Raw genomic sequence first — 144179 nt, 5'->3', positions numbered from 1 at the left:
TAGGTGCCTTTATTAAAAGACAAAGATGACGTTTATCAGCACTTGAATGTAAGGTATGGCTGAACCAGCAAACAAGTTAATAGATGAGGGATGTGAACAGGAAATGGTTAGGTAGGCTCAAAGTATCTGCAGGCAAGTCAGTTAGCTTCTTTGGGCCTTACTCTCCTCTCTAAACTTCCCTGGTGGCTCAGACAGTAAAGCGTCTGCCCGCAATGCGGGAGACCTGGGTTCGATCCCTGGCTTGGGAAGATCCCCTGGAGAAGGAAATGGCAACCCACTTCAGTACTCTTGCCTGGAAAATTCCATGGACAGAGGAGCCTGGTAGGCTACAGTCCATGCGGTCGCAAAGAATCGGACACGATGGAGCGACTTCACTTTCACTTTCTCCTCTCTAAATGTCCTTCTAGGCCTGCTACATGATGATAAGGTGTAGATGGTGGGCCAAATCCCAACACTTTAAACATTTCATTTTATATTTCTCTCATCTGGAAAGTAGTCCCTAACTATAGTACCTAAGTTGTCACCAGATGAGAGCTATTTTTAGGAATTTTGTTTACCCTGAACTATGAAGTCTTTTGGCAACCCACTCCAGTATTCTTGCCTAGTGAACCCTGTTGACGGAGGAGCCTGGTGGACTGCTGTCCATAGGATTGTGCAGAGTCAGACACGACTGCAGCGACTAGCAGGCATGCATGCATGCATTGGAGAAGGCAATGGCAACCCACTGCAGTGTTCTTGCCTGGAGAATCCCAGGGACAGAGGAGCCTGGTGGGCTGCCGTCTATGGGGTAGCACAGAGTCGGACACGACTGAAGCGACTTAGCAGCAGCAGCAGCAGCATGAAATTTTTAGTGTTTTCTCTACACAAATTCAAATTTCAACTTAAATATGTTTTAACTAATGCTGTTAGTTCTCTGGATAAACAACTGTGAAATTGACAGTCATGATAAGTAGTGAAGGAAATAGTGGTAACAGAAGCCATTATTTTTTTGAATGCCTATCAGCTGACAGGTATTATGGGCTTCCCTTGTGGCTTAGCTTGTAAAGAATCCACCTGCAATGTGAGAGACCCGGACTTCATCCCTGGGTTAGGAAGATCCCCTGGAGAAGGGAAAGGCTACCCATTCCAGTCATCACATTTCATCTTTCATCCTTATACTAACCTTGTTAATTAAGGTTAACGAGGTTAACCTTGTGACCATTTCCCTGGAGGATTATGAGAGGTCACAGAGACAGCAAACAGCACAGTCAGGATTTGAACCTAGGTCTTCCTAATTCCAAAACCCATGTTTCTACTCCTTTTGTGCCATTATGCCAAGCCCCTTCAGCTGTGTCCGACTCTTTTGCGATCTTATGGACTGTAGCCCACCAGACTCCTCTGTCCATGGGATTCTCCAGACAAGAAAACTGAAGTGGATTGCTTTGCCTTTCTCCAGGGGATCTTCCCAACCTAGGGACTGAACCCAAATCTCTTAAACCTTCTGCATTGGCAGGCAGGTTCTTTACCACTAGCACCACCTGGGAAGCCCTTCTACTCCTTTAATATACCTTACATCTGCTGTACAACTGCATTCATAATAATCCTGTATAGTTTCTCTTCAATTGTTTCCTAATTTTTATTCATAAATATAATGCAAAGTATATTAGTGTCCTATTCGTTCACTTTCCACTTATGATCATTTTAATGGAGCACTTCTGTTCTTGATGGTAATATTATATTATTTTGTTTACTTTGAGTAATGAGTTTACTGAGAAGTCTGAACTGGCCTAGGGCATTTGCATGAAAGTAACAGTTTTTTTTTCTTCTCTAATTACTTAAGCTTTGTCAAATCTCCCTTTTCTTTGAGCAGATACCATGATGGCTTGGTCAGTTTTCTTTTTCTGTAAAACAAAAACAAAACCGATTCTGTGCTGTAAAAACTCAATCTCATCCAGTTGAAAATGGTACCCTCCAGTATCACAGGACAGAAGTAAGGTTTGGAGATCAGAAGGACAGGGCTGTGTTATGTCTCTGGGATACTATACCCTCTCCCATTTCTAGGCTACTACAGTTTCATGATATTTGGGGCAGGGAGGAAGGAGAAGAAAAGAGGACAAGTCTTTCACATTTAATAGTGTACCTGTAGTTCTTCTGTGTAAGTTTTTGGCTCTTTTCCTGGTTAATGTGAACTGGCCAGCTCTCTGGATGGTAGGCATCCATAGGAGGGTTTTCAGTGGACAGTCAGTGATACAGGAAATCCTGCCACAGGAAGGCCTGCGAGCCACTCAGCCTCCTGATGCTGAGGTCTGCTCCTTCAGCAGCCAGCCCTCATGCATGGAACGTGGTAAGAGAGCACAAACCTGGCTACTTCCCCTGAGTTCACTTGGCGCATGGAAACATGCTCCAGGACTGTGCCTTCTCTCTTCTCTACATCTCGATTTTTCCTTCTGTTCAAATAGGTACGGGGTGGGGGTGGGTGGATTAGCAAGGCCACCACCTATTACAGATGTCAAATCTAGACATGAAATGGCAGCATTCCCTTGCAGTAGGCACTCCTCTCTGGTTTTAAGAATGGTTCTCTTGGCAGCTGCTACACTTGTTCAGTGGCGAGAGGTGTAGACAAAAACTTCAATCGTCACTCCCTTCCCACCCTTACCAAGGCTGCCTCACAGCTTTGACGATTTTCTGCTTCTCTTTTCCATTTCAGTCTTCCTTTTAGACTCAACCGGGGAAGGAGAGGGCACAGTATGAATGACGGTGGAGAGCATCAGAGTGTTTCACCTGTGCCTTAGTGCAGGAGACACCAGTTTGATCCCTGGGATGGGAAGATCCGTTGAAGAAGGGATAGGCTACCCACTCCAGTATTCTTGGGCTTCCCTGGTGGCTTAGCTGGTAAAGAATCCACCTGCAATGCGGGGGACCTGGGTTTGATCCCTGGGTTGGGAAGATCCCCTGGAGAAGGGAATGGCTGCCCACTCCAGTATTCTAGCCTGGAGAATTCCATGGACTGTATAGTCCATGGGGTCAGAAAGAGTTGGACATGACTAAGTGACTTTCACTTTCACTTTGGTGAGCCTTGGAGGAGATGGTGGCTTCAGTTGTTAGTTATCCGTCTTCTTTATCTCACTACTGGGACTCTACAGGTCACATCTGGGGTAGGAGGAAAACTTGCCCTCCATAGCCTGTTACATTGTGTACTCTTGGGGGGCAAAAATTAATTGATATAAATTACATAACTTACCTGTGAAAGATATTGTCAAGAAAATGAAATGGCCAGACATATTGGGAGAAGGTACTTATAAAAGACATATCTGATAAAAGGCAGCTATCCAAAATATACAAAGAAACTTGAATGTCTACCAAATGATAAAAAAAACCAAGCTGATTAATAAATTACAAAAGATCCAAAATGGACACTTCTTCAAAGAAGATATACAGATAGCAGATAAGCATTTATAAAGATGCCCAGCATCATCTCATTACAGAATTGCAAACTGAGATGACAGTAAGATACCAGTACACACCTATTTGAATGGTGAAAATATAAAACATTGACAACACTAAATGCTAGTCAAGATGGGGGGGCAACAGAAACTCTTATTAATTGCTAGTGGGAATTAGAAATGATACAGTCACTCTGGAAGACAGTTTGATAGTTTCTTATAAAACTGAACATATACTTACTATAGAATCAAGCAACTGCAATCCTTAGTATTTATCCAAATGAGCTGAAAAATTACATCCACATTATTACCTGCACATGAATGTTTAAGCAGTTTTATTCATAACTGCTCAAACTAGAAAGCAACCAAAATGTTCTTTAGTAGGCAAATAAACTGTGTATGCCCAGACCATGGAATATTATTCAGTACTAAAAAATGAGCTAGCTATCAAGCCATGAAAGAACATGGAAGAATCTTAAATATATAGTACTAAGTGAAAGAAGGCTACCTAAGTGAAAAGGCTATAAAATGTTTGATTCCAGATTTCAGCTATATGATATCCAGGAAAAGGCAAAACTTGGAGACAGTGAAAAGACCACTGATTGCTAGGGAGTGGGGATACAGAGAGATGAGCCAGTGGAGAACAAAGGATTTTAGAGCAGTGAGATTTGTCTGTATGATACTACAGTAGTGGATACATGTCATTAGGTACTTAGCCAAACCCACAGAATGTACACACACAAAGTGAGCCCTAATATGAACTCTGGACTTTGGGTGATAATAATACATTCGTGTAGGTTCATTACTGGCAACAAATCCCCTGGAGTGGAATGTTGGTGGTGGGGGTGGCTGTGTGTGTATGAGGACAACGGGCGTATGCGAACTCTGTACTTTCTGGTCCATTTTGCTGTGATCCTAAAACTACTCTAAAAGATAGTCTACTTAGAGTTAATTTATATTAAAATATTATTATATTATTATAAACAGTCAAAATAGAGAAATCTGGCTTCTAAATAGATAACAGATTTTCCACTTTTGTATGGGACAGAATGGTGTTTTATGACTCCCCTTTGACAGTGAATGTCTACCAAAGGATAGTCGCACTGTCTTCTGCATCCTCCGTGTTGTATAATCGCTGATACTGATCCTGAGATGACTAGGCAGCAGCACAGGTGGGTAAGTAGAGACACCTCTTCCTGGAAGCCTTCTCTTTGATAGTACAGTCAGCTCAAGGCCGCAGAAAACTCTGCACCACAGTTACTGTTCTGAATGATGTAAGTCTACTGTGACTCATTATTACCTGAAAAACCAAGCACTCCCCAAAAGCTGGGATCTGTTTTCCTGGAACATTCTTTTGTGTTCACAATTTTTGTTGGTCTTTAAACCAGGTTAAAAGAAGCAGAGAAAGATAAAATTGAAGCTGGTAAATTCAATGTAGGATGGTTCTGCGAAATGTAGCCCCTTGGGCAAAGCTTGCATGTGCTTATTATGTTAACTCTTTCACATTTAGCTGTAGATGCCCATTCTTTGTGTGCCTTGGTCTCTCAAACAACCTTCTGTCAAAATAAGAGGTTGTACCCAACTAATAAAGAGTCAATATTTGAAAAATTCCTAGCTAAGTATTAACAATATGTATTTTGAGTGGTGGGTGTTAAGTGATTTAAAATTATATTTATGCATTTTCTGAAAAATGTTCTTATAATGGACATACATTTTTTATTATCATAAATTTCTTTTATTAAAAGAAATCTATTTTCATTTGAAAATAAAGGTTATTTAGAAAAACCGATAAAGGAGGTATGAAAATTTTGAAAGATCAGGATTGCAAAAAAGATTTGCCTTGCTAACACAGAATGACAACAGTAATAGCCAACACTCTATGGTGCTTTCTATGTGCCAAACATTGTTCTAAGTTCTTTATTTTATTAATCAATGTTCTCTTCATGACAGTGTCATGATGGGAGTAATACTGATATGCCTATTTTACAGGTAAGGAAACTGAGTCATAGAGGCCATAACTAGGCTACTGCTAGATAACTAGTAAGGGGTAGAGTTGAAACCTGAGAACAAGAACCAGTACTAGCTAAATATCAGAGCTATTAATTTAATAAAAATAAATAGGATAGAATAACAGAAAAGCTTAATAGGATAAATTAAGTACTGTAAATCAGTGAGACAGGGGATGGGTAATTTAAAATGCCATTTTGGGGAAATAGAGTATTTAGATTAAAAAAATTCAGTTTAGTGAATACTCATAAAAATAACCATTTTATTCCAAATAGGTTAAAAAGCTAAGTGTAAATAGTTAAGCCAAAATAATTTGGAAGAAATATATTTGAATATTTATCTGATCATTAGATAGAAAAATATTTTCTAAACTTAAAAGCAATTAAGGAAATGACAGAGGAAATGATTGCTGAATAAAAAATTGAAAGAATTTTCTGTATGCTATAAGCCAAATGAAAAGACAAACAGCTATTAACACATTATGGAAATTGTGATTTTTCATATATATCTATAGGCAAATCACAAAAGAGGAAACAGAATGATTAATAAAATATGAAATATCCTAACCTTCTCTTGTATTAAAAGAAGGACAAATTTTCAAAAATTCAAATTAAAACAAAAATTTGGTAGCAGTTTTCACAGAGCACCTTTTAGCAAAGATTTTTAACTGATAATAATCCAGTTTGTCAGGAATTCTGCAGGAAGGATGAACGATTTAATGTGCAAGTTTTCTGCCATTAATTTAGCAATATCCATCAAGAGCCTGGGCTTCCCTCATAGCTCAGTTGGTAAAGAATCTTCCTGCAATACCAGAGACCTGGGTTCGATTCCTGGGTCAGGAAGATCCCCTGGAGAAGGAAATGGCAATTTACTCCAGTATTCTTGCCTGGAGAATCCCATGGACAGAGGAACCTGGCGGGCTACAGTCCATGGGGTCGCAAGAGTCGGACACGACTTAGCGAGTAAACCACCATCATCAAGAGCCTTAAAACCAGCCATATTTTTCAAACCAATATTTTCTCATATAAGGATTTTGTTCTACAAAAATGACTGTGTGGACAAAGATTTATGTTCACATTTTATAGCAATCATTATTTCTAATAGTGAATTATTAGAAATGATGTTTAATAAAATTGAATTAATTAGTAATAAGTAAAAACTGTATTATATCTGGAGAAGGAAATGGCGACCCACTCCAGTATTCTTGCCTGGAAAATCCCAGGGACAGAGGAGCCTGGTGGGCTGCCATCTGAGGGGTCACACAGAGTCAGACACGAGTTAGCAGCAGCAGCAGTGGTATAGCTATAGGATGAACCATCACACTAAATTAAGATCATGTTGTGAGTAGTTATCAGTGAGGAAAGAAAACAGTTATTAGATAGTGCTCTAAGTGTAATAAAAGTGGATATATATATATAAAATTATGCATAACTGTTTAATCTAGTTAAAATTAATAACAATAAAAAGAACTAGAAAAGTCATGACAAATGTTCACAGTGATAATTGGTGGTGGAATAGATTTTTATATTTTACAAACTGCCTAAAACAGACAAAATAATGGGAAAATTATTTTAAATAAGAAAAAAGAAAGAAATACGGGGTGCAACAAAGAGACAAAGAAAAAAGGTAGATTGTTGAAAATGGTGAAAGGCGCATAAATGTGATCTCAAATCTGAGGCTGTGGCAGAGCTGGAGTGGAGTGTAGCGCAAATAAAGACACTGGAACAATTAACGCTTTTGGCTAACACTTTCAGAGCATTGGAATTGATAGAGCAACTGCAAGGACTGACCTGGGCTTCTCACTCAGCCACTGGGAAGCCAACCTATCCCTTGGGATATGTTGATGAAAGTGTTTTCCTAAAACAAGCCAGTTTTCTGCCCAAACTCATGTTTTTACAGATGCCACATAGATTTTCAGTTACCTTTAAAATGTCTATTTACGGTGTCTTCAAAGAAATGAATGTTGGAATTCAGTCTCTAGCATTTTCTCTATATTTTGTTTAAGTCCACGAACGTGCTTTCCAATTCGTTGCTATATTGTAAATTTTGAGAGTTTAGGAAGCAGCAGTAAATGTAGACATAATTTGTCTATTAACTGCTGCTTTAACTTCTCTCTAGTTTAAAAACACAGAAGTTTCCAGTTTTTCCTGCCTTCACTTCAATTGGCCTTGTCTGTCTTAGAGGTGTATGAAGGCCTATTTTATTCAAACGCTTTTCTCCCCTGAAGTTGGATGTGCTAATCTCCTGGCTGTAGGCTCGGTTCCATAGCCAGTAGAATTTATTTCCCTGAATTTTCAGTTCTCAACTGGCCCTATTAGCTATAATCAAACCCTTCCAGAGACAGGCCCTTATGTGCTTGCTCTCAGCATACTGGATCCCTGATCCACACACTCAAGTCTATAGGTTCAGCTTCTGTCTCAGATTATTCTGGGGGTCTCATTCCCGTCTTCCCTTGCAATAGCCTGTCCACCACCACCTAATCCCATATCCCAACAGTGAGTGACCACATAGGTAGGCATGACAGAAAAGAATGCTATTTTTCTTAATTCCTTTTCAGATGATATCAGTGGTTTTTAAGTTAAAGTATGAACATAATTATTCATGTCTGAAGATCTTGAATAAAGTGTACTTAAAGCTGTATTTTTCCTTTGAGTCATCGCTGAACTCCGTTATGTAGAGAGGAGCATTTTCCTTATCCTCAGACTCAGTAAGATTCCACAGGGTTCTCCATCAGCCCAGGATGTGACATTCTGGTTGTTGAATCTCTGAAGAGTGATGTCACCGAGTCCCTTGGCATTAGTCATTGTAGCATATGCGTTGTTTTGATGCTTTGCTCTGCTGAGCCAAGGCGATGCCTGTGAATTCATACTCCTCAGCGCTCACTTTCTTTCATTTCCCATCTCCTCTTTCTCTCTGAAGGCAGTTTTGCCTGTCACCAAATACTGTACCCCAAATGCCAATGTTTTAAATGCAAGTGGTGTTGTGCCTATTTACAGGAACATTTCATCACTTGAGCCAGCTCACCTTTCAGTGGGTACCCACTTACTGGTAGGACAGCTATTGATTTTGGCTGCTGCTTTGTAAATATAAAAGTCACAACCAGAAATGTAAATTTTAACTTGGAACATCTATGCTGCTGCTGCTAAGTCACTTCAGTCGTGTCCGACTCTGAGCGACCCCATAGACGGCAGCCCACCAGCCTCCCCGGCCCTGGGATTCTCCAGGCAAGAACACTGGAGTGGGTTGCCATTTCCTTCTCCAATGCATGAAACAGAAAAGTGAAAGTGAAGTTGCTCAGTTGTGTCTGACTCTTAGCGACCCCATGGACTGCAGCCCACCAGGCTCCTCTGTCCATGGGATTTTCCAGGCAAGAGTACTGGAGTGGGGTGCCATTGCCTTCTATCAGTTCAGTTCAGTCGCTCAGTCATGTCCGACTCTTTGTGACCCCATGAATCGCAGCACGCCAGGCCTCCCTGTCCATCACCATCTCCTGGAGTTCACTCAGACTCATGTCCATCGAGTCCGTGATGCCATCCAGCCATCTCATCCTCTGTCGTCCCCCTCTCCTCCTGCCCCCAATCCCTCCCAGCATCACAGTCTTTTCCAATGAGTCACCTCTTTGCATGAGGTGGCCAAAGTACTGGAGCTTCAGCTTTAGCATCATTCCTTCCAAAGAAATCCCAGGGCTGATCTCCTTCAGAATGGACTGGTTGGATCTCCTTGCAGTCCAAGGGACTCTCAAGAGTCTTCTCCAACACCACAGTTCAAATGCATCAATTCTTTGGTGCTCAGGCTTCTTCACAGTCCAACTCTCACATCCATACATGACCACAGGAAAAACCATAGCCTTGACTAGACGGACCTTAGTCGGTAGAGTAATGTCTCTGCTTTTGAATATACTATCTAGGTTGGTCATACTTTTCTTCCAAGGAGTAAGCATCTTTTAATTTCATGGCTGCAGTCACCATCTGCAGTGATTTTGGAGCCCAAAAAGATAAAGTCTGCCACTATTTCTACTGTTTCCCCATCTATTTTCCATGGAGTGATGGGACCAGATGCCATGATCTTCATTTTCTGAATGTTGAGCTTTAAGCCAACTTTTTCACTCTCCTCTTTCACTTTCATCAAGAGGCTTTTTAGCTCCTCCTCACTTTCTGCCATAAGGGTGGTGTCATCTGCATATCTGAGGTTATTGATATTTCTCCCGGCAATCTTGATTCCAGCTTGTGCTTCTTCCAGCCCAGCGTTTCTCATGATGTACTCTGCATAGAAGTTAAATAAGCAGGGTGACAATATACAGCCTTGACGTACTCCTTTTCCTATTTGGAACCAGTCTGTTGTTCCATGTCCAGTTCTAACTGTTGCTTCCTGACCTGCATACAGGTTTCTCAAGAGGCAGGTCAGGTGGTCTGGTATTCCCATCTCTTTCAGAATTTTCCACAGTTTATTGTGATCCACAGTCAAAGGCTTTGGCATAGTCAATAAAGCAGAACTAGATGTTTTTCTAGAATTCTCTTGCTTTTTCCATGATCCAGCGGATGTTGGCAATTTGATCTCTGGTTCCTATGCCTTTTCTAAAACCAGCTTGAACATCTGGAAGTTCACGGTTCACGTATTGCTGAAGCCTGGCTTGGAGAATTTTGAGCATTACTTTACTAGCGTGTGAGATGAGTGCAATTGTGTGGTAGTTTGAGCTTTCTTTTGCATTGCCTTTCTTTGGGATTGGAATGAAAATTCACCTTTTCCAGTCCTGCAGCCACTGCTGAGTTTTCCAAATTTGCTGGCATATTGAGTGCAGCACTTTCACAGCATCATCTTTCAGGATTTGAAACAGCTAAACTGGAATTCCATCACCTCCACTAGCTTTGTTCGTAGTGATGCTTTCTAAGGCCCACTTGACTTCACATTCCAAGATGTCTGGCTCTAGATTAGTGATCACATCATCATGATTATCTGGGTCATGAAGATCTTTTTTTGTACAGGTCTTCTGTGTATTCTTGCCACCTCTTCTTAATATCTTCTACTTCTGTTAGGTCCAGACCATTTCTGTCCTTTATCGAGCCCATCTTTGCATGAAATGTTCCCTTGGTATCTTTAATTTTCTTGAAGAGATCTCTAGTCTTTCCCATTCTGTTGTTTTCCTCTATTTCTTTGCATTGATCACTGAAGAAGGCTTTCTTATCTCTTCTTGCTATTCTTTGGAACTCTGCATTCAGATGCTTATATGTTTCCTTTTTCCTTTGCTTTTCACTTCTCTTCTTTTCACAGCTATTTGTAAGACCTCCCCAGAAAGCCATTTTGCTTTTTTGCATTTCTTTTCCATGAGGATGGTCTTGATCCCTGTCTCCTGTACAATGTCATGAACCTCATTCCATAGTTCATCAGGCACTCTATCTATCAGATCTAGGCCATTTAATCTATTTCTCACTTCCACTGTATAATCGTAAGGGGTTTGATTTAGGTCATACCTGAATGGTCTAGTGGTTTTCCCTACTTTCTTCAATTTAAGTCTGAATTTGGCAATAAGGTGTTCAGGCAATAAGCCACAGTCAGCTCCTGGTCTTGTTTTTGTTGACTGTATAGAGCTTCTCCATCTTTGGTTGCAAAGAATATAATCAATCTGATTTCGGTGTTGACCATCTGCTGATGTCCATGTGTAGAGTCTTCTCCTGTGTTGTTGGAAGAGGGTGTTTGCTATTACCAGTGCATTTTCTTGGCAAAACTCTGTTAGTCTTTGCCCTGCTTCATTCTGCATTCCTAGGCCAAATGCCTGTTACTCCAGGTGTTTCTTGATTTCCTACTTTTGCATTCCAGTCCCCTATAATGAAAAGGCTATCTTTTTTGGACATCAAGGACATCAAGTTTTAAAAAGTCTTGTATGTCTTCATAAAACCATTCAACTTCAGTTTCTTCAGTGCTACTGGTTGGGGCATAGACTTCGATAACTGTGATATTGAATAGTTTGCCTTGGAGTTGAACAGAGATCATTCTGTTGTTTTTGAGATTGCATCCAAGTACTGCATTTTGGACTCTTTTGTTGACCACGATGGCTACTCCATTTCTTCTGAGGGATTCCTGCCCGCAGTAGTAGATATAATGGTCGTCTTAGTTAAATTCACCCATTCCAGTCCATTTTAGTTCGCTGATTCCTAGAATGTCAATGTTCACCCTTGCCATCTCTTGTTTGACCACTTCCAATTTGCCTTAATTCATGGACCTGACATTCCAGGTTCCTATGCAATATTGCTCTTTACAGCACTGGATCTTACTTCTATCACCTGTCACATGCACAACTGGGTGTTGTTTTTGCTTTGGCTCCATCCCTTCATTCTTTCTGGAGTTATTTCTCCACTGATCTCCAGTAGCATATTGGGCACCTAATGATCTAGGGAGTTCCTCTTTTGGTATCCTATCATTTTGTCTTTTCATACTGTTCATGGGGTTCATACTGTTCATGGGGTTCATACTGTTCATGGGGTTCTCAAGGCAAGAATACTGAAGTGGTTTGCCATTCCCTTCTCCAGTGGACCACATTTTGTCAGACCTCTCCACCATGACCCGCCTGTCTTGGGTTGCCCCTCAAGCATGGCTTGGTTTCATTAAGTTAGACAAGGCTGTGGTCCTAGTGTGATTAGGTTGACTAGTTTTCTGTGAGTATGGTTTCAGTGTGTCTGCCCTCTGATACCCTCTCACAACACCTACCATCTTACTTGGGTTTCTCTTACCTTTCTCTTGCCATCTATAGGTAGGCTCAAATGCATCTGGAGTCACCAGGTTTCTTTAGAAGTATGCAGCTGTATCAGCCTGCAGTTCTACTCCATGTCACCTAAGTTCCTCTGTTCCTTCTTGGAATTCTTGTTGCTCTTAATCTCTGATGTAAACCCTTCCACCGTTGCATCACAGTTAATCATTCTTTTAGCAAATATAGAGAGAGCATCAACCATTGCCCGGCACTTAGCTGTGTGACAGAGATACAAGTGAAGAAAAGGAAAGTGACCTTGCCTCGAGAGAGCTTAAATCTTTCCGAAATTCTATAAAAGAGAAAGCTGGTTACAGGATGTTGTGTTAAGAAAAATCCCACGTACTACAGCAGAACACAGTGCATAAGACAGACACTCAGATGGGTCCTTGGAGAGGGTGATCATGGCAAGTGTCCTGGAGGAGCAAGCTAAAACCTGAAGGAGCAAGGCTGTGTGGGTCTGATACTTCCCAGTCCCTCCTCATGGGAGACACATGTGTGTGAAGCATGTGACGTAGGCACACCCCGGGACTCCAGAAGCACCAGCATGACAGAGTAGTCAGTCCTCCAAGCCAAGCCTGGCCAGACTCGGACAAGAGACAGGGAAGTGGAAATCATCGTTTGTTTCTCGTGGTGCTATGGTTTGTTAAAACTTCGGGGTGCTTTCTCAGTACTACTTAATACATGTCACAAAGAAATTACACAAGCAGTGATATTGTGAACAGAAATCCTGAATGTGCCTTTCTGGATTGAAGGGTTCTTCTGGTGTCTGACTGCAGATCCAACTTGCCTGGAGGTTTGTTCAAATCTCATCAGTGACCTCCTAGAATGGACCCTTCTTGTGAATAGCCTCATTAGAGATCTATATAGCCGAAGTTGAAGTGATGCAGTCATTTTCCCAGGATGCTTTCTGTAGATTCTTCCTTGTTCTGCTTAGAAGCAGACTCCACTGACTCAAATTTCTTATCCTTGGCATGATGGCTCTTGAACATGCTGGGCCTACAATGTCCTCGGTCTTAATTTCTCCCTTCTCATCATTCTTTCAGTAGTGTTCCAGTGTCTTTACTAATGTTATTACTACTACTTCATGACTATGACTGCCTCATGACTATTGCAACAACTACTATGACCGTTTCTACTACTACCACTTTTCCTTCTCTTACCACGACTACTAAGACTTTTTGAAATTTTCATTTTATATTGGAGTATAATTGATTCACAATGTTGTGTTAGTTTTATCTGTACAGTAAAATGATTTAGTTATACATACTCATGGATCTAATCTTCAGATTTTTTTCCCATTATAGGTTATTAGGGACTATTGAGTAGAGTTCCCTGTGCTATCCAATAGGTCTTTGTTGATCATCTGTTTACATATTCAGCTCAGTTCGGTTCGGTTCAGTTCAGTGACTCAGTCACGTCCAACTGTTTGTGACCCCATGAATCACAGCACACCAGGCCTCCCTGTCCATCACCAACTCCCAGAGTTCACTCAGACTCACGTCCATTGAGTCAGTGATGCCATCCAGCGATCTCATCCTCTGTTGTCCCCTTCTCCTCCTGCCCCCAATTCCTCCCAGCATCAGAGTCTTTTCCAATGAATCAGCTCTTCGCATGAGGGGGCCGAAGTACTGGAGTTTCAGCTTCAGCATCATTCCTTCCAAAGAAACCCCAGGGCTGATTTCCTTCAGAATGGACTGGTTGGATCTCCTTGCAGTCCAAAGGACTCTCAAGAGTCTTCTCCAACACCACAGTTCAAAAGCATCAATTCTTCGGTGCTCAGCTTTCTTCATAGTCCAACTCTCACATCCATACATGACCACTGGAAAAACCATAGCCTTGACTAGACGACCTTTGTTGACAAAGTAATGTCTCTGCTATTCAATATGCCATCTAGGTTGGTCATAACTTTTCTTCCAAGGAGTAAGCAACTTTAAATTTCGTGTTTACATATAGTAGTGTGCATATGCCAATCCCAACCTCCCAATTCATCCCTTTCCTCACCTTTCCCCTTTGGTAACCACAAGCCTGTGTCCTTTGTCTGTGAGTCTGCTTCTATTTTGTAAACTAAAAACCTGTTTATTATTTTATATTCCACTTATGAGTGGTATTATATGACACTTGTCTTTCTCTGTGTGACTTACTTCTCTTAGTATGATAATCTCTAGGTTCATGTTGCTGCAAATGGCATTATTTCATTCTTTTTTATGGCTGAGTAATATTCTATTGTGTTATACATACCACATCGTCTTTATCCATTTCTCTGTTGATGGACATTTATGTTGCTTCCATGTCTTACCTGTCATAAATAGTGCTGCAATGAGCATTAAAGTGTATATATCTTTTTGAATTACTATCTTCTCCTGAATATGCCCAGTAGGTAGATTGCTGGATTAAATGGTAGCTCTGTTTTGGGGTTATTTTTTTTTTTTAAAGAATCTCAATACTGTTCTCCATAGTATTAAGCCATTTTAAATTTTGAGTTACTATATTCCAAGCTCTGCCCTAGGCATTTTTTCATCTCTCAGTATAACCCTGCAAAAACAAATATAGTCTTCATTTTGCAGGTGAGGTTACTGAGGTTCAGAGAATTTAAGAAACTTTGGTTTACTGAATATTATCCTCAGCTTATGGAACAACATTAAAATAATATATGATATTTAATAGTAAATGGTGCTCCATTCACAATTTACTTGATCCCAAAAGCTTGTGCTTCCCAGCAGTGCTTCCTGCTATGGGACACTCTGGCAGCAACATGACCAAATAGCCTGGTCGACTTTGTGGACTGTACCTTTATCACAGGTTTCAATGTGTGTTAATCTCAGGCTGCTATAAAACACCATTGACGGGATGATTTAAACAACAAATCTTTATTCCTCACACTTCTGGAGTCTGGGAAGTCTAAGATCACAGGGCTAGCATGGTCAGATTCTGCCAGGAGTCAGCTTCCTTTTTGTTGTGTCCTCATGTGGTGGAGAGAGCACAGAGAGAGGAAAGGTCTCTTTTCTGTTTCTTATAAGGGCACTAATCCTGTCATTAGAGCTCCACTCCTAAGACCTAATAACCTTCTGAAGGCCTCATCTCCAAATACCATCACATTGGGCATTAGGGTTTCAATATACGAATTTGGGGCGTGTGTGTGTATGCTAAGTTGCTTCAGTTGTGTCTGACATTTTGCGGCCCTAGACTGTAGCCCACCAGGCTCCTCTGTCCATTAGATTCTCCAGGAAAGAACACTGGAGTTGGTTGCCATGCCTTCCTTCAGGAGATCTTCCTGACCCAGCAGTAGAACCTGCATTGGCAGGCGAGTTCTTTACCGCTACCACCAGCTGGGAAGCCGATGAATTTGGTGGGGGAGGGTGGTGGTGGACATAAACATGCAGTACAAAACACAAGACAAACAAAGGGCCTTCTTGAGGGCCGGCGGGCCCCAGTGATGGAGAAACACTGTCAGACTCAGAGCCAGCAATCAGTGGGGAGGCCTGAACACTCCATCCTTAGGCACCAGCTTTCTGTTTAGTTTTTTGTTTTTGTTCATACTGTCTGCTTAGTGTTGGTTGTTATGGGCTTGGCCCTGTTAATTCTTCATCATAAAAAATGATCTGAAGTATTTTAGTTGAAACCACTCCACGTGGGGACAGGAAGACAACAGGTGCTTGGATTATCAGATTAAAACTATTTATATCAGCACTTGTTATGTAATGTGAAAAAATATTGATGCCTTGGCATGCTATAAAAACATTTTCAGTAAAATCATTATTTATAAGAATATTTTTTACTTATTGTAAGAATACATAAAATAAGGGAGAATACAAAAACAAATTTAAATTTTTACTCTCTGTTCTAGATAAGGGGCTTATGAGCATGTATGTCCTTTAGCTTTGGATGTATTTTTAAAAAGTATAGAAATACCTTATTTTGAAGGGATGAAGTTAGAGGAGGTGTCAAATGGATTCTGATCAGATCATTGAAGAGGCACTTCTAGTGATGGAGTAAGAGGTACGACCTGGAAGGCTAAGAATAGAAAGTGTATTTAGCTGTAGGTCATGGGTTAGCAGGGCTCTATTTCTTGTTTGGAAGTACTGTCTACCTCAATAGACTTCTTTTTTTTTTTTTTACCTCCAGCTTTGCTGAGGTAAAGTTGACAAAACTGTAAGATATTTAAAGTGTACAGTATGATTATTTAATGTATGTATACATCATGAAAGGATCACCCACATTGAGTTAGTTAACCTATCCATCATATCACAAGTTTACAGTTTTTTTTTTTTTTTTGGTGAGAACATTTAAATTCTATAATTGAACAAATTTCAATTACACAATACAGTGTTATCAACTATCATATCGTGTTATACATTAGATTCTCAAACCTTGTTTGTCTTATAATGAGTAGCCTTCCTATTGAAGCAACACGAGTGCTAAAGGCTTGCGATAGAAGAACACTTAGAAGGGAATCAATGCCCATTGTTATTTTAACAAGACTTTCCACTTTTTCAGAATATTGCCTTAGGCAGAGACATGAAATGGAGGGGAAAATGGCCTGGAAAAGGGCTGACTGTTGTATCACATAAATCCTTTATACAGTTTTTTTTTTTTGCTGGTTGCTAGGACCAACTTCCAGAAGTCCCAGGTAAGTGTTGTCACAATCTTTGTATGTACATTTTTCCCTTTAAAAAACTTCACACAGAGCTAATTAGGGATACTTCATACCCATATTCCATTCCACCCGATGTATCAACAAGAGTTTGGAATATGCAGTTTGTCTGGTCTAGTCTCCATGTTCATTACAATTCACATACATACATTTGTCCTTATTCACTGCACAGTGGTGGAATCAGCCAAATTTTGTTAGTCAATCTCTTGGCTTATTTGATCTCATCCCTGTTAATACTAAAAGGGATTTAAAGTGGCTAAATTTTATTAAAATGCAATCAGTTGGCTCTTGACAACCTTCAGCATCATTTCTCTTTTCTTTGGAAAGTTTTTACTCTTCTTTTTTTGGTTTAATTCATTGTGAGTATAGAGAGTTTTCTTACAATTGAGAAGTTAGAATCATCTCTAAGTTAAAGAAACAAAAATGGAGATAAAAAAGTTTCCTGAAATGCCAGAAATTTGCAAGAGGTGAAACACCTAGTTCATAAAAAAAAAAAAAATTAAGTCCAGCCATCTTTAAGGAGCTGAAATAATATTTTATCTGTTTCTAAGGTACTTGGGTAAGTTAAACCAAACAGGAAGAAACAGAGGTTCTCGAGTCAGAGAGGAACTGCTTATTACTCATTTGACTTAGCAAGCAGAGTGATGATGCCATTACCCTGAAATCTACAAAACTTTAGACCACTCATTGTCAATTATGAAATACTATAGTTGTGCTCTCACACCATGTAATCTCATGGACAACTTCATCTTCTTCATTTCCTTCAGATAACTCCAGCCCTTCAGAGCTAGGTTATATTTTCATAAACTTTTTAGAATATGGTATGTATTGGGGAAGAAGAAGATAACTTACAACACTCCATCTTTTGGGTGACCTACTCCATCCTATATAATTTGAATGGGAAAATTATATATGAGAACAAATGGAAGGAATGGTGTTGCTTTGACACAGCTGAGATAATACTAGGAGCTCCAAACACAAGGAGAAGCTAAACGTCAGATGCAAAATTATCGTAAACCACCTAATCTCCTTGATCTCCTACGGCCGGCAGTCATCTGTAACATGCAGACAACTCATCATCCCCAGTGAAAACTCTGAAGGGGAAGCAGAATGGGGAAGTGGGTGGAAAAATTTTAATATAGTGGTCTTTTAACATTTTGGAAAATGTAAGTCAATGTGGCATTTGCAGAAGTTCTCAAATTGTTATCAAAGCCATCATATATTCTATCTTGCAATTACACCTAAAACTGCTGGTTCCTTTATATCCTTTAAGGAGGAAAAAGCTTGTCTTTCCTCCTAAAGCAACTGTCTGATTCTCTGTCTACATGCTGTGCCAGTTCTCAGCCACTCAGGATAGCTTAGATATTTGTTTTATTTTTCAATTGGAAGATAATTGCTTTACAATGTTGTGTTGGTTTTTGCTGTACAGAAATGTGAATTAGTGATAACTATATATATATCCTCTCCTTGAGTCTTCCTTCCTCCTCCCATTTCATTACTCCAGGTCATCACAAAAGGCCCTAGGTTATTACAGAAGCTTCCCACTAGCTAGCTATTTTAAACATGCATAGTGTATATGTGTAAATGCTACTTTCTCAATTCGTTCTACCATCTCCTTCCCTGCTGTATTCATAAGTCCATTCTCTATGTCTGTGAATCCTTTCCTTCCCTGCAAATAGGTTCATCAGTACTATTTTCCTAGATTCCATATATAAGTGTTAATATTTGAACATATCTTCGGTTCAGTTCAATCACTCAGTCATGTTCGACTCTGAGACCCCATGGACTGCAGCACTTCAGGCTTACCTGTCCTTCACCAACCCCCAGAGATTGCTCAGACTCATGTCCATTGAGTCGCTGATGCCATACAACTATCTCATCCTGTGTCGTCCCCTTCTCCTCTAGCCTTCGATCTTTTCCAGTCTTTTCTGAGTCAGTTCTTCACACCAGGTGGCCAAAGTATTGGAGTTTCAGCTTCTGTATCTGTCCTTCCAGTGAATATTCATGACTGATTTCCTTTAGGACTGACAGGTTTGAACTCCTTGCAGTCCAAGAGACTCTCAAGAGTCTTTTCCAATACCACAGTTCAAAAACATCAGTTCTTCGGGGCTCAGGTTTCTGTATAGTCCAACTCACATCCATACATGACTACTGGAAAAACCATAGCTTTGACTATATAGACCTTTGTCAGTAAAGTAACGTCTCTACTTTTTAATACACTTTCTACGTTTGTCATAGCTTTTCTTCCAAGGAGAAAGTGTCTTCTAGTTTCGGGCTGTAGTCACCGTCTGCAGTGATTTTGGAGCCCAAGAAAATAAAGTCTCTCACTGTTTCCATTGTTTCCCCATTTTTTTGCCATGAAATGATGGGACCAGATACCATGATCTTCGTTTTTTGAATTTTGAGTTTTAAGCCACTTTTTTTACTCTCCTCTTTCTCTTTCACCAAGAGACTCTTTAGTTCCTCTTTGTTTTCTGCCATAAGGGTGGTGTCATCTGTGTATCTGAGGTTATTGATGTTTCTCCTGGCAATCTTGATTCCAGGTTGTGCTTCAGCCAGCCTGGCTTTTCACATGATGTACTCTGCATTTAAACTAATTAAGCAGGGTGACAATATACAGCCTTGACGTACTCCTTTCACAACTTGGAACCATTCCACTGTTGCATGTCCGGTTCTAACTGTTGCTTCCTGACCTGCATACCGGTTTCTTAAGAGGCAGGTCAGGTGGTCTGGTATTCCCATCTTTTGAAGAATTTTCCACTTTTTGTTGTGAGCCACACAGTCAAAAGCTTTAGTGTACTCAGTGAAACAGAAGTAGATGTTTTTCTGGAACTCTTGATTTTCAATGATCCAACAGATGTTGGCAATTTGATCTCTGGTTCCTCTGCCTTTGCTAAATCCAGCTTGAATATCTGGAAGTTATTGGTTCACATATTGTTGAAGCCTGGCTTGGAGAATTTTGAGCATTACTAGCATGTGAGATGAATGCAATTGTGCGGCAGTTTGAACATCATTTGGCATTGCCTTTCTTTGGGATTGGAATGAAAACTCACCTTTTCCAGACCTGTGGCCACTGCTGAGATTTCCAAATTTGCTGGCATATTGAGTACAGCACTTTCACAGCATCATCTTTTAGGATTTGAAATGACTCAACTGGAATTGTGTCTCCACTAGCTTTGTTTATAGACATGCTTCCTAATGCCCACTTGACTTTGCAGTCCAGGATATCTGGCTCTAGGTGAATGATGACATCATCGTGGTTATCTGGGTCATTAAGATTTTTTGTATAGTTCTGTGTATTCTTGCCAGCTCTTTTTAATATCTTCCGTTAGGTCCATACCGTTTCTGTCCTTATTGTACCCATCTTTGCATGAAATGTTCCCTTGGTATCTCTAATTTTCTTGAAGAGATCTCTAGTCTTTCCCATTCTTTTGTTTTCTTCTATTTCTTTGTATTGATCACTTAGGAAGGCTTACTTATCTCTCCTTCCTATTCTTTGAAACTCTGTGTTCAAATGGGTATATCTTTCCTATTCTTCTTTGCTTTTCAGTCGGTTCAGTTCAGTCGCTCAGTTGTGTCCGACTCTTTGTGACCCGTGAATTGCAGCACGCCAGGCCTCCCTGTCCATCACCATCTCCCTGAGTTCACTCAAACTCACATCCATCAAGTTGGTGATGCCATCCAGCCATCTCATCCTCTGTTTTCCCCTTCTCCTCCTGCCCACAATCCCTCCCAGCATCACAGTCTTTTCCAATGAGTCAACTCATCTCACGAAATGGCCAAAGTACTGGAGTTTCAACTTTAGCATCATTCCTTCCAAAGAACACCCAGGACTGATGTCCTTTAGAATGGACTGGTTGGATCTCCTTGCAGTCCAAGGGACTCTCAAGAATCTTCTCCAAAACCACAGTTCAAAGGCATCAATTCTTCGGTGCTCAGCTTTCTTCACAGTCCAACTCTCACATCCATACATGACCACTGGAAAAACCATAGCCTTGACTAGACGGACCTTTGTTGGTAAAGTAATGTCTCTGCTTTACAATATGCTATCTAGGTTGGTCATAGCTTTTCTTCCAAGGAGTAAGTGTCTTTTAATTTCATGGCTGCAGTCACCATCTGCAGTGATTTTGGAGGCCCCCAAAATAAAGTCTGACACTGTGTCCACTGTTTCCCCATCTATTTCCCATGGAGTGATGGGACCAGATGCCATGATCTTCGCTTTCTGAATGTTGAGCTTTAAGCCAACTTTTTCACTTTCATTAACAGGCTCTTTAGTTCTTTTTCACTTTCTTCCATAAGGGTGGTGCCATCTGCATATCTGAGGTTATTGATGTTTCTCCTGGCAATCTTGATTCCAGCTTGTGCTTCCTCCAGCCCAGCATTTCTCATGATGTACTCTATATATAAGTTAAATAAGCAGGGTGACAATATACAGCTTTGACGTACTCCTTTTCCTATTTGGAACAAGTCTGTTGTTCCATGTCCAGCTTTTAGCTTCTCTTATTTTCTCAGCTATTTGTAAGGTCTCCTCATACAACCGTTTTGCCTCTTTTTGCATTTTTTTTCTTCTTGGGATGATTTTGATCACCACCTCCTATACAATGTTACAAACCTCTGTCCATAGTTCTTTAGGCACTCTGTCTATCAGATCTAGTCCCTTGAATCTATTTGTCACTTCCACTGTATAATCATACGGGATTTGCTTTAGGTCATACCTGAATGGTCTAGTGGTTTTCCCTACTTTCTTCATTTAAGTCTGAATTTGACAATAAGGAGTTTATGATCTGAGCCACAGTAGCTCCTAGTCTTGTTTTTGCTGATTGTGCAGAGCTTCTATATAGATATTTTTATTATGTTTATTGATTGCTTGGTATTGTGTCAGGAACTTGTACAGCACTTCAATTCTCACAAATACTGTATGAGGTTGCTACTCTATTTGTATATATGTCAAAACTGAGGCACACACAGAGAGAAAATTCAGTGATTCCCAGCTGCTTGGTTGCAACCTGTCCTCATGGGGTCCTTAGTACAGTTCTCATGGGGTACTCAGCATCACTTGTTTAGCTCTTTCCCACTTTATTTTGTTTGTATTTTAGGAATTAAACTATTTTTGAAGCTACAGAAGTAACTGCATGTATAATGTAAGGACTAAAACACACAAAGAGGTGGGCAAACACAAAGACTTCCATTCCTTACCCCTAAGCAGTACTTTCAGTGGTAACTAATATTAATTTTTTAATGTATTTCAGAATTGTCTATGCATAAATAAGGATATACACACATGTATGAGTATTCCTTTTAGTTTATGGATCTCTTAAGATACTTGTGTCATAAATGGATGTCTTATAGGTATTTGTGAACATGCTTCCCCACTGGCTCAGCAGGTAAAGAATGCACCTGCAGTGCAGGAGACACAGGTGGTGGAGGTTCAATCCCTGGGTCGGGAAGATCCCTGGAGGAGGATATGGCAGCCTGCACCAGTATGCTTGCCTGGAGAATCCCATGGACAGAGGAGACTGGCGGGCTACAGTCCATGGGGTCACAGAGTCAGACTTGCTGAGAGACTGAGCACACCACCTGCTGTGAGGCTGAACAGAGCCCCTGGCAGCAGGGTGGCCATTGCTTAGTGAGCGTGTTCATTTCCCTGAATTGACTATAAGGTCTGTGAGATTATGCCAAATGCGCTGTCCTGGTTATCTACTGTCAAGTAACAAATAATCCCAAGATTTAGTGGCTTAAATCAGGACAACATTTATTTTGCTCATAGAGCTTCCTTTTAGGCAGAGCTCAGTGGGAAGATCTCATCTTTGCTGTAAGATCAGCTGGGGTGGCTCAGAGCCTGGGGACTAGAATTACCTGGAGTTCCAATTGTTCACAGGTGCCGTGTTTGGTGCCGGCTCTCTATGGGACTTTCGATGAGAGGGTGGCTGGGTCTCCTGTACATACTTTTCCCTGTAGCCACTTGGCTTCCTCAGATTGTGGTGGCTGGGTTTTAAGCCTACTGAGAGGACCATGCAGAAGCTGTATCTTCTTTTACAACTTACTCTTGGGTCACATAACATCAGTTCTGCAGTAGCAATAGACTTACCCAGACTCAAGGCGGAAAAATGTTTATCTTGAGTAGTATTCCATTGTATATATGTACCATGTCTTCTTAATGCTTTCATATGTCTTTGGGTATTTATTACTCAGCCATAAAAAGGAATGATATTGGTTCCTTTGTAGAAATATGGATGGACTCAAGTCTGTCATACAGAGTGAAGTCAGAAAGAGAAAAACGTATATTGTATATTAACACATACATGTGGAATCTAGAAAAATGGTGCCAATGCATCGATTTTCAGGGCAGGAATACAGATGCAGATGGAGAGAATGGACACGTGGATCCAGGACCTGGGGGGAGGGGTGCGATGAGTTGGGAGACTGGGACTAACGTTTGTGCCCTGCTGAGTGTAAAACAGATAGCTGATGGGAACCTGCTGCATAGCTCAGGAAGCTCAGTTCACTGCTTTGTGGTGATCTAGGTTGGTGGGATGGGGGGAGGGAGCACCAAGCAGGATGGGATATATGTAAACATGTATCTAGCTCACTTTGTTGTACAGCAAAAACTAACACAACATTGAAAGCAACCGTTTGTGTGTGTGTGCGTGCTCAGTCAAGATACCTCAATTGAAAAAAAACAGAATGCAAATCCTGCCTCTCAATAATCACATTGCAAGTAGATTGCATGGGATAGGCTGTATGGTTGAGGCCACCTTTGGAAAATTCAACTGTCACAAGTATCTTTTTATTGTAGACACATCCCTCTATTGTCCAGACCTTTATTTCCTATACTTGTATACAGTAGGTGCTCAGTTACTGTCCAGGAAATTGAATTGTGAACCCAGGTTGGGAAGAGGCAGCTCTTTACACTGCTCTGGGCCAACAAGGGAGGGGAGGTAGTGGTTCATGCTTGTGAAGATGCTCTAGTTATCTCAAAGGTAGCATCCAGAGTGTAAAATCTCACCAGACACAATTGCTAGGGGTTCCTAGAAAAGGTGTTTATGAAATGATTCCCTTGGGGGTAACTAGCGGATGCCTTTGAGCTGTCTTCTTTGTCCAGGAGGCTTCTGAGAAGTGCCATTGTGATTGTGAAGGGGAAACACAGCCAGTATTAGGCTGAGTTTCTTGTAAGCAGGTGCACTGAAACCTTGCATCCTCTAGGAAGCACAGTCAGCATGTAAAGCCCTGCTCACCTGAATTGCTCAAAAGTTTTGCATATTTGGCAGTGGTTAAATTAGTATGAAGGTGAAACTCTGATCAGGAAAATGAGGGCCAAATGTGTCTTCTTTGCTCTTACATTTGGGGGGATGAATATTATAGGTGCCATTCAGAGCACTGACAGAATCTATGTTGGTCTTCTGGTATTGAGACTAGTCTGTAACTGCAGCTGAGGCCTGGCTTTTGAAGAACATATCTCTTGGCCAAGCCAAGCAAATAAGCTGTGCAAAACAAACATGAACAGGATGGAAGGTCTTTTGCACAGAGTTTGTTTCAGAACCCATTTCTGATGTGTCTTATTTTGTCTTTTTTGTTTTTCTGTCTTCTTCTCTGTACTGCTGTCTCACACTTGGTTTCCTCAGTCCGCTCTCAACTCCTCTGCTCACAGGAAATTGACATACTTGTTCTCTCTTGATGTCAGTTGAACTGATAACCCTGAATCAGACCAATCTGGCTACTAGGAATAATCTCTGACGCCCCACCACAAGAACAGGTCCAATTGCAATGCGCATAATCGTGGTCTTCCCTCAGAGGGCTCTTAAGTGGGGAAGCCAAGTTTCAAGGGCTCTGTTCTTCTTCCCATTTTGACTTTGATAGAGTTAGAGCAAACCATCATTAAGATTCAGTGATGGTGAAAGGGCTTAGAACCAGAGACACAATGTGAAAAGAGCTTGTTGTACTCATAAGTGTATTTGGAAAAGTTCTGTCAGAGTCAATGTCTTTGGCTAAATATGTCTGGCTACCTGTTATGTTGAAGCTTTCTGTTATGTTGCCTACTGAATTCTCCACCCAAGTGGATATCCTTAGTATTGTTTGACTCCATCCTCCCTTTTATTTAGTGCTAACAAGGAAGATAAGGTAGTGGCTTATGCTTTATTATTATTTTTAATATTCAAACTACTTGGAAACCATTACTTTTGAATAGATCATTGAAGGCCAACCTCTAGCTGCCTACCTGTCACTATCCACGTTCTTTCCCTATTGATAAAATTCACTAGTAGAGTATAACTTCAGGGTAACCATTTGGGGGTGCTTGATATAGGAAGAAAAAGCAAGTAAAATGTTAATCTCATGACAGCCTTTTGATACTCAAGTCACTGGACACTGGTCTAAAGGAATGGTCAGACATTCAATTATCTAGCCCAATTCAAGGTGCACATTTAGTATGACTTTCAGAACTATTGTATTTGGAAAGCTATAGTATCTTGATACTTTTTGACCTGCCAATGAAAATGGCTTCTATAGTGTCAAATAAACAGAGAATTAGATTTCCCGGTTCAGTTCAGTTCAGTTGCTCATTCATGCCTGACTCTTTGTGACCCCATGGGCTGCAGCACACCAGGCCTCCCTGTCCATCCCCAATTCCTGGAGTTTACTCAAACTCATGTCCATTGAGTTGGTGATGCCATCCAACCATCTCATCCTCTGTCATCCCCTTTTCCTCCTGTCTTCAATCTTTACCAGCATCAGGGTCTTTTCCAATTAGTCAGTTCTTCGCATCAGGTGGCCAAAGTATTGGAACTTCAGGTTCTGCATCAGTCCTTACAATGAACACTAGGACTGATTTCTTTTAGGATGGACTGGTTGGATCTCCTTGCAGTCCAAGGGACTCTCAAGAGTCTTCTCCAGCACCACAGTTCAAAAGCATCAATTCTTTGGCACTCAGCTTTCTTCAATTTGGAGAAGGAAATGGCAACCCACGCCAGTACTCTTGCCTGCAAAATCCCATGGATGGAGGAGTGTGGTAGGCTACAGTCCACAGGGTCGCAAAGAGTTGGACATGAGTGTGTGCCTTCACTTTCTTTATAGTCCAACTCTCACATCCATACATGACTACTGGAAAAACCATAGCCTTGACTAGACAGACCTTTGTTGGCAAAGTAATGTCTCTGCTTTTTAATACTCTGTCCAGGTTGGTCATAAATTTTCTTCCAAGGAGCTAGTGTCTTTTAATTTTATGGCTGCAGTCACCATCTGCAGTGATTTTGGAGCCCAGAAAAATAAAGTCAGCCACTGTTTCCACTGTTTCCCCATCTATTTCCCATGAAGTGATGGTACCAGATGCCATGATCTTAGTTTTCTGAATATTGAGCTTTAAGCCAACTTTTTCATTCTCCTCTTTCCTCTTTCATCAAGAAGCTCTTTAGTTCTTCTTCACTTTCTGCCATAAGGGTGGTGTCATCTGCATATCTGAGGTTACTGATATTTCTCCCTGCAATCTTGATTCCAGCTTGTGCTTCTTCCAGTCCAGCATTTCTCAGGATGTACTCTGCATATAAGTTAAATAAGCAGGGAGACAATATACAGCCTTGACGTACTCCTTTCCCTATTTGGAGCCAGTCTGTTCCATGTCCAATTGTAACTGTTGCTTCCTGACCTGCATACAGGTTTCTCAAGAGGCAGGTCAGGTGGCCTGGTATTCCCATCTCTTTCAGAATTTTCCACAGTTTATTGTGACCACACAAAGGCTTTGGCATAGTCAATACAGCAGAAATAGATATTTTTCTGAAACTCTCTTGCTTTTTTGACGATCCAATGGATGTTGGCAGTTTGATCGCTGGTTCCTCTGCCTCTCTCGATCCAGCTTGAACATCTGGAATTTCACAGTTCACATACTGTTGAAGACTAACTTAGAGAATTTTGAGCATTATTTTAGTAGCATGTGAGATGAGTGCAATTGTGCAGTAGTTTGAGCATTCTTTGACATTGCCTTTCTTTGGGATCACTGAGGAAGGCTTTCTTATCTCTTCTTGCTATTCTTTGGAACTCTGCATTGAGATGCTTACATCTTTCCTTTTCTCCTTTGCTTTTTGCCTTTCTTCTTTACACAGCTATTTGTAAGGCCTCCCCAGACAGCCATTTTGCTTTTTTGCATTTCCTTTCCATGGGGATGGTCTTGATCCCTGTCTCCTGTACAATGTCATGAACCTCATTCCATAGTTCATCAGGCACTCTATCTATCAGATCTAGGCCCTTAAATCTATTTCTCACTTCCACTGTATAATAATAAGGGATTTGATTTAGGTCATACCTGAATGGTCTAGCAGTTTCCCCTACTTTCTTCAATTTAAGTCTGAATTTGGCAATAAGGAGCTCATGATCTGAGCCACAGTCAGCTCCCAGTCTTGTTTTTGCTGACTGTATAGAGCTTCTCCATCTTTGGCTGCAAAGAATATAATCAATCTGATTTTGGTGTTGACCATCTGGTGATGTCCATGTGTTGAGTCTTCTCTTGTGTTGTTGGAAGAGAGTGTTTGCTATGACCAGTGTGTTCTCTTGGCAAAACTCTATTAGTCTTTGCCTTGCTTCATTCCATATTCCAAGGCCAAATTTGCCTGTTACTCCAGGTGTTTCTTGACTTCCTACTTTTGCATTTCAGTCCTCTTTGATGAAAAGCCTTCCTCAGTGATCAATGCAAAGAAGTAGAGGAAAACAACAGAATGGAACAACTAGAGATACCAAGGGAACATTTCATGCAAAGATGGGCTCAATAAAGGACAGAAATGTTATGGACCTAACAGAAGCAGAAGATATTAAGAAGAGGTGGCAAGAATACACAGAAGAATGTACAAAAAAGATCTTCATGACCAAGATAATCATGGTGTGATCACTCACCTAGAGCCAGACATCCTGGAATGTGAAGCCAAGTGGGCCTTAGAAAGTGTCACTATGAACAAAGCTAGTGGAGGTGATGGAATTTCAGTTGAGCTGTTTCAAATCCTGAAAGATGATGCTGTGAAAGTGCTGCACTCAATATGCCAGCAAATTTGGAAAAGTCAGCAGTGGCCACAGTACTGGAAAAGGTCAGTTTTCATTCCAATCCCAAAGAAAGGCAATCCCAGAGAATACTCAAACTACTGCACAATTGCACTCATCTCACGTGCTAGTAAAGTGATGCTCAAAATTCTCCAAGCCAGGCTTCAGTAATACGTGAACCGTGAACTTCCAGATGTTCAAGCTGGTTTTCAAAAAGGGAGAGGAACCAGAGATCAAATTGCCAACATCTGCTGGATCATCGAAAAAGCTAGAGAGTTCCATAAAAACATCTATTTCTGCTTTATTGACTATGCCAAAGCCTTTGACTGTGTGGATCACAATCAACTATGGAAAATTCTGAAAGAGATGGGAATACCAGACCCCCTGACCTGCCTCTTGAGAAACCTGTATGCAGGTCAGGAAGCAACAGTTAGAAGTGGACATGGAATAACAGACTGGTTCCAAATAAAAAAGGAGTACGTCAAGGCTGTATATTGTCACCCTGCTTATTTAACTTATATGCAGAGTACATCCTGAGAAATGCTGGGCTGGAAGAAGCACAAGCTGGAATCAAGATTGCCAGGAGAAATATCAATAACCTCACATATGCAAATGACACCACCCTTATGGCAGAAAGTGAAGAGGAACTAAAAAGCCTCTTGATGAAAGTGAAAGAGGAGAGTGAAAAAGTTGGCTTAAACTTCAACATTAGAAAACTAAGATCATGGCATCTGGTCCCATCACTTCATGGGAAATAAATGGGGAAACAGTGGAAACAGTGTCAGACTTTATTTTGGGGGGCTCCAAACTCACAGATGGTGACTCCAGCCATGAAATTAAAAGACGCTTACTCTTTGGAAGGAAAGTTATGACCAACCTAGATAGCATATTCAAAAGCAGAGACATTACTTTACCGACTAAGGTCCATCTAGTCAAGGCTGTGGTTTTTCCAGTGGTCATGTATGGCTGTAAGAGTTGGACTGTGAAGAAAGCTGAGCACCAAAGAATTGATGCATTTGAACTGTGGTGTTGGAGAAGACTCTTGAGAGTCCCTGGGACTTCAAGGAGATTCAACCAGTCCATTCTGAAGGAGATCAGCCCTGGGATTTCTTTGGAAGGAATGATGCTAAAGCTGAAACTCCAGTACTTTGGCCACCTCATGGAAAGAGTTGACTCATTGGAAAAGACTCTGATGCTGTGAGGGACTGGGGGCAGGAGGAGAAGGGGATGACAGCAGTTGAGATGGCTGGATGGCATCGCCGGCTCAATGGACGTGAGTTTGAGTGAACTCCAGGAGTTGGTGATGGACAGGGAGACCTGGCATGCTGCGATTCATGGGGTTGCAAAGAGTCGGACACGACTGAGTGACTGAACTGAACTTCTTTGGGATTGGAATGAAAACTGACCTTTTCCAGTCCTGTGGCCACTGCTGAGTTTTCCAAATTTGCTGGCATATTGAGTACAGCACTTTCACGGCATCATCTTTTAGGATTTGAACTGACTCAACTGGAGTTCCATCACCTCCACTAGCTTTGTTTGTAGTGATGATTTAGATTTTCCATTGTGATTTTGATTTATGGGCCTCAGAGTTTCAGCCTTGTTTGTTGGATCTTTGGCACTCCAAAAAATTAATGCATTTGAACTGTGGTGTTGGAGAAGACTCTTGAGAGTCCTTTGGACTGCAAGGAGATCTAACCAGTCATTCCTAAAGGAAATCAGTCCTGCATATTCACTGGAAGGACTGATGCCAAAGCTGAAACTCCAATAGTATGGCCACCTGATGTGAAGAACTGACTGTTTGGAAAAGACCCTGATGCTGGGAAAGATTGAAGGCAGGAGAAAAAGGGAATGACAGAGGATGAGATGGCTGAATGGCGTTACTGACTCGATGGACATGAGTTTGAGCAAGGTCTGGGGATGGTGATGGACAGGGAAGCCTGGTGTGCTGCCGTTCATGGGATTGTAAAGAGTTGGATACAACCGAGCGACTGAACTGAACTGTTGGATCTTGACTGGAGTGGTGTCAATGAAATTAGGGTCAAACAGTGAAGTAGTAGCCTTGCTATCACTGTCCATCATCCTTCCTATTCCTCACGATAATTCAGTTATCATCTCCCTCATCCGTTGCTCCTTATATGGAGGAGGCACAAAGTCCTATTACTTATTTCTCTCCAGTGCTTCTGGCTTCTATTTTTTTCTCCATTTCCTCCACTGATACTCATCTAGTTCAAGCCTTTATCACCTGTTTATAAGATTATGACATTAACTGAACTGGTCTTAAGCTTTCTCCCTTCAATTCCTAATCTAATTCCAAGTCATTTTCCTAAAATTCCTGTTTAGTTAACTTATACCTCTCTTCAAAAAAGGAATGATTCCCTGGGGATTTCTCTGGAGGTCCAGTGGTCAGGACTCAGTACTTTCTTTGTTGTGGCCCTGGATTCAGTCCCTGGTTGGGGAACTAAGGTGCTGTAAGCCATGTGGCACAGCCAAAAAAAAAAAAAAAAAAAAAGTCATTCCCCTTTGATTGCTGAATCAAGTTCAAATTATTTGGCATAGTAGACTTCCAGCCCTAATAAGATGCATGGTAATTACCCCATGCTAAGCATTTTTTTATATTCCCTTTTTACTATCCTGGAACACCGGTCTCCTCACCAGTCTCTGGTCAGTTCTCTTTCTGTGTTTCCCTTAATGATTCTCCTTCACATGGAAGAGCTCATTCACATGAGAAATGCTGGTTCTTTCCTGGCCACCACCTCCTAACTACTGGAGTTATACTGATTCTCTAAACTTCTCTTCCTCCTTCAAAGGCACCTCCTACCCATCTCAAGAAAAATTAATCTCTCTGTTCAGTCTTCTTGAAGTGTTTTTTACCTTTTTCTGTTTTGTATGCTATGGAAATGGGTAAGATGATTTTTTACCAGACTGTAGGCTCATGCAGGACAGAGATGAGGTTTTGATAACTTCAACATTGCTGTAGACCTTTACTAAAAGTTATTGTTAATTGAATTTTCACCGATTCTCTCTGGGTAAAGTTGTATCTAATTCAGACCATTAACTCCAGTTTTTCTATATGTTAAGAGTGTAAAGCAAGTGGTGACAATGTATAATTGGTTTTGGTGTCTAATTACCATGATGATATTTTGAAAACCAAAAGTTTTCCATGTGATTTATTAAAGGATATCAAAGAGATATAATTGTCCAAAGACTGTTTCCTCAAAAATTGGTGTACAGTGATTATTCTTATGTGTTAAACCTTATCAACTCTGATAACTCTTGTAGACACTAACTCCAGATATTGCCAATGGTTGTTTACTCAATATGCTGATTTGGGATGTCTTTAAGTATTTTGATATATATGCCTTATGCTTTTATTTTCTTGATTTCCTTTTAGAGGTGAGCTCTTTTGTGTGGTAGGTTTATTAAAAGAGAGAACCTCCAATGTGTCTTTCCATCTTCAACTATACTAACATGAGCTAACTGACGTATAGGCTAGGGTGAGCACTAGGGTCACATAAAATTGTAATTAAGGTTTGAAAACTGCTATTTTTAAAGAAAACTTTCTTGTGATTTGTTGTTTCAAATCCTTTTTTTTTTTCTCATATTAAATGTTAACAGTGTTCAGAATTGGTTCTCTTGTACCTCTCAAGAATATTTAGCTATCCTGTTTTCAATTTTGAAGTGCGTCATTTTTCCACCATACCTTTAGGTAATACATATATATATATATATATATATATATATATATGTAATTTTATTCATAATGTATCTGATTTTCAGTCCCCACCACACATTCACCTATTTCTTTTGGGCACAGAGCTTCCTTTGAGGCCAGTCAGAGCTTTGTTGATAGATGAACTGTGTGGCAGGAAGGGGGATGTTTCCCACCTTTCTTTCTCTCTGACTCTTTCATCATATGTAACAATGTTTTCCATTCCTCTGTAGATAAGAATCTTTTGTGAATTTTCTATATTTAACACCAACACTAAATGCTGTTAAGCACATCAGCCATTCTCACCACATCCACTCAGATTAAAAGTGAGTCAAAGACAATTAGGTTACTCTGGCAGGAACTGTGACCCCACAAACTGATAATTTTTGATGGTATCTTTCAGTCTTTGTAGATGCAAACACCATGGTGTTCTGTTCTGTAAATGTTAGGACAGGGACTAAGGCAATTTCCTTTTTACCTCCTTTTTTTTTTTTTTTTCTTTTGAGGATAGGATATATTTTCTTTTTTCCACATTATTAGTCTTCCACTTGACTTGTTAGGGCTAGATAAGTACTTGATAACACTCAATTCTTACATGCTCAGTTTTATTCATTTATTTATTTTGATCATGCCCCATGACATGCAGGATCTTAGTTCCCCAACCAGTGACTGAACTTGGACCACGGCAGTGAAAGCACCGAATACTAACCAGGGAAATCCCACATACTCAGTCACTGGGTTTCATCCAACCCTCTTCCCCAGATGTCTTGCCTTTGTAGAACTTTAGAAAAGACACTTCACAAATCCCCTTGACAGTACATGCTAATGTTGAAGGTCTTCCTTTCTGGAAAGTACCACCTCAAGTAATCATCTGAAGAGGAATAACCAGATTGTTCTTATTTGGACATCTGAGGATGTCAGTCATGTCCTCTTGTAGATAATCAAAAGACTGATATCAAGTCATTTATGCTTTATCCAAACCCTATCATTAGAGTTTTAGTTTCTTCCTGTTTACTTCTCTGAATCATCTCCCATATATCCACAACCTATGAAATGCTAGAATTGGGGCTTTCTTTCCTCTAAAGTTATTAATATTTTCCATATTTAAGTTTCTTCTACATGAAATAAATTCAGTGAAGGAAGTCTGCTTTTTACCAACTAGTTCAACTCCAACTCTTCTTGTTAAGATCCTCAGAAACCAAGAAGATATACTCCTGTGAAAACTTTTAATAAAAAGTTATTCTTAGTCCTCCAACTGAAGTGTCTTCATATACATGGAACTGAACACAAGCAATATATGTTTCCTAAATATTCAGTTACAGGTTTTTGATAAGCTGATATAAAGGGCCATCCGACCACCTCCCTCCCAGAGTAATTTTGTTTGGAATAAATTTATTTCTAATTTTTTCTTTAAACTTTATATTTTGTATTGGAGTATAGCCAGTTTATAATGTTGTGATGGTTTCAGGTGGACAGTAAAGGGACTCGGCTATACACACACGAAGATCCATTCTCCCTCGAACCCCCTTCCCACTCAGGCTGCCACATAACACTGAGTAGAGGTCCCTGTGCTATACAGCAGGTCCTTGTGGGTCGTCCATTTAAAATATATCAGTGTCTTCTACCTTATTTAAAACAATTTTCTATGTGTTCTTGGGCAAACTAAAGGCCGTGTTTGTAAGTGTCTTTGTCTGTAAAAGGAAGCACAGGAGAGGGATTATCTCAAGGATGTTTTATATTCCGATCATACTATTTGATTTTGAGATTCTAGATGAAGTTGTGTGGATAGAAAGGTAACATGAAGGGAGAGTTGGACAGAAAGACATGAATTATGAAGTTAAAGAGGAGAAAGCCTAAGAGTTAAATAGGACCATCTTTCTCCTGCTGCGTCTTCACCATAACTCAGGAAAAGTCCACAACTTTCTCCTCCCCCTGCTGATTTTCCTTCTTCTTCTCCTTTTATCCCCTTATTTTCCTCCTCTTTCCCCCATGCCCTTCTTTCTACTTCTTTCTTTCTGTTTATTCTTCTAGAGGAAAACACACCCACTTTTTCTAGGTGGCACACTTAGGATATTTTACAATAATTACCCCAAATTCCTATTTTTATATAGACTGATATTGAACAAAAAGTGTCAATATCCATGTGTGTTTTTAAAAACTTTATTATGTGTGTCTTAAATTAACTTTTTCATTTCCCTAGCTTTCCACCTGAGATGGCAAAGGCTCAGTGGAGAGAATATTTATTAGTGTGAGATTCCTTACTCCATGATATTTTTCCTTTCCAATATAAAAAGGTTATACTAATTCAATGTGCATATTTTGGTAAAATGGATTTTTTTTGCTTTAATATATTAGTTTTATTTTCTAATGAAACTCCAGTTATTGTGACTGTATCTATATTTGATTTCTTTTCCTTTATACCTCAAATAATCACGGGCAAAAAAATCTTAGATTTACTTAATTTAAAATAACAAGTAAAAAGAAAAACAGTTTCATTTAGAGTTGATTTATCTCGGACTTTTTCCAGGTGTTTTTTTGTTTTTGCTGTCTTATAATTATGTTTTAGTATTGAGGGTTATTTTTTGTCAAAGTATATTTCTAGCAATTTGGTATAATGTTGTAAATCAGTCAGAGTCTTTAAAAAATTTGTCCTGCCAAGACTGTGAAATGCATTCCTACATATTCATTTTTGAATTGATGGATGGATGACAGGCAGTAGGCAGCAGGATTGAGTACTGAACGATTCTTGTGTCAGGCTTCAGAAATCTTAGCAATCTGATCTGTAGCACATGAAAAGGAGTAGAACAAAAAGCAAAACCAGAAATATGTATGAGAATTTGGTCTAAAGTCAGAAAATAGAAGCAAAGAATTATTTTTACTAGGAGGAAGAGAAAGATAGTAAGGTTAGAGAGCTGGAACGTTTGATACCAATATGAAAAAGGGACCTGATTATTTTACATTTTATTGAAAGTTTATTGTTACCTAACTGCATGTTGAAATTTTACAGATTAGTTGAAAGACTGTAAAAATGATTGAACATTTAAACGGTTAAATTTATGAAGGTGAGGAAACAGCAAAGTGGGTTCTAATGATGATACTCCAGGAAAATGTAGGGCGATTTGGGCTTCCTTGATAACTCAGTTGGTAAAGAATCCACCTGCAATGCAGAAGACCCTGGTTTGATTCCTGGGTTGGGAAGATCTGCTGGAGAAGGGATAGACTACTCACTCCAATATTCTTGGGCTTCCCTTGTAGCTCAGCTGGTAAAGAATCCACCCTCAATGAAGGAGACATGGGTTCGATCCCTGGATTGGGAAGATCCCCTGGAGAAGGGAAAGGCTACCTACTCCAGTATTCTGGCCTGGAGAATTCCATGGACTGTATAGTCCATGGGGTTGCAAAGAGTTGGACACAACTAAGCAGCTTTCACTTTGGCAGGAAGAGTATGGCTCTGGGAACTAGAAATCCTTTGCCTTTTTCTACAGCTACTCCCAATGACCCAAGTCTCCAGATAAGTTGCCTTACCTCTTTGTATCAAATTGTCTGCATTAGATACTGAGGGCATTGGTTGATTTTTAAGGTCTCCACAGCTCAGAATTTATAATGGCTTCTCATCTACCTGAAATATGGAATGAGAAGAAACATGCAGAGTGTATGGAGTTAACCATGGAAGAAAAAAAAATACAGCATTCTTAAAGCTAATGATGAAGCATTCATAAAATTGGGAGAAATTTTATTTAGTCTATGATGTGAACATTTGGGTTCAATGCTTATCTTCTTCTTTCCTTCCCTCTACAAAGTCCATTGTCCTGCTTATTCGTGTTCAAATACCAGCTGTAAAAAATAATAAAAAGAGAATATAAATAAAATTAATGCCAAGTACAATTTCTTCTGTGAAGTCCATTGGTTTTACCCAGCCTGCCCTACTTTTTTCCAAACCTGGTTTGCATGTCAATTTTGTGTGTCTCTTTGCAAACCATGTTGCAAAAAAAAAAAAAAAAAAGGTTAAAAAAAGGAAATAAAAAGAAAGGCAACCGCAAAACTAAATATTATAAAACTAACAAACTTTCAGTACTTACAAGCAAAATAATAGAATTGCATTTTTCTCTGTACCTAAAACTTTCACAAGCCCAAGGAACTGAGAAAATAATTAACTACTATTCCCTAGGAGAATGGCAAAAGGGCTTCAGGGTTTATTGAGCAAGGACTAGCCAATTTTTAAAGTCCCGTGCAGTCCAAAGTTTCCCTGACATGATTCCTGCCTTTGAGGAAATCGAATTCCAAAAGTGAAGGCAAAGGGAAGTCACCCTAAGGAAGGTGGTTCCTTGGAATGATGAAGGCTATTTTACTTCCTAGTATGTTCCTCCTGCCCCCTACCCCATCCCCCATACTGTTTTTCCTGGAGAGTTCACCAATTTAGGGGCTTTTAGTTTTCCAGTTGTTTACAAGAGAGCCGTGTTTCAAAAGTCAAACCATTAAGAAGAGGATAGCAAACAGCAAGCAAGGGATCCCGTGAAGAGGGACAAATTGACAATGGTATGCTCTTATGAGCTCTTTACTATTTAAGGGAATTATTACCCTTTGGAAAAATAAAGTCATCCGTTAGCAGTAGTTGGAAAACAAGTCAGTTAATTGTAGTGAACACCATTGCTCGTTTTATCTGTGCGTTTTACTTATTCTTTATTTTTAAAGATAGAACCTCTGTATTTTACTTATTTTGGACATGCCCGTGGGGCACGTGGGATCTTAATTCCCTGACCAAGGATTGAATCAGTGCTCCCGGCGTCTTAACCACTGGACTGCCAGGGAAGTTCCTATCCTTGCATTTTAAAAAGAAGATTTCAAAAACATCAATTTTGAAAAATCTACTTAAAATGCCAGTTAGTAAACTGACTCTCAAAGCCAGGGAAAGAGGGGAGTCAGAAGCCTGGCAAAAAACACGCCTTGCAACCCTTGGTTCTGGGAGTGAAATCTTAAGTCTGTTTTCTGGAGTCAAGAGGGAAAGAAACATTCCCTATTTGATTCTGTATTGGCGTGTAATATATACAGAATTTTTGCAGATGAGTGAGCGAGACAAAATATGTGACACAAACACACTTGGCCTTTCTGATAGCTATTATTTAGGAAGAGGAAATGCAGCAGTGTGCAGGAGACCTGGACTATTAATAATCTCCTTCCCAGTGGTAGAGCTGAGTATCATCACGGATAGGAGTGACAGATCGATACAATCTGCCTTTCCCTTCATTCAGATTTTTAGCTCATGGCTGGAAGCCAGGGTTATATTTTCCTGTCTTTGTTCCTCCCTCCACACGTGCTCTGAGAAGCAGTTGTTATGCTTTCCTTCCGTTACTCAGCCATGTTCAGTGTGCTTCTTTGAGGCCCCAGTGAGAATTTTAATCAGTCCTGGCCGGTAATTACTGTCTCTCTCCAGATGAATCTCTTACACAGACTTCATTTTTATTCTTCACCAGTCTTAAGAAGAAGGGTGTTGCTGAAATTCTCTGTGTTTCAGAGCTGATCCGCTGAAGTTGTACCACTAGCAAGAAAGACATAAAGTGCTTCCTTTTCTCTTCTTGTAAAATGGCATTATTTTTCCTTGCTTCTCTCTTGCTTGTAAAATGGTGATGATACTTTTTCTTGACACTACTAATGCAAAATACTGGTATTTTGTGGATTACCTATACCCTGGTTTTCCCCCTCCTTGACTCTGAGAATATGTATCATTTTATAATTTCTACTTTGCACATATTCTGTTTGGTCTAAGAAAAACAAATCAGTTAGGGACATGGCTATTTCATCTTCTAGTGCATTCTTCACTTCCCCAGTGTTCCTCTGCCATGCTTCTGAATGTCACACTGAATGAATGTCTGATATAGCTTGAAATAGAATTCTTAATTTCAGTAATTTTTATTTGGTCTGACTCTCTCCATGGCACCTCAGACACCTCCTTGTGACATCCAATCACCTAAATTATCTGTTCCCAAAACTTATTTATTTAATATATGTTCATCCAAACTTTTACTAAACCAAGACGCTGAAGCCTATGAGGGTTGCAAATAAATATTAATATAAATTGGGGTTCCTACGCTAGTATGAGAATAGCTATGTAAATAAATAGCTATATTATATGATGATGTGCCAAGGGCTATGTGAATGGGGCAGATAGTAAATTTTATAGAAGTTCAGTAGTGGTATTGAAACATTCTGACTGCTGTCATCAGGGTATGCTTCACAGGGGAGGTGGCTTTTAAGCTCAGCTCTTAATAGTAGCTGCTGCTGCTGCTAAGTCACTTCAGTCGTGTCCAACTCTGTGCAACCCAATGGACAGCAGCCCACCAGGCTTCCCCGTCCCTAGGATTCTCCAAGCAAGAACACTGGAGTAGGTTGCCATTTCCTTCTCCAATGCATGAAAGTGAAAAGTGAAAGTGAAGTCACTCAGTCGTGTCTGATTCTTCCTGACCCCATGGACTGCAGCCTACCAGGCTCCTCTGTCCATGGGATTTTCCAGGCAAGAGTACTGGAGTAGGAGGGAATTTCAAATGAGTGGAAGGGAATTTTAGGAAGAGGGAATATTTTTAAAAAGATGCAGAGGTATAACAATGATAGGTATGTACTTGGGAGGAAGGCTATTATATCTTGAAGCCTCTAAAACAATTTCTTTATTTATGGCTGCACCATATGTCATGGGGGATTTTAGTTACTCAACCAAAGATCAAGACCATGCGCCTTTCAGTGGAAGTGCAGAGTCTTAACTACTGGACCACCAGGGAAGTCTCTAAACCAATTTATTTAGATTAAAAATTAATACTGGAAAATTAGCTAAGTATTAGATTATGGGCTATGGTTTTTCCTGTGATCATGTATGGATGTGAGAGTTGGACTGTGAAGAAGCCTGAGCACCAAAGAATTGATGCTTTTGAATTGCGGTGTTGGAGAAGACTCTTGAGAGTCCCTTGGACTGCAAGGAGATCCAACTAATCCATTCTGAAGGAGATCAGCCCTGGGATTTCTTTGGAAGGAATGATGCTAAAGCTGAAACTCCAGTACTTTGGCCACCTCATGTGAAGAGTTGACTCATTGGAAAAGACTGTGATGCTGGGAGGGATTGTGGGCAGGAGGAGAAGGGGACGACAGAGGATGAGATGGCTGGATGGCATCACTGACTTGATGGACGTGAGTCTGAGTGAACTCCGGGTGATGGACAGGGAGGCCTGGTGTGCTGTGATTCATGGGGTCGCAAAGAGTCGGACATGACTGAGTGACTGAACTGAACTGAACTGAACCTAATAAAAGGCTAAGAAATCTAAACCTAATTCAGTAGGCATGGGATAGGACATGATTAGACAGTTAGGTTTGGGAGAGTCTATACTGGGAGACCCTTTGCCTGCCCTTTTGTGTTAAGGACTGAATCCAGGACCTGAGCTTGGAAGAAGCAGGTGGTCATGGAAGGGGGAAGACATTTTAGAGGCAGAAGTCACAAAATGTGAGGTCTAAGCAAATAGAAGAAAGAAACCTGAGACGAACGAGAAGCGAGGCTGCGTTCTGCTCTACAGGACTGGCTGGGTGAATCTAGTTTAACATGTATATATCCTGGGGTATGGTGGAGACTGCAAGGGGGGGGTCTATTTTGGGAGAAAAGAGCCCCAACTGTACTTATTCATTTCTGATGCACAACTTCTTCACATTTTACATTTCTGAAATTAGGATGCTTCTTACCATCTCTGGGTACATTAAATGTGGACGTTTTCCTTGAAAAGAAGTTGGTAAATCGATGGTGAATATTGCAATTGATGGCACTTTATCATCATAGAAATAAAGTATAAAATATATGTTATTACCTGTATTAGATTTTCCTTTCAAACTATCAAATTATTTCACTCTCATTGTTATTAAGCCAAACACCAAGTAAACATAAATTACATTTAAGTATTAAGCACACAGTAAATATTATTCATCAAACTCCTACATTGCCCAAAGGAAAGAATCGTTGGGAGAATAAATCAGCTGCCAGAGCTTTGGGGAGATTATGAATGCATCCATCAAATGTGTACCACAGAGCTCTTATAAGAAAGTCACTCTTTTAAGGGCTGGAGGGATACAAAGATGAACGAGAAAGAAACTCTCTTAGGGTAGGACTAGGTGAGGTGAACTTACAAGTTATTACAAAAGAAAGGCAGGTGCACAGAATTTTCACGGAACAAAGAATGATTTATCATGGACAGATCCTTCAGATGTGCTTCAAGTGCTCTGGGGAGGGGACGCTCATAGGCACTTGGGGATACCAGGCAAGGTTTCATGAAGGAGGTAGCATTTAAGTTGGGCCAGGGAGAATGGGTAGGATTTCCACAGATAGAGGTGAAGTAGGCAAACGTGGGCTTGCCTGGAGGCTCAGTGATAAAGAATCTGCCTGTGATGCAGGAGATATGGGTTCAATCCCTGGGTCAGGAAGATCCCTGGATAAGGAACTGGCAGCCCACTCCAGTATTCTTGCCTGGGAAATCCCATGGGCAGAGGAACCTGGCAGAAATAGTCCATGGGGCTGCAAGAGAGTCAGACATGACTTAGCAACTAAACCACCACCACACAATCACAAGTAAATCCAAGTGAACTATGTGTTGTGGACCAGATGAAGTTCGAAAAACCATGCATATTCAGGGAACACAACAGTCCCAGATAGTTGCAGGGCAAAGTACGAATAATAATAATAACAAGAAACGTTTATTGAGCAAACACTATGTACTGGGTCCTACTATGTTTTACTGGGTGATATGTAGAATGATTGATCCCATTTTAAAGCTGAGGACAGTGAGCCCAGGTCAGTTAATTTACCCAGGGGCCTAAGAGCTCAAGCAGAACCAGTTGTCATTATTCCTTTCAGAAGTCGTGTGCACGTAAGGGCACACACAAACATATACAGTAGTGAAAGAAAGCTGGACTCAGGTTTGGGCAGGTTCTACAAATTACGTGATGGAGTCTGACGTAGACCCTGTAGCTGATGTGAAGGCAGTCTCTGCATTTGAAACACTTGGCCACCCGCCTTTTGGTGTGTGTGTAATAGAGTCAATGTGTGCAGTGGTCTTCATTTTATTTATTTATTCATTTGGCTCTGCTAGGTCTTTGCTGCTGTGAGGAGGCTTTCTCTAGCTGTGGCAAGCAGGTGCTCCTCTAGTTATGGTGTGCAGGCTTCTCATTGTGGTGGCTTCCCTTGTGGCAGAGCACGGCTCTAGGGCACCCGGGCTTCAGTAGTTGTGACGCAGAGGCTGAGTAGTTTTGGCTCAAGGCCTTAGCGTGCAGGTTCAGTAGTTGTGGTACACAGCTTAGTTGTCCCTTATCATGTGGGCTCTTCTTGGACCAGGGATTGAACCAGTGTCCCCTTGCAATCTGCATTGCAAGGCAGATTCTTAACCATTGGAACACCAGGGAGGCCCTATTAATGATTTTTAGGAATATGGCATCAGAGGAGTGTAGGCTGTGTGCCAAATTCTAGCAGCCTCTAGGGAACTTTTAAAACCTTTACATTTTTATAGGACTTTACATTATCAAAAAACCTTTTCCTTTTCCTATGTCATTTATTTTAATTCTTAGATCAATGTGGCATGTCTCCCTGCATTGAGTATATGGGGAAATGTACCCCTCACTGGCACTAACTTCGCCTAAACAAGCCCCAGGGCTGACAGATGGTAGAGCTAGAGAAGGAAACAAGATCTTCTGGAGCTTAAATCATTGCTACTGCCTTTTTCTCAAGCCTTTTTTTCCTTTCACTGGTTTTACATCAACAATGCCCTCATTACATTCAAAGGTGTAAATGGGTCTGCATACAGTAACTGATGGGTTTTCTCAACACCAGAAATCAGTTCTCCTGAATAGAAAATAGTATCTGTGCCCAGTAAGAGAGAACGACTAGTTTCTGACAGCAGCAGGGTCACACTGGTCAGGTGCTTGCTCAAGAGGCAGTAGCTTCTGTACTTTTCCATTGGTGAGGAGGGAGCCGTCCTTGCTGCTCCCTCTTGAAGCAGTGTCCGGACTTCATGGCAATTTCCCCAGACTTCTCTTTTGGGAACTGGGTCAGCTGTCCAACTATCTCACATTAAATCATTCATCTCACAACCTTTCTAATTTCCTCCTCCCCACCTGCAGCTTATTAGTGAAATAGAATGCTCACAGTGCTTGGCTGAAGGGTCCCTGTTTCCAAATTCAGCACAATTCTTTGTCATATATTTGAATATTAAATTTCAACACTTGTTATTTCAGAGACTGTCCACTGTGTTTTGAGTTAATATCTTGGCCAATGAGGTGCTGAGCAATCACCTATTCTTGAGGCTGACAGCACATTGTGCTTTTAATATTGTCATAATATCTCTAAATGTAAGGGAGAAGAATGTAAGAGTTTCCTAGTTGCCATGACGAATTATCACAAATTTAGTGCCTTCAAACAACAGAATTTTTCCCTCACAGTTGCAGAGGCTACAAAAGCTGTCATAGGGCCAGGCACCGTCTAGGACACCGGGTAGAGTCCTTCCTTGCCTCTTCACAGTTTCTGATGCAGGCTGTTGATCCAGCTGTTGCTTGCTTTACAATGGCAAAGCTTACAATCCAAACTCTGCCTTTGTCATCACGTTGTGTTCTTTCTGAGTGTCTGTTTCGAACATGGCATTTTCTTCTTCTTATAAGGACTTATGCAGGTCATACTGAATTGTTGTTTAGTCCCTGAGGCCTGTCTGACTCTTTTGCGACCCCATGGACTGTAGCGCACCAGGCTCCTCTGTCCATGGGGTTTCCCAGGCAAGAATACGAGAGCGGGTTGCCATTTTCTACTCCAGGAGATCTTCCTGACCCAGAGATCGACCCTTTGTCTCCTGCTTTTTGATAGGGGGATTCTTTACCACTGAGCCACTTGGGAAGCACCACATTTAATTAGGGATACCCTAAGACCTCATCTTAACTGCAAAGACCCTATTTCTAAAATGAGTCATACAGATACCGAGAGTTAGAGGATTTCAACATATCTTTTGGAGAGATATAGTTTTAACCCATAAGGTAGTAACCAATAATTGGTACTTTTCCTTTCATTATGGTTAATGATATACAGATATAGATTGTAAATTTCTTAAGGCTATGAGTTGAACTATAGTAGAGGAAATACTATTTTGTCCTTCTTTGGTAAATTCATAATAGTTGTTAGAACCACTATTTTAATTGCTTCACAATGAGACATTATTTTTTCTCTGTCTTTTCTACCAGATATGAACTCCATGAGTGTAAGGGTCGTACCTCGTTCATCTTTGTATCCAGACAATGCTAGCATAATTTGGGAAGGTAGTATTGCACAGTGGTAACCCTGTCATAGGAAATGGATGTTGTGAATTCTAATCCTGGCTTTGCTAGGTATTAGCTGTGTAATATTAGGCAAGTGTGTTAGCCTCAGAATCTTCACCTGGAAAAGAATGAGAACTATATTACTATTCTCATTGTTTTATGAGATTAAACTCTTTAGCCCATTGCCTAGCTGTTACCATGACTATATTCTCAGTAAATATTTGTAGAATTGAGTTGAAGGAGATCTAGTGATTCAGTAATTGTTCTGCCATTAAATTACTCTGACACTGGCAAAACCTAAATTTTCTAGGCCTTATATTTTTTAATCTGAAAATTAAGGGAGTTGGATGAGATGGCTCTACGTTTCCTTCCAGTCTAATATTCTGTAAATTAAGCTAATATCTTCTGATGACTTACAGTTCTATGTATAGTTGATTGTGTTCTCTTCTAATAAACATGGATTTATCAAAGAAGGATGTATTATTATTGGTTTACCTTCCATATTTACTATTTTGTGCTGCAATTGTTTGATTTTATTATTTTAGCTAAATAAAGTTAGGAAATATTTACTGATGTCTATTGTTAATCAGGTTCTGTGCTAGGTTATGAACACATACAGATGATTAACATACTGTTCTTCCCTGTACTATATTTGAATCTCAAAGAAATTGAGATTTCCTATCTTTTTTTGAAATTGTAGTTAGACAGTGATAGAAAATAAAGGATTCTGGTGTTCTAAAGTCACCTTATTCCTCTTTTGTACTTTCTTCTGGTGCACACACATCCCTCCCCCAACCCACCTTCCTAGTCTCAAAACAAAAACCGAGAAGGTGGGGAGCATTTCCCTAAGTTGCTTCCTGCTGGCCCTTCTCTGCTGATTCTTTACTATTGTCAAAGGCGAGTCCCTTACAGGGAGCAGGGCCAATCCAGGCAGCTCTGGGTAGTGAGCGGATTGTAGGAGTGTCTGCTTAGAGACTCCAAAGTGATAGCTCTTTTTGGAGCCATTCCATTTGGATGTGGCCTGTTTAACACCTTTCTCCATTCAGTTGGGGATATTGAGGGCTTCTCTAGTAGATAGTATTTGAGCTGAGATTTGAAGGTGTGTGTGTGTGTGTGTATATATATATATATATATATATATATATATATATATATATACGGAGAGAGAGAGAGGAAACAAGACAAATGAAGGCTGGTGGGGAAAAAGGAAGTGTGAGTGTGAAAGTCCTGAAGAGAAGCTGCATCTGTCAGGGGGTTAGAAGGAAGGCCAGTGTGACCAAGATGTGGTTTGATATGACATCATAGAATCTGCTGGAACATACACAACCTCAAACAGTGGGCTAAGGCTTTTGGATTTTACTCAAAAGCCAGGGGGAAATTATCTGCATCTCAAGTAAGTATTTTATTGTTCCAAGTATTACACAAAATTCTAGTCTCAGACAGGTTTATTGCTTCTAAGAAGTTACTTTCTTAAGCCCTGAAGTCCTTCCTGTTTCTATGAGGTGACTCTGTCCACACCTATTGAGCAAGTTAAGTAAAACTTGAACCCGAAGGGTGACACATGGCGTTAGTTAAGGGAAGAGGAAGGAACATCGTCACTTGTTTACCTTGAATTTTGATAAAAGATTTGGATTTTGAAATGGAACTGTGTGCATGTAGTGGGGGAGGTGGAGATACTAAATCACTAATGAGAACTGAATTAAGCAATTGGTAACGTCAACTTGAGAACTGTGGCTTGTGATAGGACAAACCAATGCTCTTTGCTTGCATAAAAAGTAGTGGCCCATGATGGCATTACTTTCCTTTATGATTCTATTTTATGAAAATTTTATCAGTCCTTTTTGAGGAGGAATTTTACTTGGTTGGAAGAAAGTGATTAATAGATATGAAAGAATTACCTAAAAATCCCATTAAGCAAAATAAAATCTTAGCCTATAACCAAATACCAAACCTTCAGTTAATAGAACAATAATTCTCAACACTAGCATAAACAATATGAGGAGCTAGAAAATCATGATATCACTATCATCAATATGTGATTGGTTTTTAAAAATTCTCTGTGAGTTATTAATATTTTAAAAGTTGACCAACTAAAATAAGAATGCATACTTGTTTTTTAAAAAAGTGCAAACCATATATAGAATAAAAATTGAAAGCCTTCCTTCATGACCTTCCATATTCTTCCTTGGTGACTCATATGTTAAAGAATCTGCCTGAAATGCAGGAGACCTGGGTCTGATCTCTGGGTCAGGAAGATCCCCTGGAGAAGGGAATAGTGACTCACTCCAGTATTCTTGCCTGGAGTATTCTTCCATGGACAGAGGAGTCCTACAGTGCAGGGACTTGCTAAGAGTTAGGTATGACTGAGCTGGTAACACTTTCACTTTCACTCTTCTCTCAACTCCTCCAGAGGTAACCACTGTTAACAGATTAGTATATGCAGATCTTCCTCACCATGCAATGAGGTTATGTCCTGATAGACCTACCATAAACTGAAAATATTGTTAGTTGAAATACATTTGATACATTTAACCTGCCAAACAGCATAGCTGAGCCCAGCTGAATTTTAATGTTCTCAGAAAAATTTATTCACCTATAGTTGGGCAAAATCATTTAATATAAAGTCTAGGTTATGTTGAACATTTCATGTAATTTGTTGACTACTATACTGAAAGTGAGAAATAGAATGGTTGTAGATGTATTGATTGTTTATCCTCATGATGATATGGCTGACTGGGAGCTGTGGGTTGTTGCCCTGCCCAGCATCACAAGTATTATTTCCTATGTCACTAGCCTGAAAATAAAATTTCATAATTCTAAGTATCAGTCAGTTCAGTTGCTCATTTGTGACCCCATGGACTGCAGCACGTCAGGCCTCCCTGTCCATCACCAACTCCCAGAGATTACTCAAACTCATGTCCATTGAGTTAGTGATGCCATCCGACTATCTCATCCTCTGTCATCCCCTTCTCTGCCCACCTTCAATCTTTCCCAGCATCAGGGTCTTTTCAAATGAGTCAGTTCTTCACATTCTTCACCAAATCAGATGACCAAAGTATTGGGGTTTCAGCTTCAGTATCAGTCCTTCCAATGAATATTCAGGACTGATTTCCTTTAGGATTGACTGATTGGATCTCCTTGCAGTCCAAGGGACTCTCAAGAGTGCTGGTTTCTTTTGAATGCCACTTTCACATCAATGTAAAGTTGAAAAATTCTAAGTCAGACAATTTTAAGTGGGGGACCATCCATATTATGTAATCATTTTTATGTTTATACATGTCACTGTATGTGGCTCAGTGTTAAAAGAATCTGCCTGCAATGCAGGAGACACAGGAGAAGAGGGTGAGATCCCTGGGTTGGAAAGATCCCCTGGAGGAGGAAATGGCACCTACTTCAGTATCCTTGCAAGGAGGATCCCATGGACAGAGGAGCCTGACAGGGTAGTCCATGGGGGTAGCAAAGAGTTGGACATGACTGAGTGACTGAGTACATATAAATACGTGATCTTTCTTCAAGAAAAAAGAATAAATGGGATCATATTGTGCCCATTGTTCTCCTTTTCCCCTACTTTGTTTGTCTTAAAAATGTTTTTGCACATAACTGTCTATACTTTTCAATGAGTGCCGAGTAGTCCACTGAATTAAATTATCACAAGTTATTCGCTATTTCTCAACTGATACTCATTTAAAACATCAACTTTTCACAATTGCAAACAATGTCATAAGAAACATACTTGTTTTCTGCACATGTAAGAGTACTTTTATAGAATAAATTCTTAAAAGTAGAATTATTGGAACACATTTTAAAATTCTGATACTGTTGAATTGTGTGCTGGCGTGCTTCAGTCGTATTTGACTCTTGGAGACCCTGTGGCTGAAGGCCTCCAGGCTCCTCTGTCCATGGGATTATCCAGGCCAAGATTACTGGAGAGGGTTGCCATGCCCTCCTCCATGGGATCTTCCCAACCCAGGGCTTGAACCTGGTCTCCTGCTTTGGCAGGCGGGCTCTTTGCCCTAGTGTCATTTGGGAAACCCACTGTCAAATTACTCCACTAATAAAATTTTATTGATTTATATTACTACAAAGTTCTAAGAGCCCATTTGCTTGTAACTTCACCAGTACTGGATACCACCAGTTTTAATTTTTTGTTCATTTTTTTTGGTGGGCAACAGTTAGTATCCGACTGTTGTTTTAAGTTTTACTTTCCTGATTACTTGTAAGTTTGAACATACAAGTATATTGATGATTTGAGCTTTCTCTGTAAGTTATCTCTTCAGAGTCTTTATTCATTTAAAAATACTTTTCTTCAAAGAATAATTTAAATATTCCTTATGTATTATGGCCTTTAACCAACTATGTATCACAAGTAATTTCTTGTTGTCATTTAGCTTTAGCCTATGCATATTATAGCTTCCACTGAACAGAAGTTTTTAACATTTATGTTACTAATGCTCTCTGAACTTTCTAATCTACTCTTACTTAAACACTCTATATTTTTCTGCTATTACTTTGAATATTTAAAGTTATTTTTAGGGACTTTCTTGGCTGTCCAGTGGTTAAGAGTTAGCCTTCCAATGCAGAGGGTGTGGAGTCGATCCTTGATTGAGGAGGTAAGATCCCACATGCCTCATGGCTAAAAACATAAAGCAGAAGCAATATTGTAACAAATTCAATAAAGACTTTAAAAAATATCTACATCAAAGAAATTATTTTTTACATTTAGCTCCTTAAGTCATCTGGAATTATTTTTATAACTTAATAAAAGACTATAACTTAATTGTTTCCATACAGGTACCAATCCCATTTATTAGAAGGGCTAAACTTTTCCCAATGAATTCAAATAAGTTAATGATATGATAAATTTATGAATATGCATGGATATGTTTTGGGATTTTCTATTCATTGACAATATTTGATTTTTCAGTATTCTTTTCATTTACCTATCCTGTTTGACCACACAATCCTAACTCTTTTAACGTTTTCTATACCCGAAATATCAGTAACCTCAGATATGCAGATGACCACCCTTATGGCAGAAAGTGAAGAGGAACTAAAAAGCCTGTTGATGAAAGTGAAAGAGGAAAGTGAAAAGTTGGCTTAAAGCTCAACATTTAGAAAGCAAAGATCATGGCATCTGGTCCCTTCACTTCATGGGAAATAGATGGGGAAACAGTAGAAACAGTGTCAGACTATTTTTGGGGGCTCCAAAATCACTGCAGATGGTGATTGTAGCCAAGAAATTAAAAGACACTTACTCCTTGGAAGGAAAGTTATGACCAACCTAGATAGCATATTCAAAAGCAGAGACATTACTTTGCCAACAAAGGTCCATCTAGTCAAGGCTATGGGTTTTCCTGTGGTCATGTATGGATGTGAGAGTTGGACTGTGAAGAAGGCTGAGCGCCGAAGAATTGATGCTTTTGAACTGTGGTGATGGAGAAGACTCCTGAGAGTCCCTTGGACTGCAAGGAGATCCAACCAGTCCATTCTGAAGATCAACCCTGGGATTTCTTTGGAAGGAATGATGCTAAAGCTGAAACTCCAGTACTTTGGCCACCTGATGCAGAGTTGACTCATTGGAAAAGACTCTGATGCTGGGAGGGATTGTGGGCAGGAGGAGAAGGGGACGGCAGAGGATGAGATGGCTGGATGACATCACTGACTTGATGGACATGAGTTTGAGTGAACTCCGGGAGTTGGTGATGGACAGGGAGGCCTGGCGTGCTGCGATTCATGGGGTCACTACGAGTCAGACACTACTGTGCAACTGAACTGAACTGAACTGATACCCAAGTAGGGTAATTTTCTCAATGTTCACCTTACCTCTATCCCCTACCATTATTTTCAAATTTTTAGTTGGTTTTGTGCACTTTCTCTTTCAGATGGGTGTAAGAATATGTGTCAAATTTTATAAACTAGCAAGCAAACAAAACCTATGTAGATTTTGAATTCAGTACGTAGAATGTTTTAGAAAATTTGAAAATAATAGGCATGTTTACAAGAAGGACCTTCTCATATGGGAGCATGGTATTTTTTTCCCTTACTCTGGACTTGATAATGTTCTTCATAAAATATTAAAAATGCTTGCTAAGTTCATTCCTGTTTTATGAAATTTTGGCTATTTTGTTAGTGCTTCTTTCCTCTGTTATTACAAGTTCATATCAGCCCCTGCTGCTCTATGAGAAATTTATTTCTCTTTATATATCCTTTGAATCTTACATATAGGAAAATTATCTTACTAAGTCTGTTCTTCAGTGGATTGTCTTGGATATTCTGGTTATGCAGCCATGTCACAAACAAATCTTATGGTTTAGTTTCTTTCTTTACAAATTCTGTACCTCCTATTTGTGATATGAAGTACAGCAGTGATCATTGGTGAGGGTTATTGTCATCTCTTCTTTCCTTCTCACTGTATTAGAAACACATTTTCAACACTTTGGTGGGTGTTCCTGACAGATACTTTTCATTATGTTAAGAAAATTTTCCTTCTATTCCTAACTTACTTAGGATTTTTCAAAGCAAATAAATCATACCATTCTTGGTGTCTATTGTACTGAATTTTTTCTTTCATCCAGAGATTTAGTGATTTATGTTAATATTTTATATCCTAATGTTGAAGTATCTTTGTATTCCTGGGACACATCCTACTGTGTTGAGAAGTATTATTTTTAATATGGTATTTGGCTCAAATTGATATTTTTATTAGGACATATGTATCAGAATTAATGTGAGATTAGCTTAATTTTCTCTCTCCTTTCTTTCCTTCCTTCCTTCTTTTATGCCTTCTATATATAGTTTGTGTATACATGCTAAGTCTCTTCGGTCGTGTCTGACTCTTTGTGATCCTATGAACTATAGCTGGCCAGTCTCCTCTGTCCATAGGATTCTCAGGCAGGATCAGATTAATTAGCTTCAGAGAATGCATCTTGTTTCATGCTCTTGGACAATTAATATAAGATTTGTATTTATCTTGAAAATTTAGTATAGCACTGGTAAAATAAACTGGATCTCATCTCAAGATTTTTTGACTAGTTTGAATGCTGTAAAAAATTCAGTCCACGTCTTTCAGATAACTGTTTATAGAAAATTATAGAACTTTGGAATATGGGTTAATAGCACAAAATTTTTCTGCCAGTTTAGTTTTTCTTCTTTGATGCTTTAGAACAATGATTTTGAATTAATTTTGTTAAATATCTTCTCCTCTACCCTTTTATTTCTATTAACAAACATTTACTGAACACCTAGATATAGGTGTTCATATAGAACATGAGGTGGTTAGAGGAAATTAGACAATGTAGAAACAGACTTGTGTACAATTAGCTTTATCAGTTCAGTTCAGTCCAGTCACTCAGTCGTGTCCAACTCTTTGCGACCCCATGGACCACAGCATGCCAGGCCTCCCTGTCCATCACCAACTCCTGGAGTTCACCCAAACTCTATCCGTTGAGTTGGTGATGCCATCCAAACATCTCATCCTCTGTCCTCCCCTTCTCCTCCTGCCCTCAATCTTTGCCAGCATCAGGGTCTTTTCAAATGAGTCAGCTCTTCACATCAGGTGGCCAAAATATTGGAGTTTCAGTTTCAGCATCAATCCTTCCAGTGAACACCCAGGACTGATCTCCTTTGGGATGGACTGGTTGGATCTCCTTGAAGTCCAAGATACTCTCAAGAGTCTTCTCCAACACCACAGTTCAAAAGCATCAATTCTTCGATGTTCAGCTTTCTTCACAATTCAACTCTCACATCCATATATGACCACAGGAAAAACCATAGCCTTGACTAGACAGAACTTTGTTGGCAAATTAATGTCTCTGCTTTTGAATACGCTGTCTAAGTTTTTCATAACTTTTCTTCCAAGGAGTAAGCATCTTTTAATTTCATGGCTGCAATCACCATCTGCAGTGATTTTGGAGCCCCCCAAAATAAAGTCTGACACTGTTTCCACTGTTTCCCCATCTATTTGCCATGAAGTGATGGGGCCAGATGCCATGATCTTTGTTTTCTGAATGTTGAGCTTTAAGCCAACTTTTTTACTCTCCTCTTTCACTTTCATCAAGAATCTCTTTAGTTGTTCACTTTCTGCCATAAGGGTGGTGTCATCTGCATATGTGAAGTTATTGATATTTCTCCTGGCAATCTTGATTCCAGATTGTGCTTCCTCCAGCCCAGCATTTCTCATGATGTACTCTGCATATAGTTAAATTAACCTGATAATCTAACTGTAAAATATTAAGTCTTAAAGGAATGATCTGAAAAAAGTGATATTAGAATGTTGGATATAGAACATGAGGTGGTTAGAGTAAATAGTGTAGAAACAGACTTGTGTACAATTAGCTTTATAATCTTACTGTAAAATATTAAATCTTAAAAGAATGATCAGAAAAAATTGATATGAGAATGAAGGCAGTCACCATGTCTTGCTCTTTGTTGGCAGCACACAGCGTCACTCCAGGACATTGCTTCAGAGGTGTAAGACCTCCCATCCATAAACTACTGATGCATCTTAAAGAAATGCTATGACATTTCAGAGATGAAGTTAGATAAGAACTTGGAATTCTTTAATTTGTTTTATAGACAATGAGGTACTCCTGAATTTTTCTGAGTAGGTAGAAAACTTGATCTGGTTTCATTTTATTATGAAACAAAGGTGATGATGAAGGGGAAGATGGTTTCAGGGTATTATAATTATCTTAGTGGCAATTTTATAGAAAATGAAGTAAATAGTAGAAAATCTTTGGAAATCAGGATTTGAAGGTTGAAATCACATTTGTTTGGAAACATTAGTTTTTCCCCACATTTATCACAAAGGATACTTTTTATCAGGGTAGTTATTAAAATAAAAAATTTCTAATTTTGGTCCTGGAGAAGACTCTTGAGAGTCCCTTGGACAGCGAGATCAAACCAGTCAATCTTAAAGGAAATCAATCCTGATATTCACTGGAAGGATTGATGTTGAAGCTGAAACTCCAATACTTTGGCTATCTGATATGAAGAGCTTACTCACCAGGGCTTCCCTAGTGGTGCAGAGGTTAAAGTATCTGCCTGCAATGTGGGAGACCTGGGTTCGATCCCTGGGTCAGGAAGATCCCCTGGAGAAGGAAATGGCAACCCACTCCAGTACTCTTGCCTGGAGAATCTCATGGACGGAGGAGCATGGTGGGCTACAGTCCACGGGTTGCAAAGAGTCAGGCACGACTGAGCGACTTCACTTTCACTTTCACTCATTGGAAGAGACCCTGATATTGGGAAAGACTGAGGGCTGGAGGAGAAGGGGGCAACTGAAGGTGAGACGGTTGGATGGCATCATCGACTCAGTAGACATGAGTTTGAGCAAACTCAGGGAGATTGTGAAGGAGAGGGAAGCCTGACATGTAGCAGTCCATGGGGTCACAAGAATTTGACACAACTGAGAGACTGAACAACGAAGTTATTAAAATATTTACTAATTAGTGTGATACATGTCCTGATAATCAGAACAGGAAACTGATCTATTTTGATCAAAATAGACAAAGTCATAAACATGTAATTAACAAGGGTGACCATACTGGTATGTACTGGCTGAATGTCAAATTTGCCCTTGACTCTGATTTTACAGCCATGGATCTCATGATCTAAAATGTTCTACTAGTTAAACACATTTCATAAACCTAGTAAAAATTTTATTTTCCAATTTCTGATTTAATATATTTTTCTAGAATCTATTCTTTCAATAAATTTCTATAATTTATATTAGCTTAAGATTAGTATCACACACTTAATTGATACAGTATTAACATCTGTCAGTAAAACCTGATTGTTGGTTGGCATAGAGTCCTTAGACAAACATGTCATTTATATTTGGTATCTTGAAATATTAAAATATTTACCTAATTTTATAAAATTCCCAGAAGATGGGTGGACTGCTGTCCTCAAGTAATAGTGTTAATTTACTTCATGTACCTTATAGTAACCTGGAGATACTTTAAAACTCAATCTCTCTCTCATCTCTCTCTCTCTCTCTCTCTCTCTCACACACACACACACCCCATGAATGTCTTTTTAATTGACCATATTCATTAGTTGCCAAAGTCTCTACCACTCCCTTTTGTATTACACATTTATATTATTTTATCCAACTGAACCTTGAAGGCATATGTATTTGTCATCCCTGATTTAGATCTTTATAGGGCTTCCCTGGTGGCTCAGATGGTAAAGAATTGCCTGCAGTGTGGGAGACTTGGGTTCGATTCCTGGATTAGGCAGATCCCTTGGAGAAGGGAAGGGCTATCCACTCGAGTATTCTGACCTGGAAAATCTCCATGGACAGAAGAGCCTGGCGGGCTACAGTCCATGGGGAAGCAAAGAGTTGGACACAACTGAATGACTTTCATTCATTCATTCAGGTCTTTGGGGACATCAGTTTGTTCATGTCATTATCTAGTTCCAATCATCATGAGTCATGCTGTGATAGCATTTTAAAAATTTCTGAGGTGACTCCATCTCTTAAGCACCATTAACTCTGAAGATTTTACGATTTACATTTGGCAGATTTTGCCTGAGCTGAATTTGCTTTGACTTCCATTTTAAAGACTTTTGACTCTTTAATATTCTACTATTGAACTTCCCAATGATTTTGAAAATGACAATTCTCTTTTTATACTATACCAAACTTCTCCTTTTGATTTTATTTTGAATCTTTCTTCTATTTGTGTCTCCTGCTCCTCCTCTGAAACTAATTTCCTTAAAACTGCATTTCTCCAGCTTCCACCAATAAAAGCGTCAGTGAAAGTGAGTAATTCATGTTGTTGCCCTTGGTGCATATGCATTGGCAGGGATCATCTGGAAATGTTCTTGTGCCTGCTTGTTTTGCCTATTACTTTTATGCCCTCTCCATTCCTCCCTTGGACCACTTGATGATGTCGTAACTAAGTCTAGTCTAAGACATGGCCAACTTTGTGCTCTAAATGTGCTTCCCCTCCCATTGCTCTTTGTAGACATGATGGATAATTTTAGTGAGGATGAACCAGTGGAAGTTCAACCAGAGGAGTGCTGAATGGTCACAGCCCAAGTGGCAGATGTAAGTTTTTTTTCATGAACATCAATGAGCTAAGATGTACTTTGGCGAAAGTACATTACAAGGACTTCATGAGAGGACATTATGACTGGACCCTGTAGGTCTTGCTTATACTCATGAGGAATCAATATCCACACATCCTGACCTTTACACTACACTGGACCATATTAAGTAGGAGAGTGGATGTCAAACTAACGGCAGAATTTGGGGAACTTTTTCTTTTTCTTTTACAAAAAAAGGTAGATGGTGTTTTGAACACAACTTGCCATAGAACATGAAAGAGTTCTGGCTGTTTGAAGAGAAAAAAAAAATATTTTAATGCTGAAAACTAGCCTTCTCTCAGGGGCTTAAAGAAAAAAGTACTGAGAATGGGAGTGAACTGCAAGATAGTGTTTGTGTAACAAGTACCTCAAACCACAGAAGTCACATGGGCTGTTTCTGCTTTGCTACTTTTGATTGCTTGTCAGAGGGTTATACTTTTAGCTTTCCCCACCCTGCAAGGCCACTCAACCATGTGCTAGCTGGAGTAATCTTTACTCACAATGTCTTTACAAAAGCTCAGGAAACAGAGCAGCAATGGCAATTTCATGGAGTACTGTGCTGGTCCAGGGCATAGCTCTTACTCCACACTCACAGGCAGTTTCACTATGGATGATGATAAGAGAAGGCTTCAAATGCTGGCAGATACTGTGGCTACTTTGCCTCGGGGAAGAAAGCAGGTATGAGTGCTATTTTTTACCTTTTACAGTATTCTTGTTCTCTTGAGAGAAGAGTGATATGTTTGTTTGACTGCATGTTAAAAATGTTATTTCAGATCCTTTGAAATTAGTGGCTCAGAGTATGGGTGAAGAGAGAGGCAAGGGGCCCAGAGAACTCAGACTCTAGTCATTAAGTCTTAAGATTTAAGACCATAAGGAAACATTTGTAAGGCAAAACTTGAAAGAAGATTATTTTCTCACTACAAGAGGTATTCTGATGAATTAAAAATCATTAAGCATATCAACTTGAAGATGGTATGTATTATAGACACAATCAGTTTGAGAATTATTGTTCTTTTTTCCTGTATGTCTCCCATTGAGTCCTTCCCTCCCAGCCTCTCTCCCAGTCTCTAATAGTCATGTCAATTCATAATCCAGGGAAAATACATTATTTTTTAGTGCAAGTTTTATTGACAAAATTATATTTAGTTCTGGGCACTGGATGTACCTCACACTATTGGGAATTAAGACTTTTATTGGATAAATGAGTGCAAGATCTGCCACTTAGTAGCTGTGGAATCTTGAGTAATTTTCTTCTCTAAGATTCAGTTTGCTTTTTTTCTGAAATGAAGATAGTAATAGAACCATCCTGCAGGGCTCTTCTGCGGTGTAAGTGAAGAAAAGCACAGTGTTTAACAGAATGACTGACGTGTAGTATGTGCCAAATAACTCAGTAATTATGTTATTATTTTAATTGTGATTGCAAAGTATTTCCCTAGAGAGGAAAACTCATTTGGGAAAATCCATGTCCAACTGGATTTATTGCGAGTGTTTTTCAATTTCCAACTTGTAAAAAAGAATTAAACCAGAAAATCTCTTTAGATTTTGGTTAGCTAGCTTGCTATAATGCTCCACGTACACATCTGAATACAAAAATATTTAGAATTGTTTTAAAGCATGAAGTTTTGCCCTTAAATCTTGCATGCACTTTGTATGTTCTTCTTAAGCCTTCTAATTTCAGGATTACAGAGTTATAGCATAGTGGAAGAGTCATGATCTTTTTTAAGTGATGCACATAGCTGATTCTTTGGTATTTTTCAAGAAAGATAAGGGAATAATTTGTTCTGGTTTGGATGATTGATCTTTTTCAATTCCAAAGTGCCTTTATGACATTAAGTTGAATAAAAAACATTCCTATCGAGTTACTGTCTGAAAATAAAGCCCCTTTGGGAAGTACCAAAACCTTTATTCACTTTTCAGGTGTATAGCAGTGTAGAGTGTATAAAGATGAGAAGGAAAATTTCCTGGCCTTACAGGGTTTACGATTGAGTAGACAGAGCAAGTAGGTGTTATACAATATAAAGTAACATACATGCTCTAACCCAAGTACATGTCTTTGAATACAACCTTCAAGGATAGATATACTGGATATTGAAGGGTATTCCAGAGCAAAGGAATAATTAAAATGCTGAGGTACAGATCTTGGGGCCCTTAGGGAAGTTTAAGTAATAGTACATTACTGTGTTAGGTGGACCCAATGAGTGTCTGTGTGGGAGAGGAGAGGAGACCTCAGAGCTGGGCTGTTTTTCATAAGACTTGAACACTTCCCCTGAGGAAGTAGGAATCTGACCAGTACGCAAGGAACTGATCATGACTGAATACAAGGTTTCAGGAACCTTACTCTGGAAACTTGCTTGTCAGTAAATGGGTAGAGCCTAGTGGTGAGGGAGCAATTTTTGCAGTAGTTGGAGAAAGAGGAACTGAAGGAATTGAGAAGAGACACAAATACTTGGCTGTGAAAAGCAGTGAAGAAGAGGGAGCCACATTTGATTTTAAGCCTGAGTGAAGAAAGTGTGAACTAAAAGGAAGCAATCAGGGAGGCTATGGGAGAAGATGAGAATGATTTAGGTATATGAGATACAGGGGTGTGTGTGTGTGTGTGTGTGTGTGATCTGTATATCTATGTACACGTACACACACACTTCCTCACCAATTATTTTACTTATATGTTCACATCTCTTGTAGGTCCTTTCTTCTCCCTTTCCTCATATTCTTTCCCAGGGTGAGACTCCTCCTATTTAGACATTTTTTTGTTACTGTTGTGAAATTTACTTAAAGAAAATAAAAAGCAAAACAAAACATTTGTATATGATATATTTGATTCTGTACAATTATCATCAATGAGACTTGATGCAAGTTTATTCCAACCGTTTAGAATTTTCCAAATGGATGTTCATTTCCTTTAACTGGTCTTTAGAGAATAACTATTCATTTGGCACTGACTGAATTGCAGGCAACGAGATCCCTGTGAAGCAATCCCACAAGCAGGTGTTTTCTGCCCACTGTTATTTTCAACCCTTTCAGTGCTGACATCAACAATTCATACTTCTTGTTATCACTGACTTTGGTTTCTGCCAAGCTGTATCTGGTTAAGCCCGTAGTTTCAGGTTAATCTTCAGAATCACTGGGGTGTTTGCACTCAACATTATTTAAAAATAGATGTCTCTGTGTTTATATTATCTCGATACCTGTATTTGTAGGAGGTGACATACACCCAGTGAGGTCTCCTACTTTTGAACACAGTTTTAGGAAAAAAAATCCCTGCAATGGAAAATGCTGTAGGAAGGAGATGGTATGAAGTAAGGTTATCTTGATGAATGTTGTGATACTAAAAGAGTAGCCATGGGCCTTACACCCATTTTCCCAAGGGCAGTAGGTCACCCTTGGAAAGTAGTTTTCGCTGAATGCTATAGTGAAAAACTGACAGAGGGGAAGACTGAATATGCATTCGTGGGACCACAAACTGTTTCTCTTTGTTTGGTTTTCTTTGGTTATCAAATTATTCCTAAATAGACAACTTCTGGAAGGGTGATTTCAGTTATAAGTCAGATATAGAATATTGTGCTGACTTAGTATGCATTTCTGAGTTGGGTTCTGCCCTTCAGGAGCTTTTATTTTATTTCTGGCCACACACTCATCTGTCACCAAAATTCCTAAGTGTTCTTGATGACAACAAGATATTCTGGCCATTTAATGAATACTTTTCGTAGAAAACTGTTAACTTCATTACAAAAGAATTTGGTAAGTATTCTCTAATCCATATTGTGGTGCTCTTAGAGAATATATCAAAAATTTTTCTTGAAAGAGATTCCTGAGCCCACAATAAGATTTTCTTGAGAAGCTGCAGTGTTGTACACTATTTACATTCCTCAAGAGCACTTATAGTTAAGAAATTGAGTTCAGCTCCATTATTTTGTTAATCTTAAAATATTTCTGCAGAGCCATGTTATTCTAAGCCTCCTGACTCAAAAAGGGGAAAAACCTGTATTCATGGAAGAATTGGGAGAATGAGGTAGGGTACTGGAAAGGGAGCAGAACACACAATTTGTGGACTTTTGAAACAAATAACAAAAACAAAAATATCTCATCTGTGAGTAGGTATCTGCCCCTTCCCCCACTCATGACACTTTCAGGAAATGGGTACACAGTGGGGAGAGGAAGTAGCAGGCTGTTACTTAGCAGCAGAAGTGGCTACAGTATGAAACTATAAGCTCCTCTGCAGGGCTGACTATCTGGCTCTGCTACAGATTATTATTAATTTTTGCAAACTGACAGTTGAAATATTTGGTCTTTGTTTCCCACTAAAGAGGGACATTGTGAATCATCTCATAGCAGCAAAAATTAGGTTACATTTTTTGGTAAGCTTTTAAATCACCTGACTAAAAACACAAGAGTTGGGATCCTCAGCCCAAACCCCAGGCATCTTTATATTAGAAGCTGAAAAAAAGGGAAAGCGTTAGTTGCTCAGCCATGTCTGACTCTTTGTGACCCCATGGACTGTAGTCCATCAGGCTCCTCTGTCCATGAAATTCTCCAGGCAAGAATACTGGAGTGGGTAGCCATTCCCTTTTCCAGAGGATCTTCCCAACCCAGGGATCAGAAGCTAGCAAGGGGTTAAGGAGCTTTGTCTTCTCAGGAGACATAATTGAATGTGTAGTTTGCAGCCCTGCCAAATTGCTAAACCTAGATTTCTCATATTAGATAATGTGTAATAAAAGACAGCTGTTGCCAGCGTATGCTGTTTGTTGCATACCAGTTCCTCATTCAGGAGTTTTGGTGTCATCCCTCCAGCCCCGAGAAAGGACTCGGGTTGGGAGGGCAGTCTAGGGAGCAGAGACTCCACTGGTCAGATTCTAGAAGAAGGCTGCTCACTCCAGGGAGAGGGCTGCAGACAAAACTTGTTCTAACGTGTAAAACTATTTGATAAGACTTCAGACATACTTCTTTTCACTTAGACAGATAGTTTGGTTGAACATTCCTAAGAACATTCCTTTGGTTGAACCCTAAGAACATTCCACATTGCCTGAGTCTGAGAGTTCAGATCAAAAACAAGTAGGTACTGTGTCTGGATGTGGCATGTGTCAGAGAATTTGATGGTGCCTCATTTATTAAAAATTTTTTTTTTATTTTAAATGTTAGGTGCCTATGACAGCCTCATTGCTGATCCAGAGTGGAAACTAATTTATAATTAGATTTAGTCTGATTTTTTTTTTTTCTCACTGAACCCGAGTCAGTCCACAAGAACTGAGTTTCTGCTCTGCATCTCATCTAGGTAGAAATTTCCATTTTAATCGAATTAGCTAGAGTAGAAAGCTTAGCCCAAGAGAGGTGGGGAAATTTCCTTTTTACAGAGGTCTTGGATTTGTCTTGTGGACTTAATTTTGTATTTGAATTTATCTAGAATGATTTTTTTTTGATTTAGAAGACAGGTTAATGGAGGATGAGATGAAATCTTGAGATTCTCATCAATGCTATGATTATTTGCTTAGCAAAGGTGTATTTAAAATTGATGAGGAAAAAGTCTCAAAACTTTAAGAATTCATTAATTCCTGCTAAATGAATGAAAATGAACTATTCATTCATTTAGCAGTTGTGTATTTAATGTTAGGTGCCTATGACAGGCTCATTGCTGATCCAGAGTGGAAACTAATTCATAATTTGATTTAGTCTGATTTTTTTTCTTTGTTTCACTGATGACCCAAGTCAGTCCCCAAGAGCTGAGTATCTGCTCTGCATCTCCTATTATTCTAGGCAGATATTTCCATTTTAATCAGGTCAATTAGCTAGAGTTTGACTGACTTTGTTTTCTATTAGTTCTTTTGCTATGGTTCTTGCTGTTTTAGAATTCAGGTTTTTTTTTTTTTAATCTTTGTTTGTTTTCTTCCATTTAAAATTTTATTTTATATTTTTAAAACTCTACCCTTGAGCTTTTCCTATGAATATTTAATTTAATGGACAGAGTTGAAGACTCTTTTATAAAACTTTGCATCTCCCACTACCACTTACTTGATTGTATTGTTATCTAGTGGTTTACTTCTGTTTTTCTGATTATATGGTTCCATTCTATTCCAAACCCTGTGCTAGGTGTTGGGGTAGAAATAAAATGCATACATCCCCTAAGAGGCCCAAAGGCTACAAGTAATTATGAACAGAAGTGAGGTATTTAATCCCATCTGCCCTTCATATAAGTATACATGTATACTTCCATATCTATAAATATATGCATAATCTGATGAGTATTGATAGCAAGAATAATATTTTTAAATATAAACACTAGTTATGATTTACAGATAGCATGATATGACCTACCTGAGTACTTTACATCTGAAATAAGGATAAAAGCCAAGCAAATAGAGGTAATGAAAATAAATTAAGAAAATATGAGTATAGTATAGTTGAGAGGTTGAGAATGCTTGGGCATATCAAGCTTATTGCTCTTTTCCACAAGAAGGCAGCCTACTGCATAGCTGAATGGTCCCCATCCTTGTTAATGGACCTATCAGGACAAAATCAGGCTGAAACAAACCATACAAACTCTAATAGGCCTTCCACAGTTAGTTCTTATAAATTAAAAATAGATTGTTGTTCACTCACTGTCGTGTCTGATTCTTTGTGATCCCATGGATGAAGCATGCCAGGCTTCCTGTCCTTCACTGTCTCCTGGAGTTTGCTCCAATTCATGTCCATTGAGTCAGTGTTGCTATCTAACCGTATCATCCTCTGCTGCCCTCTTTTCCTTTTGCCTTCAATCTTTCCCACCATTAGGGTTTTTTTTTTTTTAAGCAAATATAGAGAAACTTTTTTTATTTTTTTTGGTTCTGAGCCTTCTCTTGTTGTAGTCTTCAAGATGATATAAATGATTTGCAGTCCAGAACTAATAAAAGAGGAAAGTATAATAAATTTATTATTATTGTAGGAAGAGGTCAGTTTTTTCACTGGGTTAACAATACTGACCAGTGGCCAAATTCTGAACACTGAACCATTCAAGAAAATTTGTGAGAATGCTGGCATTTTGTACTTGGTAATTCAATTTCCTTACAGTGATGTAGCTTCTCTAACAGATGCCTTAATGAAGACTTCATTTGTGCATTAATTTCTTCTGCATACTTTTCTCCTTTTGGCTGTTAGCTTCTATTTTACTTTTATTTGTTTGGACACCTGCATTATCTCCTGATATTTTCTAAAGTCACTGATATATAAGAAGCATAATAGGTTGCCACTTAAATAAACACCTTGGACTAACCAGTAGCATGAACTTCTGTTTTGGAACCGTGAACCAACACTTGAGAAAGAGCTGATTAACATTTGTTAATGCCTAAGCAAAGAACCAACACAGTACACACAAAACTCACTATAATTACTTTAAAAGAAATGACACCTTTCAGCAACTTTTCCTTTATTTATAATGATAGACTGTATCCTGGAAGCTTATCTTTAAATGATCTCTTCCCAAAACATGCAGAGGAGTAAAGTGAAAATGTTAGTTGCTCAGTCCTGTCTGACTCTTTGCGACCCCATGGACTATAGCCTGCCAGGCTCATCTGTTCATGGGATTCTCCAGGCAAGAATACCAGAGTGGGTAGCCATTCTTATCTCCAGGGGATCTTCCCGACCCAGGGATCAAACCCAGGTCTCCCACATTGCAGGCAGATTCTTTACTGTCTGAGCTACCAGGGAAGCAAAAGTTTATGCCATTTACAACATTTATACCATTCTGAAGTTCCTTTCCTTTCTTGGATAGAAATCTTACTGTACTCTTTTAAAACGATTGCAAAAATAAGTCATAAAAATAATTGAGGTTTTGAGTCCCTCGTTTTACCCAAATTATGCTTCTAGATAGTAGATGATTTTATCCTTCTAAAAACAGTAACATATTAAACTATTACAATAAACAGTCATTTCATCAGTATCTCCCCAAACTATCAACTATTTTGTTTTATATGCCATTCTATGGGTGTTATTTTTTCTTTGGATTTCAGTGTGATTATAAACTGCTGTGGTTAAACTTTCAGAGGCTATTTTAGATACAGATTAGATATGAAGTTCTTTTTGGAAGCTTCAGAATTTTGCCACATTACATTAACTCTTTTGCCATAGGGTGTTATTATGGAAGCCTGTTTTAATCTTTCAAATGAAATACCTGAATGGTTCCTTTCCCAGCTCTCCTTTGCTATCACTGGAGAATGGAAATTACTGCCTTTCTGTAACAATTTCCCAGGAGTGGGGCCAAAGAAGAGTCCTTTGTGATTTAGAACATTTAACAGTTGTGTCTTAAGGATCTTTCAATAACTGTGTACTTTTATTTTTCAGCTTGCTCTGACAAGATCAAGTTCTGTAGGTGACTTTTCCTGGTCTCAAAGGTAAAGAATTTCATTTATTTTTTGGTGTCTCACCAAGATGTTTAGGAACACAGCTTTCCAGGCTGTTGATGTCTCATACACACACACACACACACACACACACACACACACACACACACACACACACACAGACACAGTCATACATACTATAATTTATACAAACATCAGCTATTTTTTATTGGCAGTTATTTTTAATGATAGATATGTGCCAAATGTGACACTTTGATCTTCATTCCTAGCTTTTTTTTTTTTTACAGAAAGCTTGTTACTGTGGAAAAACAAGATAATGGAACATTTGGATTTGAAATTCAGGTGGGCAGTTTTCAAATTTTCCAGACTTTTAATTAAGAAAGTGGCACTGGCAATGTCATGATATTTACAAAGAAAGAATGAAGTCGGGCTTAGGGATTGAGAGAGGCTGTGACTTGTGTTCTATGTGTGGCTGTTTTTGGTAGTTTTTCGGTTTGTTGGGTACCATCAAGGAAAGAAAACATTCAAGCAGATAAAGTAATCACCCTGAGATTTACTCAACTTCTTGTTCCTCTTTGCTTTATTCTTCTTGTCAGTCTGAGACTGATCAGAAATTCTTGCTATCAGTCAGCTCATAAATAAGAGAATGATGTACGCTTTATAAGTGAATCTTATATATTTGCATTAGTGATGGGTTTTGCACAATAATTTCTTATACTGTGCATCAGAGTTTGCCTACACTTCAGTATTCAGAGATACTTGACAGGAATATATTTGTGTATATGGACTGCATCTATTCATTTATAGTTACTATTATATTTGAAAATACTAAAGTTTTCATATTGGACTTTATGAGAAGTTTGTACTCTTTTCCTTGGTGGTAACATTTTATCACTATTATTTGAAAATGCTTAAGAATATTTGGCTCTATGCGTGTATGCCTCATGCTGTATGAAATTTTAAGTCTTTATGGATTTCTATTTAATAGCCTAAGAATTTAATTTCTTACTTGCTGTCTGCTTTTTCATGGCTATATTTGTAAATATGATGCATTAGGTCAAACAAAGGCATGTCTAATTAAGCACAACAGAAGTAGTTTAAGTATTACTGTGTTCTTTTTCCAGTACACTTTTGCATTTCTTTTAGAAGCATTCTGCATAATCATATCCTCATACCAAACATCAGTTTTTATGTCTTAACTTTGGTGCTGGCTTCATAAAACTTTGGTGACTAATTATCAGCACAACAATTGGAAACTCAGTGTGTTTTAAGAATAGGAACAGGATGCTGCTCTGTAAGATGCGTTTTAAGAATAAACAAAACGGAACTTTAGCTGCCATGAGCAGGGAGAAGGCTCTCAGAGAAAAGAAGAAAGCTTCTCCTTTCTGAATTCTACCTTTGAATTTGGTGCAATCTCTAATTCTTTCATTGGGCTTTAGAAGCATAGTACTCTCTCTTATTCCTCATTCACATGAAACACTCCCTATTCTGTACTGTAGAGACACTGTGCTTTTTGTGACCACTTCTTTTCAAATGAGAATTATGCCCAAGGATGTTCAGTGATTGCTACTGAAAACAGGAGCAAAGACTACTCATTTATCCTTACTTAACGTGACCAAGGAGAATCTCTTCTCATCTTTCTATAGACATATCACTGCTTCTCCCACATTTCTCCTTCATACCATAAACACTGCATGGAGCAAGAATCAAAACTGTCATTAGTAGACAGCAGGTTTTAGTGGCCTGAACCTTTCTGGATTCACATGAATGATGGCTTCACCGCTGGACTGTAGCATGTTATTTTAGTGATGCAAGGGTCCATTCCTCTGCAAATTCCCTATGGGTGTATGCTTTCCATTACTAGCTCTATGCATTACCTATTACCTAGTATTCACAAAGTTTATAGTGATTGTCAAATAGGGGGCATGCCCTGAGAATATTTTAAAGGCCAAGTAGAATCTCATATACCCTTATTGTGCCTCCATTCATTAACATGTATTTGGATCCTGGTCAGTGGGGCACAGGGCATGCTGGGAGAGAACAAGTTCACCTCCACTGGTTTCCATGGATGTTAGTGTTTTGCTGATATGGACAGTAATGTTGCAAGACCAGAACACAGACCTTAGATTCATTTACAACTGAATTTGTGTTCTTTCAGTGCTACTTTAGTAGGTTCTTAGGCATTTTAGATGAGATAACTTATGTGAAGTGCTAAATAATGTGCCTGATTCCAGTAGAAGGTAGGCAAATGACAAGTGTTAGAATGAAGGCTATTGGGCATGAGAAAGTAGTGTACTTTTGTGTCTCTAGGAAATGACTGAGCAAAAGAAAAATGTCCAACTGGATTAGTTCTTTCCAAAGCTCTTGGACCTCTGCCTATCTCGAACCACAAATTTTACACCTGTGGCAAACATATACGCAAGTGCATGCTACCCCAATTAACGTTTCCCCTTCACTGTACTTACTCTGCTTCCTGGACATGGAGCGTAAATTCTCACTGCTAATGAGAATCATTATAACAGTGGTTTCCCAAAGGAAGGTCTCTTATAGCTTTGGTCCATGTGTTGCGTGAACCAGACCATGCTTCATTTCTGGAAGGGCCTGGGCGGTGGCAAGAAGATTCCCTGGCAAAAAAAATCTGTTAAAGGAATCTCTGATATTGATGGAAAGTAAATTCAGTTCAGTTCAGTTCAGTTGGCTAGTCATGTCCGACTCTTTGCGACTCCATAGACTGCAGCATGCTGGGCTTCCCTGTCCATCACCAACTCCTGGAGCTTGCTCAAACTCATGTCCATCGAGTCAGTGACACCATCCAACCATCTCATCCTCTGGTGTCCCCTTCTTCTCCTGCCTTCAATCTTTCCTAGCATCAGGGTCTTGAAAGTAGATTACATGATCTCTAAAAGTCTCATCTGCCTTTAAGATAGGGGGACTCTAAATGCCCTTTAGAGTAAATAGAAATCCCTTCAATGTTAACAAAGTCAAGTTTCTAGAAGTTCATTGTATTGGTTGACTTGTGGTTCTGCTGGTTCTGGAAACTGTATGTCTAAAATATAAAGGAATGGACCTTGGACATTAGTTTTTCCACAAGGAAGCAGTACTGGGATGTGGTTTAATTTTAGGAAACAGATATTAGGAAGACTTACTCAACTCAGAATGCTAATTTTGATTCTAAATGGAACTAGACCTCATAACTTAAATATGTGAAAAAGAAGAATATAGATCACTGGGCCACTCTATTCATCAAACACTGGTGCTGTGTTCTTGGTACAAATTGAAAAGAAAAACAAAACCAAGTTGCTTTTGCCAAATTGAGGCAAGAGATGAAGCATAACTTTTTCTCTTTCAGTCGAGTGGCTAATGAATTGGTGAGTATTCAGGGCAGGTGTACCAACGAGCGTTCAGGAATGAAGATAATTGAGTCAATTATAAAACTTTTGAATTAATGAAGGGCAGATTGTCATTATTTGCAGAACTCTGATTTAAAATAATTATTGTTGGCATATCTCCCTTGCTGGATGTGTAATGTTTCATACGCTCCTGTAATGAGTACTTTAGCTTGGGAGAACCACATAGAGATTTTTCTCTCTGCTCTTGGCTACTGTTGTTTTATCCTACTGGGGAAATAGAAACTGAATTTTTCTTGTTAAATACCCAATAGCATCAGGTGGTCTCTTAGGCATGAACGTCTTAAATCTTAAGCCAGTCTTACACTGCTTCCTTTCTTAAGCCAGATGTGTTTTCTTTTAACATTTATTTATTGATTTTTGGCTGTGCTGGCTCTTTGTTGCTGTGTTGCTTTTCTCTAGTTGTAGTGAGTGGGGGCTCCTCTCTAGTCGCAGGGAGCGGGCTTCACATTGCAGTGGTTTCTCTTTTTACAAAGCACAGGCTCTAGAGCATGTCGGCTTCAGTAGCGGCGACTCGCAGGCTCTAGGGCACAGGCTCAGAAGGTGTGGCACATGGGTTTAGTTGGCCCCTGGCATGCAGGATAATGCTGGGCCAGGGATCCAACTTGTGTCTCCTGCATTGGCAGGCAGGTTCTTAACCACTGAGCCACCAGGGAAGCCCCAGATTTTTTTTTTTTTTTTTATGAATGAGGTCAGCTACAGAATGTGTGGGAGGTGTCAGATTGGTCCTCATATTCAGTTTATACTCAGAAAAGCTTCCCAGATTGTTCTTTGTACTTCTGTATCATGTTATGTAAGGAAATTGATACTGCTCAATTTTTTTGACAAATAGATTTTGAGTTTTTTAATAGTAATTATGTATCTTTCTTATTTTACAGACTTACAGGCTCCCAAACCAGAACACCTGCTCCACAGATATGTGCACCCTGATCTGCAAAATCCAGGAGGACAGCCCAGCACACTGTGCTGGCCTGCAAGCGGGTAAGTCAGAACTATGCTTATGTTTGGAATTATTTAAATAGCAAGAAAAAAAATTTTTTTTTTTTTGATGGTGGAGGTCAGGATGTGATTGTTGCTTTGAATTTCCTCAGCTCCTTTATATTGCCAAGGTTTGGGGCTTGTGTGTTTTGTTTCATTTGTGGGTCAGGAAAGATTATTTAACCAACCATTTTAACACTCGTTTTTCTTGGCATCTCCCAGGTGATGTCCTTGCAAAAATCAATGGTGTGAGCACAGAAGGCTTTACCCACAAACAAGTTGTTGACCTGATCAGATCGTCAGGAAACCTGTTAATGTAACTATCTGGTTGCTTCCCGTGGGGCTTAAAAAATTGTTATGGTCTCTCATAATGCCTGTTGAGTGAATGAATAGGTTTTTTGTTCAGGATCACAAGGGAGGCAGCGCACCACAGCTTGGGGATTGGGTACAGACGTTTTTATCAGTTCCTTTTGTTTCTCAAGGTTTCCTCAAACTTGAGCATGTTGTCAACATCTGAAGTCAGAGGGCATCAGTAGCCCAATGTCTGAGTGGGAAGGATAGCATTTTTAAAATTTTATTTTTGATTCAAATTCAATTAAACTGGCCTACAGTATCTTTAGACAGAGAGGAATGAATCCAGTTTCCGTGGTTTACATAATCCTGTGGTTAGAGCAAATGGAAATTCAGGAGGGCTGCGCTTTTTCTTCTTATACCACCAGCCAGTTGTTTTTATCTCCTAGTGTTCCGTCTGAAAGAACAGTCTGCTCAGCCCTCCTGCCCTGCAACATATACACTGACACCTGCTGTTATTCCCAATTTACTAATGGGATGTTTGTTTCCCCAACAGATTCAACTGACGTTTCCACCCTTAGAACCTAATAAGACAAAGATGGAATTCACCCATTCATTAAAATAATATTTATTGAGCAAATACTATATTTCCAGCTCTGTGATAGGCTCGGGGAGACAAAGACTCTTCTATTGTTTTATTAATTATGGAAAGAGATAGATAAGAGAAGCCCACAAATTTAAGTAATTTTGACATTTAAATTATGATGACTACTATGGAGAAAGTAGAAAAAGGGATGGGATAAAATACTGAGTGAGAGGGCTGCATTTTTAGCTTAAGTGTTACAAGTGGTCCTTTCTGAGAAGGTGAATTTTGAGCTGAGAGTGAAATAATGAGAAGGGATGGTTAGATGAACTCCTGGTGAGAACATTTCAGGTAAAAGAGAGGTTTGAGTTATCAAAGTAGGCTTGGCATGTTCAAGGGATAGAGAGATAGCCAGTCTAATTAATTGGTGGCTGGTGAATTAAGAAGAGTAGAGTAAGAAATGAAGACAGAGTGTTCTCCAGGAAGCAGAGCATGGGTCTCATCAGTCAGGTGTAATAGTTTAGAATTTATTCTGATTATCTCATTTATTCTTTACAGTCATCTTGTGAAGTTGATTTTATTGCTATTTATAAGTGAAGTGACTCAGTCTGAAATGAGGTTTAGTTAAAACCAGCCACTTAGTAAGTGCCTGAACTGGGATCTGACCATCTGCTCTGGATGCCAGGATCCTTTCTCCAGCTATCCCACAGCTGTTCCTTGCAAGCTGCCAATAAAAAATTCCCTGGACACTCTTTTGTGATTCTAGTCTAAAACTTCAAAGGATGGTTTTTTGGGGGGTTGGGAGAGGTTTTGTGAGAGTAATTTTGAAAGATGACTGGTGGTAGAAGAGGACCTTGTCCAACTCTATGGTTGCTGAGTTCAGGATAGAGGATGGGGACCACTCTAGCTCCAGAGAAATTTCAATCCATGAGGTAGGAACATGTTCAGGGGAATGTGCTGGTGGTTAGAATCAGAAACCTGTATTCCAAATGGGTGAAGTGGGCAGACCGCAGGTGTATAATTAAAGAGTAGTGGGTGGAGACAGATGGAAATCCAGAGGGCAGGGAAATGAGAGACAGTTTGTATAAATACTGAAGACAGCGGCCAATCTATGCCTACAGTTCTGCCCACAGATATCTGTTGCTTGGGTAGCTCAGATCAACAGTAAGGTACCAAACAGATTCACATGGATCTTCCCTAACATCTAGAGTCAAGAGCCCATAATGAGAAAACTGGTGTGTTGGCTTGCTATCATCTCATTGTCTTGGGTATAATGCTATCGGAAACAGCATTATACCCAATAGACTGCATTTAATATTATTATTTTACCAGGCCGTGACAAATTTCTTACATCTTTATAGAGTTACAGCTTATTTATCAGAATAATTTGAACCAATACTTAAAAAGATGCTTAGTTTTGTAATTCATATGTCATATTTATCTTATTCAGAATGACGGTTTTGTACTCAAAATAAAGGCTTCTAACTTGAGCCCACAAAACAAATAAATCACTCAGGATAGAACAAGTAGGGAGAAAGAACACCATTAAATTGATAATTCTAGGATTAAAATTTGTACACTTTAAAGTTTTGAGATGAGTCATTTGAAAGTTAATATCTCAGTAGTTTTGATCCTATTTGTTCCAGTTCTAAATTTCGGGCAATTTACAGAGGTAAAATTTTCTAGAATCTTAAGGAAGAAGAGATTTTCCCATTTCAAGAAGTAGTTTTTTGATTTCATTGTTTGAAAGTCCCTAGCGCAGGTTTTCAACTGCTGTATTCCTCACACTTAGCATGATGTCTAGAGTCTGGCTCATAGCAGGTGCCCCATGAATATTTACCAAATGAAAGAGGTGGTTCAGCCAGACCACACAATATGTTCTAGTAGAGAACAACCACCATTGCTCTAGAGTGGCTTTTATAAAATGAGCTATAGTTTACATATAAAACAGAGCCTTTTCTTCTAGTCACCCTCTCAAAAGGGGTGTGTGTGTGTGTGTTTTCCATATTCTTTCTTTGAATGTTGTCAGAAGGTTTGGCTTAGGTCCAGATACTTGAAGTGTCATGAGAATGGTGACATTTATGTTGCTTTTTGAGGATAGTCTGTGCTCAAAGTGTAGTACTCCGTAAGGGATGGTGCTTGTTTGCGAGAATCACTCATGTTATTTCCCACTCCCCTCCATTTTTTCTTAAAACAGGATAGAGACTCTTAATGGAACAATGATTCTCAAAAGAACAGAGCTTGAGGCAAAGCTGCAAGTTTTAAAGGTAATTTAATTTAATACAGTGGGGCAAATTTTTCATCCTTGAATGTGTGAGTGGAAGAATAAAGATCTGTTTGAAGACTTGAGATAGCCCTTGAAGATGAAATGTCGTGATGAGTCTAAACTGCTGAATTATCAAGAGCCATACAATTACCTTTGCAGGAATATTAAATTCTACAAACCAGGGCAAATCACTTCCTTCCTTCCTCCTGTGTGTCTATGGGGCTCAGAAAGGCAACAGGAAAGCACATTGCCTGAAGAAGTTTTCATTAATGCACCTGTGATCTCTTTTGATTTACATTCTGTTTGGGGAAAAACAAAGATGGAGGAGCTGTCGTTTTCCCAAGTGCTGTATGTGTGTACAGGAAGGCCTGGGATTTTCGTTTTCTGTTTCCTTCCATTTCGCCTCCTTCTTTCTACAAAGATCAAGTTCCTCTGCTCCTGTGGATATCCTTGAAGCTACTTTTGTTGGCAAATACACTGTCAACTCTGGAGAAGAAATTGAAGTTCTCAGGAGATGTTGCACAGTGCAGGATGTTCAGTGAATATTCTCTGGGCCCTTTGAGGGTCTTAAAAATCTCAGTTTCCTAGCGTGAGGAAATTCTGGCAGGCCATGAAATCTAGGACCTCACTCATGTGCATCTTAATTATTGAGTCCAAGAGGGTAGAGTTACCATATTTCTGTATTATCTTGTATTCCTCCCTTCTCCCACATCTAATTTATCAACAAGCCCTGTTTTCTTCTTTGTCAACATTAGTTTTATATTCTTATCATTTTGCTTATCCCTCTGATCTGTTGAATCAATCTATAAAATTCTTTGAAAAAAAAATCCTCTTATCTTATGATAAGAATTGAATTGTCTTTATAGAATAAATGAGATCAATGAACATTTTTATGATTTTTGCTTTCCTTACTTCAAACACAGGGTCTGTGTCTTTCCATTCAAGTCTTTTATGTACTTCAAAAACATTCTGTATTTTCTTCATCCATTTTATATTTACACCAATTATATATCACATATTATATGTTTATTACATATGCACTGATAGATTTATTCCCATATAATAAATAAATTTAAATTGTGGTTTTAATTAATAAATATAATTATTTCTAAATTTTTCTTGCTGTAATTAATGTGGTCTTTTAATTTTTCAACTGCTTATTGCTATTGATATTTATATAAAGTTTTAAATCCAAGAGTCTTGCTGAACTCCCTTTATTCTGGCTGTATGTTTGCAGATTCCCTTGGATTTTTTTATATAAACATATTATCTGCACATAATAAAAGTTTGCCCCTTTACTCCCAATTAGTCAACTAGTTTATTTTTTTCTTCTCTTATAATATTGGCTAGGACCTTCAGGATATTGCAAATAGTGAGTGTTAGTTTTCAAATTAAAAGAAGAGTCTCTAACATTTTATCATTGAAGTTTTATAAGGAGTAAATAGCTCATCATATTATCTTTAGGTTTTTAAAAACTGTCGAAAGCTGATTTGTTTCTGCAGTAGAGAGTCTTAGTGAAAATCTTTTTTGAAAAAATAAAACTGGCTGTTTCAGCCTTTTGTAAGAAAAAAAGGAAAGAAATGTAGAATATAAGCTAGTAATGTTATTTAAAACATAAGTGAAAAATAGGTTTATGCTTCATGGAATAAAGAACTCTTTTGCGTGACACATATTTGCATGTTTATAAGCATTTTCTGTGCTTTGAACATTTTCTCTTAAAGTTTTAATATACATACTTTATTGTTTTTCTAACCTAGAAAGTTTTCAACACTTCCATCCTCTCCCAGAACATCAGGAATCTTAACATCTTTAAGACTCCATCTTCCTTATTATTGCTTACTTTAGAAAATTCTATCGATTTTCAAAATAAAAAAGACAGGTTTTTATTCCTAACTGCTGGTAATGAGTGAATATACCAACCTGTGAACTGATGGGCTTGCCCCATTTCTTATATTCTGTTCTTTACTTTTGGGTTCACTTTCCTTCTTGCCATAGTGTTTCTTTCAGTGAGGGTGGGTGGGTCTTTAATGAAAAATATGTATTTCACTGCTGCTATTGAAAGAGTTTTATAGGTAACTGGATTATTCTAAGCTGATGTTTTGCCTCCTTAGTCCTTTATTGTATTGTTCTTTGATATTTTGTTTGTGAGGGATCTCCTAATTGTTTATCTTTTGTAGGTAATTTGCATTTTCTATATTTTCTTCTAAAAGTTTAAAGCATTTTTTTAAATATTGAAGTCTTTAATTCACTTAGAATTAATTTTTTACATAGTATCAGATAAGATTCCAATTTTATTTTATTTTTTCTCTTTGGAAACTCAGTTCTCCCAGTACCATTTACTTTATACAGTCTTTCATTTTCCCCAGTGGACCTGAAATGAAACTTCTGTTTTTACACTAGTTCCATATATGAATGGATCTTATAGGCTTCTAATTCTGATTCATTGATTAATTTGTTTCTCTCAGACTCAGCTATTCTACCTTTATAATAAATATTGATGTCTGATTGGGCAAGATTTTTAGGTTATTCTTGGCTCTTTAATTGTCTTTGCACATTTTAGGATCAGATTGTCATATTCTATAACTAATTTTGGAGTTTTGATAGGTATCATGGTTTTATATAGATCAATTTGAGGAAACCTGATATCCGTATGCTATTGAGCTTTCTTACTGACAGACTATTTCACTAGATAATTTTTAATTATTTTTTGTATTTCAATAAGGTTCTATATTTTTATGCAGATAGATCTTATGCATCTTTTATTAGCTTTATTCTTTTGTAAAATGATTTTTCTTCTTATATAATTACTTTATTAAAAATATTGTTTTGATGTTTATGCATACATGTGTGAAATAAATTTTTCTACGCTGTTATACTCAAACGCTTTGCCAGACTATATAATTTCTAATTATCTATAGATTATTTTGAGTTTCTCATGAAGATACTAACTATTAGGAATGATATTCAGCTCTTATTTTGCTATATTGGGTAAGGTCTATAATAAAATGATGAATAGAAACTAAACTAGTAAGCATCCTTGCTTTGCTCTTGACCGTAAAGGGAGTTCTTTAGACTCTTTCTTATCTCTAGGGATATACTTTTCATGTCAAGAAGGCTCCCTTCTATACCAAGTTTGCTAGTCTTTTTTACAGTGCTTGTGTATTATCTTGTATCAGATACGTTTTTTTTTCTGTAAGTGTTGAGATGGTCTTCTTATTTATTTTTAAAAATCTATCAGTTTGGTGAATAACATTTAAAGATTTTCTAATGTAAAAACACCCTTGCATTTCTATAATACATCCATAATTTACATAATTATAATAAGTATAACATAATTATGTAAATTGTGGTCATAATTTACATTTTTTATATACTTGTAGATTTGGCCTGCTGACATTTTCTTTAGAATTGTTGAGCATAACTTCATTTTACAGGTAGAATGGCCTGTAATTTTCTTCTCTCAGACCATCTTTTTTTTATCTTCTTTTTTAGTTTCGGTATCGAATTTACTAGGCTCTTAGCATGAGCTGAGGAATCTCTTCCCCTTTTTGTCCTCTGGTAGAATTCTTGTAACACTATCTGAATCACCTGGCCTTCGGGTTCTTTTTGATGTGAATACTTCTAAACTTGGTTTTGGTTTCTTTATAAGACTGCTCAAGGTTTCTGCTTTTGTTTGTTTGTTTGCTTGAGCCAGCTTTATTGAATGATATTTTTGCTAGTAAAATTTTGTAGTTTTCAAATTTATTGCATGAAGTTGATAATAAACATTCTATTTTCATCTTTTTCTTTTATAACAAGCTGTGCTTATGTCCCCATTTTCATTTGTACTACTTTTTATGTCTTTTTTTCCCCTTGGTAATTCTCTCTAGAGGATTTCCTATTTGAGGATCTTTTCAAAACCCAGTATTTCAATTTTGGTCAATTATTCATCTTTTTCCTGGTTGCTTTTAAGGAGTTCTTTGTCTTTCCTGATCTACAGTTTCACCACAGTCTCATTAGGCTTGGATTCATTTCTAAATTTTTCTTGCTGGGAACTTGCAGTGTCCTCAGTTTTTGTGACTCTTCGGTTTGGGGTAATTATTAGCTTGACCTTGGTGAATATACCTTCCTCATCATTCCCTGGATAATCTTCTGAAACTCCTGCTAGGCACATTTCAGAATCTTTTGATTTACCTTGCATACTTCTTAACCACTCTTTCAGATTTTGTATCACATTATGTTTTTGTTTAATTTTTTAATTGAAGTATAATTGATTTGCAATCAGTTACGTTAGTTTCAGGTGTACAGCAAAGTGACTCACTTATACGTTTGTATGTGTATGTATCTACTATATCTGCATTCTTTTTTCAATTCTTTTCATTGTTACATTATTTTTTAATTCCTGCATAATATCTTCAGTAATGTTGTCTGTGTTCTGTATGGAATGTGTTCTTTCTATTGAGTTTTAAACATTAATTTTTTATTTTCAAATAATTCTTTTTCATGCCTATCTTTTCTTTTCTTCCTTTGTTTCAAATTTCTTGTTCTTAGAAACATCACATTTCTCTCTCAGAGGATTGCAAATACTCTTTATTTTAAAGTTTTTGAACACTTTCCTATTTTTTGTTTGGAGAGAAGTCATGGACTGATTATCAGTTTTGTTGTCTTTCTTAGCATTAAACTTCTGTGGAGTTCTGGAGTGTGGATTGCCTGCTTCCCTTGGCCTCTCTGTGCCACTCAGTATGAGTTGGGCAGTGGCCTCTGCTCTGCAACTCAAGACTTCCAGTACAGAGCCAGGTCTGGCAGCTTGGATGCCTTCCCTGGGGGCCAGTATGCAGCTTGGGTCGTGAGGCTGCACTCATGTGCTCCTGCCCCTGTGGGTACATGTTTTCCATTAGCTATAGTCACCCTTAGCAGCTTTGTTCAGCCTCCTTTTCATGGTGGTAGAGCTTAACCAAGGTTCTTCTCTCAAGCAGGAAACCTGTCTTTGTCTCTGCCTCACATAGGGTCTAATTTCCTCCTGACTTCTTTCTTTTTCTCCAGGTCTAGTAGAACTTTGGGTTCATTCCTGTTCATCATCTTTCATTTCTATTGCCTTTCTAATCTTGTAATTGTGAAATTTCCAGCTCATCACTGGGCTAGAAATGTCTGGGTCTGACCTATTAACCAGTCAGGATGGCTTCCCCTTCACACAGTGACATTTAGTTTGTGCATCCTGCTACGTTAGTGGCATCGTGTCTCACGAAGGTTCCTTGTGTGGCCACGACCTCTTCTTCAGAAACAATGGTCCCTTCTGAGCTAAATTTTCAGGGATTCCCTTTCTTGTGACCTATGATTCAAATGTTTGACATGGAAACAGCACATCTAGTGGGCTAACTGAGGGAGCTATTCTCTGATATTTACTGAGTTTGTAGCCCTTGGGAAACATTTTGCTACATTGAACCTTTATTTTTTAATTTGGAACTTTTAGGACAGTTATCTATGAAAGCAGGACAAAAGTAGTAAGTGTTAGTTGCTCAGTCATGTCTTACCCTTTGTGACCCCACAGACCGTAGCCCATCAGGCTCCTCTGGCCATGGAATTCTCCAGGCAAGAATACTGGAGTGGGTGGCCATTCCATTCTCCAGGGAATCTTCCCAACCTACGGTTCAAACCCAGGGTCTCCTGCATTGCATTGCAGGCAAATTGTTTTCTGTCTGAGCCACCAGGGAAGCCCAGGTGGGATATAAGTAATAAAGTGCCATGGAAAGGTTTATCTAAAGTCTCATGGAGAATGAAAACATTGGAGACATATTCAACCAAATATCCAGCCTGTGACAGCTGAGTGTTGTTTCAGAAAGCCACCCTTTCATTTACTCATTTAGCCAACATTTAAGGAGCAGCTTCAGTATGATAGGCACTGACCTAGGCACAGTGAGCTGAGCTGATGTGGCCTAGTAAGGTTAGATCTCACCTATGCTTCAATTTTCTTCTAATAATGAGAGGTTAGATTTGTCCAAATACACCACTGTGATGTTAATAATAGACCGAAACAGACTTTGAGGAAAATAGGGAAGCTTCATTACAGACTAAAAGCTCTCAGTCACTTTGACGCAGCTGCTCTTTACACTGGTATTTTCTTGGTTTGAGTGACGACATACTGAGATGACTGGGACAAATCAACAGATTTGATACTTAAAAACCTTTATTTTCACAGAAACTATTTGGCAAGCCCTGACTTTGTATTTATAGGTAGTAAGTACAGAAATACAACTTCCTCCTACTTCTAATTAGTTTTGAGTATTGGTCTATCCTTATGCTCCCCAGTTGGACTCTATTCTCTGGTAAGAGATAAACCTCTTTAAGAAAGAAAAAAAGGCTGGTTCTGTACTTCCTGGTTTCCTGACTCTGATCCTCACATGACCTCAGGTTTATAAGAGCTATTATTCAGGTGGCCCAGCAGTCTTAGAGCCGGGTAGACTATGTTATAGTATAGAAAGAACAAGGAATTAACTGAGCGAGGAATTTTATGTCTTTGACTTATTGATTGCATATTTTATTGACAGGCATAAGGAGTGCTGCTATATGTTACTGTTATCAAGGCTGAGAAAGTCCTGCCCAGTGATTGTTCATTCCCTGAACAGCCAGAGTCCCCCTTAAACATTTAATGACATTCTTGTAATATTTTCTTTTCCTTTAGTCTTCCTCTTCCAGATGTACTTTCCCCCCAGTCTCCCATTTTAGCCTTCGTCTGCCCCTTCCAGACTGATGTGTACAAAGGACCACTTGTTTCTAACTAGGCTGCCTTTCCTTCCTGATAAATGTCCACAGGCAAATCGGAGTGGTGGGGGACCTAAATCTGGGGGCTTGCTGTGGGGACCTGAAGTGGCAAAGGAAGGGATGGAGTAAAATGCAGAGAGAGGGGAGAAGGAGCCTTTTTGCCTTGTCATGTGCCTCCTGCTTTGTTGACTTTCGATTCCCATCCACAGCCTGGCTGTGGGCCAGGCCTCATGAGCAGTCGTGACCATTACAACAGCCACTTCATCCCTCCCTGGGCCACTGTTCTCATGCACGGGGCAGGCAAGGAAGGAAGCAGTTAAGAGGTCAAGAACTGTTAAGAAATGTTCTAAGTTTAGCCCTCCAAGGATATCTTTTAGAGCTGGTCAGCTTCCCTTTTTGTGTATAGAAAATAAATAGATATCCAGCATAAAATATAGTGGTAGTGACCCAGGCTTATAGAATGATGGTGGTATTTTTTTTTTAATCGAAATACAGTTGATTTACAATATTGTGTTAGTTTCGGATGTACAGCAAAGTGATCCAGTTTTGCATATATGTTTTTTTTCAGATTTCTATTACATGTTACTATAAGATACTGAATGTAGTTCTCTGTGGTGTACGATAAATTCTTGTTGTTCATCTAGTTTATGTATAATGGTGTGTATGTCTTAATCCTATACTCCTAATTTATCCCTCTCCTGACCCGTTTCCCTTTGATAAGCATGTTTGTTTTCTATGTCTGTGAATCTGTTTCTGTTTTTTTTTTTTTAATTTTTATTTTTACTTTATTTTACTTTACAATACTGTATTGGTGTTGCCATACATTGACATGAATCCACCATGGGTGTACATGAGTTCCCAAACATGAACCCCCCTCCCACCTCCCACCCCATATCATCTCTATGGATCATCCCTGTGCACCAGCCCCAAGCATCCTGTATCCTGCATTGAATATAGACTGGCGATTCGTTTCTTACATGATAGTATACATGTTTCAATGCCATTCTCCCAAATCATCCCACCCTCGCCCTCTCCCTCAGAGTCCAAAAGTCTGCTCTACACATCTGTGTCTCTTTTGCTGTCTCACATGCAGGGTCCTCATTATCATCTTTCTAAATTCCATATATATGTGTTAGTATACTGTATTGGTGTTTTTCTTTCTGGCTTACTTCACTCTGTATAATTGGCTCCAGTTTCATCCATCTCATTAGAACTGATTCAAATGTATTCTTTTTAATGGCTGAGTAATACTCCATTGTGTATATGTACCACAGCTTTCTTATCCATTCATCTGCTGATAGACATCTAGGTTGTTTCCATGTCGTGGCTATTATAAACAGTGCTGCGATGAACATTGGGGTACAAGTGTCTCTTTCTATTCTGGTTTCCTCGGTGTGTATGCCCAGCAGTGGGATTGCTGGGTCATAAGGCAGTCCAAATAAGCTTATTGGTATCATTTTTTTTTTAGGTTCCACATATAAGTGACATCATATAGTATTTGTCTTTCTTTTTCTGACTTGCTTTTTGCTTAGTGTGAAAATCTCTAGGCCCATCCATGTTGCTGCAAATGGCATTATTTCATTCTTTTTCATAGCTGAGTCACACATTGTATATATGTACCACATCTTCTGTGTCCATTTAAAATGATCATGGCATTTTTGGAACATTTACTAAGCTGTATCCACTGTTCCACCCATTTTCATCTACTAATACTTATAATCCTCATGAAAATCCAAGGGTTTAGGTTCTGTTGTCCTCATGTTATAGATGAGAGAAGCCTAGAGTTTGAAGTCTTGCTGAATCAGCTAGTAAATGGACACAAACCCAAGCGATCTGCTTTTCCAATAATTTAAAATAAAAAAATCATAAATGTCATTGTTTCTATTACCTGTCGTCTCTATTGAAACAATGTCATTGTTTCAATTTGTTGGTGCTACTAGACTATTTCTTGAGAAATGGGTGTTCCCAATATTCCCCTATTACACACACACACAAAATCTTTCAAATGAATGAGAGGGATTGTTAGCACTAGAAAGAAATGAAAAAAAAAAAAGAATTGACAAATCTGAACAGCTGAAAGTACATTGCTGTCTTCTCTGGGGTTTCCTAATAATTAGCACTTTTTTTCTTCTTTCTCAGCAAACCTTGAAGAAGAAATGGGTGGAGTTCAGATCTCTGCAGTTACAGGAACAGCGCCTGCTTCATGGTAAATGTGATTTCCGGTTCAGAAACCACACTTATATTTCATTCTTTCAGTACTTCTGTATCTAAATTGTTTTAAGATTGTCATCATTACAAGGAAAAAATTGTCTAGCATGGGTCAAAAATAGTCTGTATTCCTTTGGCTTGGCTTTTGGAATGACCAGTGTATTTGGAGGAGGGGTAAGTCACATGACGTCCCCTCTTCCATACACATAACACATGCACATGAAAACATGGACACGCATGCATGCACACATTCGCAAGAAGCACCTGGGGATTTCAGAAGAGCGATATGAATGATTGCCTCATTTTCTTATTACTTTGGCAGATGACTTAGATTCCTGAGAATGCCTATGGCTCAGGGGCTGCGTAGTTCTGAGAAACTCTTGAAACTGGAATGGTAGCGTGCTTCTTGGGTGGAGCTTGTATTATATGTTCAAATTGTGTAAGTTAACGATAATGCAGAGGTATTCTCCTTCATGGCCCTCAAACCCAGGAAATGTGAAGGATCTTTAAAACAGTAAATACATGCTTCTTGCCATTGTATGCATTCTGAGAAGAAGGGTTGAATTTAACATTTGTTGACTTGGCACTTGCTGTGTGACTGGTATAACCTGAAGAATGAACTTATGTGTGCAAATAATGCACTGAAACCACTAGCTATGTGGGTGTGAAATATAGCTTATATATTTGTTAGATAAGACTAACCTAAAGTCTCTATTTATAACCTTACAATATCTGTTTGTTAAAGTGATCATCTGTTTATAGAAAAAAGATACATTGAATTCTTAATTCGGCACTAATTTATGACAAAAGTTTGTGTTCAAGTTCTTTCTTTTCAGAAAATGAAACATATATGAGTTACTTCTCTATTTGTGTTTACAAAGTAATTTTCCTAAAAATGTGTAACAGTGTTTTTCTGAGGGATCTAAAATTTGCTAACAACTCAGAGAAGGCAGTGGCACCCCACTCCAGTACTCTTGCCTGGAAAATCCCATGGACACAGGAGTTCTTACCTGGAGAATCCCAGGGACGGGGGAACCTGGTGGGCTACCGTCTCTGCGGTTGCACAGAGTCGGACACTACTGAAGCGACTTAGCAGCAGCAGCAGAGGCACAAATATATGGCTACTTCCTAGATTTCTGTAAATCAGGGTCTACAGACTTGCAGAGGGCATCCTAGAAGGGAGACGGGGTTTGATCTGATTAGTGTAGGCAGTTCTGTGGTTCTATGGGCATGGCCTTGTATAGACAAGGTCCTTTGTTCAGGTTCAAGGAGATTGGCTCCTCATTGTCTGTATTGGCCATTGTCTATATTTTTTGAGAGATAAAAGAGTTCTTTAGTTTACTTTTTATAGACCTAGAATAAATATCGAGGGCATGAGACTCTACAAGCCATATGCTCTCCAATCAGAAGACATTCATCAACTTGTTGCCAGATGAAATAAAGTAGGTTTTGTTAACAAAAAAGAACGCGTTATAACTGGTCACTACAGGGCTGACCCTACTCAACTTTGCAGATCAAATGGAAAAATAAACAGTCTCTTTTAATATTGTCAACCAAGGGCAAAGGAGAGCAGCAGTAGAGACGATGAGCATGAGGTTTAAAAAACACATTTCTGAGTGTGTAATGTCCTATTACTTTTCCTGAAGCAAAGTCACCTTCAAATGATTTTTTTTTTTCTGGCTAGTATTACAAATAATCTCCTTTCTTTTAGCAGCATACCAAACAACTCAGACAGTACATAAGCAAGTGGGATATGAACAGGCTGTTGGTGTGAGATTAAAATTTGAGTTTGGAGAGCCCAGATGTAGACTATAAAAGGTTGATGAAGAAATTCAGCCAAGCAGATAACATTCAATTTTTTCAAGTGATTATTTATTTTAGGACAGGGATGTTTTCTGGTACACTACCATTTCGAAGAATTTAAGTATTAAAGTATTCTAAGAATAAACTGGGAATATCGAGGCTCTAAGATATCCTTTCTGTTCTAAACATCTTTGAATTCTCTAATAATCAGTCCATAAGGTGAGGGTTTTATAACTGTGCTTTCCATACACTTCAAGTTATGTTATAATAATTTTACAATTATTTAAAAATACGGTAACTAAAAACCAAAGGAACTAAAATAGAGAAAATCCATAAGAGGGCATTTATCCGAGTATATTCTTTGGAACCCATTTCTATGATGATTTTAATAAAAAGTGGCAGGGTCACTTCAATGTAAGAAATGATTCTTTTGGAAATTCAAAAGTTGCACTGGAATACTGTTAGATGAGTTGAACTGTTCTAATGTGAAGAATTTTGTTTCAATTTATCTAATCTAGACCATTTTTGTGACCATGGAATCCTTTACATGAAACTAATCCATAAACAAGGGTTTCCCAGGTGACACAGTGCTAAAGAATCCGCCTACCAATGCAGGAAATGCAAGAGATGGAAGTTTGGTCCCTGAGTCAGGAAGATTCCTGCAGTAGAAAATGGCAACCCAGTCTAGTACTCTTGCCTGGAAAACTCCATGGACAGAAGAGCCTTGCAGCCTACAGCCACAGGGTCACAAAGGGTCAAACACAACCGAGTAACTGAGCATACAGTCTATGGACAAATAGCTTGAAAAATACTCTTAAGCTTATCAAATGATCTCATAGACAGTCACTTATTTGTGCAAACTTGGTGAAAAGAATTATTCACTCTTACTCTTTCTCGTGCCTTTCAAAGAGAAATTTTGATGTATTTACTTGTAAGAGGTGATGCTTAGATCTATTTCACAGTACGCTTTCTTTTCTGCGTTCCAGGTGATGCAACTAACTGCCCAAGTTTGGAAAATATGGACATAGATGAATTCACACTGCTTGGACCCCTGCCTGGCCCCACCCTCCTGGACCGGAATCGATTATCCAGTGCAAGCAGTTGTAAGAGCTGGCTGAGCTCCATGACGATAGACAGTGAGGATGGGTACCAGACCAGTGTGTCTGAAGACTCAAGTCGGGAGGCCTTCAGCCGCCAGACAAGCACAGATGATGAGTGCTTTGTCCCCAGGGAAGGAGATGATTTTCTGAAGAGGTCTTCTTCGAGGAGGAATCGGAGCATTAGTTCTGCCAGCAGTGGGTCCATGTCTCCTTTGTGCGAAGGTAACTTCTCAGGCATGTATGGGACCCTGCCCAGGAAAAGCAGAAGGGGAAGTGTCCGGAAACAGCTGTTGAAATTCATCCCAGGCCTTCACCACGCTGTGGAAGAGGAAGAGAGTCGCTTTTAATGGGTTGTCATGCCCTTTCATATTAGCTTATTTTGTAAATATCTTCAGATTCCTTTAGATCAACTCCACCCGTGGGAAAGTGCGGATGGATTGCAAAACTGACATCTCATTTCATGGCAGTAGTGAACTTTATTTAAGCTTTTGTACCACTGTGTATGCTTTTGCAATCGTTTTTAAACCAGAATGGTTCAAGTTCTAAGCAGGCAGTAGGAAAATTAAATAATAATAAATTACAAAATATAACAAATTAACTCAAGTGCCTGCTCATTTTAATGCTGCCTATGAAGGCAAGGGTAATATTTATTTTCTAGATTAGTCATGTGAAAAGTTGGGAACTTTTTAGAATCAAGTGTAAATAAGAATGTGACAGAATGTAATTATTTGGAATACCTTCTGTAGATTAATTGGTAGGTTACAAAACTTATATTTGCTTAAGCTCAGTAGACTATGGGGAGGCTTAATTAATAGGCAGTTTTGAATGTTTCTGTTCAAATTTATGAAAGATTAGAAGCGAAGATGATCGTCAGCCCTTTTTTACATCCACAGTGATAATAAAGCAGGAAGTAGATTTAATAGGAGGATTTAAGGTTTATAAAATCCATTGAAAGATGTTTTCTAAGATGGGTACTAAAGAAGACTATAATAAGGTCTTTTATATTGGTGGCCTAAACAAAATGGATGAGGATGTCTGTCTTACCTGATTCAACTTTTGCTCTTCCTAAACACTGATGACAAGTCTTGAACTCTCAAGATCCTATAGCCTTGTGATGTTTTTTGAACAAATATCTAAAATTTGAAAAGTTAGAGTTAGGAAAAAGATTTTCCTCCTGTGGAATTTTCTTCACATTGCTCCTCACTTTATATTTTCATAGTAGTTCTTGCCGCAGCACTCTCTTGTCTATTAGTTATGTTGGTATCACTTTACTCCTCACCTTTCAATCACAGTTTTATTCAATGTCCATTAAAGTTCATGATTTCTCTGTTCTGGTGATACAGCTGCTCATTACCTATATTCTAGGGTAGATATTCTGGACAATGCAATATACAGACCCTACTGATTGTGAATGCTGTGTGTGCATGTGTGTGTGTGTGTGTGTGTGTATGTGTGAGAGATAGATGACTCTGAGTGCAACTGATACACTTTAATAAACTGAGTAAAGAGTGACTCATTTTGAGAAAAAAAGAGATGAGGGCAAGGAAGCTTGTAGGGTAAGAAATGAATGATAAAATAGGAAAATATTTCTAATGGGACATACTTTCTATTAATTCTTTGAATTCAGGAGTATCCAATGGGCTCTGCATAAGAATCATTCATGTGAAGAGTAGAGATTTCACGGGAACAACGGCAATCTTGTCTGTCATTTACTGAAGGCATAATAGGTGAAAGGTATTGTCCATGTGATTCCAGAAATAAACCTGTAAAGAGACATTAGGCATATAGATAAGGAAGCAGGTATTCAGAGAAGCCCCCATGGTCACTGGAAGGGCTAATCTTGGGAGCCAGTTTTTCCCAGCTCAGCTTACCTGCTTAGTCTCTCTGGATGTTGTCCACCTCTTTGCTGGTTCTGTGTAGTTACCACCACAGGACTACCATTTGCCCCAACCCCAATATTTAAAATGTACAATTGTAGATTGCATGAATAAGGATATTATAAACAGGAGAAAAAACCCTCTTTGGTGAATATGAAGGGAAACATATATAAGGTGACTCTTCTCAGGTCTACAAGCAAGTTTTCAGACATAAGCACATAACTTATAATAACTACATGGTTAGCAATACATTTATTTTCAACAGGGGCTTGCAAATCAATTGTGATTTGACAGATATTGCTTATTTCTCACCACAGACGAGAATTGTCATGTTAAAGATCTGCTTACATGAATGTAGCATTTTCTGTTTGTCCTCTTTCGCCAAGTGCAGGGGCAAAAATACTACATTTATTTTAAGAAAGATGATTTTAAAGTATTCTACGTGAACAATGTTTTAAGAACTACCACAGTTCATCTGGAAAAGCAGACAACATGTCATTTGCTTCTCTGTGGTTTTAAGTGTTAAATATAGTATGATACCATCTTACAGTAAGCATCAGCCCAAAATGGTAGAGGGAAGAAGCCTGGCATGTTGCACTGTCGCCTGTGAGAAGAAGCGTGAGAGTCGAGTTAGATATGTTCTGGAAAAAAAAGTTAAGCATTTTTTAACCAAAGTACAGGAAGGAAGGGTATCTCATGTTTTGTGTGTTCACAAGTTGTAAGAAACCTGATGTTGAGTGGAAATGTGGGTAAATTTCTCATAGCATAGTTTTTCAACCTGAGTCTGACCTCAGTGAGGCTTTAGAAGATGTCATTTCTCAAATTTTCTGGTGCGCAATGACCGCAGTGACTTACTTGGATATAATTTACTGGGAAAAGAAAAGTGAAGAATTTTTTCTTAACCCTAAAGTTGTCAAATATGTAATATTGGTGAATTTGTTAATTGAAAATTTGTTATGAAAATTCATTTTTCTAATATGGCTTTGATTGATAAATCAAATTTGAATCAAACCTATTAGGAATCACTCTTGTCATGTGACTATAGGAACACCACCATGTCAAACAGGTTGGAACTATATTTTTTTGAAATGACTTTTATTTATCATTTCTACTTTTTAATGCTTTTCCATCTTAGTGCATGATATAAACAATATTAAAAATCCTAGTCTGAATTGAAGATCACACTTGGAAACTGCTTGTGTATACTAATCATAAAGTATAAATATTTGTGGATGTATACAATCTAAGCATAGTAAATAACACATAACAACTATACTATACTTTGGATCACGAAATTATTGGTGCTTTATATCCTATTCCTTACATAACTATGAGCAATAAAATAAAATTTTGACACCTTTCTGAAATAAAGAATGCTACTTTTCAATGACAGAACTTTCTGCTGTCTCTCTCTGTCTTTACTTACTTTAAATGAAATGGAATTTGAAAAACCTAGAGTGACCCATTAACACCTACCTCTTTGAGCTTCTTAAAATATATTACCTATTTAATTGAGGCTTTGCACTTGTATTAGCTTTCTGTTGCTTGACAAATTGCTGCAAACATAGAGGTTTAAAGCATATTTATTATCTCAAAGGTTTGTGGGTCAAGAGTATGGGCAATGTTTAGCTGGGTATCCTTGAAACGAAGCAGGACCCTGTGGTCCTTGACCTCCAATCCCACAACATCCTCTGCCTGCTTTTGCCTGTGGAAAACTTCAGTCAAAGAATAAGTTTAATCAGAGAAATGAAAATGTAGAAACAAAGGAAAACAGTCAAAGGAGAGCAAATAATAATAATGTAGTCATTAAACATAGTTAAGGACCTTTATTTCCTTCTCTAGGATTATAGATAATATTCTGAACCATATCCCAGAAGCTGTCTTATAGATACTAAAACACCAGGTGAAAAAATTAACTACATGATGACCAGACTATACCAATGACATAAGCTGCCACAATTCCAAGAATGTGCCTCAAAGAAATGGGAAGAAACAGACCCTGGAACTGAAAATTAACTGTACCTGAATCAACCAAGTTGACATTGATTAGACCACTGATGATCAGTTTGAAGATGACTGTCAAAGATGACTGTGCTGTTTCTCTATGTAACCTCATTTATGTCTCTAAAAACTCTTGCCCCTCTGGTTGTGTGTGTGTGTGTGTGGGTCTGCCAGTTGTCAGGGAGTACAGCCTTTGGACAGATGTCTGCCTACCACCCCTCTAGTTGCTGAAATATGAAATAATGCAAGCTTTCCTTTCCATCACACTGGCCTGTTTATTGGCTTTTGAACTGTGGTCATCCAGACACCACACTCTTTGTAACATCCTCAGAGTTTCACAGAGCAGCAATCATGATGTCACCCAGGACTGAGTTCTTATCTACAGGGTTGACTGGGGAAGGATTTCCTATCACAATTCCTCAGGATTGTTGTCAGAAGCATTCCTTATAGCCATGGTTTCATGGCAACTTGCTTATCAAAGTCCAACAAGAGAGAGAAAGAGATACTACAAGCATGAGTTGCTCAATCATGTCCAACTCTTTGTGACCCCATGGACTGTAGCCTGCTAGGCCCTTCTGTCCATCAAATTCTCCAGGCAAGATAATGGAGGGGGTAGCCATTCCCTTCTCCAGAAGATTTTCCCCAACTCAGGGATTGAACCTGAGTCTCCCACATTGCAGGCAGATTCTTTACCATCTGAGCCACGAGGGAAGTGAGATAATGCAAATGTAACCAGACTGACATCCCAGTACCTTTGCCATAGAACAGAACATAATCACAAGAGTGATATCCTATCAACTGTGCCATCTATTTGTTAGCTACAAGTCACAGGACCTATCCACACTCACAAAGCTGGGCTTACACAAAGGCATGAACATCAGGAGGAGGGGATTGGGAGCTACCTTAGAAACTATTCACAACACTATTCAAGGAGTTCCCAAATTGATAATTTAAGACACTGAGTCTTCTCTAAACTTCTTTGAGCAAAAAGAAAGCGTGAATGTCACAATTTTTAATTTTTACATAAAGAAATGTTAAGATTAATGATTTTTTAAATTAAAGAAATTGGCCAAGATTGTATAACCAGCCAAAAAGCTGAGGAGGAAACTATATCCAGCTCTGTTACAGACATCCCAGCTTTGTTCCCCAGCTGCATGAAATGACAGAAGATTTTAAAAGAATGTTAAAGAGTGAACCAGTTACTTGCTTCTAAATTCTGCTCAGGGAATCTGAATGTATTTAAGTGAATTCACTGATCGATACACTGGACTTTATCAAGTCTATGTGGGTACATCTTTGTGAGCAGATGAAAGGAATTCCACAGAAAAACAAAATTTTCATAATCAAAACTATAAAACTCAAAACAATATGATTAACTATGAGCAAATTGTCAGGTGATCTTGCAAATAACACATTTATTAGAACTTGGGAAAATAAGACAGTTTGAAGAATAAAAAGCATGTATATCTTAGGAATAGAGGATAAGCCCCACAACTTGATAAAGAACATCTATAAAAAACCCTACAGCTAACTAATATTATGACATGAGAAACTGGATGCTTTCTCCCTAAGATGAGGTACAAACAAAGAATATCCCCTCACCACTTCTATTTATCACTATACTGAAAATACTAATTAGTTCACTAAGACAAGGAAAGGAAATAAAAGATACAAATTGGGAAAGAAGATGTGAAATTTCCTTTATTTTCAGATAATATGATTGTCAATGTGAAAAATCCCCCCAAATCAACAGCAAACATTCTGAAACTAATAAGTGAGTATAGCAAGGTTATAGGACACAAATCACTATACAAAAATATGGTAACTGGTTTCCTGTATATAAGAAATGGACAACTAAGATTTCAAACTCACCCATCAATACTGTTCACAATAGTACCAAAAAAAATGAAACACTTCGGTATAAACTTGACAAAATATGTACAGATCTATACAGATCTATTTATATCTCAATGCTGATGAAATAAATCCAAGAAAATCTAAATAGATATTCTGTGTTCATGGGTTGAAAGACTCAATAGTGTTGATATTAGTTCTTCCTAACTCAACTATAGATTCACTGACATCCCAATCAACATTCCTGCAAGCTATTTTGTAATCATTGAGAAACAGATTCTAAAATTTCTATGAAAAAGCAAAAGATAAAATAGCCAAGATAACACCAAAGAAGAAGTATAAGAAGGAGGAGGAGGAAGAGAAGAAGATGAAAATTACAGGAATCACAATACACAATTTCTAGATGCCCTATAAATCTATAATGATTGCGACAACTCGGTTTTGGCAAAGGAATAATCTTGTAGATCAATGAAACAGATTAAAGTACCCAGATATAGACCTGCACAAATATAGTCACTGATCTTTGACAAAGAAGTAAATGTAGTTTCATGGAGAAAGGACAGTATTTTTAAAAATGGTTCTTGAACAATTGGACATCCATATGCAAGACTTTACACATTTCATGAAATTAACTTAAATGAATCATAGACCTAGATGCAGAACATAAAAGTATAACATTTCTGGATGATGACATAGGAGAACATCTAGGTAACCTTGGGTTCGATGATAACTTTTTACATACACCAAAAAGGTGATTTGTAAAAGCAAAAACAGATATATTGGATTTTATTAAAATTAAATACTTCCACTTTAGGAAAGATACTGTTAAAAGAATAAAAAGAAAAATCTTACACTGGGAGAAAATATTTGCAAAACACATATTTGAAAAAGAACTTGCATCCAAAATATAAAAAGAACTTTTAAAATTCAAAAATAAGAATGCAAACAACCCAATTAAAGCATGTTCAAAAGATGTGAGCAAGCACATCTCCAAAGATGGTATGTAGGTGGCAAATAAGTGCATTAAAAGAGCTCAATATCATTTGTCATTTGGGATTTACAAATTAAATCCCAAGTAGTAACAAGATACTACTCCATGGGTGTTAGGATGACTAAAATCCAGATAAATGACAATATAAATTGCTGGCAAGGATGCAGGCTAACAGGAATATTCCTTCATTGCTGATGGGAATGCAAACTAGCATAGTGCTTTGGAAGACAGTTTGGCGGTATTTTTACAAAGCTAAACATAATTTTACCGTATGATCTAGCATTTGCACTTTTAGGTACAGACATACCTTGCTTAATTGCACTATATTTTGTTACACTTCTCCGATATTGTTTTTTTTTTTTTTAATTTTTACAAATTGAAGGTCTTTAAAAAAATTGAAGGCAACCCCACATTAAGCAAGTCTATCAGCAAACTGCATTTGCTCACTTCATGTTTCGGTGTCACATTTTGTGAATTCTTGCAATATTTAAATGTTGTTCCTTACTATTATATTTTATATTTGTTATGATGATCTGTGATCAGTGATCTTTGCTGTTATTACTGTAGTTGTTTTGAGATGCCACAAACTGTGTTCATATAAGATGGCAAACTTAACTGATAAATGTTATGTGTATTCTGATTGTTCCACCAACCGTTTCCCCATCTCTCCCCATTGCCTCAGGCCTCCTTATTCTCTGAGATACCCAGTATTGAAATTAGGCCAGAGAATAACTCCACAATGGGCTTCTAAGTGTTCACATGAAAGGAAGAGTCACACACCTTCTCCTTTAAATCAAAAGCTAGAAATGATAGAGCTTTGTGAGGAAGCCATACTGAAAGTTGAGATAGGTCAAAAGTTAGGAACTTTTCCTGAAGTTAGCCAAGTTGTGAATGCAAAGGAAAAAAAAATTCTGAAGAAAATTAAAGGTACTACTAGAATGAACACATGAATAAGAGAGTGAAGCAGTGTTATTGATGATATGGGAAAAGTTTGAGTGGTCTGGATAGCTCAGACTAGCCACAGTATTTCATTAAGCCAAAGCCTAATCCAGAGCATTCATTAATTCTATGAAGGCCAAGAGATGTAGGAAGCTGCAGAAGAAACCTTTGAAGGTAGTAGAAGTTGGTTTCTGAAGTTTTAGGAAAGAAGTCATCTCTGTAACATCAAAGTGCAAGGTGAAGAAGCAATGCTGATGCAGAAGCTGCAGCAAGTTATTCAGAAGATCTAGCTAAGATCATTAATGAAGGTGATAACACTAACCAATAGATTTTCCATATAGATGATCAGCTTTATTGGAAGAAGATTCCATCTAGGATTTTCATAGCTAGAGAGGAGAAGCCAATGCCTGACTTCAAAGCTTCAAATGACAGACTGACTCTCTTGTTAGAGGCTCATGCAGCAACTGACTTTAAGCTGAAACCATTCTGAAAATCCTAGAGCCCTTCAGAAGTATGTTAAACTACTTTGCCTGTGCTCTATCAATGGAAAAATACAGAGCTTACATGACAGAACATCTGCTTACAACATGGCTTACTAACTACTTTAAACTCACTGTTAAGACCTACTGTTCAGAAAAAAAAAAGATTTCTTTCAGAACATTACTGCTCATTGACAATGTGTGTGATAACCCAAGAGCTCTGTTGGAGATATCCAATGAGATTCATGCTGTTTTCATGCCTGCTAACACAACCTTCATGGTGCAGCTCATGGATCAAGGAATAATTTTGAATTCTAAGTCTTATTACTTAAGAAATACATTTTGTAAGGTTGTAGCTGCCATAGATAGTGATTCTTCTAATGGGCCTGGGCAAAGAAACTTCAGGAAAACATTTGCCGTTCTAAATGCCATTAAGAACAACTATGATACATGGGAAGAGGCCAAAATATGAACATTAGCAAGAGTTTGGAAGAAGGTAATTCCACCCCTTGTAGGTGATTTTGAGGGGTTCAAAACTTCAGTAGAGGAGATAGCTGTAGATTTGGTGGAAATAGCAAGAAAATCTGAAGTAGAAATGGAGCCTAAAGATGTGTCTGTAATGCTGCAATCTCATGATAAAATTTTAATTGACAAGGAGTTACTTCTTAGAGATAAGCAAAGAAAGTGATTTATTGAGGTGGAATCTACTCCTGGTCATGATGCTGTGAAGATTGTTGAAATGACCACAAATAATTTAGAATATTACATGAACTTATTTGATAAAGCAGCAGTAGGGCTTGAAAGGACTGATTCCAATTATGAAAGAAGTTCTACTATCGGTAGAATGCTATCAGATAGCATTGCATATGATAGAGAAATCATTCCCAAAAGGAAGAGCCAATCAATGTGTAAACTTTATTTTTGTCTTATTTTTAAAAATTCTACAGCCATCCTAACTTTCGACAATCCCCACCATGATCAGTCAGCAGCCATCAACATCAAGGCAAGACACCCCACCTACAAAAGCATTACAACACACTGAAGGTACAGATGATGGCTAGCATTTTTTAGCAATAAAGTATTTTTAAGTTAAGGTATATACATTGGTGGGTATTTTTAATCCTTTTTTTTTTTTTTTTTTTTTTTTTTACTAATTAGCTTATTTGTTTATTTTTGGTTGTACTGGGCCTTTGCTGCTTCATGCGGGCTTTCTCTAGTTGAGGCGATCTGGGGCCAGCCTTCATTCCAGCGCATGGGCTTCTCATTATGGTGACTTCTCTTATTGTAGAGCATGGGCTCTAAGTGCGTGGGCTTCAGAGATTACAGCATGTGGACTCAGTTCTGCGGCATGTAAAATCTTCCCTGACCAGGGAATCAAACCTGTGTCCCCTACATTGGCAGGCATATTCTTCTCCACTGTACCACCAGGGAAGTCCCATTGGCCATTGTTTTAAATAATGATATTGCACAATTAATAGGCAGCATATAGTTTAAATATAACTTTTATATGGACTGGGGAACCAAAACTTCATGTAACTCTATTTATTGTGCTGTTTACTTTATTAGGGCTTCCCAAATGGTGCTAGTGGTAAAGAACACGCCTACCAATGCAGGAGACATCAGAGTCGCAGGTTCAATCCCTGGGTCGGGAAGATCCCCTGGAGAAGGAAATGGCTACCCACTCCAGTATTCTTGCCCGGAGAATCCCTTGGATGCAGAAGCCTGGCAGGCTGCAGTCCATAGGGTTGCAAAGAGTCAGACACAACTGAAGTGACTTAGCATGTACACATTTACTTTATTTCAGAGTCTGGAACTGAACCTGCAGCATCTCCTAAGTATGCCTATATTGAGGGCTTTTAGGGTACTCAGACAGTATGAATCTGCCTGCAGAGCGGCAGTCCTAGGTTCAATCCCTGGGTCAGGAAGATCCCCTGGAGAAGGCAACCCGCCCCTGTTTTCTGGCCCTGGTAGAGGAGCCTGGCAGGCTACAGTCCATGAAGTTGTAAACAGCTGGACACGACTGAGCGACTAACACTTTCACTTTTTTCATGCTTATATTTACCTGATTGACTTGAAAACTTATGTCCTCACAAAAAAAAAAAAAACAAAAACAAAAACAAATATTTGTGGCAGTTTTGTTCTCAATCACAGAAAAAAATTGGAATGATCTGAAGTGTCCTTTAATAGGTTAATGGATTAAAAAAACAGTGGAATATTATTCAACTGTTGTAAAAATGAGCTGTCAAGCCAGGAAAAGTCTTGATGAACCTTAAATACATGTTGATTAGTGAAAGAAGCTAGTCTGAAAGGGTTACATACTGTATAGTTCCACTTATATGACATGCTGGAAGAGACAATACTGTAGTGATTGTGAAAAAATCAGTGGTTTGCAGGGGTTTGGGGGGGTGGTGTGGGGTGTTTGGGTATGTGGAGAAGGTTGAATAGATGGAGCACCCATGAGTTTTATAGCATTCTCTTAGTCTACCTGGGCTATCAAAATAAAATACCACAGACTAGGTGGTGAAACAACAGATATCTATTTTTTATCTATTATTTCCCAGATATCTATATTTTTCTCATAGTTCTAGAGGCTGACTGCCTAGCAGAGCCTTGGGGTAGGCAAGCTGTCTGATGACCAAGCCACTTGCAAGCCAAGAAAAGAGCTCTAACCAAAAACTGAACCCTCCCCAAATTGATCTTGGACTAGATCTGGAACCAGCTTCCAGAACAAAGAGAAAAATTTCTGTTGTGTATGCTACCCAGTCTGTGGAATTTTGTTGTGGGAGCTGAGCAGACTAAGAAGAGCAAACAACTCTGTATGACATTATAATTACGAATATATGACACTATGCATTTGTCAATACCCATAGGATTTTCAGCACAAAGAATGACTCAATGTATGCAAATTATTAAAACCCACTTAGAAGTTGGGGGATCCCAGAATTGAATACAGAATGTGACAAGTCAATCTAACTGTATTAATAATGTAGGAAACAACTTAAGAAAGTGGAAGAAAAAGAAGCTGACCCAAGTAACTTTGGAAATGACTTAAGTCTATAATATTAAAGGCTAGAAAAAAATGACACATAAACATTATACTCTAACTGAAACAGTTGTTTCCCATGGGAGTGATATAGTTAAACATTCTGACACTGGTATACATGTATATTGTAATTAAACTATTAATAAATAAATGGCTGATTATGGGAACCAGGCTTTTCACTGTTAGAGTGAAAATTTACAGATAAACAACAGAAGAGCCTAGAATGATTCATATGGAAAAGGTAACTAGAGTTGGAGACATCAGAATTTACCTACTATAATATCAATATAGATAAAGATGATTATACAGAGAAATACTTATAGATATGTTATATACATGGGTTAATATACACATATATAGTAACTTGCTCTGTCAGCTGAGAGGGCCTAGAAACAAAGATATCCTGGTAGCAATGAGCACACCTAAGATCTTGGTTTCTAATACTATCCTCCAATAAAAGAAAACAGCATTCCCTGGAAAAATAACTGATTCTAGGATTGGCACAAGAAATGTACAAAAAGATTCTCAAGTGTTTTATAGTGCTAGAAAATAAGGAAGTATTAAAGAAAAAGAATAAAATCTCAGAGTGATGGGAATGTATCGGAGTCACAGAAACCAAATGAATAAGCTTCCAGTGGCCAAATATGGAACACTTTGAGCAACAGAATAAAAGAATAGTAGATTGTAGCCCCAAACAAAATAAATATCCTTGCATGAGTCCATCCATACTGATATAAATAGATGACTGAATAAATAATAAATGGCGTAAAGAGGCAGATCTCCTGTGTGAGAGGATTCCCATGTAATTAATGTACTATACTTTCAAGGAAGTGGAGCAGAAGTCTTATTTCTTAAGCATGGTGACTTTCTTCCAAAGAGTAGAATGTAGAAAGGGGAGGAAAAAAAGTAACTCTACATAGAGATACTCGACAAACAGTATTTCAATCAGATGCTCAAGATCAGCATCAGTAATGACGGGACATTTTGATATTATGCACACTTGATATGACATAGTGCAAATGGCACTTCATCTCTGTGTTCTTCCTCCCCTAAGTCTTTACCCTGAGTCTAATAACAAGAAAAACATTAAAAAAAAAACATAGTTAAAAGACATTCTACAAAATGCCAACTGGTACTTCTTAAAACTGTTAAGGTTATCAAAACAAGCAAAGTCTGAGAAACTGTCATAGCCAAGAGTAGCCTATGTAGATATGATGAATAAATATAATGTGATATCCAAATAGCATCCTGGAACAGAAAAGGCCATTAGGTAAAGAAATTCTGAATAAAGTATGGACATTAGTTAATGTCCATTAAATTCATCTATGTAGTTAATATAATAATATATTAATATTGGTTTCTTAAATATAAGAAATGTACCATACTAATGTACGATGTCAGTAAGAGGGGAAACTGGGTGCAAGGTATAGAGGAACCCTGTATACAATCTTCACAATTTTTCTGTAGATATAAAATTGTTCTAAAAATAAAGTTTATTAAATATAAGGATTTTGAAATTGATTGAAGAGAATAAAAAGAATAAAAATCATCTTGGAATAAAATAGCAACATTAATTGGGAAGATATAAATAAATATAAGCACATTTCATCTCTAAAAATATGCCACTGAAATTAAATCTTCACCATGGATGGAACAGCATATCACACATAGAAACAGAGAGAATTTATGAACTGAATGATAGAGGAAATTGCATTAATATATATAGAGAGATAAAGAGATTGAAAGTATCAAAGACAGGTTAAAGCCAAGCCAAAGAGAATGAAAAACTCCAATATACATCTAATGGATATTTGGAAAGATGAAATAGAGAAAATGAGAGGGGGGCAATATTTGAAGATCTGACTGAGAATATAGCAGAATTGGTAAACACCCAAGAACAACTCGAGGGGAGTAAATAAAAATAAACCCATTGTCACACATTAGAGTAGAGCCATGGAACACTTAAGCCAATGAGAAAAAATTTAAAAAGCAACCAAAGAGAAAAGACAAAACACAAGAAACAATAATGATGCTGACACAATCAAATTTCTCCATCTGTAGCAGGGAGGAGACCTACCTACAAATTCTGATGGTAAAGAATGCCACTTCATGATATCTTTTGTGAGATTTTCCATTAGCCTTTCCTAGGTGCACAACTTAACTTACAAGGATGGCATGTGCACTTTTCCTTTTTTCTTATATATCTGCAGATACTAGATTAAGAAAATATTTATTAAAGAGACAAGACTTTGGGTAGAGTTCTGTTAGAAGACACATATTTATATCATAGAATGATACTTTTTTTTTTTTTTTTAACCACAGCATGCGGCACGCGGGATCTTTGTTCTCCAACCAGGGAAGTGTGGAGCCCCCTGCAGTGAAAGTGTGGAGTTACAGCCAGTGGACCACCAGGGAATTCCTCATGATAAATTCCAAGGTAAAGATAAAGCCTCTTGATGAAAGTGAAAGTGGAGAGTGAAAAAGTTGGCTTAAAGCTCAACATTCAGAAAACGAAGATCATGGCATCTGGTCCCATCACTTCACGGGAAATAGATGGGGAAACAGTGGACACAGTGTCAGACTTTATCTTTTGGGGCTCCAAAATCACTGCAGATGGTGATTGCAGCCAAGAAATTAAAAGACGCTTACTCCTTGGAAGAAAACTTATGACCAACCTAGATAGCATGTTCAAAAGCAGAGACATTACTTTGCCGACTAAGGTCCGTCTAGTCAAGGCTATGGTTTTTCCTGTGGTCATGTATGGATGTGAGAGTTGGACTGTGAAGAAGGCTGAGCGTCGGAGAATTGATGCTTTTGAACTGTGGTGTTGGAGAAGACTTTTGAGAGTTCCTTGGACTGCAAGGAGATCCAACCAGTCCATTCTGAAGGAGATCAGCCCTGTGATTTCTTTGGAAGGAATGATGCTTAAAGCTGAAACTCCAGTACTTTGGCCACCTCATGCGAAGAGTTGACTCATTGGAAAAGACTGTGATGCTGGGAGGGATTGGGGGCAGGAGGAGAAGGGGACGACAGAGGATGAGATGGCTGGATGGCATCATGGACTCGATGGACGTGAGTCTGAGTGAACTCCAGGAGTTGGTGATGGACAGGGAGGCCTGGCGTGCTGCGATTCACGGGGTCGCAAAGAGTTGGACACGACTGAGTGACTGAACTGAAAGATATGTAATGTACTTTAAGAACTTATACTAGGGCTACTAAACTCAGACTGGAGTTAGAAATGTGATTATTATTTTTCACAAATCCTTCAGAAGAGGACAACAAAGAGCTTCACTTTTATGATGTTAAGTCAGATGGGTTTCCCAGGTGACAGTAGTGGTAAAGAGCCCGCCTGCCAACCCAGGAGATATGGGAGATGCGGATTCGATCCCTGTGTCAGGAAGATTCCCCTGGAGGAGGGCAGAGCAACCTACTCTACTATCCTTGCCTGGAGAATCCCATGGACAGAGGGCCCTGGAGGGCTACAGTCCATAGGTTTGCAAAAAGTTGGACATAACTGAAGCCATTTAGCGTGCATGAAAGTCAGACATACGAGAAAGGAAACTACAAAGTTTTTCATGTAAGCAAATCACTTGAATTTGAAGTGAGCTCTCCTTTTCACAACAGTGTCAGTTTGGTAATGTTGACATGAGAGCATTCTGCCCAGATCAGAAATTCATTACTGATGAAAGTGTCTGTGCTCAGACTGAAGAGCAGAGAAGGTAGAATGCTACCCACCTTCCTTCTCAATGGCCAACACAAAGTGTCTTCCATTTTTGCCACACTTGTTTCCTACTTGAATCTCTAAGTATCAATGAACCAGTTAAACCAGAGAGGAAATGAGCAGAGGAATAGTTTTTGCACTGTTTGGAGAGTAAAATTCTGTAATTCCCTTGTCCCCAAATGCCCAGAATTAAGTAACTAGGTTGCTACATCTTCAAATCTAATTGACCAAACAATGCAGGTTACTATTATAACTATGCTTCAATATTGTAATCCTACCATTCTTGACCATCCGTAAATAAGTGGATTTTAAATTATTTTTTAAAAATAAAAAATAACAAAATCATAGAAGATGAGCTTGGGCTTGAGTCTGATCCTCGCTAGCTGCACTTGAAGGCACAGTTGCCATTTCCTCACCACAATGTGTGACACTTTTATTTTAGTTTTAAAACTGTAGACATAGCTGCTGATTAAAAACAGGATGTGGGTGAATAGTCATGCATAGGACTTGCTGAACTAGACATGAGCTAAGATAGTGGTTCTGAAACAGCATCATCAGACCAGTGCTGGCTTGCTGCGCAAGAATCAGCTGAGAAACTGTTAGGATGCAGATTCCCAGGCACCAGATCCCACGTAATCTGTCAGATAAGTCTGCACGGGGTATAGGAATCTTCCTTTTAAACAAGCTCCCCAAGAGATTCTCAGACAGATAGTCAAGAAACACTGTTCTAGAAACTTCATATTTGTTTGCCAACTCTGGATGTGTAAAAAAGGTTGGATTTTGAGTTATAAGAAGAGAAGTATACTAAAAATTATGAGAAATACAAAGATTAGTAAAAATGTCTTTAGAAAAAAGCTGAATTTCTCCTATGAATTTCCTGTTTAATTTCCCATCATGGCTGAGTGAAATCTTTACACTTTCCAGCCTCTATTTCTCCCCTTTTTTGTGTGTAACCCTAACCCCTAATTCACTGCAGTGGAAGTCATCTGAAAGGAGTTTCTTTAATTCCTTTCTTCCAACAACTTCTGTCTCTCTTTCACTTTGCCCCTGGTTCAGAGATAAGGTACTGACAGAAGTGAAACAATGTTTTTCCCATCTTTCCCATCTTTTAACTTAACCAGTGATGTCTTCCATCAGGCCTGTACATGTTTGTATTTTTTAAAATTTTTTTCTTATTCTGGTTTTGACCAGTTAGACCTGCTTTTCCAGCATGAAATTAAATAAAATCATATCCCTTCAATATTTAATTTTATGAATCCACAATCTGCTCAGCTTTGAAGGAGGAGACTTTGATTCATGGGTCCTGTTTCACCTTCATTTCTAAATTCCTGGAGAATAATGGGACCTTTCTTACTTGATAGTGCTTCCAAACTTCCTGAAAAAAGAAGTGGAGAATTTGAAATGCCAATAGTGGGCCCAGGTTCTGTTACTGTTGCTTTTGCTACGGTCACAAAACATCATTACTGAAATCCTGCCCTGTAGAGTTCAAAGGACTGACAACATCCCTTGTCCTGAGACTTCAGGATCTTGGTATTTTTTGGAAAGAGGCCAGTCTCGGTAGTTAATGCAGCCAAAAGAATGTGAGTTTCCAAGATTTTGGCTCTCTTAATTTTTATTCATAAGTTGTGTCTGTTTTTAAACTAGATATACATGTTTTTAATTAAAAATATAATTTATATGTACTCTATCTTTTGTCTTCAAGACCCCTTTCTTAATTGGATGGCTGAATTGGAAGGAGCTGTGGTCTAATTTTGCACACTGGAGCAACCCCTCTCTGCGTACCCAGCAAGGTTCTGCTATTAAGCAAACTTACCGTCTGAGACTGCTCCTTTCCCTGTGGTGAAATCTCCTTGTGATCTTTCCCTGTTAGTGGACTTCATTAAGGACAATTTCAATTCATGAAAGGTCTTAGAGAGCTGGCTTTAGAGTCTACAGAGAGGGAACCAGTGTTTCTTTTCTGACTTCTTGATTCTCCTCCAATGATATCCAACTTCACATACCGAAGATGCTTGTTGCTGATGAAAGGTCCTGTTTTTTTATACCTGGTAGGGTAGGTTGTGACTTGTGTTACAACTTGTTCATTAAAGAGCCAAGCTAGTGATTCTTCCCTTATTAACAAAATCATATTCCAAGATGACTTGCTGTCTCCACTTCCAAACTTAGAGAAATTTGTCATAACTTATTTCCCTTAAATATATGTGTATATATACAGATACATGTATATATCTGTGTGTATATATGTATATATACATACATACATATGTATACATCTGTATATATACATCTTCTCTTGACTGATTTCTTCTTGCATCTGTTGCTGTATCTTTTCCCTTCTGTTAACAGCTAATCTTAGAAAAGTGTCATTGACAACCTTCTAAAGAACAAGGCTATGGTTCTTTCAATTAAACTTTATCTTCCTCAACCACTTTGTAACATTTGATACCTGCAGTCAGACTCTTTCCTTTATGAAACACTACTGCCTTCTTGACTATTCCTTTTCTGATTTCTCTTTCAGCAACCTAAGTGAGATATTCCTTAGGTTCTCTACTCTCTATATTCTTTTCTTGGGGTTCTCATCTTCTGTTATAATTTCACATACCACTGATGTGTACCTCAGCAATTTTCCCAGACAGAATTTCTTGCTTTTAATCTAACTGTCTGACCCTATCTTTCCCTGTTTATCCTACATATCCTGTATTTCAGTTATACTGAATGAACAGTGATTTTCTATGATTACAGAGATTAGGGAGAATATACAAATGAGTGATACGGGCTGAATCGCAAATCATTTTGAAGAGACACTCTCTCTAAGTGTCAGGACAGAAGGGAAAGGTAGGTGAGACCCAGGAGATCATGGCCGGGAAGCCAGCTGCTGCTCAGCCCTGCTGAATTGTTTTTCAGACTTCCCTCCCTCCTTCCCTCTTTCTTTCTTTTCTTCCTTCCTTCTTCCCTTCCTCTCTTTCTTTCTTTCTACATGATCTCCTGGTTTCTAAATGTTCAAAATTAAATTTAAAATTTTAGAAGACACATTGCAAACTAACCAGAATATATTTGCCAGCTGTTGGTAGCCTGATGAAAAGCAGTTTGCAACTTCTGGCCTCAACCTAGATTATTGACAAAACTCCCTGCACAATCCATGCTCTAACTCAAGTCTCTGCCTATTCCACTCACCTTACAAAGTTGCTAGATCTATCTTCCAAAGGTTGAAGTGAACTGCAAGTCATTTTCCAGTAAAACATTCTGTTGTTGGTCAAACAAATCATAAACCCTTAGCAGAACTCTAAACGTTCTTCTCAACATGGTCACAATTTTCCTGTCCAGCCTTATTTTCCCTGCTTCTCTGCCTGTGTCTCTGCCTTAGTGACTTTCTCAACAAACATCTGCTTAACTGCCCCACCAGAGTGACTCAAGCTCTCCGTTTCTACCTTCATCCACCTTTGGTATGCTCACGCACCTCTGCTCCTGCTAATGGGGATATGCCATTTAAGGTTTCTTTGTTTTTATTCTCAGCTGGGCTTGTAATTTTAAAGCTGTTGTTGAAAATTGGCTGGACAATATAAAACGTTAGAAGAAAATAGCAAAAATCCAAAATTCTGCAATTAGATTTCTTCACAAGGGTCTTTTAATTTTCCTTTCATTTTAAAGAAGCTAAGACTGAGTATTCTGGATAATGCTTTTACAAGAAGGATAACATTGGAGTGCCAGTTAGTGGATCTATACTGAAAGAAGAGTACATGGCCTTAGGCCAAAATGGCGATGCGTGAATCTATACCTGCATGCATGCATGCAAAGTCATTTCAGTCATGTCTGACTCTTTGTAACCCTAGGGACTGTAGCCCACCGGGTTCCTCTGTCCATGGGATTCTCCAGGCAAGAATACTAGAGTGGGTAGCCACTCCTTTTTCCAGGGGGTCTTTTGGACCTTGGGATTGAAACTGGATATCTTATTTCTTCTGCATTGGCAGATGGCTTCTTTACCACTAGTGCGTTCTGGGAAGCCCCTGTACATGTATGCTGCTACTAAGTTGCTTCAGTCGTGTCCGACTCTGTGCGACCCCATAGATGGCAGCTCACCAGGCTCCCCCCATCCCTGGGATTCTCCAGACAAGAACACTGGAGTGGGTTGCCATTTCCTTCTCCAGTGCATGAAAGTGAAAAGTGAAAATGAAGTCGCTCAGTTGCGTCCAACTCCTAGCGACCCCATGGACTGCAGCCCACCAGGCTCCTCCATCCATGGGATTTTCCAGGCAAGAGTACTGGAGTGGGGTGCCATTGCCTTCTCCATGTACATGTATACTCCAGGTTAAAATAAATGTATGCCATTTCACGATTATCTGCTTTAATAGACTTTTTAGATTGATCAACCACATGTCAAAAGTGCCTCAGATTGTATCTGGTAGTCTGCAACCTCCCTCCCTCCCTCTGAACGGAGAGTTAAAAAGCTGGTTTAAAACTCAACATTCAGAGGAGAGGGAAAGATGGCGGAGGAATAGGACGGCAAGACCACTTTCTCCCTCACAAATTCCTCAAAAGAACATTTCAACGCCGAGCAAACTTCACAAAACAACTTCTGTAGGCTGGCAGAGGACATCAGGCAACCAGAAAAGCAGATCATTGTCTTCAAAAACAGATTTTTAATCTTTGCTCTTAGGTTTTTGTGGTCAATTTTGTACATTTAAAAACCCAAACTTCACTATCCCAGTTTACCTGAGAGCGAGATTACTGGCTTGACCACTCTCTCCTCCTCTGGACTCTCCTTTTTCTCCACCAGGTGGCCTCTGTCTCTTTTCTCCCCCATCTCTCCTCTATCCAACTCTGTGAATCTCTGTGTGTTCCAGACAGTGGAGAACACCTAAGGAACAGGTTACTGGCAGGATTTGTCTCTCTCCTACTCATTCCTCTCTCTGATCCTCCTGGTCACCTCTGTCTACTTCCTCCCTCTCCTCTTCCCCGTATAACTCTGTAAATACCTCTGAGCGGTCCAGACTATAGAGCGCACATAAGGAAGTGACTACTGGCTAGCTTGCTCTCTTCTCTTTTGATCTCACCGCATCTCATTCCAGTTACCTCTAACTACCCCCTCCATCTTCTCTTCTCCTTATAACTCAGTGAACCCCTCTGAGTGTCCCTCAATGTGGAGAAACTTTTCATCTTTAACCTAGATGTTTTATCATCAGTGCTGTATAGATGGAGAAGTCTAGAGGCTACTGTAAAAATAAAACTGAAAATCAGAAGCAGGAGGCTTAAATCCAAAGCCTGAAAACATTAGAGAACTCTTGAATTCAGGGAACATTAAGCAATAGGAGCCCATCTAATGCCTTCATACCTACACCGAAACCAAGTTCCACCTAAGGGCCAACAAATTCCAAAACAAGACATACCACGCAAATTCTCCAGCAACACAGGAACACTCCCCTGAGCTTCAATATACAGGCAGCTCAAAATTATCCCAAAACCTTTGATGTCTCGTAACCCATTACGGGTCACTCCATTGCACTCCAGAGAGAAGAAACCCAGCTCCACCCACCAAAACTCCAACACAAGCCTCCCTAACCAGGAAACCTTGACAAGCCACTGATAGAACCCCACCCAAAGTGAGGAAGCTCCATAATAAAGAGAACTCCACAAATTCCCAGAATATAAAAAGGCCACCCCAAACGCAGCAATATAACCAAGATGAAGAGACAGAGGAATACACAGCAGGTAAAGGAACAGGAGAGTTGCCCACCAAACCAAACAAAAGTGGAAGAAGTAGGGAATCTACCGGAGAAGGAATTCCGAATATTGATAGTGAAAATGATCCAAAATCTTGAAATCAAAATGGAATCACAGATAAATAGGCTAGAGACAAGGATTGAGAAGATGCAAGAAAGGTTTAACAAGGACCTAGAAGAAATAAAAAAGAGTCAAAATATAATGAATAATGCAATAAATGAGATCAGAAACACTCTGGAGGCAACAATTAGTAGAATAACGGAGGCAGAAGATAGGATTAGTGAAATAGAAGATAGAATGGTAGAAATAAATGAATCAGAGAGGAAACAAGAACAACGAATTAAAAGAAATGAGGACAATCTCAGAGACCTCCAGGACAATATGAAACGCTCCAACATTCGAATTATAGGAGTCCCAGAAGAAGAAGACAGAAAGAAAGATCATGAGAAAATCCTTGAGGAGATAATAGTTGAAAACTTCCCTAAAATGGGGAAGGAAATAATCACCCAAGTACAAGAAACACAGAGAGTTCCAAATAGGATAAACCCAAGGCGAAACACCCCAAGACACATATTAATCAAATTAACAAAGATCAAACACAAAGAACAAATATTAAAAGCAGCAAGGGAAAAACAACAAATAACACACAAGGGGATTCCTATTAGGATAACAGCTGATCTTTCAATAGAAACTCTTCAGGCCAGGAGGGAATGGCAAGACATACTTAAAGTGATGAAAGACAATAACCTACAGCCCAGAATACTGTACCCAGCAAGGATCTCATTCAAATACGAAGGAGAAATCAAAAGCTTTACAGACAAGCAAAAGCTGAGAGAATTCAGCACCACCAAACCAGCTCTCCAACAAATTCTAAAGGATATTCTCTAGACAGGAAACACGAAAAGGGTGTATAAACTCGAACCCAAAACAATAAAGTAAATGGTAACGGGATCACACTTATCAATAATTACCTTAAACGTAAATGGGTTGAACGCCCCAACCAAAAGACAGAGACTGGCCGAATGGATACAAAAACAAGACCCCTCTATATGCTGCTTACAAGAGACCCACCTCAAAACAAGGGACACATACAGACTGAAAGTGAAGGGCTGGAAAAAGATATACCACGCAAATAGAGACCAAAAGAAAGCAGGAGTGGCAATACTCATATCCGATAAAATAGACTTTAAAACAAAGGCTGTGAAAAGAGACAAAGAAGGCCACTACATAATGATCAAAGGAACAATCCAAGAAGAAGATATAACAATTATAAATATATATGCCCCCAATATAGGAGCCCCGCAATATGTAAGACAAATGCTAACAAGTATGAAAGGGGAAATCAACAATAACACAATAATAGTGGGAGACTTTAATACCCCACTCACACCTATGGACAGATCAACTAAACAGAAAATTAACAAAGAAACGCAAACTTTAAATGATACATTAGATCAGTTAGACCTAATTGATATCTATAGGACATTTCACCCCAAAACAATGAATTTCACTTTTTTTTCAAGTGCTCATGGAACCTTCTCCAGGATAGATCACATCCTGGGCCATAAATCTAAACTTGATAAATTCAAAAAAATCGAAATCATTCCAAGCATCTTTTCTGACCATAATGCATTAAGATTAGATCTCAATTACAGGAGAAAAACTATTAAAAATTCCAACATATGGAGGTTGAACAACACACTTCTGAATAACCAACAAATCACAGAAGAAATCAAAAAAGAAATCAAAATATGCATAGAAACTAATGAAAATGAAAACACAACAACCCAAAACCTGTGGGACACTATAAAAGCAGTGCTAAGAGGAAAGTTCATAGCAATACAGGCATACCTCAAGAAACAAGAAAAAAGTCAAATGAATAACCTAACTCTGCAACTAAAGCAACTAGAAAAGGAAGAGTTGGAGAACCCCAGAGTTAGTAGAAGGAAAGAAATCTTAAAAATTAGGGCAGAAATAAATGCAAAAGAAACAAAAGAGACCATAGCAAAAATTAACAAAGCCAAAAGCTGGTTCTTTGAAAGGATAAATAAAATTGACAAACCATTAGCCAGACTCATCAAGAAGCAAAGAGAGAAAAATCAAATCAATAAAATTAGAAATGAAAATGGAGAGATCACAACAGACAACACAGAAATACAAAGGATCATAAGAGACTACTATCAGCAGTTGTATGCCAATAAAATGGACAACGTGGAAGAAATGGACAAATTCTTAGAAAAGTACAATTTTCCAAAACTGAACCAGGAAGAAATAGAAAATCTTAACAGACCCATCACAAGCACAGAAATTGAAATGGTAATCAGAAATCTTCCAGCAAACAAAAGCCCAGGTCCAGACGGCTTCACAGCTGAATTCTACCAAAAATTTCGAGAAGAGCTAACACCTATCCTCCTCAAACTCTTCCAGAAAATTGCAGAGGAAGGTAAACTTCCAAACTCATTCTATGAGGCCACCATCACCCTAATACCAAAACCTGACAAAGATGTCACAAAAAAGGAAAACTACAGGCCAATATCACTGATGAACATAGATGCAAAAATCCTCAACAAAATTCTAGCAATCAGAATCCAACAACACATTAAAAAGATCATACACCATGACCAAGTGGGCTTTATCCCAGGGATGCAAGGATTCTTCAATATCCGCAAATCAATCAATGTAATTCACCACATTAACAAATTGAAAAATAAAAACCATATGATTATCTCAATAGATGCAGAGAAAGCCTTTGACAAAATTCAACATCCATTTATGATAAAAACTCTCCAGAAAGCAGGAATAGAAGGAACATACCTCAACATAATAAAAGCAATATATGACAAACCCACAGCAAACATTATCCTCAATGGTGAAAAATTGAAAGCATTCCCCCTAAAGTCAGGAACAAGACAAGGGTGTCCACTTTCACCGCTACTATTCAACATAGTTCTGGAAGTTTTGGCCACAGCAATCAGAGCAGAAAAAGAAATAAAAGGAATCCAAATTGGAAAAGAAGAAGTAAAACTCTCACTGTTTGCAGATGACATGATCCTCTACATGGAAAACCCTAAAGACTCCACCAGAAAATTACTAGACCTAATCAATGAATATAGTAAAGTTGCAGGATATAAAATCAACACACAGAAATCCCTTGCATTCCTATACACGAATAATGAGAAAGTAGAAAAAGAAATTAAGGAAACAATTCCATTCACCATTGCAACGAAAAGAATAAAATACTTAGGAATATATCTACCTAAAGAAACTAAAGACCTATATATAGAAAACTATAAAACACTGATGAAAGAAATCAAAGAGGACACTAATAGATGGAGAAATATACCATGTTCATGGATCGGAAGAATCAATATAGTGAAAATGAGTATACTACCCAAAGCAATTTACAAATTTAATGCAATCCCTGTCAAGCTACCAGCCACATTTTTCACAGAACTAGAACAAATAATTTCAAGATTTGTATGGAAACACAAAAAACCTCGAATAGCCAAAGCAATCTTGAGAAAGAAGAATGGAACTGGAGGAATCAACTTGCCTGACTTCAGGCTCTACTACAAAGCCACAGTCATCAAGACAGTATGGTACTGGCACAAAGACAGACATATAGATCAATGGAACAAAATAGAAAGCCCAGAGATAAATCCACACACATATGGACACCTTATCTTTGACAAAGGAGGCAAGAATATACAATGGAGTAAAGACAATCTCTTTAACAAGTGGTGCTGGGAAAACTGGTCAACCACTTGTAAAAGAATGAAACTAGATCACTTTCTAACACCGTACACAAAAATAAACTCAAAATGGATTAAAGATCTAAATGTAAGATCAGAAACTATAAAACTCCTAGAGGAGAACATAGGCAAAACACTCTCAGACATAAATCACAGCAGGATCCTCTATGATCCACCTCCCAGAATTCTGGAAATAAAAGCGAAAATAAACAAATGGGATCTAATTAAAATTAAAAGCTTCTGTACAACAAAGGAAAATATAAGCAAGGTGAAAAGACAGCCTTCTGAATGGGAGAAAATAATAGCAAATGAAACAACTGACAAACAACTAATCTCAAAAATATACAAGCAACTTCTGCAGCTCAATTCCAGAAAAATAAACGACCCAATCAAAAAATGGGCCAAAGAACTAAATAGACATTTCTCCAAAGAAGACATACGGATGGCTAACAAACACATGAAAAGATGCTCAACATCACTCATTATTAGAGAAATGCAAATCAAAACCACAATGAGGTACCACTTCACACCAGTCAGAATGGCTGCGATCCAAAAATCTGCAAGCAATAAATGCTGGAGAGGGTGTGGAGAAAAGGGAACCCTCCTACACTGTTGGTGGGAATGCAAACTAGTACAGCCACTATGGAGAACAGTGTGGAGATTCCTTAAAAAATTGCAAATAGAACTACCTTATGACCCAGCAATCCCACTTCTGGGCATACACACCGAGGAAACCAGAATTGAAAGAGACACATGTACCCCAATGTTCATCGCAGCACTGTTTATAATAGCCAGGACATGGAAACAACCTAGATGTCCATCAGCAGATGAATGGATAAGAAAGCTGTGGTACATATACACAATGGAGTATTACTCAGCCGTTAAAAAGAATTCATTTGAATCAGTTCTGATGAGATGGATGAAACTGGAGCCAATTATACAGAGTGAAGTAAGCCAGAAAGAAAAACACCAATACAGTATACTAACACATATATATGGAATTTAGGAAGATGGCAATGACGACCCTGTATGCAAGACAGGAAAAAAGACACAGATGTGTATAACGGACTTTTGGACTCAGAGGGAGAGGGAGAGGGTGGGACGATTTGGGAGAATGGGAATTCTAACATGTATACTGTCATGTAAGAATTGAATCGCCAGTCCATGTCTGACGTAGGGTGCAGCTTGCTTGGGGCAGGTGCATGGGGATGACCCAGAGAGATGTTGTGGGGAGGGAGGTGGGAGGGGGGTTCATGTTTGGGAACGCATGTAAGAATTTAAGATTTTAAAATTTAAAAAAAAAAAAATTAATTAATTAATTAAAAAAAAAAAAAAATAAAACTCAACATTCAAAAAACAAAGATTGTGGCATCTGGTCTCATCACTTCATGGCAAACAGATAGGGACACAATGGAAACAGTGACAGAATTTATTTTCTTGAGCTCCAAGATCACTGCAGATTGTGACTGTAGTTATGAAATTAAAAGATGCTTGCTCCTGGGAAGAAAAACTATGACCAAGCTACACAGCATATATGGTTTTTTCAGTAGTCATGTATGGATGTGATAGCTGGACCATAAAGGAAGCTGAGTGCCAAAGAATTGATGCTTTTGAACTGTGGTGTTGGAGAAGACTCTTGAGAGTCCCTTGGACTAAAAAGGAGATCAAACCATTCAATCCTAAAGGAAAAGAGTCCTGAGTATTCATTGGAAGGACTGATGCTGAAGCTGAAACTGAAATACTTTGGCAATCTGATGCAAAGTACTAACTCATTGGAAAAGACCAGAATGCTGGGAAAGACTGAAGGCAGGAGGAGAAGGGGATGACAGAGGATGAAAAGGTTGGATGGCATCACTGACTCAATGGACATGAGTCTGAGCAAGCTCCAGGAAATGGTGACGGACAGGGAAGGCTGATGTGCTGCAGTCCATGTGGTCCCAAAGAGTCGGACACAACTGAGTGACCAAACTGAACTGAATTGAACCTCCCTTCACCCAAATTTCCTTGACATTATTGTCTTATTTACTCTGCTCCCTCAGCCTATAGGTCCACCTCTTCATGTCTGATTTTCTGAAATTCATTATTAATAAATTGGCTCAAATGTCACACTCATCACTCTATGTGTGTGCAAATACACATATGCATGCACACCCATACCACACCCATAATTTTCCATTTGAATTTTCTTCTTGATATAAACTCTCTATCCTTTACCTATCTTTGGTCTTTTTGCTTCTCTTTCCTGATATTAATAGTACTGATTCTCTTCTTTGTTATACTGAATAGTAACTTGTATTTTTATCTCACGCCTTAGTATTTGAAGGCAGATTTATTTATATATTCATTTCTGTTTCCCACTGTACCAGCCATTGTATATACACATGGGAAGTATCTAGACCTGTTTGGTTTCTTACACCCCCAAACTCCTCTCGCTCCTTTTACTTAAGATCAAATGAGGTTGGCTGTCAGCTTCATCTGAACCTCTAATGGGTGCTCAAATCTGTTGAACGATTGTATTTAAACACCCAAGAGACTAAAATCTGTCACAGAATTGTCAGGCCAGTAATAATGAATTTCTTCCCTTTCTCTGTCGTCAGAGTTGACAAACTCGGGGAAAAAGATACGCTGAGTTTAGAAGTGGTATATTGTCGGCCAATACTGAGTTGATATTCACTGCTTTTAGCAAAATCTTTGGATTTAACGCATGTTCATGTTTGCAGTATGTATGTTGATTTTATAATTTGAGCTTGTATATAAATCCACATGCTTTACTTCTGTGCAATTGGAGGTTTTTGATTGCCGCTGTTTTAAGGGGAAGAATTTCACATTCAAAGTGGTCCAAAAGATATTTATTGATGTTTTTGCCTTAAAAACAAACAACAACAACAACAAAATATTGTGCATGTATGGCTAGCCATGGAATAGATTAAAAACTTGGCAGTCATTTTAAACTGATAACAACAGATACTATACTTTATCTTAGCCAAAAGGCCGAGAAGTGATGACAATCATTTTAGAAAGGCAATAGAAATATGTGTGCCCACTGGGCTTATTTTGGAGACAAAAAAGAATTTGAAAATGTCAAGTTGACAAGAGCAGAATCCCTTTGTAAGGTGCCAGAACATGGAACATGCTTAACAAGAATCAAGCATGGATTATTGACATTCCTCAAATTGTTAGGGGAAGCATACTGACTGAAACCGCCCACCCTGGCCAGGCACCATAGTAACTATTTGCATGAGCTGTTTAATGACAGGAGATAAAACAACTGAAAAGGTGGAACATGGATAAAACAACAGGAAAAGGTGGATAAGCCACCACCACCCGGGAGAGTTCAGGAAAGGTCAGAATATGACACCACGTGTCCAACCGCCTCCCAGAACCCTTCTCACTGGCATCCATCTTGGCTGAACAAGGCATGCACCACCAGGAAGGACTCTGAGTTAGAATGACTGGCTGAAGACAATCTGGAAACTAATCCTATCACCATAAAACCTGAGACTGCAAGCCATGTGGCCAAGCACTTTTCCTGGGTTCCCTTACCCTATTCTATTGCTCTCTGCCCAGGCAGCCCTTCCCAATAAAATCTCTTGCTTTGTCAACACATGTGTCTCCTCGGATGATTCATTTCTGAGTGTTAGACAAGAGCCCACTTTCAGGCCCTGGAAGGGGCCCCCCACTCCTGCAACAAAATGAGAATGTTCATGAGCATAGTTGCCTGGCAGTGAGAAAAGATTTTGTATTTTTATTAAATCATGTTAAAAATATTCACAGTTAACTCCTACTCACTTGCTCAGAGGAGTTTTTGTCAACACTTTAGAGAGCTTTCTTACAGGCCTTTGTCTGGGCATTGATATATTAAATTGTGGCTTAAAAAAATATATGTATATATATGTGTGTGTGTGTATATATATATATATATATATATATATATATATAATTGTAGTTTTTAATATCCCCCAAACCAAAAACATTTAATATATTAATATTAATGAGTTATACCATATATAATGCTCAATTACTTGATGTTTTAAATTTCATCAGTCTACTTATTTTTGTAAAATTAAGAATCGTTTTTAATATCTAAGCCTTTTAAAATTTATTTCACCTTGAAATTGCTTATTAAGTTAAAAAAATTTTTTCCTTCTCATTAGCATTTTAGCTATTTTAATGAATCCCTTTCTTAAGCTAATGGTTTCTTGATTTTCTTCTTTCCTGTGTGTGTGGGTTACAGATATCCAATCACCCCACTCCCGCCCCATCCTCCTTATACTATTTGAAGCTTGCTTCTGTTGTTCAGTCCCTGAGTGGTGCCCTCCTGTCTCTTTGAGATCCCATGGATGTAGCATGCAGTCTTCCCTGTCCTTCACTATCTCCCCGAGTTTGCTCAAATTCACGTCCATTGAGTTGGTGATGCTATCTAACCATTTTATTTTCTGCCGCCCCCTTCTTTTGCCTTCAGTCTTACCCAGCATCAGGGTCTTTTCCGATGAGCTGGCTCTTCACATCAGGTGGACAAAGTACTGGAGCTTCACCTTCAGCATAAGTGCTTCCAATGAATATTCAGGATTGATTTCCTTGAGAATTGACTGGTTTGATTTCCTTGTTTTTTTAAGGGACTCTCAAGAGTCTTCTCCAGCACCACAATTTGAAAGCATCAGTTCTATGGTGCTCTTTATGGTCCAACTGTCAACATCAGTAGCATCTTCCCAAGTAGCACAGTGGTGACAAATCTGCCTGCCATCACAGGAAGTGCAAAGAGATACAGGTTCAGTTCCTGGGTCGGGGAGATGCTTTGGAGTAGGAAATGGCAAACCACTCCAGTATTCTTACCTGGAAAATTCTATGGATAGAGGAGCCTGGGGGGCTAGAGTCCATGGGGCCACAAAAAGTTGGACACGACTGAGGGAATGCCCACACGCATTGTCATATCCCTACATGACCACTGGAAAAGCCGTAGCTTTGACTATAGGGATCTTTGTTGACAATGTCATGTCTTTGCTTTTTAATACACTGTCTAGGTTTGTCATAGCTTTCCTTCCAAGGAGCAAACATCTTTTAATTTTATGGCTGTAGTCGTCTTCCACATTGATTTTTGGAGCCCAGGAAAGTAAAATCTGTCACTGCTTCCACTTTTTCCCCTTTTATTTGCCATGAAATGATGGGACCAGATGCCATGATTTTAGTTTTGAGAATGTTGAACTTTAAACCAGCTTTTTCACTCTGCCTCTTCAATCTCATCAAGAGGCTATTTAGTTCTTCTTCACTTTCTGCGTTTAGAGTGGTGTCATCTGCATATCTGAGGCTGTTGATATGCTTTGTCTATGATCCAACGAATATTTGAGGTTTAAGCATATACAAAACTTTCTAGTACTGACTCTTTACTGAACCATTTTCCTCACTGTGGCCCTGTGGACTATCAAGGTAATTCTAGAGTTAGCAAGAACTGAGCAATGTCTGTCTTTTTCTGTTCTCTCAGAGTTTCTGAAAGGCTGGCATAGTCTGGTCCTCAAAGGATTGGTAGAACTCAACTTTAAAATCACCTATGTCTACTATTTGCTTTGCAGAAAATCATTAAAATTTTGTTTTGATTTTTCTGTACTATTTTTAGCATTATTCAAGAATTGTTTCTTCCTGAGAACTTTTTAATAATTTATTTCTAAAACCCTTCGTTTTGTATCACTTCTCAAAGTCTTTAACATGATATTTTTCACAGTATCATTTTATTTTCTTTCTACCTTTTTGGTTGTGCATATGTGTGTGCTAAGTCACTTCAGTCATTTGACTCTTTGTGACGCCATGGACGGTAGCCTGCCAGGCTCTTCTGTTGATGGGATTATCCAGGCAAGAATACTAGAGTGGGTTGCCATGCCCTTCTCCAGGGAATCTTCCTGGTCCAGGGATCGAACCCAGATCGCTTATTTCTCCTGCATTGGCAGGCAGATTTTTTACCACTGGCACCACCTGGGAAGCCCACCTTTTTTATTGGTTATATTACCTTAAAAAAAATCTTAATATTGTTTATTTGTCTCTTTTCATTTTCCTCCTTCAATCTTGGTAGGAGCTCATCTGTTTTATTAGTCTTTAAGAATAAACTTTTATCTTTGTTGAATTTATTGTATTTTTGTTTGATTGATTTGGGGGCTTACCAGGTGATGCTAGTGATAAAGAATCCATCTGCCAATGCAGGAGATTCAGGTTTGATCCCTGGGTTGGGAAGATTCCCTGGAGTAGAAAATAGCAACCCACTCCAGTATTCTTGCCTGGAAAATTCCATCAGCAATGGAGACTGGGGCTGCAAAGAGGTGACACGACTGAGCATACAGCACATTAATTTTACCTCTTCTAAAATTTTCTTCTTCCTACTACTTTCTTCAAACGTAGCCTACTGTTATATTTCTAATTTCTTATAATGGATTTGTATTTTCTAAATTAATAATTAAAGATCATAGATTTCTTTCTAATGATTAGTTTGGATGCATCCCATAGGTTTTGTCCCATATTTGATCTTTGTATTTTTTATTGTTTAGTACTAAATATTTTAACCTTGCATTATTACTTATTTTATAATTATAAAATTGTGTTTTATATCTCCAAATGTATGGGATGCTTTAGTTAACTTTTTGTTATTTATTTCTTAATTAAAGTGAAAGTCACTCTGTTGTGTCCAGCTCTTTGTGACCCCATGGACTATACAGGCCATGGAACTCTCCAGGCCAGAATAATGGAGTGGGTAGTCTTACCACTTTCCAAGGGATCTTCCCAACCCAGGGATCAAACCCAGGTCTCCCGCATTGCAAGCAGATTCTTTACCACTGAGCCAGAAGGGAAGCCCATTTCTTAATTAACTACACTGCAAATAAAATGATTTGCATCATGTATTTTGTTTAATATTAACTGAGATTATTTTTTATCTTGTTACAGATCAAGATTTTCTTGTTCCTCATGTACTGGAGCAGATGTATATTCTCTAATTTCTGGCTACAAAATTGTATATAATTCACCTTTCTGTGCTTGGTCAATGAGACATGTATTTGAAAATCTTCCACTTTGCTTTATGTATTCTGAAGTTATCTTATTAAATGTATAAAAGTTTAGAATTAATACATCTTTCTGATGACTGGAAACATTCATCACTTTGTAGAGATGTCTTTATCCCCAGAGTAATTTTTGTATTAAAGTCCATATTTCTGATATTAATATAGGAACCTCAGGATTTTTGTTATTTGCCTGGTGTATCATTTTCTATGTTTTCAATGTTTTTGGATCTTTAACTTTTAGATGTCTCATAAACAGAATATAGCTCAATTTTAAAAGAAGCTTATCCCTAAAAAGTCTACATTTTTGCTGTAATATTTAGTTTCATTTTATTTATTTTGATAAGTGAATTTTTTGTCTTAGTATTTTATATGGTGCTGGAGCTATTGATTTGTTTTTTCTATGCTTCTGAAAATGCTCCTTTTTACGTGAATGGATTTTGTTTTCGCTTTTCCATCTATTGGGTTGAATTTAAGATTATGCCTTCTATTTTAACTCTTTTAATGGGCACCCTTGAACTTGTGCACTTAATAACCTAGCAAAGTCTGAAGTTTATAAAAACAGTTAACCTCCTCTTTTGATGAAAGAAAGAATATTATACAAAATATTATCCATTAACTCTGATCATCCTCCTCTTGACTTGCATTCTATTATTTCCCAGTATTTCAATTCTGTCTAATTATACAAATTAAATATAATAACTCTTATTTTGTAAAGACAATCTTTATTACCATTATCTTGATTAATTTTTACTATTTCTTAAATCTCAGGCAGTCCTGAGATAATTTTCTCTTTTCCAAATATTGATCCAGGAAAAGATCTTTTAGTAAAAATATAGTGGTGAATCCTCTTTTTTTTAAAAAAAAATATAAAAGCAATCTTCATTTCACATTTTTCAAAATAAAGATTTTTTTATAGATTCATAATTTTAGGCATGTAGCATATTCTCTCAACACATTGAAGATTTTATTTTATAGCCTTATTAAGATTTTGCCATTCAGAAATCTGCTATCAGTTTATTTTCCTTTCTAGCTTTTTTTTCTAAGTGAATAATTTTAGTGTCTTCTTCTTGTCTATTATTATCTACCCTTTTTACTACTAATGTCTAGGTGTTGATTTCTTTTATTTATCTTGACTGGTATATATTTTGCTTTCTATATCTAGGACTTCTTATTTTTTATCAGTTCTGGAAATTTTTCAGCTATATCTCTTGAATATCACCTTACCTCCGTTTTATTTTTCTCCCTCTGCATATTTGATTAGATGTGTTCGATAATGCCATTCTCTGCTTCTGCGTTTTTACCTCTATTTTGCATTTTCCATCTCCTAGTTTCACTATGTTTCCATCTTGATTTTTTCACAGTTAACTAATTCTGGATAATTTCTTCAGATTATTCTTTCATCTGGATCTAAACTCCTATTTAATCCATCCACTGAATGTTTAATTTCAGTGGTTATGTTCTCTAAATGTTCTACTTGGTTCTTTTTAAAATTCTCATCATCACCCTTGCTCATTTAAAAAAAGCAATATTTTTATTTTTAAAAATGTATAGTACATAGCTATTTTTTATTCTATACCTAATAGTTTCAACTGAAGACTTTGTTTCAACTGAATCTATTGTTTCTGGTTACCCTTAACCAGGGTGATGTATTTCTTTGGTGTGTTCTTGATCACTGTAGCTCTTCATTGAATCCCTTTTCAGAGTTCATAATCCTTTTAATTTTATAAGAGCTTAATTTTTTTCCATTTCATAGGGTACTCAGATATTTTGCTGTTCTTATCTTTTTATTCATTTTTTAAAACAATCGTGGCTTTTGGATGAGGTTCCCATGTTGCAATCTTACATTTCTTATTCCTCTTCCTGAATGAGGAAATTAATGTTCACCTGTGCCTTAGAGTAGTGGGGACCATGCCCCCCAGGTCTGAGCTGAAGTCATGGACAGCTCCAGATCAGGAATGTTGCCTCACAAGTCCTCAGCAATTCAACATAGTTTTCTGACCTGATAGCATGTTTCCCTTCAATGTGAGCAGGTGAACTAGGCAGAGACCATATTGGGTTTCAGTAGAGCATATTGGCTTACCATGGTCTTGAAAGTGATCATTCCGGATTTATTTCTGCTCAGTTGCATTCATCCTTAACTGCAAATCTGGTTTTTGTTCCTCTTTTATCCTCTTTCTCATGTTACCTCCAGATGGTAGTTAGAGGTCAGATATCCCAGCCTTGGTGGCAGTTTCTCCTGTTCTATTTGCATGGTGTTGGCTTTGACTTTCTTAGGATGTACAGTGAGTCTTCTTCAGAAGCCATGCCTTTAATCCTCCTTATGTTATATAAAATGCCATTGGAAGAGTCTTTGAGTGATCCTTTGGCTTACTTCAAGATGCTTAAGTTTATATCTTCTCTCATTTTTGGCTACATTTTACCGAACCGAACTCAGTAGATTTTATGTGATTGTTCCCTTCAATTTTTTTTTTTAAGTGCTTGTTTATTAGCTCTTTTCTGAACTTGTGAGTGTAATGTTCCTCTCCATTAAAACTTTTTGGGCACTTTTGGTAGACTTCAAGGAAAACTAAAGAATAAATGTAACTTTGACATATTTTCCTGAAATTCCAAACCAAATGATTTTAGAAAGATGGGGTTAAATTCAAGGCCTGCTTCTTTTTCAATGTAAGCCTGCAGGATGGTCTTCTGCTGTGGTTTGATATGAGATACCATCTAAAGAGGCAAGCCCAAACAACAAAGAAAGAGGAAGGGTTTAAACACTATGAACTTCTTCCCAGAAAAACATTTTTAGGGGTCTGTCTTTCCTCCATGTTACTTTGATCATAGAGAGTGACACCTTGCATTTCCATTTTTTCCCATCAGGGTCTTACAGATATTTTGGGTCACAAAAATACTGTGGGAGCTTTTACTTATAGCCTCACCTCTCCTTAGGACTTGGGCAGTAGCTCACACGGAGAGTGAGGTTTGAGCCAAAAGACAAGTCCAAGCAAGATTAACCAACACCAACAGTAGCATTTTAACCATAGATAATTAGATAGAAGTCTTTCCAGGAAGTTTCTCTGTCCTGCCATTATTGAAACTTGGTGTTCATAAAATCTGAGATACACGCAAACATATTTGTATAGTACTTATCATTTCTATTAAAAAACACTGCTGGGTAAAATTAAAATTTTAGTTTATATTTATTTAATACTTACTACATATGTTCCAGTACTCTTTAAGCTATCACACATACATTATCTCATATTTACTGGCATAATCTAAGAGCTAGTTATTAGGTTGGCCAAAAAGTTCATTTGGGTTTTTCATAAGATATTACAGAAAGCCTGAGCAAACTTTTTGGCCAACCCAATATATCACCATTTCCATTTTTCATATGAGGAAATTGTGGGTCATTAAGGTTTTCTGTCTTACCCAAGGTACACTCAGCTAATGAAGAGTGACATTAACCCAAGTTTATAATGACTAAAATTTGAACTTGTAGTCCCATAGCTCTGGAATCAAACCCTATCTCTTTCTGAAAGCTTTATAATGTTGGACAAGACACTTACCTTTTCTGAGTCTCAGTTTCTTCAGACATAACACAGAGATAATAGCAACATATAGAGGTTGGTGAGGATCAAATTGAGTAACTTACGCATACAGCATAGCACTGTGCCTGATACATACTTACACTCAATAAATGCTACCTATAAAAAGAAATAATTTATATCTTCACCGAAAGCAAGAGATTACGTAAGAAGAGGGGATTCCTGCAAATCAATCTAATAAATCAGAGTTTATTAAAATTCACATCTACTGATACTTGCAAGAGGAAAAGAAAATGGAATTTTTAAAAATGAATTCACTTGGAAAAAAACATAAGCTCAATCTGGAGACTTTCACAAGCTCTTGAAGAAAATGAACACAAATTGTCAGACTGTGTCCAATATTATGCTGCTCGTTTTAAAGACTTTCACCCTGTAAGTTATGGTTAAACATCAGGAGGCTTTTATTGGTAAACGGAAATGTTTGAGCAGAAGCTCATGAGATCTACTGGTGTTGTTAAAGAGCAGAGTGAAAGGGTTGAACGCTTGGACTTTGGAATCAGATGCTAGTGTTTGTGTCTCATAATTGTATGATCTTGGCCTATTCTTTATGCTTAAAATTGAGGTCAAAATTTATTACATAGATCACAAAGCTATTGGGTAATGAAATGAGATTGTTAATGTAAGCTCTCAGTTTAGTGCCTGGTCTATAAGGAAGAGTCACTAAATGTTAATTGTGTTTAAAAACTGCCACACTTTGGCTTTTATCTCCAAAACTCTTTTAAAAGTGTGAAAGTTGGAAAATTCTTTATTGATTCTAGAACTTCTCTTTATTTATAAATAACCCTACTTGAGTATTTATAACTTGGACCATTACTTTCCAAATACGTTCACCTTAAATAAGCCCACACTTGGTGCTCTTCTTTAGATATTCTCTTTTAAAATGTCTTTGAGACAGAGGAAACCATCTATTTTTGTAGCCTTTTACTTTCACTATTCCATTTATCCCTAGGTCTATAAAAAAAAAGGCAAGTTTCTCACTGTCCTTTGTCCTGAGCGTCTAAGCTAGAAAGATGTGTATTTGTGTAAAGAGATGGTTAATTCATAGCTAAGGACTGAGCACACACAACTCATTGCTAATAATAAAGTGCCTCAGTGTAATTACAGAGTAGGATTCAGTACTTTAAGGGAAAATAAAATTATGGGATTCATTTAATTTTCTTATTTCTTGAATAGGTGCTGTTCTCCTGTATGTACAAATTGATATAATTTTGCCAACTATAATAGTGATGATGCAAAGAATTAGATGTGAAGGTATCCTAGGTATTGTGTGTGTGTGTGTGTGTGTGTGTGTGTGTGTTAGTTGCTCAGTTGTGTCCGATTTTTTGCGACCCCATGGGCTACAGACTAGCCCACCAGGCTCCTCTGTCCAGGGGATCCTCCAGGCAAGAATACTGGAGTAGCCAGTAGCCATTCCCTTCTCCAGGAGATCCTCCCGACCGAGGGATCAAACCCAAATCTACTGCATTGCAGGCAGTTTTTATTTACCACCTGAGCCACCAGGGAAGCCCTGAAGCATTATATATCATGAGTCAAATGCTTTCAAGGTGGTATCTCATTTACATCTTTGAGCAACTCCAATGAGGCTAATTTCTGAGTTTAATTTTACAGTTAAGGACATTGGGGCTCAGAAAAGTAAAGCAACTGGCCTGAGATGACGGTTAGTGATGGAGCATGGAGGCAAGCATGTCTTTCTTACTATGTACTCTGCGCTCTTTTTGCAGTGGGGCATGCTTCCCAATAAAGTAGCTTGTGCGAGTGTGCTAAGTCACTTCAGTCGTGTCTGACGCTTTGCAACCCCATGGGCTGTAGCCTGCCAGGCTCCTCTGTCCATGTGGATTCTCCAGGCAAGAATACTGGAGTGGGCTGCCATTTCCTCCTCCAGGAGATCTTCCCAGGGATCGAGCCCACGTCCCTTATGTCTCCTGCATTGGTAGATAGGTTATTTACCACTAGCGTCACCTGGGAAGCCCCAAGATGTTTAAAGCAGCTTAAACATGTGAATTAAGCTTTAGATTTTGACATTTTTCCCCCAGGGTTACTTTAACCATCCAGATATACTAGTTATTTTTCCCCCCATTGATGGAAAATATTTTTTTCCAGAGGGGCACACCTGTATATGCTGATGACCAATAAAAAGGAGAAGTTATTCTCTATTTTAATGTCTCTACTTTTATTATATTTTATATAAAAATAATGTGTATCTCCCCAACTGACCCCACTATCCCATTTACCTTGGCCATTTCACTATGAAAAGTTCTATATAAATATTCATTTTTAGCTCAAGTACCACTTTATTTATTTATGTTGACAAAATATTTTCTGTAACTGCTTGAAAAACTGGGTTAGAAGAGTTTAGAACTTTGAAACTTTAAATTTCTCTTACTCTTTATCCATGGTTAAAAGGAACTGACTGTTACCCAGATTAATGAGGTGGTAAAATCAGATGCTTACAATTGCCTTGAGACTTAAAGAAGTAAAGCTTTGTAATGTTTTCTACAATCCGTCTACTTTCATGAGATTCTTACTAAAATTTCCCTGCAGCATTTATAAGGCTGCGAAACTTGGTTTACCAAAATACCAAGGTCTAAGCAGATCTTCCATGGGAAGTCTTGTGCAATCATATTTGTATTAATACTTCAAGGACATGGCCTGAGATCCTGCTAAGCTTCCTCTAGCACAAAGGGTTCTGGGCATTATCCTTGTAGAACAAATACAGATTGCAGACTCATTCTCCTGGTTTTTACTGTTCACCTCCACAAATATAAGATTTGACAGACATAATGTGATTTTTTTCAAATGTCTATCACAAAGCATTCAGACCTTTGTATTGCCTAGAAGCCTGATGCATAGTTTCTAGATTAACCAACAAAGAAGATGGAAAAAAAAAAAATAGAAAGGCCTGAAGTGCAGTGGTTTGGAGTGTCAACTGTCTGTAGATGATTTCTTTCAGCATTTTGTAAAATTTGTTTCACTAGACTCTTCTTTCAATAAGAAAACTAACTTATGAGCCAAATGTAAGGTTCTGACTTTTTTTTTTTTTGCTGAGAAGCTCATTAGAGGACTTCTAAATTTGCCTCCCTCAAGTCAATTCATTTAAAATTTTTCTATTAACAAAGACATGTTATCAGTCTTGGCCACCTTTTTAGCTCACTCAGCTCAAAACTTCCTCAGTTCAAAAGCACACAAGAGCTGATGATTAGAAATGCATTTGCTTTGTATTTTCCAGGCATGTTTCAGGCTTTCCCCCTCTATTTCTTTCATCCCCTTTGCCTTTACATATTTTTTATTTTCACTTTGTTTTACCTTTTCTTTGTCCATATCTATGCTGACCAAATTTTATCAAAATTATATAATAAGTCAGTAGCACTTAATGAAACATTGTGAAAAATGTATTGTCCTGTTTAAAATATAGAAACTGAGGTAAATAAATAGAGGAAAGACATGGAAAATCCCACAACTGCAGAAGCCCTGGTCTTTCTACAGTGATCACAGAATTAGAGACAGCTTTTACTTTTATTTCTATACCGGTCTCACAATGCATTCTTCTATAATTCTCTAATATCAAGTAGACCCTTCCTCATTTTCAAACCTTCTCTTACTTAGATACTTTATTTTTGTTATCAATTTTGAACTCCTACCATGCAGTGCAGAGACTGGTATGAAATAGGCTGAAGAATAAAGTACAAAAATTGTTGCCTCAACTCCTCATTTTGATTTCACACATCACATCAATCAAAAAACCCATTGACTTTACTTCCAAAATATATCCTGAATCTGACCACCTCTTACAGTCACCATTTCTTCTCTGGACCCACTTTCAATGATAGTCCAAGCCATCAACTGTGTTTTGTCTGTATTACTGAATGTTTCAAAAGACTAAATAACTTCCTTACTTCCATTGGGATTGGGGGCAGGAAGAGAAGGGGACGACAGAGGATGAGATGGCTGGATGGCATCACGGACTCGATGGACATGAGTCTGAGTGAACTCCAGGAGATGGTGATGGACAGGGAGGCCTGGCGTGCTGCGATTCATGGGGTTGCAAAGAGTTGGACAAGACTGAGCGACTGAATTGAACTGAACTGAACTGAACTTAATATTTGTGATAACTTTATAAGACAAATATTATTATTTTTACTTTTTAGATTAGGAGGCTATGATTCTAGAAGATTCATAATGTGCTTGAGGTCATACAGGTATTTTTCTTTCTGCAACAATTGGTAGGTATTTTACAAAAAAGGATTTCATGGTAAATAATTTTTGAAAAACAGCTTATCATATTTCTCTCTCTAAGCTCTGAGAGTTTGTGCAGAGATAAAAGTATTCAGCCTCCCTTTAACCCGAAATTTCTCAAACTTATAACATGATGGGAAATGTGTGTGTGCTTGTGTGTGTGTATGGTTGCGTGTTCTTGCTACCTTTGTGAGCACACGAATGTTCTATGGGAAGCATTTTGGAAAAGATCTCAAAAGCTATAATGGAGCTAAGCCAATAAAATGGAATTTAATAGAGGGCAATTTAAATCTGGCATTGGATAGTCTCAGAATCTCCATGCTGCTCCTTCTAAGTCACTTCAGTCGGGTCCGACTCTGTGCGACCCCATAGACGGCAGCCCACCAGGCTCCCCCGTCCCTGAGATTCTCCAGGCAAGAACACTGGAGTGGGTTGCCATTTCCTTCTCCAATGTATGAAAATGAAAAGTGAAAGAGAAGTTGCTCAGTCGTGTCCCACTCTTAGCGACTCTATGGACTGCAGCCCACCAGGCTCCTCTGTCCATGGGATTTTCCAGGCAAGAGTATTGGAGTGGGGTGCCACTGCCTTCTCCACAGAATCTCCATAGCCCTATTTAAAGAAGAAATTGGATATTTTTAAAGTCTGATTATGCAGGAACAAAATTCAGGGCAACAATGTCATTTAAAATGCTCAGGAACAGGGCTATCATGAGTCATGATAACAAAGCTGAAAGTCAATGAAATCTCAGGCTATATTAATAAGAGTATAATGCCAATATGAAGTGAGGCATGTCTGACCCTGGATAAAACCTTGAAATAGAATGTTTACAAATTAAAGAAGAATCAGACATTGGTGATGTCTAAAGTTCTGGGAACAATATCACATGACATTACTGGAGAATCTGAGAATATTTTAAAGGATATTTGGTTAGAGGCTTGGGGCTGCTGAGGGGAGGTAGTTATCTTTCATAATTAAAAGATTGTCATAAGGATAATGGTGTAAATTTAGGCGGTGTTTTTCTAGAGTGATGAACAAGGACTAACAAACTATAGTGACAAGGGATTAAGTTTATTATTATACATGATAAAATGATTCACTGAGATATCTGAGAAAAATAGGAGTTGATGAATGATTCAGTTCAGTTCAGTCGCTCAGTCATGTCCAACTCTTTGCGACCCCATGAATTGCAGCACGCCAGGCCTCCCTGTCCATCACTAACTCCCAGAGTTCACTCAGACTCACGTCCATTGAGTCCGTGATGCCATCCAGCCATCTCATCCTCTGTCATCCCCTTCTCCTCCTGCCCCCAGTCCCTCCCAGCATCAGAGTCTTTTCCAATGAGTCAACTCTTTGCATGAGGTGGCCAAAGTACTGGAGCTTCAGCTTCAGCATCATTCCCTCCAAAGAAATCCCAGGGCTGATCTCCTTCAGAATGGACTGGTTGGATCTCTTTGCAGTCCAAGGGACTCTCAAGAGTCTTCTCCAACACCACAGTTCAAAAGCATCAATTCTTTGGCGCTCAGCCTTCTTCACAGTCCAACTCTCACATCCATACATGACCACTGGAAAAACCATAGCCTTGACTAGATGGACCTTAGTCAGCAAAGTAATGTCTCTGCTTTTGAATATACTATCTAGGTTGGTCATAAGTTTTCTTCCAAGGAGTAAGCGTCTTTTAATTTCATGGCTGCCATCACCATATGCAGTGATTTTGGAGCCCCAAAAAATAAAGTCTGACACTGTTTCCACTGTTTCCCCATCTATTTCCCATGAAGTGATGGGACCAGATGCCATGACCTTCGTTTTCTGAATGTTGAGCTTTAAGCCAACTTCTTCACTCTCCTCTTTCACTTTCATCAAGAGGCTTTTGAGTTCCTCTTCACTTTCTGCCATAAGGGTGGTGTCATCTGCATATCTGAGGTTATTGATATTTCTCCCGGCAATCTTGATTCCAGCTTGTGTTTCTTCCAGTCCAGCGTTTCTCAGGATGTACTCTGCATATAAGTTAAATAAGCAGGGTGACAATATACAGCCTTGAAGTACTCCTTTTCCTATTTGAAACTGGTCTGTTGTTCCATGTCCAGTTCTAACTGTTGCTTCCTGAACTGCATACAGATTTCTCAGGAGGCAGGTCAGGTGGTCTGGTATTCCCATCTCTTTCAGAATTTTCCACAGTTTATTGTGATCCACACAATCAGAGGCTTTGGCATAGTCAATAAAGCAGAAATAGATATTTTTCTCGAACTCTCTTGCTTTTTCGATGATCCAGCTGATGTTGGCAATTTGATCTCTGGTTCCTCTGCCTTTTCTAAAACTAGCTTGAACATCAGGGAGTTCGTGGTTCACGTATTGCTGAAGCCTGGCTTGGAAAATTTTGAGCATTACTTTACTAGCATGTGAGATAAGTGCAATTGTGCGGTGGTTTGAGCATTCTTGGGCATTGCCTTTCTTTGGAATTGGAATGAAAACTGACTTTTTCCAGTCTTGTGGCCACTGCTAGGTTTTCCAAATTTGCTGACATATTGAGTGCAGCACTTTCACAGCATCATCTTTTAAGATTTGAAATAGCTCAATTGGAATTCCATCACCTCCACTAGCTTTGTAGTGATGCTTTCTAAGGCCCACTTGACTTCACATTCCAAGATGTCTGGCTCTAGATTAGTGATCACATCATCATGATTATCTGGGTCATGAAGATATTTTTTGTACAGTTCTTCCGTGTATTCTTGCCACCTCGTCTTAATATCTTCTTCTTCTGTTAGGTCCATACCATTTCTGTCCTTTATTGTACCCATCTTTGCATGAAATGTTCCCTTGGTATCTCTAATTTTCTTGAAGAGATCTCTAGTCTTTCCCATTCTGTTGTTTTCCTCGATTTCTTTGCATTGATCGCTGAGGAAGGCTTTCTTATCTCTTCTTGCTATTCTTTGGAACTCTGCATTCAGATGCTTATATCTTTCCTTTTCTCCTTTGCTTTTCACTTCTCTTCTTTTCACAGCTATTTGTAAGGCCTTCCCAGACAGCCATTTTGCTTTTTTGCATTTCTTTTCCATGGGGATGTTCTTGATCCCTGTCTCCTGTACAATGTCACGAACCTCATTCCATAGTTCATCAGGCACTCTATCTATCAGATCTAGACTCTTAAATCTATTTCTCACTTCCACTGTATAATCATAAGAAATTTGACTTCTGTCATACCTGAATGGTCTAGTAGTTTCCCCTACTTTCTTCAATTTAAGTCTGAATTTGGCAGTAAGGGGTTCATGATCTGAGACACAGTCAGCTTCCGGTCTTGTTATTGTTGACTGTATAGAGCTTCTCCATCTTTGGTTGCAAAGAATATAATCAATCTGATTTTGGTGTTGACCATCTGGTGATGTCCATGTGTAGAGTCTTCTCTTGTGTTGTTGGAAGAGGGTATTTTCTATGACCAGTGCATTTTCTTGGCAAAACTCTATTTGTCTTTGACCTGCTTCATTCTGCATTCCAAGGCCAAATTTGCCTGTTACTCCAGGTGTTTCTTGACTTCCTACTTTTGCATTCCAGTCCCCTATAATGAAAAGGACATCTTTTTTGGGTGTTAGTTCTAGAAGATCTTGTAGATCTTCATAAAACCGTTCAACTTCAGTTTCTTCATCATTACTGGTTGGGGCTTAGACTTGGATTACTGTGGTATTGAATGGTTTGCCTTGGAAACGAACACAAATCATCCTGTAGTTTTTGAGATTGCATCCAAGTACTGCATTTCGGACTCTTTTGTTGACCATGATGGCTACTCCATTTCTTCTGAGGGATTCCTGCCCACAGTAGTAGATATAATGGTCCTCTGAGTTAAATTCACCCATTCCAGTCCATTTTAGTTTGCTGATTCCTAGAATGTCGACATTCACCCTTGCCATCTCTTGTTTGACCACGTCCAATTTGCCTTGATTCATGGACCTGACATTCCAGGTTCCTATGCAATATTGCTCTATACAGCATCGGATCTTGTTTCTATCACCTTTCACATCCACAGCTGGGTATTGTTTTTGCTTTGACTCCATCCCTTCATTCTTTCTGGAGTTATTTCTCCACTGATCTCCAGTAGTATATTGGGCACCTACTGACCTGGGGAGTTCCTCTTTTGGTATCCTATCATTTTGCCTTTTCATAGTGTTCATGGGGTTCTCAAGGCAAGAATACTGATGTGGCTTGCCATTCCTTTCTCCGCGAGCTGGCTCACTAAGTGCAGGCGGCTGCAAGCTGTCTCACTGAGCGCGGCCAAGAGGAGCTACCTTGCGTCCGAGGTCAGTGGCTGCTGGGAGGAGCTACCCCGAGTCCGAGGTCATGGGCAGCAGCTGGGAGGAGCAACCCAAGGAGTGGTGGCTGCTCAGGCACAGGAGGGCCTAGAGGAGCTATTCCACGTTGAATGTCAGGAACAGTGGCAGTAAGGAGACACCCCTCGTCCAAGGTAAGGAGCAGCGGCTGGGCTTTGCTGGAGCAGCTGTGAAGAGATACCCCACACCAAGGTAAGAGAAACCCAAGTAAGATGGCAGGTGTTGCAAGAGGGTATCAGAGGGCAGACACACTAAAACCATACTCACAGAAAACTAGTCAAGCTAATCACACTAGGACCACAACCTTGTCTAACTCAATGAAACCAAGCCATGCCTGCGGGGCAACCCAAGATGGGTGAGTCATGGTGGAGAGGTCTGACAGAATGTGGTCCACTGGAGAAGGGAATGGCAAGCCACAAATATTAAAGGAAGTGATATATTTGACCTCAAGAAAGAGTTCAATGTTTTCTCTTTTTTATTCTCTTTTGTTAAGATTTTTAGTTCAGTTTATGGCTTTTATTGACATACGATTATATTTAGTTTTCTAAGTCCAGCAAAATGTTTATGTTTGTCTTTACTTTTTCAATTATTCTTTCTCTATTCTTCTATTCTAGAATTATTTCAGCCTTCTATCAAATATCACATTAGTATTCTACTTTATTAGCTAGTTTTGATTACGTTCAATTCAAGCTGTTTCTTGAGCTTTCTCATCAAGCTTGTTGAAGCAAATGTTGACCTCGGCCTTCTTAGCCATGCATCATGACTCCTCATTCCTCCTCTCCATTCCCCTCTCCTGGGAATACCCTGGCAATCCAGTGGGTAGGACTTCTTGCTTTCACGGCCGAGGGCCCAAGGTTCAATCCTCGGTCAGGGAACTAAGATCTTGCAAGCTAAATGTTGTGGCTAAAAAAATTGCCCTTTCCCACTTATTAGGGTGCAATCACATTGGATTTAAGGTTTTTCCGACTCTTTTGACTGTCTCAGGATAACCTCTAAATCAGACATTCGGCTCTTGCCTACTGAGATGAATATTTGTTTACAATAAGGTATTTTGAGAGCGCAATCTTTAAGTGTTCTTGGCTGATATTTGCAAAACTTTTTCAAGTTTTTTCGTCTTTTAAATTTTTTTCTGTGGAATAAATTGAAAGAAGAATTAAAGAAACACCCGAAAATAAGACAGGGCTTAGAACCATATTTGCAATTTCTCTGTTTTGGTGACTCTTCTCTTCATGCAGAAATGGCAGCAATTCCTCTGTCTCCCCACCCAGATGTCTGGGGCTGCCCTAGAGAAGGCCCCAGATGCCTCTTTCAGCTGTGATATGCAGTGACCCAGAAAGGGGCAGGTAGTGAAGAGAAGGGAGCCAGTGTGAAGAAAAGAGCGAGCACATTTGCTTTTAAAATAACTCCATTTGGGAATTTTAGAATCCATTTTACCTTCTCAGTGCCTCTCCTGATAATATTAATAATTAGTCCACAGAAAATTCTCTGTTAGGAACTTATGTGTATTGAAATTACTCTGAGTTTATCTTTTCTTCTCCTTTGGGAATCTGTAGTTCCCACCCTGAATGGCAGTGCTCTGGAGAATTTCCATGAGCAAGTCACCCACCAGCTCTTCACCTGCCAGACAGTGGATGCAGATAATCAATGTCCTGCTCAGGCACAGAAGGGAAACCAGCATCTCCACTCTTTTATACCTCAGTTTCTTTTACTATTCAAAACAGACTTGTTTCCTCAATCCTAAAGAAGGAAGCCATGTTAGACCCATAATTTTATTCCTACAAACAGACTTGGCTTTGATAAATAACTGATGTGTGTGTGTGTGTGTGAATTATGTTGGCACAATTTCAAAGGACAGCGTTAATCTTAACACCTCCTTCTACTCTTAATTTCCTTCAAAAAGGGCAGCATCTTCAGGATTTGTCCTCCTTTTCTTAGCAAGACCCGAACCTATTCCTCTCTTGTATCCAGTCCCCAGATTCTTCCTTCCTTTGTAGTAATGTGAAAGTTAAGGTGTTAATCAAGTAAAATAATTTCTGTATGTAGCTCAGAAGATTTGTATCCATGTTATGGCAATGGCACATTCTCTCTGGGTGATTCTGGAAAGTCTCAATAATTCTGGACCTCAGTTTTCTCATCTGCAAAATGAGACACTGAACTAGAATGACATCTAAGTTGCCCCTTAGTACTAACTGAAACTTTAGTTAGCCATGGGTAATATATATATATGTTCAAGACGGTGAAAATTTCCTTACCATCATAAGTGTGCCATTTATTTCTTTGTAGAAAGAGCACGGGGCTCATGGTCAGATAGCGTAGGTCTTAATCTCACTTTTTATTAAATTATGTCATTATATCAATCAGAGTTTAATTGGGAAAATAGAAACCACTGTGAGGACATAATGGGCTGCCTATGACCTAGAACTCACTGCTTACTCTTCAAAGAGACACGTGCGTCTGCTCTCTGTGGAACTAAAGAGTGGTGGCGATAAGCAGTTCCATTAAATGATAATAGCAGTGGGCTTCTCCTTCTGATTTTGTTTGTATTTCAGAAAACTCTGGTCCAAGGGCTTCTAAAACTTCATAGAAGCACTCAATTCAGGGAAGGGTGGTATAATTATAGAAGGAGGGCATATTTTGGAAATACTAAACAGAAAGAGTTTTGACCTAAAGTTATGGTGAAGGAAGGAAACACTATTTAGGAAAATGAATATACATATATAATTTGTATAATACCAGCAGCCTCCAGATGCAATAAACAGATGCCAACATGCATTACTAGTCAGAAAATTTGGGAATCACAGACTTCCATATGGAAGTGTTCAGTAGGCAGCCAACTGTTCCAAGCTTTGTTTTTCTCTAGATGAAAGCATGTCTCTTTTGAGAAAGTGGAAAGGGTCATAGCATATTTCCCCAAGGTTCATTTATATATACATGGAAGGAGTGGGAATCCCCTGATGGTCCAGGGTTTAAAACTCTGCTCTTCCCCTGCAGGGGGAACAGTTTCACTTCCTGGTTGGGGAATACCCCATGCTGCGAGGTATGGCCAAAAAAATTTTTTTTAAAGAAAGAAAGAAAAAAATATAAAAAAATTAGGAGTGGGAGGAGTATTATTTTCAGATTACTCAAGCTTATTACATTTCCAAGTGCTGCTGGTCTGTAGGAAATACTCTTAATGAGGTTCAGAAGGAAGATTTTCTTGAATATGATAAAACAGCAACAGCAAAAATTATTAGTGGTAAAGAAAAAAGTCAATAATGTAAATAGAAAAACAGAATTTAAACAGAAGCTTAGGAGTCTGAGGAATGGACTAAATTATAAGCATCAGCAAGATGTGAAAGTTGACTTATTTTCTGTATTTCCTGCAGAAAGGACAGAGCATAGCAGACATCTTTGACTATGATCACATGTACATGAAATAACTGTGATAACAGTTGAACAGAAGAGCTGTTTTACTATCACAAGTTTGACAGAGAGAATGTGAAATATCTGTTGAGACTGAATTTTCTTATTGAACAGATGAGGGAAAACAGTTGCTTCTTAAGGGAAGTGATAAGCTAATATTGGATACAAGTCAATTGAAATACTTCTTTAAATATTGTAAAACACTCTTAAGGTTGACATTATGAAAAACACTGTTTTGGAGCTGGCTAGTGCCTGGAAAATCCCATGGATGGAGGAGCCTGGTAGGCTGCAGTCCATGGGGTCGCGAAGAGTTGGACATGACTGAGCAACTTCACTTTCACTTTTCACTTTCATGCATTGAAGAAGGAAATGGCAACCCACTCCAGTGTTCTTGCCTGGAGAATCCCAGGGACGGAGGAGCCTGGTGGGCTGCCGTCTCTGGGGTCGCGCAGAGTTGGACACGACTGAAGCGACTTAGCAGCAGCAGCAGCAGCAGCAGCAGTGTAACAGAAAGAAAAGGACTTTTGCAGTCAGACAGACCTGGGTTTTAACTTGCTGCTTTTTCACAAGATCCATAACCTTGAATAGCTTACTTAGCTTTCAAAGCTCAGGTTTCCTTCTCCCTATAATGTAAATAGTAAGACTTTCTCATTGGGTAGTTGGGAGGATGATGGGAGAAATCACAGAAAGAGGGCAAAATGGAACTTGATCTTTCACAAGTAGTTACAACAGATTCCTTCTTGAGGGCAGGTGAAATACTGGGAAAGTGCTTATCAGCCAGAAGCCAACCTGCCCAACATTCAGAAGGTTCAGGAAGCTAGGCACTGTTGAACAACCTAGCATAGAAGACATATGTCAGAGTTTGGAATTCTAGTCAATTGTGTTATTTTGGCAGTCAGCCATGTCATTGTTTTTGTTGTTGTTGTTATTGTCAAGGGCCTTAAGAGTAAGAGTCAGAAATAAAGGGAAAGCACAGTCCTGTACTAGTTGAGAGGACTGCACAGGCTTAAAGAAGAACTTAATCAAATGGAAGTGGTATGAGCTCTATTAGCACAGCTTCAAGGGCAGAGAATTTTAAATCTGCCTTTAGCTGGCCTTCATCTGCAGGCTTTGGTTTTCCATTTTAGATATTATAATGGTCAATAATGCTTTTCATGAATATTGAAATATCTCCCAAGATGAAGTTCCTGGAAATATTTTACATTCCTTTTTGGCTTAGGATTTTGAGCAAGCTTCTTTGTGATTAATTAGAATGTAAAGACGTTATTTTCTTTTTCCTGTTGGTTATAAAGGATTTATATATTTCAGACATTAGAAAGTCAGGATCGCACATGAATAGAATATGAATGTGAATGAGATCCATGAAGAGAAAAGTCAAAAAGTCTCACCTTATGACTGCTGATCAAGACTCTCTTTACAGGATATGTGTTGTCATGGTGATGAGGAACAGGGACTGAATTGGGACGGGGTTAGATAAGACATCATAATTATGCTTAATGATATATAACTGCAATTGTAGTATATATAAACTCTGGAGAAAAGCACAGTTCCTTGCTCTAGTCTTGGGCATCACACAGCCTGCTTACAGGGTACTGACAGACATTATGCTAAACAGTAAAATGTCCTGTGAGTCAGGCTGGTTTCCTTCATCTCTGCCTTAACTGAGCTCTAACCTCAAAGTTGAGAGTAGGAGTTGGGTGTGGAAATTGTCCTGCTAGTCAACACCAGGAAATACCTTGAGAAGAGTTGGGGAGGTACCAATATCTTAAATCAGAAACTTTCTTGATATCCCTAAATGTCAGTTTAACACATTGAAATATTTAGTTAGCAATACTTGTGCACTCAACACTGACAATTATTGGTTCTACAATTCTGTCCTAACACAGAAGAGTTAGGATGGTATCCATAATTTAAAGGAGATAAAAGTCAAATGCAACTTGCATTTTTATTATCTATTGATTAATTATTTTAAAATTCTGTGTAAAAACATTGGGAATCTGGTATAGGAATGGGTACCAAATGCTGATTTTTCAAAGAATCATTTTTATAATAAATAACAAGAATATAATTTCATTGATAATACCAGTATAAACATGAAAATATATACACTGAATTATGGGATATTTCCTTAATTCTTTTTATACTAACTTCATGATTTATTCCAAGCCTTAAACCATCTGTACTGTTAATTTTCTTTTTATTTCAATTCATTTATTTGAAAAAGAAATGGAATTTGGAAACAAATATAGCTGAAATCAGATTGATTGTATTCTTTTCAACTGAAGATGGAGAAGTTCTATACAGTCAGCAAAAAAAAGACCAGGAGCTAACTGTGGCTTAGATCATGAACCCCTTATTGCAAAATTCAGACTTAAATTAAATAAAGTAGGGAAAACCACTAGATCATTCAGATTTGACCTAAATCAAATCCCTTATGATTATACAGTGGAAGTGAGAAATAGATTTAAGGGACTAGATTTAATAGAGTGCCTGATGAACTATGGTCGGAGGTTTGTGACATTGTACAGGAGACAGGGATCAAGACCATCCCTACGGAAAAGAAATGCAAAAAGGCAAAATGGCTGTCTGAGGAGGCCTCACAAATAGCTGTGAAAAGAAAAGTGGAGGCAAAGGAGAAATGGAAAGCTATACCCATATGAATGCAGAATTTCAAAAAATTGCAAGGAGAGATAAGAAAGCCTTCCTCAGTGATCAATGCAAATAAATAGAGGAAAAAAAAAAAAAAAAGAATGGGAAAGACTAGAGATCTCTTCAAGAAAATTAGAGATACCAGGGGGCATTTCTTGCAAAGATGGGCTTCATAAAAGACAGAAACAGTATGGACCTAACAGAAGCAGAAGATATTAAGAAGAGGTGGCAAGAAAACACAGAACTGAACAAAAAAAGATGTTAATGACCCAGGTAGTGGTCACTCACCTAAAGCCAGACATCCTGGAATGTGAAGTCAAGTGGGCCTTAGGAAGCATCATTATGAACAAAGCTAGTGGATGTGACGGAATTCCAGCTGAACTATTTCAAGTCCTAAAAGATGATGCTGTAAAAGTGCTGCACTCAGTATGCCAGCAAATTTGTAAAACTCAGCAGTGGCCACAAGACTAGAAAAATTCAGTTTTCATTCATCCCAAAGAAAGGCAATGCCAAACAATGTTCAAACTATTGCACAATTGCACTCATCTTACACACTAGCTGAGCCACAGTCAGCTCCTGGTCTTGTTCTTGTTGACTGTATAGAGCTTCTTCATCTTTGGCTGCAAAGAATATAATCAATCTGATTTCGGTGTTGACCATCTGGTGATGTCCATGGTTAGAGTCTTCTCTTGTGTTGTTGGAAGAAGGTGTTTGCTATGACCAGTGCATTTTCTTGGCAAAACTCTATTAGTCCTTGCCCTGCTTCATTCCACATTCCAAGGTCATATTTGCCTGTTACTCTGGGTATTTCTTGACTTCCTACTTTTGCATTCCAGTCCCCTATAATGAAAAGGACATCTTTTTTGGGTGTTAGTTCTTTTTTTTTTTAATTTTATTTTTACTTTATTTTACTTTACAATACTGTATTGGTTTTGCCATACACTGACATGAATCCGCCATGGGTGTATTGGTCTTGTAGGTCTTCATAGAACCGTTCAACTTCAGCTTCTTCAGCATTACTGGTTGGGCATAGACTTGGATTACTGTGATATTGAATGGTTTGCCTTGGAAATGAACAGAGATCATTCTGTCATTTTTGAGATTGCATCCAAGTACTGCATTTCAAACTCTTTTGTTGACTATGATGGCTACTCCATTGCTTCTAAGGGATTCCTGCCCACAGTAGTAGATATAATGGTCATCTAAGTTAAATTCGCCCATTCCAGTCCATTTTAGTTTGCTGATTCCTAGAATGTCGACGTTCACTCTTGCCATCTCTTGTTTGACGACTTCCAATTTGCCTTGATTCACGGACCTGACATTCCAGGTTCCTATGCAATATTGCTCTATATAGATGAGACCTTGCTTCTATCACCAGACATGTCCACAGCTGGGTATTGTTTTTGCTTTGGCTCCATCCCTTTGTTCTTTCTGGAGTTATTTCTCCACTGATCTCCAGTAGCATATTGGGCACCTACTGACCTGGGGAGTTCCTCTTTTGGTATCCTATCATTTTGCCTTTTCATACTGTTCATGGGGTTCTCAAGGCAAGAATACTGAAGTGGTTTGCCATTCCCTTCTCCAGTGGACCACATTCTGTCAGACCTCTCCGCTATGACCCGCCAGTCTTGGGTTGTCCCGCGGGCATGGCTTAGTTTCATTGAGTTAGACAAGGCTGTGGTCCTAGTGTGATTAGATTGACTAGTTTTCTGTGAGTATGGTTTCAGTGTGTCTGCCCTCTGATGCCCTCTTGCAACACCTACCATCTTACTTAGGTTTCTCTTACCTTGGGCGTGGGGTATCCCTTCACGACTGCTCCAGCAAAGCACAGCCGCTGCTCCTTACCTTGGACGAGGGGTATCTCCTTACCACCGCCGTTCCTGACCTTCAACATGGGATAGCTCCTCTAGGCCCTCCTGTGCCCACGCAGCCACCACTCCTTGGACATGGTGTGGCTCCTCCCAGCCGCCGCCCCTGGCCTCGGCGTGGGGTTGCTCCTCCCAGCTGCCGCCACTGGCATCAGGCATGGGGTGGCTCCTCCCAGCTGCTCACCCTGACCTTGGACGCAGGGAAGCTCCTCTTGGCTGTTCCCGTGTCGTCGAAGCCTGGCACTCTCGGCCGCTGCCCCTGACCTCAGATGTGGGGTAACTCCTCTTGACCACCACCCTTCGGGCATGGGGTCCTCCCGGCTTCTGCCCCTGACCTCGGATGTGGGGTAGGTCCTCTTGGCTGCGCTTAGTGCACCGGTCGCAGCCATCTGGGCTTAGTGCACTGGTCTGACCTAAATCAAATCACTTATAATTATACAGTGGAAGTGAGAAATAGATTTAAGGGCCTAGATCTGATAGATAGAGTGCCTGATGAACTATGGAATGAGTTCATGACATTGTACAGGAGACAGGGATCAAGAACATTCACATGGAAAAGAAATGCAAAAAAGCAAAATGGCTGTCTGGGAAGGCCTTACAAATAGCTGTGAAAAGAAGAGAAGTGAAAAGCAAAGAAGAAAAGGAAAGATATAAGCATCTGCATGCAGAGTTCCAAAGAATAGCAAGAAGAGATAAGAAAGCCTTCTTCAGCGATCAATGCAAAGAAATAGAAGAAAACAGAATGGAAAAACTAGAGATCTCTTCAAGAGAATTAGAGATACCAAGGGAACATTTCATGCAAAGATGGGTACAATAAGGACAGAAATGGAATGGACCTAACAGAAGAAGAAGATATTAAGACGAGGTGGCAAGAATACACAGAAGAACTGTACAAAAAAGATCTTCACCACCTGGATAATCACGATGGTGTGATCACTCATCTAGAGCCAGATATCCTGGAATGTGAAGTCAAGTGGGCCTTAGAAAGCATCACTATGAACAAAGCTAGTGGAGGTGATGGAATTCCAGTTGAGCTATTTCAAATCCTGAAAGATGATGCTGTGAAAGTGCTGCACTCAATATGCAAATTTGGAAAACTCAGCAGTGGCCACAGGACTGGAAAAAGTCAGTTTTCATTCAGTCCCAAAGAAAGGCAATGCAAAAGAATGCTCAAACTACCACACAATTGCACTCATTTCACATGCTAATAAAGTAATGCTCAAAATTTTCCAAGCCAGGCTTCAGCAATACGTGAGCCGTGAACTTCCAGATGTTCAAGCTGGTTTTAGAGAAAGGCAGAGGAAGAGAGATCAAATTGCCAACATCCGCTGGATCATGGAAAAAGCAAGAGAGTTCCAGAAAAACATCGATTTCTCCTTTATTGACTATGCCAAAGCCTTTGACTGGGTGGATCATAATAAACTGTGGAAAATTCTGAGAGAGATGGGAATTACCAGACCAACTGACCTGCCTCTTGTATGCAGTTCAGGAAGCAACAGTTAGAACTGGACATGGAACAACAGACTGGTTCCAAATAGGAAAAGGAGTATGTCAAGGCTGTATATTGTCACCCTGCTTATTTAACTTATATGCAGAGTACATCATGAGAAACGCTGGACTGGAAGAAACACAAGCAGGAATCAAGATTGCCGGGAGAAATATCAATAACCTCAGGTATGCAGATGACACCACCCTTATGGCAGAAAGTGGAGAGGAACTAAAAAGCCTCTTGATGAAAGTGAAAGAGGAGAGTGAAAAAGTTGGCTTAAAGCTCAACATTCAGAAAACAAAGATCATGGCATCTGGTCCTATCACTTCATGGGAAATAGATGGGGAAACAGAAACAGTGACAGACTTTATTTTTTGGGGCTCCAAAATCACTGCAGATTGTGACTGCAGCCATGAAATTAAAAGACGCTTACTCCTTGGAAGAAAACTTATGACCAACCTAGATAGCATATTCAAAAGCAGAGATATTACTTTGCTGACTAAGGTCCGTCTAGTCAAGGCTATGGTTTTTCCTGTGGTCATGTATGGATGTGAGAGTTGGACTGTGAGGAAGGCTGAGCGCTAAGGAATTGATGCTTTTGAAGTGTGGTGTTGGAGAAGACTCTTGAGAGTCCCTTGGACTGCAAAGAGATCCAACCAGTCTATTCTGAAGGAGATCAGCCCTGGGATTTCTTTGGAAGGAATGATGCTAAAGCTGAAACTCCAGTACTTTGGCCACTTCATGTGAAGAGTTGACTCATTGGAAAAGACTGTGATGCTGGGAGGGATTGGGGGCAGGAGGAGAAGGGGACGACAGAGGATGAGATGGCTGGATGGCATCACGGACTCGATGGACGTGAGTCTGAGTGAACTCCGGGAGTTGGTGATGGACAAGAGGCCTGGCGTGCTGCGATTCATGGGGTCACAGAGTTGGACAGGACTGAGCGACTGAACTGAACTACACACTAGCAAAGTAATGCTCAAAATTTTCCAAGCCAGGCTTCAACAATACGTGAATTGAGAACTTCCAGATATCCAAGCTTGATTTAGAAAGAGCAGAGGAACCAGAGTTTGCCTTTAAACTGTTTGCCAACATCCATTGGATGATAGAAAAAGCAAGATAGTTCCAAAAAAACATCTACTTCTGCTTTATTGACTACGCCAAAGCCTTTGACTATGTGAATTACAACAAAATGTGGGAAATCTTAAAGATATGGGAATTTCAGACCACCTTACCTGCCTCCTGAGAAATCTGTATGTGGGTCAAGAAGCAATAGTTAGAACCAGACAAGGAATTATGGACTGGTTCTGAATTGGGAAAGGAGTACATCAAGGCTGTATGTTTTCGCTCTGCTTACTTAACTTATACGCAGAGTACATCATGTGAAATGCTGGGGTGGATGAAGCACAGCCAGGATCAAGATTGCCAGGAGAAATATCAGTAACCTCAGATATTCAGATGACCCCATGCTTATGGCAGAAAGCAAAGAGGAACTGAGGAACCTCTTGATGAAGGTGAAAGAGGAGAGTGAAAAACCTGGTTTAAAACTCAGTATTAATAAAACTAAGATCATGGCCTCCAGTTCCATCACTTCATGGAAAATAGATGGAGAAACAATGGAAACAATGATAAACTTTATTTTCTTGGACTCCAAAATCACTGCAGACAGTGATTGCAGCCATGAAATTAAAAAATGCTCCCTGAAAGAAAAGCTATGACCAAGCTAGACAGCATATTAAAAAGCAGAGACATTACTTTGCTGACAAAGGTCTGTCTATGGTTTTTCCAGTATTCATGTATGGATGTGAGAGCTGGACCATAAAAAAACCTGAGTGCTGAAGAATGCATACTTTTCAATTGTGGTGTTGGAGAAGACTCTTGAGAGTCCCTTGGACTGCAAAGAGATCAAACCAGTCAGTCCTAAAGGAAATCAATCCTGAATATTCATTGTAAGGACTGATGCTGAAGCTGAAGCTCTGATACTTTTGCCACCTGATGTGAAGAGCTGACTCATTGGAAAAGATCCCGATGCTGGGAAAGATTGAAGGCAGGAGGAGAAGGGGATGACAGAGGATGAGATGGCTGGATGGCATCATTGACTTGATGGACATGAGTTTGAGCAAGCTCCAGGAGTTGGTGATAGACAGGGAGGCCTGGTGTGCTGCAGTCCATGAAGTTGCAAAGAGTCAGACATGACTGAGCAACTGACCTAAACTGGACTACAAAAATAAGTACAATTAAAACAAAACAATGTAATTAAATTCTAGATAAATGTTGTCTGCTAAAGGGTGGACTGTGATCTACTTCCCCTTTGTTTACAAAAGAAGTTCTAGTAAAGCATGAGATGATACTAGTACCAGGGTTTTTTTTACATAATTAAAAAAAAATTAAAGTTGTTTTCTTACTGTGTGCTTTAATGTTACTTAGTACATGTCCAATAGCCATAAAACATCATGTTTTATGTCCCATACTTTGAATTCACTGCCTTGAGGCTTTCAAGGTTAAGACCATATACTTTATTTCATTTACCCTTACAAGAACCTTATGAGGTTGGAATTAGCAATGTGTTCATTTATTAGGCCAACTCTAGAGATGTGGAAACAAAGATTAAAGAGGTTAAAAGACCACCTCTGCCCTTGTGTTTAGTCAGTGTTAGATATAGACAGGGCTCCAGATTTTTTAGAAGCAAAATGTTTTCCAACTATTCGGTCATTGTATTATATTATTATGTTATACACTATTATTGTGTTATACATTATACAACTATTTCAAGCTTTTTGTTCCTTTTTTCTTCCCAACTTAATGAGATTTAAATACATAGACAATGTGCAAGTTTGAAGTTTACAATCTGTTGATTTGATACATTTAATTGTTATAAAATGATCACCACCCTAGGGTTAGCTAACACCAGCATCATATCACATCACATAATCATTGTTTCTTTTTAGTAATGAAAGCATTTAGGATTTAGTCTCTTAGCAACTTTGAAGAATATAATATAGTATCATTGTTATAATCCCCATGCTGTGTCAATAGATCCTCACAATTGTCTTACAGCTGGAAGTTTGTATTATTTGATCAATACCTCCCCATTATTTTACACTAGCCCCTGGTAACCACCATTTCTAATCCTTGTTTCTGTGTCCAGTTTTTAAAAATTCTACATAAAAGTGAAGTTGTACAGTATTTGTTTGCTCTATCTGACTTATTTCACTAAGCTCTTTGATAATTAAATATCTAAAATAAGTAAAAGTAGAAATTATAAAAAAAATTATCAAGATACAGGAAACTGATTTGCTTTATTTCAATACCCTGATGTACACATTTTATTAACCTGCATTCAGCCTGTGCTTATGATTTAAGAGGAATATAGGTTAGTAAGTGGATTTCATTCATCTGCATTCATATATAGCGTAATAGATGTACAGAGAAGGAAGAGATTTGGCCTGAGTTGCCATATAGAAAATGTACCACACTCTTCAATGACCTCAGATTTAGATCAGTAAAAATAAAGGCTCCTGATTTTGAAAAAGTTTAAGGTAATAGCAAAGGGGGAAGAAAAGATCTGAAGATCAGTTTTAAAAAGACTAAGGTCCAAAGTGGCCTGTAACTTATGAGAAAGTCAAGGATGAACAAACAACTTTAGTTACATTTAGGACAGGAATAAGATCATCAAGAGAACAGACTCAGGAACAGGGAGTTTTTTGCGATTAGGGTTTAAAGTTGCTGGCTGAAATAAGAGGGTAGACCTTTTAAATTTCTAACTGCCCTTTCGTGAGATAGACTGACTTTTATATTAAACTGTACAAAATAAACACTGGTAAGGCAGAATAGGAGATAATAATGAGATAAAACTATTTAAGATAATTCTGCTACTAAAAATGAGTTCAAATTTCCTGCTGTGGCAATCAGAAGTACAATTTCCTAGGGTGCAAACGAGGAGAGTGCTTTGTGAAGGGATTTGAGGGATAAAGGAAAAGTTGAAGAGAGGAAAATGCAAATGTAGATTCAAATTTTAAAAAGAGAAATTAAAAGAGCATGCTCTGCCATTCTGGATTAGGGAGCTTTAAATTAATGTTGGGCAAGGTTCCAGAATGAATTATTAAAGAGATGATTCAGAGAAACCTAGAAGATCCATCAAAAGTTCACTGAGATCAATTCATGGCAGAGTAACATCATTTCCTATTTTAGCAAGAAATATTGCTTGTTGTATGAGTGTATCTGATCTTCCCCAGGCATATTGGAAGTTCCTTCATAAAGTTTCTAGGGAAAGGATGAGAAAGAATAGATTTAATGCAATGATAAATATCCTGTTGGAAATGTGTCTGAAGAAGGGCTGCTTAACAGAATGATGTTATCCAAAGAGAAAGGTCTAAATGCTACTTCCCAGGACTCTTCCACATTTACCATTTCTTGCAGGATAGGTCTGCTGGTGATGAATTCCCTCAGTTTCCATTTGTCTGAGAAATGCATTTGTCATTCATTTTCAAAGGATGATTTCACAGGATATAGAATTCTAGGTGAGTGGATTTTTTTCTTTAAACACTCTTTAAGTGTTTCACTCTTGTCTTACTTGCACGGTTTCTGATGAGAAGTCTGTGGCTATTCTTATTCTTTCTCCTCTACATATTTGGTAAAAAAAATCATCCTTCTGGCCTCTTCTTTGATTTTCTTTTTTTGGGTTCAATTTTCTGCATATGTTTGAATAAGATATGGGTAAATTTTTGCTTTGTTTTTCTTACTTATTTGCTTGGTATTCTCTGATCTTCTTGATTTGGCATCTGATATTAATTTTGCAAAGTTGTTGGTCATTATACTCTAAATATTCCTTCCTCATTCTCTCTCTCTCGCTCTTTTTTTTTTTTGTACTAGTATGCCAATTACATACTATACCTTTTGAAACTGCCCTGTGCTTCTTAAATGTTGTTAATTTTTCTTATTATTTTCTTCTTACATTTGCATGTTTGGAGGTTGCTACTGACTTATTATTTATTTAATTGAAATATAGCTGGTTTACAATGTTGAGTTAGTTTCAACTGTACTGCAAAGTGATTCATATATATGTATATACATATGGCTCAGACGGTAAAGTGTCTGCCCACAATGTGGGATACCCGGGTTTGATTCCTGGGTTGGGAAGATCCCCTGGAGAAGGAAATGGCAATCCACTCCAGCATTCTTGCCTGGAAAATCCCATGGACTGAGGAACCTGATAGGCTACAGTCCATGGGGTCGCAAAGAGTCGGACACGACTGAGCGACTTCACTTTCACTTTCACTTTCAGACATAAGCTTCCCAGATGGCACTAGTGTTAAAGAACCCACCGGGCAGTGCAGGAGATGTAAGAGAAGGGGGTTCAATCCCCACCGCGGCTGGGAAGATCCTCTGGAGAAGGGCATGGCAACCCACTTCAATATTGTTGCCTGGAGAATCCCATGGACAGAGGAGCCTGGCGGGCTACAGTCCATGGGGTCACAAAGAATTGGACACAACTGAGTGACTAAAACACACGCACACACACATATATATATGTGAGTGTGAGTGTGTATATGTGTGTATATATACATAATATGTTTTTTCAGTCTAAAAAGATAACTTTTTCTCTTATCAGTTCAGTTAAGCTCAGTCGCTCAGTTGTGTCTGACTCTTTGCGGCCCCATGGACTGCAGCAAGCCAGGCTTTCCTGTCCATCACCAACTCCCCAAGTTTGCACAAACTCATGTTCATCAAGTTGGTGATGTAGGGTCTTTTCAGTTATCTGTTTTATACATAGTAGTGTGTAGATGTTAATTTCAACTCTTTATTTATCTCCCCCTTCCCCCTTTGGTAACCATATGTTTGCTTTTGAAGTCTGTGGATCTATTTCTGTTTTGTTTATAAGTTCATTTGTATTTTTTTTTAGATTTCACATTCATGCTATACCATATATTTGTCTTTCTCTGCCTAGCTTATTTCACTTAGTAAGATAATCTCTAGGTCCATCCAAGTTGCTGCAAGTGGCTTTATTTCCTTCTATTTTATGGCTGAGTTGTATTCCATTGTGTGTGTATATATACCACATCTTTATCCATTCATCTGTGGTTGCTTAGGTTGCTTCCATGTCTTGGTTATTATGTATAGAGCTACAGTGAGCACTGGGGAGAATATATCTTTTTAAATTAGAGTTTTCTCTGGATCTATGCTCAAGAGTGGGATTGAATGGCAGCTCTATTTTCAGAATTTTAAGGTACTGTTCTCCATAAATTAGACTGTTTTTTTAAATTTGGAACATTTTCTTGTAATTATTTTTTAGGATTTTCATCTCTCTTTTAATTCCTTTTAAAACTTTCATCTCTGTTTGCATCATTTATCTGATCTTGAATGTTATGTATTTTAAAAAAATTAAAGCCCTTAATACATTAATCATAGTTATTATTTTGTAAAATACCAGTCTGATCTGTCATACCTGAGTCTAGTTCTGATTGACTTTTCTCTTCAGGGTATGTTTTTTGCTTTCCTTTTGTCATGCTTAGTAATATTTTGGTTGAAAATTAGTCATATAAATAGGTAATAGGCTTTTATTTTTATTTATTTTTTATACAGGGTTAAAAAAACATTTTATTCAAAGTGTACAAAAGTAGAATGTACCTTCATAAAAAATGTAAATTGAAGCTAATGCAGGATTCATGTTGATGTATGGCAGTAATAGGCTTTTAGTATAAGGATTTATGTTAATCTGGCTAGTAGTTGGTCTGTGCTTAGTGTTCACTATAGTATTACAGTGCCAGAGATTTCAAAATCTTCCTTAATTTTGTCTCTCATCTTGCCTTTTGGCTTCCCTGTGTAGTTTTCCTCAGAAAGAATCTGTGTCTTGAAGATCCTTCATTGGCAACCCACTATTATAGTGGAGCTTCATTGCTCCACCACATGGAGATAAGGGGAGCAGAAATAGTCAATAATTATATGATTAAATCTCAGTCCTTGTGGGAGCAGTGTCTCTGGGCTGTCACCTTCACAAATGTTTCTGCAGTAGCATAGCTTTATAATTTCTCCCCTAGGTAAAACAGGGCAGCTAGAGGCCACTGGAGAGATAGGAATGCCCTCCTCAGTGAGAATAAACCTCAGGGAAAGTCTTTCCCCAGGAGTGTAGGCCTTCATTACGAAGAAGACTCTGGGGCATATTTCACTATTATTTTTCTTCCCCCCCTTTTTTTCTCTGCCAGAGTCAGAAGATGATCTTTCTCAGAGCTCTACCCTGAGAATCTGGGTGAATTTGGTGAATTTGTGGATGTAAAGCCCATAAATGTGTAAGGACACCTCTGAGACTGTACCCACCAGAAATTTCTCCTCTCATACTAATCATTCAGCTTCTATCAATTTGTCAAAGTTATCATGTGAGTGTTCCTAACAGTTTATGGCTCCAGTACCTTCTGCTCTAAGTCAGCAGATAACAACTGTGCCTCTCTGAATGAACTTTTCTCTCCATATATGAGGGTCAGGTTTTTGCCCTGAAACCTCAGTTCTTAGATAGGTCTAAGAGAAGTCAGTGGTTTATTTTAGATTATCTAAGATTTTTAATCACAAGGATGGAGGTGATGACTTCTGATCTCATTACATGTTAGAGTTGAAAGTCCTCAATTCTTCTATGTTTAACATTTATAATTCTGAGTCTAAATGTAGAGAATGTGATCAGCCAGTGTAAGGGTGAATTAAACAAGAGGAATAGTGACTACATAAGATGGTCAGCTACCCCACGCCTGAGGTCAGGGGTGGCGGCCAGGAGGAGCTAACCACCACCTGAGGCCAGGGGCGGCGGCCAGGAGGAGCTACCCCACGTCCAAGGAGCAGTGGCTGCGCGGGTGCAGGAGGGCCTAGAAGAGCTACTTCATGTTCAAGGTCAGGAGGGGTGGCGGTGAGGAGATACCCATCGTCCAAGGTAAGGAGCAGTGGCTGCGCTTTGCTGGAGCAGCCGTGAAGGGATACCCCAAGCCCAAGGTAAGAGAAATCCAAGAAAGATGGTAGGTGTTGCAAGAGGGCATCAGAGGGCAGACACACTGGAACCATACTCACAGAAAACTAGTCAATCTAATCACACTAGGACCACAGCCTTGTCTAACTCAATGAAACTAAGCCATGCCACGTGGGGCCACCCAAGACGGCAGCTCATGGTGGAGAGGTCTGACAGAATGTGGTCCACTGGAGAAGGGAATGGCAAACCACTTCAGTATTCTTGCCTTGAGAACCCCATGAACAGCATGAAAAGGCAAAATGATAGGACACCAAAAAAGGAACTCCCCAGGTCATTAGATGCCCAATATGTTACTGGAGATCAGTGGAGAAATAACTCAAGAAAGAATGAAGGGATGGACTCAAAGCAAAACCAATACCCAGTTGTGGACATGTCTGGTGATAGAAGCAAGGTCTGATACTGTAATAGAGCAATATTGCATAGGAACCTGGAATGTCAGGTCCATGAATCAAGGCAAATTGGACGTGGTCAAACAAGAGATGGCAAGAGTGAACGTCGACATTCTAGGAATCAGCAAACTAAAATGGACTGGAATGGGTGAATTAAACTCAGATGACCATTATATCTACTACTGTGGGCAGGAATCCCTTAGAAGCAATGGAGTAGCCATCATAGTCAACAAAAGAGTTTGAAATGCAGTACTTGGATGCAATCTCAAAAATGACAGAATGATCTCTGTTCATTTCCAAGGCAAACCATTCAATATCACAGTAATCCAAGTCTATGCCCCAACCAGTAATGCTGAAGAAGCTGAAGTTGAATGGTTCTGTGAAGACCTAGAAGACCTTTTAGAACTAACACCTAAAAAAGATGTCCTTTTCATTATAGGGGACTGGAATGCAAAAGTAGGAAGTCAAGAAACACCTGGAGTAACAGGCAAATTTGGCCTTGGAATATGGAATGAAGCAAGGCAAAGGCTAATAGAGTTTTGCCAAGAGAATGCGCTGGTCATAGCAAACACCCTCTTCCAACAACACAGGAGAAGACTCTACACATGGACATCACTAGATGGTCAACACTGAAATCAGATTGATTATATTCTTTGCAGCCAAAGATGGAGAAGCTCTATACAGTCAGCAAAAACAAGACCAGGAGCTGACTGTGGCTCAGATCATGAGCTTCTTATTGCCAAATTCAGACTTAAATTGAAAAAAGTAGGGAAAACTACTAGACCATTCAGGTATGACCTAAATCAAATCTCTTATGATTACACAGTGGACATGAGAAATAGATTTAAGGGACTAGATCAGATAAATAGAGTGTCTGATGAACTATGCACTGAGGTTGGTGACATTGTACAGGAGACAGGGATCAAGAACATCCTCATGCAAAAGAAATGCAAAAAAGCAAAATGGCTGTCTGGGAAGGCCTTACAAATAGCTGTAAAAAGAAGAGAAGTGAAAAGCAAAGGGGAATGGGAAGATACAAGCATCTGAATGCAGAGTTCCAAAGAATAGCAAGAAGAAATAAGAAAGCCTTCCTTAGCAATCAATGCAAAGAAATAGAGGAAAACAACAGAATGGGGAAAACTAGAGATCTCTTCAAGAAAATTGG

The 144179-nt window shown here is 38.7% G+C and overlaps 1 protein-coding gene and 1 pseudogene across 1 annotated transcript; both read left to right on the top strand.

Annotated features, from left to right (window-relative positions):
- Positions 54382 to 84927, top strand: CYTIP (cytohesin 1 interacting protein). The gene is made up of 8 exons (XM_005676115.3): positions 54382 to 54635; positions 62265 to 62314; positions 62572 to 62626; positions 66570 to 66672; positions 66892 to 66985; positions 69741 to 69810; positions 78687 to 78753; positions 81545 to 84927. The coding sequence occupies exons 1-8, from the start codon at positions 54459 to 54461 to the stop codon at positions 82003 to 82005; spliced, it is 1077 nt and encodes a 358-aa protein (XP_005676172.1). The 5' UTR covers positions 54382 to 54458; the 3' UTR covers positions 82006 to 84927.
- On the top strand, positions 88984 to 90860 carry LOC102169528 (annotated as a pseudogene).

Source organism: Capra hircus, chromosome 2 (assembly GCF_001704415.2).
Source record: "Capra hircus breed San Clemente chromosome 2, ASM170441v1, whole genome shotgun sequence".
Classification (NCBI taxonomy): domain Eukaryota; kingdom Metazoa; phylum Chordata; class Mammalia; order Artiodactyla; family Bovidae; genus Capra; species Capra hircus.
The sequence above is the reverse complement of the archived record's forward strand: the minus strand, read 5'-3'. Positions and strand labels throughout refer to the sequence as shown.

Coding starts and splice junctions, on each gene's coding strand:
- CYTIP (XM_005676115.3), top strand. CDS start 54,459: ATGTCTTTACAAAAGCTCAGGAAACAGAGCAGCAATGGCAATTTCATG. Junction 66,986..69,740: donor TCGTCAGGAAACCTGTTAAT/GTAACTATCTGG, acceptor TTCTTAAAACAG/GATAGAGACTCTTAATGGAA. Junction 78,754..81,544: donor GGAACAGCGCCTGCTTCATG/GTAAATGTGATT, acceptor TCTGCGTTCCAG/GTGATGCAACTAACTGCCCA.